The following is a 135,505-nucleotide window of genomic DNA, read 5'->3' as shown; positions in this document are numbered from 1 at the left end:
TCTCCAAGCACAGAGCAGAGCAGAGAAGGGTAGAAAATGAGTCTGGGCTGGGCCAACAGCTCAAGCATCTTACCTCTCTCATGGTAGGTCCTTCTTGTCTCCTTCAACCCTGAGAGCTTCCGCTCCATCCGATGGGCTCTCCTGGCCCCTAGAGAGGGGAGTCTCTCTTAAGTCCTTCAGGAGATGTTCACTTGGCCATTGTCAAGGCATTATGGCTCCCCCATTGCTGTTCCAACTACTCAGCTACAACTTGGACTTCCTCCCACTCCTGGGGGTGGAGGGTCTCTGGTCACAGGAGTGACTGTGAACTTCCAGAGAGAGGACAGGGAGGGTGTGACTCCCACCAGGGACCTCCCAGTAGAAAGGCAAGCAGGTTGGACAGAGGCAAAAGGGAGGAAGACCACAGAAGTTCAAAGCTCAAGCCAGGACCCTTTGGTCCATCGCTTGGGACACTCAAGGGAGACGATCCCTTCTCTCCTGCCACGGGGTGCCCAACAGGCCGCAGAATGACTCTCTGATCAGGAGGGCTGCAGACCAGGTAACAGTGTCCCTTCCAAGTTCCTACCCTTTGTTCTGTCCAGACCAGGCTCAGCTTCCCAGCCCCCACTCAGACACTGCTGTCTGCTCTGACTTAATGCCCATTTTCCTACCTGCATCCCAGCTGCATCCTAGCTGCATTCCCAGCTCCTTCTTTCTAGGTTTATTTATGTCATCCCATCACTTTGTGTTGTCACCTAGTCCCAGTTCCACGTTCTTTGCCAACTTTTAGTGACTTTTAAAAATATGGTTGCCATAACGACACTTGCAAAAATCACGGGCGAGCTGCATTATTTAGCGGTTGGCATGTCCCACCTCGAACGACATCCTAGCAAAACAGAGGGTGTGGGCTTCTATTTTATGTTAACATTGAGATTCAGGAAGGAGAACCAATGCGTTCACCACTGGCTGGCATTCACCTACACACACTAGCTCATTTAACTCTTCAACTACTCTGTTAGGTATAAGCCAGTATCAATCCCATTTTATAGATGAGAAAACTAAGGCCCAGAAAGGTCGAACAACTTGCCCCAGGTCATGCTGCTAGTGAGTGTCAGAAGGGGGACAGGAGCCCGGCTCTGTCCAGCTAAAACACATGCTCTGAACGCGTAAATTAAGTCTCCTTTATAAATCATTTCAAGGACCGAAAGTGGAGACGCAAACATGAGAGATTCTGATGCCCACCTCCAGTAGCCCCTGCTCCTACCATCAGCCCCCTGCCCTCCCAGGAGATTTTCTAAGTAAGAATTCTGCCTCTGGCCCATTGCTGGTTAAAGCTAACGCTCCCCTAGTTCTCTTCCTTCCTGAGAACCTGGAGCATTAATGAGAATATCCTCTCGGGCTTCAAACACTGGCTACCCACCCCCACCCCACATTGTGATCAGATCAGAATCTGACCCTGAGACTGGAGTTCAGGTGTGAGTGGTCAATCACAACATAAGTTCCTTAATGAGTCAGATAAGTAACGAATTAAGGAGAACCCAGGAAGAGAGCAGGGGAAGCAGGATATGGAAGGGGAGGAAGCCAAGGAGGAGAGCATTTCCGGTGGGGCCCCAGGCTCAGCCTGCTCCCGTGGGGAGGTCTGGAGCATACATTACCTCGGACTTTGTCTACCTTGGGGAGCTGAGCTCTGTACTTCCACAGTCATCCCTGGCTAAAAAAGGAGGATCTGAGGGGAAGGTCGTGGAACTCCCAGGCCCCTCTAGCTCTTGTCACTGCCCACGCTGATCTTCCCAAAGGCGCAGGTGCCAGTATTCACAGCCAAGTCCATGGCAGCTGGAGATGCACATAGAGAGCTGGGCAGAGGGACGTCAGGGGATCCAGGTGGGACAACAACAAAACAACAATATCAAGACACACATCAGCTCCTCTCCTAAAACCAAGAGCCAGTACTGTTCTCCTCCAGGGCAACAGCTGGTTCCACCCTCCTGCTGCCATCGCTCTGTTGCCCAGGCTGTTCTGAGCATGCACTGGTTGGATTTCCAGTCCTAGCAGGAGCTTTGTCCAATGCCACTCCACTAGTTCTATATGTCACCAAATGTCCATAATCCAAGGCTGAGGGATAAAAGCAGCATTTTGGAGGGAGACACTTTTCTCTCCTCTTACTGCTGCTGTTTCTCTGGCTTCCCCATAGATTCTGTGTACATCTGCCCCTCGTCTCTACCTTATATTTCAGAGCAGGACTGAATGAATGAGTGAGTAGCCAGGGCTGGCAGAGGCAGCCTCCCAGATGGGGCGATCTAAGCCCTCTGTAGTTCCAGGGGGACCTGGGCTCCTGTGGCTGCGCCTTTTCAAGCTCAACTCAACAGTCTGCTGTTGTGTCTTTGTTCCCTTTTATTCCAGAAACAGGAAAAGAATGTTTGTGCTCTCCAGGGAGTGAGGAGGGATGGAGGCAAGGTCATTCTGAGACAGAAACGGGACAGGACCTCCAACCGCTCCTCAGCTACCTGCTATCTGTCAACACAGGAGTTTTTGCCACACTATAAAATTGAAAAAGCATGGCTGTTCGCACCTAACAAGCCATTTCCTGCACTATCTAGGGCAGTTTGGGCTCTCTCATGCGTCCCTCAACATAGACACACACACACACACACAGCCCTGGCTGGGAGCAAAAGGGACAAATGACCCCAGGCTCCTGTCCTGCTTGTCCTTAGAAGCTTGTAGGTGGTGCCTGAGTGGTCCATAGAACCCTCAGCCCTCTCACTTTCTAAAGAGGGAAATCAGCGGGGGGACCTGGGCAGTTCAGTGGGCTAAGCCTCTGCCTTCAGCTCAGGTCATGATATCAGGGTCCTGGGATCAAGCCCGGCATCTGGCTCTCTGCTTGACAGGGAGCCTTCTTCCCCACCCCCTCTCTCTGCCTGCCTCTCTCCCTACTTGTGATCTCTGTCTGTCAAATAAATAAATAAAATCTTAAAAAAAAAAAAAAAGAAGAAGAAGAAGAAGAAGAACTAGAAGAGGGAAATCAGGTCCCGAAAGGCAAACTGCCCTATGCAAAGTCACAGAAACTGTTGGGGGCAGACCATAACCTAGAACCCAGGTCTGGTCTGAGACTAAGGCATTCCCATTGGGCCATCCTGCTCCCTTCCCTCCATGAGGACCAGTGGTGGAGAGCCCATAGCAGCGTCTAGCTGGGCCCAGCCTGCTGTCCTGAGGAGAAGATTTCTAGGAAAAGAGCCTCTTGAAAAGTGAGAAATGAGTCTCATGCTCTTTCTCAGGGCAGAAAGAGCCCTTCCCAAGTTGGGCTGCCAGATTCACAAATTAAAATGTAGTATGTCCAGGTGAATTTGAATTTCAGATAAGACATGAATAATGTTTTGGAATAGGGTGTTGACATATGACAATTCTATCTGGCAGCCTTATTCCCAAGGTTCAGGTGGAAGGTCAGAAACACTGTAACTGCCACAGACCCTTCCTTCTTTCCCTTAGACCCTACAACAAATCGAATCTGCCCTGTTTTCCAGCTTTGGTTCTGGTCTGAAGTCAACAGAGTGCTGGAAAGCATCTGGAAACATTGGAGTGTTAACTGGGAAAGTCAGAAAATATGGATTCCAAAACATTTAACCCACACTACCTCTTTGCTTTTCCGAATTTCTCAGAGAGAGAAATAGACATGTCATGCCACTCTAAGAAAGATGCTGGGCAGATGACCCTGAAATTAAGCAGATGCTCCCCCACATATTTCTTGAATGAATGAATGAATGAATGAACAAACGAATGAATGAACCCAGGCCTGAGCTATCTTTTAGGACTCAATGGAATCCCCTCCTTCTCTAAGAGCTTCCTCTTCTAAGGAGTCCTGGATGTCAGGGGTCTGGCTCAATCACTCATCCAGGACCCATACTGTCTATCTCAAAGCTAAGCACAGAACATGAAGCCAATTAAAAGTTGAATGAATGGGGACACCTGGGTGGCTCAGTTGGTTGAGTGGCTGCCTTCGGCTCGGGTCATGATCCCAGCGTCCTGGGATCGAGTCCCACATCGGGCTCCTTGCTTGGCGGGGAGCCTGCTTTCCCTCTGTCTCTGCCTGCCACTCTGTCTGCCTGTGCTTGCTCTCGCTTCTCTCTCTATGACAAATAAATAAATAAAATCTTTAAAAAAAAAAGAGTAAAAAAAAGTTGAATGAATGAATGAATGAATGAATGAATGGAGATCTGACCACAGGGACCTCAGGAGTCCGAGAAACTAGCAGCTCTCTGGGATTTGGAGTGCACAGTGATAAGAATCCATTATCACCAATCCTGAATCCACTCATTCAATACTAAATACGTTGAGCTTGTTGAGGTCTAAACAGGAAATAGCTTCATTTATCCACTTTCCTTCAAAATTACTCAGCCCCTACCCCTAGAAAACATTTCGGGCTAATTGACTACTCTCAACAACAAGACCAGTCTCATTTTGATACTGCTCACTGTTTAGCTATTGAAAGCCAAGTCCAGTCCATTCCCAATCAAAACTCCAGTGTCATGTGCAATTCCAAGCATCAGCTCTCCTAATAGCTCCTTCCTAAACCATGGCTCAGGCCCTGTAATGAGGAAGAGTGCTGTCAGCTGTCCTTGCTTTCCTCCACTTCCTCCCACCAATGGGACAAAGCAGGAGAAGGAGGGATTAGAGAAAATGGGGAAGGATCGATGTACTTAGCTTGTGCTGTTTGTGGGTGTGCCTTGCCTGTGAAGGTCTTCTGGATGTAGAAGACCCTCAACCTTGCTCCTGGTGGGGTACACCGGGAGTCCTTTAGAAGTATCTTTGCACAAACCTCCACACTGTTTAGTTCTCTGACATGAGAAAGGTACTCCTTGCTGATTCTTGCCCAACCACTTCATCCTAAAATTTCTTCCCACTGGAATCCCCTAATCTCTTGGGCAACCTCCCATCAAGGCTGCTTAAATTTGGTGAGTTCCCATAGTATCCATTCACCCATCCTTGCTCCTTGAAATGAAGAGTACTCTCTGCCTACAGATGCCTTTTCTCCTAGCCCTGCCATCAATCAGCACAAACTAACATTCCACCTTTCGCATAGCCTGCTAAGTCATGGACTCCAATAGGTTTCACATAAATCCCCCACTTCCGGGTTTGCCCACACACTCTCACCTCCCTCCTTCCCCATGGCTGCACCAAGGCGGATGCAGAATTCTGCATCTCAGCAGGTCACCAGTGAGGAAGTAAGAGGCCAGCTGGGAGAGTTTGAACCATGGAGAGAAGGGAGAAAAACACCACAGCAGCTCACACTAGACTGAGCTCTCCTTTCCCAGGGACTCCTCCATAATCATTTTAAATAGAGTTTTCTCATAAAGACTAGAGGTAAGAAGGGGTTGGTGGCCACTAAACTTCTAATATTTCCTAGTAAGTCTGGCATAGGTGTGTCTAGTGTCTCTCTTGGTGATGTAGGTAAATACATCTTACATCGTTCATTCTAAAACCTCTCTTTGGGAAGTTGAGGGTAACTTTTTGCCTACTATCCTCACCTTCCGGGATTCACCAAAATTCTATGGCATCAGGAAAACTCTCTCAACTTCCTGTGGAAGTCTATTTATTCATTCACTCCTCCATCTGTTTATTAATTCAACACATCATTAGAGCACAAGATTGAGTGTGGCCAGGGGAGACCCAACAGAAGGAATCTATCTTGATGGAAGTTCTCACTGGGAGAAGGCATCTGGTTCTAAGACCCCATCAAACCATCAGTAAGAATGGGCTTTAAAAGCAAAAAATGAAATAAAGCAGTGTCATCAGTGGCCACAATAATATATGTAAAGTCTGACTCTGGGGACATGAAAACTACCCTTCCCTCTGCATTCACACACTCAGTACTGGGTTCCCTTCGGAACACCACCATGTTTCCTGGAAGGATATTGACAAACCAGAGCTGGTAGCCAGATGTGACTGCATGGGATGATGAAGGAGTAGGTGAGTTTGCCCAAGAAAAGAGAAAGCCAAAGAGAGAAGGGAAAACATTTTGTAGCTGCTTTCAGTATTGGCATAGTAAACAGGCATGGGAGGAACAGCCTCAAAGAGTCGAATTACAAGTAATGACAGAAGGTTCCCGGGGATACAGAGTTAAGTTGTGTACATGAAATCACTTTCCAGTATTCAATCCCCTAATTATTTGCACTGTGTGCCAGCGAAGGTGGAAACTAAGATCTGCTGGGCCTTTAATCAGGGAGTTTCCCTACTGCAATGGGCTTCTGACTGCAATGGGCTTCTGACAGGTTGAAATACAGATTCCTGGGCCCCATTCCAAGCTGAAGATCAGAACCTCTGGAGTGAAACCCAGGGGGTTGGGGGTGGGGGGTGGGGTCTGTGTGTTTCCATAAGCTCCACAGGTGATTCTGAAGGGCCAGTCAGGACTGAGAACAAATGTTCTGTGGAGTGGGATGTCACACTATGGCCATTACCAACTCCCAGCTGGGACAGTTTTAAGAAATATTTGGTAAGAAGTGAATTGGGGTGTTCTAACTTAAAATAAGGCACTAGGGTGCCTGGCTGGCTCAGTCGATAGAGCACCTGACTCCTGAACTCAGGGTCACGAGTTCGAGCCCCATGCTGGGTATAGAGCTGATTTAAAAAAAAAAAAAAAAAAAAGTTGAAAATTAAATTTAAGAAAGGAACTGAGCACACAAATTATCTCCTAGTCCTCCTTAACTCCCCCTGAAAAACAACAAAAAATGCTTCTTAAAAGGCATAAACCACAAAAATAAAGAGAGCAGGAGAGGAAATGAAAGGCACCACGTTTTGGATGCTGGGCAACAGCAGGCTGTGGGGTAACTGAGTTAGAACTGAGAATTGAAAGTCAACAGTGGGAAAATCCAAGAAACAACCCACTTTGTTCAGCAGAACCCCCAGAAGTTCCAGGTGTTAAGGGGAGCAGGGTTAAGGGCAATGCCGAAAACAGGATGAGGTTGAGAGTCTGGTGGCAAAGAAAATAGACACCGAGATTCTCCTCCTTGGTGCCATTCAAAGACTAGAGGACCCCCCCACCACCCCCAAAGAGAACAAAGTAGAAACACCAGGCACAGCAGAAGGAAGCAAGTACCATATGGTGAACAGGAACACCAGCAAAAATATGTTTACACACCGACTTTACACCCCAACCCTCTTCCTCCATTTATCCCCCAAATTCTGGCAACTAGGGCCACATCCTGGAAGTGGGCAGAGAAGTTTTCTTCTCTGGAAATTGGCCCAGCCAGCCCAGAGAGGAAAGACCTAAAGACAGCGACATGGGATTTCCCTAATAAAAGGGCCCAGCCACATGCTCATTCTTCGCTCTTTGAGGAGACAAAAGGGGAGATGGGGAGGAGTAGGGAGTGGAGGGGAATTGGAAGGGGAGGTGAATCATGAGAGACTATGGACTCTGAAAAACAATCTGAGGGTTTTGAAGGCGGGGGAGGGGACGGGGGTGGAGGGGTTGGGGGAACCAGGTGGTGGGGAACCAGGTGGTGGGTATTGCATGGAGCACTGGGTGTGGTGCAAAAATAATGAATACTGTTACGCTGAAAAATAAAAAAAATTAAATTTAAATAAAATTTAAAATTTTAAAAAGGCCAACAAGTGGGGCCCCTGGGTGGTTCAGTGGGTAAAGCCTCTGCCTTCGGCGCCTTTGTCTCAGGTCATGGCCTCAGGGTCTCCGTCAAATAAATAAAATCAAATCTTTTAAAAAATCTTTTTAAAAAGATTTTATTTTATTTATTTGACAGAGATCACAAGTGGGCAGAGAGGCAGGCAGAGAGAAAGGGGGAAGCAGGTTCCCTGCTGAGCAGAGAGCTGGATGTGGGGCTCGATCCCAGGACCATGAGGCCATGACCAGACCTGAGACAAAGACACCGAAGGCAGAGGCTTAACCCACTGAACCACTCAGGCGCCCCTAAATAAAATCTTAAAAAAAAAGTCAATAAGTGTCACCCATGAGCACAGACTCTCATCATTCTTAGCGACATGCCCTTCCAAGGTGAGCAGACAACCCAATAACTGAGGAAAGCCATAGACAGAGACAGAAATAATAATTAGAAGAAAGTGACTAAGAGGGGATATATACATACACATATACTTGATATATATATAGATATATATATATATATAAACATTGCATATTAAAATATATTATTTATATAAATGTGCAATATAAATTAAATATGTAATATTCTCTCTATATACACATATATGAAATAAAATGTCTATGGCAATTCCATTCCTCCTATACCTGTGCCATAGGAGGCATAAATAGAATATTCAAAACAAAATGATTTCTAATTTATAAAAGTCAGGGGGGTACTCAGATACAATCTGAATGTCCATTGACAGGAGAATGGATCAATAAATTGTGGTTATATTCATAAAATGGAACACTGTAGGACAAGGATTTTACTTTTTTTTTACATATTTTTGTTATATTTATATTTTGAAATATACAGTAGGAAAAGGACTGGCTCTTAGCTACCTATGTATCACTGCGCAGATTCAAAATCAACATGGACTAAAAGAAGTAAGTCACAAAGGGACTCACGTTTCACCCCAGTGAGTTCCTCTGTGTGGAAGACATGTCACTTTCCAGGTCTGACTCTGCCCTTGTGTTTCTGTCTCGATGTGGCTTTGGGAAATCTCTCACCACCCATTTCCAGGACTTAGCCCATTCGGCCACAAAAGGGCTAGAGAGGGTAGCTCTTAAAGCCAGCTCGTTAAAGGAGTCCCTGGCAACATCACATGATGGGGTTCAGCTCTGTTCCCAATCATGAGCCAGGAGTTTAATCCAGAATTCTACTTTTAGGGTGTTTATTTCTTCCAGGTCTTTCACGATGTTTTCAGGGCCCCTCCCTGGCATGGCCTGTAGATACAGAAAGACAGTTGTTCCTTCCATAGGCGTATGGTGGGACAGTAATTCCCCCTGCCCTTTTCCTTCCATTGTACTTGTGGTCTGTGCCTGGCCCAGGCAGGTGGACATCCCACCCTCACTGCCCAGGACAGTGTCGTGACACCATGTAAACACTGCCTCATCCCCACCCCCCACCAGTCCCAGGAGCCCAGATGCACACAGTAGGAGAAACATAGGGCAGATGGTAGGGGTGAGGGAGGGACCCTGAATTGACGGAGTTGAAATCTAAAAGTTACTCCAAATGTTGAAGTAACTATATTCACCTGCAAATCACAGGATTCAGCTTTATGCATTCAGGTGGAAGGTGAGACCATCTTGGTTTGGTCTACTCTAGAAGCAGACCGCAGGGTGAAAGATGTAAGTGCAAGTGGCTTATTCAGGGGACGGTGTCAGAAGACCACACGTGGCAGAGTGGGGAAGAGAGACAGCCAAGAGAAGGGGGCCCACGAAGAACGGGTTGATGAGCAGATTACCATTGTAGACAACTAGGCTCAACCCAAGAGACGTCTGGGAGCCAGCTTAGAGCTCCCCTGGGAGTTGTTGACTATAATCAATGGGAATAAGGAAGGTGGCCCAGTCAGTGGTAGGTCTGCCCCCAGGCCAACTCCTTGGTTCTTCCAGCCCGCGTTGTCCGACAGAAGTAGCCAGAGAACATTCCCAGGGGAAAAGGTGCCGCAGGAAGCCATAGGATTAGCCAGCACTGAGACATGAGGTGGGCATGGGAAGCCATCAATATTGTCTGAGACGGAGACTCTAGATGACTGCGCTCATTGTTAGGAAACAAAGGAAGTTTCAGTTTTGCACTCCAGAGTTCTGTGACCTTAAATCAAGTTTCAGGTTTATAGCAAAATCAGCAGAAAGTACAGACTCCCCATACACCTCCTGCCCTCCCCAGATTAATAGCCTCCCCCATTATCAGTTCCTTACCAGAGGGATTTGTGACAGCTGATGAACCCGTCTTGACACATCATTGCCGCCCAAAGTGCATAGTGGATATTAGGGTTCACTCTTGATGTCTATTCTGTGGGTTTAGACAAATGTATAATGATACAGATCTACCACCACAGGATACCACCACAGGATAGTTTCACTATCAAAAAAGCCTCTGTGCTCTGTTTAATCATCTGTCATCCCACCGCCCCCCGCCGACCCCCAGCCCCAACCCCTGGCGACTGCTGATCCCTTCACAATCTCCATAGTTTCGCCTTTTCCAGGAAATCATGTAGCTGGAATCATAAAAAACGTAGTCTTTTTAGATTGGCTTCTTTCACTTAGTAATATGCATTTAGTGTTCCCCCATGTCCTTTCCTGGCCCGATTGCTCATTTCAATAAGATCCCATTGTCTGGGTGGACCACAGTTAATCCTCTCACCTACTAAAGGACATCTTGGTTGCTTTTGAGATTGGGCAATGAATAAATGAATAAAGCTGCTGTGTACATCCATGTGGGTATTTTTGTGTGGACAGCAGTTTTCAGCTCCTTCGGGTAAATGCCAAGGAGCGTGATGGCTGGACTGTATGGTAAGAGTATGTTCACTTCTGCAGGAAAATGTCATACATACTATCTTCCAAAGTGGCCGTACCATTTTACATTTCCGCCAGCAAAGAAATAAGAGTTTCTATCACTCCACATCTTTGCCAGCATTTCCTGCTACCAGTGTTCTGGATTTAGGCCATTCCGATAGTCATGCCGTTGCATTTTAGTTAATTTTATAATGATATTAAATTTAATTGTGACTGTAATTTACAAACATTTAAATGTCTCCTGACATTAAACATCACTTCCTTAAGTGAAGGACAAAGCTGGCCTCTGTCCTCCACATAAGAATTAAATCTAAGAAGGGCACCTTAAGCCTGAAGGATTCTGGCCAAGCGGGGGAGGCATCCCCTCCCCTCAGAGCAGCTGGTTCCACCTTTTGGCCTCAGTCCCCTTCCTCTCTTCTGTCCTTCCCTCCTCCCCCAACTGCCACTCAGAGGCTCACATTTATAGAACAGTTACCCTCCACCAGACTCAACAGATGTTAAGTATCACGATTATATTATTATCCCAGAACATTCCAAAACATTTGAAAACATCTTTAAATAGAACCTCAATGTATTTTAAGTGACTCCATAAGGAGACGGTGAAAAGAGACACCATCGGAAAAAGTGCCGGGTAGACAATTTAGCAACACGATTCCATTCCAGAGTCCCCTGCTGTGTGTGGGTGACATCAAGTCATTGAAAGTGCCACATCCGATCCACCAGGAAGTGGGTAGTGTTAACACAGACATTCATGGGTTGCCAAGGACATCTCCCTGCTTCGTGATCCGAAAAGCCTGGAGAGTTCACAGGCAGGTCAGTGGGGCTAAATCACCAGCTCCCACAACAGGAGCGAGAAGTGTATGTCCACAGTAGGGGAAGTGGGAGCAAGTTCAGATACCTTTGCACCTTGGTAACCCTCTCAATTTTAAAAATAGTATGTGTGGGAGAGGAAACTCAAGAACATACACAAGGATGTGCATACACACGCTGATACAGATACATACATACAAGGTTCCTTGGATATTTCTTTATTAAAATGGGATCACCTTACGCATGCTTTTTACACCTAGTTTTTCTCATTCCACAGTATCTTGGGAAGACTGCTCCAGGCCATCTGCGTAACTCTGATAGACTCCTTTTAATGACGGCGCGATATTTCCTAGCACGACTACACCATATGAAAGCATGCTTCCACATGTGCCCATTTTCTTTATTCCCAGTTTCTTTTGGCACAACAATGTTGTGATAAGCATCTTCGTTTTTTATGGACCAGTGGTTGTAGTGCAGGGGACAGACTTCTAGGAGAGTGTTCCTGGGCAGAAGTAGACATATTTCAGTAAAGTGCACAATTCTTGAGTGCATGACTCAATGAATTTTTAAAGGATCAATATTTTTAATTGTCAGAGATGTTGCCAGATTGCTGTCTAAATTCACATGGCTACAGCAATGAGGGAAAGTGCCTTTGGCCCTCATACCCCTCCTGGTGATTTCTCCAGACTGATGGGTACAAAGTGATACTTGTTACCCTACCTGGTATTTCCCTGCCTGCTGGTGAGTTTCAACATCTTGTCACTGGCAAGTTGACCATTTGAATTTGCTGTTCTATAAATCATTTCTTTCAGTCATTGCCCATTTTCTTTTCCTTTTGGGTGCTTGATCTTGTTCTTGTGAATTTGTAAAACCTCTTTGAATATTAATGATTTTAACTGTGTCATCTGCATTATTGATATTTTCCCCTGACCTGTCATTTATCCACTAACATTCTCTATGGTTCTGTTTTTCTGCAGAAGCCTGTTAACAACAGTTTAGTGGGAAGGGGTTGGGGGAGGGGAGCTGGTGGTAGATAAAGACATGAGAAGAAAGAGGGAAGGAACAAGTAAAAACAAAAACAAAAACAAAAAGACTGAAATAAACCCAATACATTTGTATAAAATTATGTCTAAGTTTAAAGAAATTAAATACAAGGGTAAAAATATATTTTTGAAAGACATAATGACACTGCTTCAAATTTTTTAGAAGACTTTTTTTTTTTTTTTTTTTGAAATAGAGAATGAGAACACATCAGCTGGGCGGAGCTGGTAGGGGGGCAAAGGGAGACGAAGCACACTCCCCATTGAGCAGGGAGCCCGATGTGGGACTCGATCTCAAGATCCCAGGATCATGACCTGAGCCGAAGGCAGACACTCAACCAACTGAGCCACGCAAGTGTCCCCTGCTTCAGCATTTTATCTGATCATTGTAGATTCACATGCAGATGCAAGAAATTATACAGAGATTCCATATACCCTTTATCCTGTTTACCATTTTGCAAAACTGTAGTAAAATATCACAACCAGAGGGGTGCCTGGGTGGCCCAGTGGGTTAAAGCCTCTGCCTTTGGCTCAGGTCATGATCCCAGGATCCTGGGATGGAGCCCCTCATCCAGGCTCCCTGCTTAGGAGGGAGCCTGCCTCTTCCTCTCTCTCGCTGCCTGCCTCTCTGCCTACTTGTGATCTCTGTCTGTCAGATAAATAAATAAAATCTTAAAAAAAAAAAAAATCACAGCCAGGATATTGACATGGATACAGTCAAGACCCAGGACATTATCAACACCACAGGATGTTAACCTTTAGAGTCACACCCACTTCCCCCCAATCCTTACCCCTTCGTTGGCCCCTGGCAACCACTAACCTCCTCTCCATTTCTACAATTCCATCCTTTCAAGAATATGGTGTAAGTGGAATTATACAGTACGTAACACTGTATGTTTGGATTTTTCACTTGGGACAGTTCTCTGGAGATTCATCCAGCTTGTTGTACGCAGTGCCCAGCGTCCCTTTTTAGTGCTGAGGAATACTCCATGGCTCGGAGACACCGTGGTTTGTTCAACCATGGAAGGAAATCTGGGTTGTTCTATTTCCAGGGTATTACAAAAAGAGCTGCCAGGAACATTTGTGTGCAGGCTCTTGGGTGAGCATGTTTTCATTTCTCTGAGATAAATGCCCAAGAGTGCAACTGCTGGGTCATATACTAATTTCGTATTTACATTTTTTTCCTTTTCTTTTTTAAGTAAACTCCAGGCCCAGTGTGGAGCCCAATATGGAACTTGACCTCCCCATGCTGAGATCAAGATCTGAGGTGAGATCAAGAGTCATTGCTGGCCTCTGGGACAGCTGTCCTCAAATGTGGTCCGGCCTTATCTTCTGGGAAAGTCTGGTCCTTCACTCCTCAAGGCCAGTGGTCTACAAATCTCAAAGTAAGTCTGTTCTGCTACAGATCAAGGCACTTGGGTCAGCTAGGAAGGACAGTGTACTCGTTTTTTTTTTAAGATTTTATTTATTTATTTGACACAGAGAGAGAGAGATCACAAGTAGGCAGAGGCAGGCAGAGAGAGAGAGGGGGGAAAGCAGGCTCCCTGCTGAGCAGAGAGCCCGATCCGGGCCCCAAACCCAGGACCCGAAGACCATGACCTGAGCTGAAGGTAGAGGCTTAACCTGCTGAGCCACCCAGGAACCCCAAAGAGAGTGTATTCTTGAGGCAAGCTAACCCTTAAGAGGGTTTGGAGTGCTGTTACAGGGGAACTGAAAGCATAGAGCACCAAGCCTTTTATGGGGTCATAGAGCCTTGTATCAATCAATGTGTCCCTTCCTCCTCTTGCAATGGCCCCCAGTGAGCATCTTCAGTTTCCAGGAACCTCTGTTTCCAGTCTGGCTCGTCTATTGGCTTCCTTACTCCAGTTGCCCCTCCTGTGACAATATCACACTGAACTTGAACTTCAGTAAGTCTTGATATGTAGTAGACCATGACCCCACACTGCCTTGTTTTGCTCTGTCAGGAGCGTCTTGACTTTCTTTTCTTTCTTTTTTTTGGGGTGGGGGTAGGGGATGACTTTGTAGTTATAGATCAGTTCTGGGGAAGTTGATACATGTGTGGCACTGCATCTTTCTAGTCATAAACATGGCATTTCTATGCAACTATTTAAATATTCCTTAACATCTTTCAATAAAATCATATCATCTTTCCCATAATAAATCTTGCTTTGACAAATGAAAAATCTGAGTTTATGTGGAAAGCCTCCTTGTCTTAATTTCCAAAATGCTCATAGACTTAACACTGATTTTCATTAGTAAATTGGCTGCTGCTGAAGAACTTCCAGAAGAGCTCTTCAGTCTAAGTTCTCATCAGTGAGAAGCAGAGGCTGGGAGGGAATGTCATTCCCAGAAGGTTTTTAGTTAGGTCGTTTTCTCATCCACTTGTTCAAGGGGGAAAGAAAGTGCTCCCTTCCTGGGCACTGTTCCAGGATTTAAATAAGTTTTTAAAAGTTATGGGGTGCCTGGGTTGGTTGAGCAGCTGCCTTCGGCCCAGGTCATGATTCAAGGGTCTTTGGGATCGAGCCCTGCATCGGGCTCTCTGCTCAGCGGGAGTCTGCTTCTCTCTCCCCTCTGCCTGCTGCTCTGCTTACTTGTGCTCTCTCTCTGTGTGTCTCTCTGTCAAATAAAGAAATAAAATCTTTTTTTAAAAAAAGTTATATCCTTTCACTTTTCCAACAGCCTACTTATACTCGGTGGGCTTGGCACCATGTTGGAAGCAACCAGGATGCAGGTGGGAAATTTATTATAGTTGGTCCCTGTCCTCCCAAAATTTACAATGTCTCTATAGAGACAAGTCCCCTTGGAGTTGTTCTAAACTCCACAGCCCAGAGCTTCAAGCATCCCAAACACTGATTTTAGTTTGTTCTTCCCCTTTGGCCAAAGACAAAGGGATGATGATGCCTGATAATACGGTTCATCTTTATCCCCACAATATACAATTTTTTAAAAAATGGAACCACTGGTTCCCCTTTTTAATCTACCTCTCCTTCATAGAGAAGGAGCCAATGGCCTCTTCAATTCACTGATTGAATTATTTTCTTAATATGTATCTTTCTTGAGTGATGTCAGGTAGTATCTCTATCATAAACTTTTATCTCTAATTGGGAAACAAAAGACTTTGCTTGCTGTTAAAGGATTTTTTTTTTTTTTAGATTTTATATATTTATTTGAGAACAAAAAAGAGAGAGAGAGATAACACAAGCCAAGAACAGGTTAGGGGGCAGAGGGACAGGGTCCTCACTAAGCAGGGAACCTGCTTAGGTCTGAATCCCAGGACCCGGAGATCATGACCTGAGCTGAATTCAGACGCTTAACCGACTGAGTCACCCAGGTGCACCTGTAAAAGGAATTTTATGTCAGCAATGGAAGGAGATATTTTGAAGAGGGGGGTTTCACAAAGACAAAGAGAGAACTTGAAATCTGGAGGCCATCTATAACCCTGAAGAGAGAAAGACTGAAATTACCCCGCTTACAGCAATGAAATTATAGACCCAGAGTATGAGATTTCAAGGGGGGAGGGTACATATCCCCCTACCTGCAACTTCACAAAGGAAAACTTATTTGAAACTAGGAAATACGATTAAACTGACAGAAAGTATATTGCATACGCCTTTCAGAGGCGGTAAGTTGTGACACCTGAGTTATGTTTCCGTTCTGCAACAGCACAGAGATGAGAAATCTTTCAGTCTTAATTTAGAAAATGTAACAGCAGCTTGGCATAACTCAGCCACCTACATCGTGCGAATCATCCCATCTCGACGTCGCGGCAGCCGCTCACTCCTTCAGGCTGACCCGTGAGCAGCTCTCCACGGCCAGGCTCACGCATTTCTTGTTTCCCTTCGATCCCTGAACACTTCAGGCGTGTTCGGCTGCGGGTTCCTTCCAGCACTGCCATGACCGACACAGTAGCCGTTGGCCACATGTGCCCATTACATCTTAAATAATTTAAATTAAACAAAACTGAAAATTCATGTCCTCGGTCACAATAACAATATTTTAAGTGCTCAGTCACCCCAGGTGACCAGTAGCTATGGGATCAGACAGCACAGATAAGAGAACATTCTCTTCCTCACAGAAAGCTCCTCAGTGGAGCTGTTCTTGATAAGTGAAAGAATTTGAAAATCAAATTAAATAGAGGTCTTTCTCTTTCCTCCCAGACTCCTCTCCTCTTTCGTCCCTCCCTTCTTTTCTACCACGGCCTCTTCTTACACTGGGTTCAGAATTTCTAGAAGAGATTGGACAGGGTTAGTGAGTATGAATAAACTTGCCAGCAATGACCCCGGAGTGGTTATAAAGTGGTCAGTAAAAATACTGGAGCTGTAACCAGAGGAAATTTTAAAAGAATAAACTAAACAGGAAATAAATACTTAATAAATATTTTCGGAAATGTATTAGTAGGTCAATAGTTCTCATGAAAATATGTTTATTAGTACATTGAATTAAACACAACTCAATTCACCTTAATTTTTTTTAATATTGACTTCACATTTTGTGTACTATAATTTGAAGGGAGGTCTGTTCCTTTCAACACTTGCTTTTGACATCTGTTCTAACCAAAAAAGTTTTCTCACAAGAAGTGAATGTAGTAAAGACATCATCAGATGTGCTCTCCGAAATTGCAATGCTCATTTTTCTCTCTTCCACCATCAATTATGCAAGACTCTTATTGACACACGGCAAGTAAATCACTCTGTTCCCTGAGGTTCTTGCAGAATAATGAGGAGGTGCCAGTGTTCTTATATATATTAACAATGTGTTTCAGTTCAAAACCTACTGAAAGGCCGCCTGGGTGGCTCAGTGGGTTAAACGTCTGCCTTCGGCTCAGATCATGATCCCAGGGTCATCGGGCTTCCTGCTCAGTGGACAGTCTGCTTCTCCCTCAGCCTGCCTCTCTCCCTGCTTGTGCGCTCTCTCTCTCTCTCTGACAAATAAATAAATAAAATCTTAAAAAAAAAAAAAAAAGCCTAAAACCTACTGAAATACTTCATTTGGAAGCTTTTAAATAACTCAACCCTTTTGTTCCCAAGTTTTCCCCCCCACTTTTTATTGTGGTAAAAAACACATAACAAAATTTACCGTTTTAACCATTTTAAAATGTAAAATTCAGTAGCGTTAAGTATATTCACAATGTTGCAAATGGATCTCCAAATTTTTTTTATACCATAAATATGAAATTTTCTAGCCTTTAACTCCTCTTTCCCATTCTCCTCTGTTCTTGGATACCACCTTTCTGCTCTTTGTCTCTGAATTTGACTCCTTGAGATGCCTCATGTAAGTGAAATCATGAATATTTGTTTTTCCGTGACTTTCTTGTTTCACCTAAAGTCCTCAAGGTTTATTCATGTTGTAGCTTGTGATAGGATTTCTTTCCTTTTTAAGTCCGAATAATCTGTCTGTGTGTTTGCATGTGTGTATCACATTTTTGTTTATTTTGGGTTTTTTTTAAAGGATTTTATTTATTCATTTGTCAGAGACAGAGAGAGCACAAGCAGGGGTAGCAGCAGGCAGAGGGAGAAGCAGATTCCTAGCTGAGGAAGGAGCCTGATTTGGGGCTCAATCCCAGAACCATGGGATCATGACCTAAGCCAAAAGCAGACGCTTAACCAACTGAGCCACCCAGATGTCCCCATGTTCTGTTTATCCATTCAGCAGTTAGTAGGTGTTTGGGTTGCTTCTGTCTCTAGGCTATTGTGAACAGTGCTGCTGGAACATGATTATACAAACACCTCTTCAAGATTCTGATTTCAATTTTTTTGTATATACACTCAGAAATGGGATTGCTGGACGCCTGGGTGGCTCAATTGGTTAAGTGACTGCCTTCAGCTCAGGTCATGATCCTGGAGTCCTGGGTTCGAGTCCCACATGAGGCTCCCTGCTCAGCAGGGAGTCTGCTTCTCCTTCTGACCCTCCCTTTTCTCATGCTCTCTCTCTCTCTCTCATCCTCTCTCAAATAAATAAATAAAATCTTTAAAAAAAAAAAAAAAGGAAATGGGATTGCTGCATATGATAGTTTTTAATTTTTTGAGGAACCTCCACACTGTTTTCCATAGCAATTGCACCTGTTTACAATCCCAAATGTGCGCTAGGGTTCTAATTCCCCCACAACCTCCCTAACACTTACTGTTTTCTATCATTGTTTTTTATAGTAGCCACTATAAGTGTGAGATGATATTTCATTATGGGTTTTTTTAAAAAAAGATTTATGTATCTATTTATTTGAGAGAGGGGGGGAGAGCCTGTGCATGCAAGTGGGGGAGGGGCAGAGGGAAAGAATCTTCAAGCAGACTCCCCACTGAGAGTGGAGTCCAACATGGGGCTCCATCCCACAACCCATGAGATCATGACCTCAGCTGAAACCAAGAGTCAGATGCTCAATGGAATGAGCCACCCAGGTGCCCCTTCATCATGGTTTTGATTCACATTTCTCTAATGATTCATGATGTTGAGCACCTTTTAAAATGCCCATTGGCCATCTCAATATCATCTTTAGAGAAATATCTATTCAAGTCCTTGAATTTTTTTGTTGAGTTAGAAGAGGTCTTTATATATTCTGGATATTATCCCTTTGTCGGATATATGATTCGTAGGTATTGCCTCCCATTCTGTATCTCACCTTTTCGCTCTGTTGATTGTGTCCTTTGATGTGCAAGTTTTTAAGTTTGATGTAGTCCCATTTGTCTGTTTGCTTTCGTTGTCTTCGCTTTTGGTTTCATATCTAAGCAATCATTGCCAAAGTCAAGAGCGTTTCCCCTAAGTTTTCTTCTAGGAGTTTTACAGTTTAAGTCTTAAGTTTAGATCTTGAGTCAATTTTGAGTTAATTTTTGAATATGGTGTAAGATAAAGGTCCAACTTCATTCTTTTGCATGTGGATATCCAGTTTTCCCATAGCCATTTGTTGAGAGGACTGTCCTTCCCCATCGAGTGGGCTTAGCATCTTTGTCAAACATCATTTGACCATATACACAAGGGTTATTTCTGGGCTTTCTATTCTGCCCCATTGTTCTATTTGTGTTAATGCCAATGCCATATTCTTGATTATTGTGGCTTTGTAATATGTTTTGACATCAAGAAATGTGAGCCCCCAGCTTTGTTCCTTTATTTCTATAATTTTTTAATTATGTTATGTTAGTCACCATACGACACATTATTAGTTTTGGATGTAGTGTTCCATGATTCATTGTTTGTGTGTAACACCCAGTGCTCCATGCATATGTGCTCTCCTTAATGCCCATCACTGGGCTTACCCATCCTCCCCCGCAAAACCCAGAGTTTGATTCCCAGAGCCCATAGTCTCTAATGGTTTGTCTCCCCCTCTGCTTTATATCCTCCTTCATTTTCCCCTTCCTTCTTCTAATATCCTTCATGTTATTCCTTATGTTCCACAAATGAGTGAAAACATATGGTAATTGACTTTCTCTGCTTGATTCATTTCACTCAGCATAATCTTCTCCAGTCCCATCCACACTGATGCAAAAGTTGGATATTCACCATTTCTGATGGCTGAATAATATTCCCTTGTATATATGGACCACATCTTCTTTATCCATTCATCTGTTGAAAGGCATCTCAGCTCTTTCCACAGTTTGGGTATTGTGGACATTGCTGCTATGAACATTGGGGTACATATGGCCCTTCTTTTCACTATATCTGTATCTTTGGGGTAAATACCCAGTAGTGCAATTTCTGGGTCATAGTGTAGCTCTATTTTTAATTCTTTGAGGAATATCCACACTGTTTTCCAATGTGGCTGCACCAATTTGCCTTCCCACCAACAGTGTAAGAGGGTTCCCCTTTCTCCACAACCTCTCCAACATTTGTTGTTTCTTGTCTTGTCAATTTTTTGCCATTCTAACTGGTATAAGGTGGTATCTCAGTGTGGTTTTGATTTGAATTTCCCTGATGGCTAATGATGTTGAACATTTTTTCATGAGTCTGTTAGCCATTTGCATGTCTTCTTTGGAGAAAAGTCTGTTCATGTCTTCTGCCCATTTTTTGACTTGATTATTTGTTTTTTGAGAGTCGAGTTTGAGAAGTTCTTTATAAATCTTGGATACCAGCCCTTTATCTGTGGTGTCATTTGCAAATATCTTCTCCCATTCCATGGGTTTTCTCTGTTTCATTAACTGATTTTGTTAACTTTGCTGTGTAGAAGCTTTTTATCTTGGTGAAGTCCCAGAAATTCATTTTCACTTTTGTTTCCCTTGCCTTTGGAGACGTGTTTTGAAAGAAGTTGCTGTGGCCAGTGTCAAAGAGGTTGCTGCCTATGGTTTCCTCTAGGATTTTGATAGATTCCTGTCTCACATTGAGGTCTTTCATCCATTTAGAGTTTATCTTTGTGTATGATGTAAGAGAATGGTTGAGTTTTGTTCTTCTGTATATGCCTGTCCAACTTTCCCAGCTCCATTTATTGAAGAGAATGTCTTTTTTCCATTGGATATTTTTGTCCTGCTTTGTCAAAGATTAGTTGACCATAGAGTTGAGGGCCCATATCTGGGCTCTCTATTCTGTTCCATTGAAATATGTGTCTGGTTTTGTGCCAGTACTATGCTATCTTGGTGATCACAGCTTTGCAATGTAGCTTGTAATCAGATGACATGATGCCTCCAGCTTTGTTTTTTTCTTTTTCAATATTACCTTGGTGCAGGGTCTTTTTTGGTTCCATACACATTTTAGGATTATTTGTTCCAGCACTTCAAAAAATGCCAGTGGTATTTTGATCAGGATGGCATTAAAGTATAGATTACTCTGGGCAGCATAGACATTTTAAAAATGTTCATTCTTCCTATCCATGAAGATGGAATGTTTTCCCATCTTTTTGTGTCTTCTTCAATTTCCTTCATAAGTTTCTGTAGTTTCTAGAGTATGGATCCTTTACCTCTTTGGTTAGGTTTATTCCAAGGTATCTTTGGGTTTTTGGTGCTATTATAAATGGAATTGATTCTCTAATTTCTCTTTCTACAGTTACATTGTTAGTGTATAAGTAAGCAACTGATTTCTGTGCATTGCTTTTGTATCCTGCTACATTACTGAATTGCTTTGTGATTTCTAGTAATTTGTGGAGTTTTCCACATAAAGTATCATGTCATCTGCGAAGAGAGAGAGTTTGACTTCTTCTTTGCCAATCTGAATACATTTTATTTCTTTTCATTGTCTGATTGCTGTTGCTAGGACTTCTAGTACTATGTTGAACAACAGTGGTGAGAGTGGGCATCCTTGTCGTGTTTCTGATCTCAATGGGAAGACTGTCAGCTTTTCCCCCTTGAGAATGCTATTCACTGTGGACTTTTCATAGATGGTTTTTATGAAATTGAGGAATATTCCCTCTATCCCTACAAAATTGTTTGGGTTAGTCAGGTTTCCTTGAGATTTTATATGAATTTAGAATGTATTTTTCTGTCTCTGTGAAAAATGTCTTTGGTATTTTGATAGGGAGTGCACTGAATTGGTAGATTGCTTTGGATAGAATAGATATATTTTTTTTAAGATTTTATTTATTTATTTGACAGACAGAGATCACAAGTAGGCAGAGAGGCAGGCAGAGAGAAAGGGGAAAGCAGGCTCCCTGCTGAGCAGAGAGCCCTATGCGGGGCTTGATCCCAGGATCCCAGGCTCATGACCTGAGCCAAAGGCAGAGGCTTTAACCCACTGAGCCACCCAGGTACCTCTAGATATCATTTTTTAAAGATGTATTTATTTATTTTTAGAGTGAGAGAGAACACGAGGGTGGGGGGCAGAGGCAGGAGGAGAGAGAATCCCAAGCAGTCTCTGAGCTGGGCACAGAGACCAACACAGGGCTTGATCTCACAACCTGAGCAGAAACCAAGGGTCGTAAGCTTAACCAACTGCGCCACTCAGGCATCCCTAGAATTGATATCTTAATAATATTAAGTCTTCCTATCTGTGATATAAGATCTCTTTCCATTTATTTATCTCCTTTAATTTCTTTCAATAATGTTTTGTAGTTTTCAGTATAGGAGTCTTTCACCTCCTTGGTTAAGTTTATTCTTATGTATTTTCTTCTCTTCTTGCTATTATAAATGTAATTATTTTCTTAATTTCCTTTTTGGGTTGTTTATTGTGTTTCCCAAAACTTTTTAAAGTAAGGCAGGAGGTCGATGACCCACTTTTTTTCTTTTATCAATAAAATATAAACTTTCAAAATATCCTCCCCATATATTTTATCCCTCAAAAATCTGCTTTCTTTCTCAATGCTGAACCCCATCATTTTCAACTTGATGGTACAGATGGTTTCTTATTAATTTTGCTTATTATAAAAATGTTTATTATGAGCATTTTCAAACATATGGAAAAATAGAAAAACTAGTGTAATGATCTTCCATATACACCTTACCTAAACTTGACCACTGTTAACCTTTTTGCCAGATTAGCTTCATAATTTTTGCCGCAGTATTTACAATAAATTACAGATTGTGACATTTTACCCCATAATACTCCTATATACATCTCTAAAAATAAGGACTTTCCTACATAAACCTATACTACAATACTCAACAAAATGAACAAATAATTATTGTATGTCACCTAGTACCCAATCCATATTCGGATTTCTCCAGTTGGCGCCATCTCGTCTTTTACTGTTGGTCCGTCTTAGCCAAGATCCACACAAGGACTACATATTGCATTTGGTTGATAGGTCTCTCAGGTCCCTCTTAATCCAAGACAGCTGGACAGCAGTAAGCTCAGGAATGTGTCTGGACAAGTCTCTTAGCCTGGGGAACCGAAGGGGACACAGAAGGCTGTGTTCATGGCTGAGGGTACTAGGACCTATAATAATACTTCATATCATAAACTCCAAGAGTGATGAGGTGCTTCTGGCTCTAGTGCAGAATTTACTGGGTAAGTCTGGAGCCAAAGACACAGACTTCCAGAAGGTCTGTTGGAATCCTTACCTTATCAGATTTTGTCATCTGACATTGTGAAGCTCAGGGAGATTTAGTGCACACGTTTGCACCTCCGTGTGGCTCAGTGAACATTCTTGATCTCTTTGCAGTGAATTCTGACTATAACCAACTCCCATGGGTGAAATGAGTGAGCCTTGCTCATTTACCCAACCATGAGTGTTTCTTGGCTTTCTGCCAGGCTGAGCCCTCATATGTCATTTGTCAATTCGATTGATAGTTACTTGTCTTCCCAGAATAGGCTCCCAAATTTGAAACGCGTGTCTTGTTTTCAAGGAAAACTGTGTAATTTATCTTCAAGTGAGAAGCTCTTTAACAAACTTGGCCACCAGATCACTCATGAATTCTCATATTATCAAATGCTTTCCATGGTCATCCTCTTAAACATGTCCTTATTCAGCAAGCGATGTCCACAGAGCCCTTCTGATTTCCCCCGCTCTGCTGCAACACGTGGTCTCCAAAACAATGGTGAATGCGGGTTTTTTTATGGGATGTCCAAAATCCTTACACCAAAATCCTTTCTGTTCCCCTCTCCAAATCAAAATAGATGATCCTGGGTGGCTATAAGTTTTGGTGGCTTTCCCTTTCATCAAACACTGGCTTTATTTGAAAAGTCATTACCACTGAGACTATTCGTCTAGTTCGTCTTTCCTTTCATGCTTCATTTAAAAAAACACCCTCTGCACTTTATTACTGATTGAATCTAACAAGTTAGCACGATACTCTGGGACACACACATAAGCAACAGCTCTCTGGACTTCCATCAAACACACTGCAAACTTCCCACCTGTGTCATTTAACATTTTCCAAATCTCCGGGAGTCCTCTACATAATTTCTGACCAAGGACAGCATTTTGATTTTGCTACCAGACTGTTTTCCTATATTCTTTCAATCATTTTTTATTCTAGTAGGATGAGACATTTTACACAATGCCGTGGAACTTTCCATCTTTAAACTCTTAAATAGGAAATATAACAAGTGGCTATTTGCCATGACATTTCATACAATTTTGTCAAGTTCTAAAACCCATTTCCCATGATTTTAAAAAACAAAACAATGAGAAAGTAGAGCATTTGGGATTAGACTCTCCCCCCACCCCCACTCTAGTGTTACTTCATCCTAATTATATCTGCAATGACCCTATTTCTAATAAGACAGACCATCTCCTGAGGTTCCAGGGTTTATGACTTCAACGTATCTTGGGGGGAAACGCCATCCAGCCCATCACAGAGCTCAAAATAGCTGTTAGAGGAATGGTGACCGACTCTCCCCACACTAATATCCTTTGTGTCTAGAAATGAAATGAACAATGGGAAGTGCTGTTGGAGCAAGAAGATACACAGGAGAGAGCACCATGACTATGCTTTGTGGCGTTGGTACAGAGGATGTCAACCAGAAGATCTCTGGCTCTGCCATCAGATTTGGCTTTATTTGCATCTAGCCAGACTGCGTTCTAGCTGCTGTTAAATCAAAATGTGTCCTCGCATGCTCTAGCCAGAAGTGTGCTCTGTGCAGGGCTATTTCCTCCCGCCTGTAGAAATACATAACTGACGATCATAGTAAGAGCCCTGTGACACTGCACGGGCAAGGAGTCTCTTCTGGGCCATCCAAGAACAACTACATTATCTTCTGAAGAATGTTCCTGTTAAATGCATTTGAGTGCTTTCTTTGAAATTCAGTCTCAAGGTTAGTCCCTTGAAAGCAGAGGCTGGTGGGGTGCCTGGATGGCTCAGTTAGTTAAGCATCTGCCTTCAGCTCAGGTCTTGATCTCAGGGTCCTAGGATCGAGCCTTGCATCAGACCCCTCATCGGGCTCCCTATTCAGCGGGGATTCTGCTATTCCCTCTCCCTTTGCCCCTTCTCCTGCTCATAATCTCCCTCTCTTTGTCTCAAATAAATAAATTAAATCTTAAAAAAAAAAAAAAAAGCAGAAGCTGAGACAGGATTCAGGTGCACGATTTATAGAGGGGACTATCTAGAGAAGTGGGTGAGAGAAGTAGGAGGGGGCAGGGGAAGGAGCTGAGCAGGGCTGTGGCTTCAGCTGGAGTGTGGTGTCAGCCTGGTCCACAGGGAGCTCGAGAGTGTGAACCGCACCACATGGTCAGTCTCACCTTAAGGCAAGGGGGCTGTACAGTACCCTACTTATTTGTACCCCCAAATTAGTCTTCATTAGCTGTGGGCATCCAGAGAGGGGACAGAGCCTTTCCCAAGGAAGTTCCTAGACAGGTACACTGGCTGGTGAAGGGGCCTGGCATTTCTGTGCATTTGGTGATATGTGGATTGGGAAGAGACAGGATATGTGCCTGGCTATAGTCACTGTTGGGGCTGAACTGTTCCCATCATCACCACCACCAAGTTTGTATATTGAGGTCCTAGGATCCAGCATGTAGGTCCTAGGATCCAGAATGTAACTGTATTTGGAGATAGGGTCTTTCAAAAAATAATTAAGGGGTGCCTGGGTGGCACAGACAGTTAGGCATCCGACTCTTGGTTTCGGCTCAGTTCAAGATCTGAGTCATGAGATCAAGCCCCATGTCGGCCTCCAAGCTCAGTGGGGTCTGCTTGAGATTCCCTCACCCTGCTCCTCCTGCTTGTGCATGCTCTCTCTCTTTCTCTCTCTCTCAAATAAATAAATAAATCTTCTTTTAAAAATAAAAATAAATGAATAAAAAGGTAAATAAGGTCAAATGAGGTGCCTGCGTGGGCCTTAACCCATTAAGACTGGCGTCCTTATAAGAGGAAATTGGGACACAGATGCACACAGAGGGAAGGCATGTGAAGACACGGAGACAGAGGCCTCAGAAGAAACTCCAACGACACTTTGATCTTGGACTTCTAGCCTCCAGAACTGTGAAAAATAAATAAGTTTCTGGTGCTAAAGGCACCAGGTCTGTGGTACTTTGTCATGGCAAACTAATAGTCTAATATAGCAAAAAGTCACTGATACTCATTAGCTCTCCAAAAGGCCAGGATGCTTGGTTCACTTGGAAATCTCATCTTCCAATCCTGTTAGAAAACGCCTGACCGTAGTGCATCGTTATCCCCAGTGCCCAGAGACCGCCAATAAAAACACATCCATCTAACGCTCTACCTCTGTGGAAACATGGACATTCAGGCATCTCCTTGGTGTATTTTCTTTCCCACCCCCGTACCGGTGGTTGATAACGCTGGGAAGCAGGCTTTGTTTTGCTGAGAATTATAAATGTGAGAGCTTCTGCATTAGGTTGGTTTGAATAACAGTGGGAGAGAAAAGCTATTAGCCCAGGCATATTTGCTGCCTTCTGTTTATAGAACATCTTCGCTCTGTAATGGTGTCAGGGGACATTAAAACGTCATCGGTGGACCAAGGCTTTGTAACAGCACCATCTTACCCAGTGGCTTGTGGACAGTTGGATTATGAGGGAGAAGTACTCAAATAGCTATTGATCTCTGCTGCGTTGTATGGGGAGAAATATTTAATGCTCTGACTTCACCATCTTCTCCTAAACAATCGCCTATCAGTTGCTTTTTGGTAAGGATTGCTGTCAGTTTGGGTGTATGTTGCTATTTAGAAATAAAGCTACTTTTTTTTTTAAAGATTTATTTATTTTAGAGAGAGAGGGAGACAGAGGGAGCATAGAGTGGCGGAGGGGCAGAGACTCTCAAGCAGACTCCACACCATGTGTGGAGCCCAATGTGGGACTTGATCCCACAATTTGAAGATCACAAGCTGAGCCGAAACCAAGAGTCGAATATTTAACTGACTGAGCCACCCAAGCGCCCCTAAAGCTACTTCTTAATGACCTTTTCTATATGGGGATGAAGACCCCGGAAACCGAAATTCCCACAAAGGCCATTTGGGTTCTTTTCCTCTCCCTTCCCCCCACCCTTACAGCAAACAACAATGTTGGTTCCCTGGAGTTTCTTCGGTCTTTATTTCCTCTGTGCACTGACCGGTGAGATACCAACGAAGAGTGAGGAGGCAGGGGAGAGAGATGCCTATCACAAAACCAGACCATTCATTTCTCACTTTGACCCTGGACCTGAGCTTCGGAGCTCCGTTACATCCCATGGCTCAGGAACTCTGACATTCAGCCCCAGAAGCTGCAGCCAGCCCTCCTGACCGCCCCGTGCTGTTCACGGCTCCATGGACGAAGCCCTCGATCTCAGGCAGCTGCTCACCATGGCTTAGATGTAACCCCAACAGCTGATCAAAATCTTCTCCCTGGACTCTGTGAGGATGGGGGGTTGGTTTTGCTCCCCAGGGGACATCTGACAATGTATGGATTGTCGCTCGCTGTCACAGTGTGGAGAACAGGGGTGTCGCTACTCATATCTAGTGGATAAAGGCCAGGGGTGCCCCTACCATACACAGGACAGTCCCTCCCCACAACACACACACACACACACACACCCCGAAGTATTATCTGGACCAAAATATCAACAGCAGTAAGTTTGAGAAACCCTGCTCTAATTACTGTTCACCAGAACCCCCTGCTCCAGCCTTGTATCCTGCCTTGACCTACATCACCATTTCTGCTGCTGTCAGTCGGTCTACAAACACTCAGCACGTGCCTTGTCTGAGCCTGGGATTGTACCATTTGCTTTCAAACACACATGGAACAAGGACAAGGTTTGAAACTGTAGCTTCGTAACTAACAAGGGCAATAATTCAGAGAGTCGTTTCCCTTATAGACAGGGAGGGATGCCTTTCGCCATAGATGGGCTGGGCCAGACGGATGGCTGCTCACCAAGGTGTTGGCGGGGTTCCCTTGTGCACTGCCGTCAGCTCTTGGCGGATGAGCTCACTCCCACGTTCGCCGAGTGTCTGACTGTCGGCAGGGGCGGTAAAGGTCTGCTCATCAGAGCATGTGTTGCTCATCTGGCAGTGGGTTCAGTCGCATAGCGGTGGAACTGGGGTTCCCAAGAGCCCCCGGAAACGGAAAGCTCCACAGGCAAGGGCTTTTGACGCTTCCATTTGCCATGCAGAGCAATTCACATGTCCCAGCCCCATTTCCAGGAGTAAGATATGAACTCCGTCTCTCTCTCTTTTTTAAAAAAATATTTTTCTTATTTATATATTAGAGAGAGAGAGAGAGAACATGAGAGGAGAGAGGTCAGCGAGAGAAGCAGACTCCCTGCCGGGCAAGGAACCCGATGTGGGATTCGATCCCAGGACTCCAGGATCATGACCTGAGCTGAAGGCAGTCGCCCAACCAGCTGAGCCACCCAGGGACCCTGAACCACTTCTCTTGATGGGAGGAGCTACAAAGTCGCAGTGCCAAGGTAGGTACAAGGAAAGGAAGAAGTAGAGCTAAAATTGCAATCAGTTCTGCAGTGAAAGTGGCTCCTTAATCTTTCTCTCTGGTTCCTCTACATGAGAGACTACTGAGTTCTTCCCATTGGTTTTGGTTAAGAACCATTTCTCATTTTCACCTTACTTAATCCTCACCCCAATCCCTTGGGGGTTATCCAGGCAAGTTTGGTTTTGTTGTTTCTGTTTTTACTTTATAAACGCAAAACTCGAGTTTCAGAAAGAGTTCTAACTTAAGGTCAAAAGCTAGAAAGTGACAAAATAGACCATAATAATGGCCGTCACATGTTGACTAGGCCACCAGCACTGGCACTGGGTGATGAACTTTCTTAATCCCCACAATAACCCTCTCATGGATCCTGTTTTACAGATGGGTAAAGGGAAGCTCAGAGAAGTTAAGTAACGTGTCCCAAGTCACACAGCACGTAGGGTTGGAATTCTGACCTACGAGTTAATGCCAGATTTTTCTGGTGTCAAGGCAAGTTATATCTCAGTGTAACAGCGTCATTATAAAAACACACTGAGCCCTTGTTGAAGCAGCAGGTAGGTCCATCTCTGTGGTGGGCAGGGCAATGCTGTCATTAGCTGGGGTCATCCCTGCACTAAAAGCAATTCCTTTGCTGTCTAAGCTGATAGGACAATGAAGAGCATATAACCACGGCCAGTGGCATGTTCTGACAAGACTTAGAGGACACACAGCTGTTTCTTCATGGGGATAGAGGCCCCATGGGTGAGGAGCCTGCCCTCAGGTCTGCTGACCTTGACTAGCACCTCAGGCTAGGTAAACTGTTTTAGTATGAATGACGGAGCCACAGCTAGGGTTGGAAAAGAAGCCACTGAAAGAAGTATTTTGGGGCGCCTGGGTGGCTCAGTGGATTAAGCCACTGCCTTCGGCTCAGGTCATGATCCCAGAGTCTTGGGATCGAGCCCTGCATCTGGCTCTCCGCTCAGCAGGGAGCCTGCTTCCTCCTCTCTCTCTGCCTGCCTCTCTGCCTGCTTGTCATCTCTCTCTGTCAAATAAATCAATAAAAAATCTTTTTTTTTTAAGATTTTATTTATTTATTTATTTGACAGAGAGAGATCACAAGTAGGCAGAGAGGCAGGCAGAGAGAGAGAGGAGGAAGCAGACTCCCCACCGAGCAGAGAGCCCGATGAGGGACTCGATCCCAGGACCCTGAGATCCTGACCTGAGCCGAAGGCAGCGGCTTAACCCACTGAGCCACCCAGGCGCCCAATAAAAAAATCTTAAAAAAAAAAAAAAGGAGTAGTTTTGCTCAAACTATCTGCATCAAGAGGAGAAAGAAAATATTCTTTTTGTTGATATGTTTTTCTATTTACAAAAAGAATACGGTCAATAAAAACCCTGTGAAAACGCACCAGTAGTATCTTCCCCAAAATTCCAAACCACTCCTCCTTCCAATGTACCCATTATGAATACGGTCATATCCACTTTCCCCAAATTTTTGTATATGTAGCTGATGTGTGTAAGTAACTTAAAGGTATAATACAAGCATGTATCATCCATATGGGAGGAATTTACCAACGTGTCTATGATTTTTATTTGCCTATATAGTTTGTCAAAATGAAGACTTTCTGTACATTCTGCCTCGCACCCTGCAATCTGTTGTGAACATTTATCCCTGTGTACCAATATTCTTCCAAACGTGACTGTAAGGGCTATGGCATCTGGTCACACCTTGATCATCTAGCTGGATCTCGGGGTTGGGTGTTTAGATGGACAGATTTGCAATTAATTGAGTTTGGGAAGTTGTTTTGTTTTGTTTTGCCCCTTACCATTGAGGCAAAGAGATCTGAGGTGGCCAAATGCAGATGAAGATGAGAAGGAAGGGAAAAAACCTCTCTGATCTGCGTTCTCTCCCCGACGTCTCCTTCTCCCGAAATCCCACACAGGGGCCCACGGTCCTTGAGTTAATTAGAAGTGCTTGGGGGAGCACAGAGTGACAGTAGTGCATTACATCTCTAAGGCTCCACGGAGCATGATGTCGCATGGGGTTGTGGAATGCATTATTTATTTTCCAATCCACCTGGCCTCCAGGCAGGCAATTCACTATTTCCAGTGTGTCCGTGCTGCTAGTCTAGTGAAGGACATGGAGGCTAACGTCTGTATGCTCGACATTCAGGAAAAATTATAGGCTCAAGTGTGTGCTTGAGGCTGATTGGCAATTTGAGGCTATATGCTAATATTTCAAATAATAATACCCAGAGTCCTCATCGTTCCTCTTTAAGAGAGATTCCGGGAAGAAGGAACATTATCTTCTTGTACAGTTTGTATCTCTGCTTGTCATTCCTGTGAGTAACAGAGAGCATGCCTTACCGTGAACACTGCGAACCAAAAGAACTTTCCAGCTGTGGCTTTAAGGCTCCTTGGTGGACCTTGAGCTAACTTGTCCTCAGGGTGCCAGATGCGATGAGGAAAATACAGTTTTTAAACTGTTTGCAGAGTGAGCAGCAGCTAACACTCAGCGAAGTAAGCAAAATGTGCAGGGTGAGACTTACTGTTTCGCTTAGCCAAGCATCTTGATAGGTAGGGTTGGTAGGGAAGTAAAGATCCCTGTGGGCATTGCCTAGGTGAGAGAGATAAGGATAAAGAACAGTTAAATCACTCTGCATAATGATTTGGGATTTGCTTGCTGAAGCCTGGAGTTAGTGTGGAGAAAGGGGAAGGGGAATTGGGACCAAAGGTGTCCTAGCAATATGGTGGAAGAAAGGGACCATAGAGGGATGATGAGGGGGCACCTAGGTGGCTCAGTGGGTTAAAGCCTCTGTCTTCACCTCAGTCATGATTGTGGAGAGCCATGCAGCAGGAGCAGGGAGTCACGTACTAAGCGAGGCCTGAAGAGTGGGAGGAGTGAGAGATTAACCCAAGGACTGTGAGTGCATTCGCGGGTGACGTTTGATAGATACCAGGAGTCAAGGGAAAGGCGCATGATCTGTAGAACAAAGAAAACCTATGGAGTCACGTACGTGCTCACGAGCACGATGCGTGCACATAGATAGTCCTTCTGATTGGTAGTTTTGTTAGTCGTGGTATACTCTGATTGGATATAGTTCGCACTTGGTGGAGATATACTTGAGGGTCTTAGACTGGGGGGGGTCCCCGGCTGAAGATTGTGAATAAAGAAGTTTGCCACTCACCTCGCCTACGGGTCGTTCTTGCGGGTCGAGAGCGACACATGATCCCAGCGTCCTGGGATCGAGCCCCACTTCGGGCTCTCTGCTCAACGGGGAGCCTGCTTCCCGCTCTGTCTCTGCCTGCCTTTCTGCCTACTTGTGATCTCTCTCTCTGTCAAATAAATAAAATCTTTGAAAAAAAAAAAGAAAGAAAGAAAGGATGATGAGGCCAGTACTGCCCCCAATCCCAGAGAAAGGAGGACTCCCGGAGGCAGGCACACTGAGAGACAGCAGAAGTTAGGGAACAGTGTCTTAGGGGGTTCCCCAGAAAGAGACCCGAGACAGGATTTGAGTGCTAGTAGATGATTAGGGAGGTGATCCCCTGAAACCCTGAAACACTGAAACACTGGTAAGGGGAGTAGGGTGAGAGATAGAGAGATGGCAGGAAGTGGCAACAAGCAGAACGCCCCCCTGGGAAACTGGGGCTCAGTCTTCAGGCAGCTCCAGGACAGAGCATAAAACACAGCTCAGAGTTAGCCCACCAGCAGGACAAAGGGACTGGATCATTTATCTGCCAACTCATACACCAGCAGCTGAAGGACGCCTACTCCCCAGAACTTTCCACCTCCTCCCTGTGGAGAGAAAAGTCTTATGCAGAAAGGTGCAGGGGCTCACAATGGACTGTAGTCAGTGTGCCCTGGACTGGTGAGAGCCAAGACCTGGGCCAGTCACTGCGGGGGAGGGGGGTCTACAGTAGGCAGCTGAGACTCCCCAGAAGGAATCAGAAATTACCCTGGTAGTTCAGTTTTGTTGAAGGTTGACCACATGAAAGTAGAAATGGGGGGGGGGGGGAGGTCTAAAGCTTAGGAGACTAAATTTAGAAGTTAGGAGCCCCAGGATCATCCAGTTCAAAACCATTATTTTATGGGAAACCATAGACCAGAGGACTTCATGTCATTTTGTCCATACAGCTAGACAGAAATAGGGAATTAGGAAGGAGAGGCCAAAACATCTAACCTTTCACGTACCTGGGAATCCAGAAGGGAAGTGATCCCAGGGGCCATTTGGGATGGTTGCTGATAAATTCATGGAATGAGCAGCGCTCAGTTCCCACCATTCATACTTAATCTGTATTGTAGGGCACTGACTATGGCCCAGCCCGGTTTCAGGAGGTTATGATGCAACAGTGAACAAAGTGGGCAAAATCTTTGCCCTCGGGAATCTCATCCTTAAGAGGGAGAGAGAATAAGTAAAATACGTAGTATGTTAGATTGTGGTGAGCACTATGGAAAAAGAAATATCAGGCAAGAGGACAGGGGAGGTCTGACAGGTGGGCTGAGAAAGCCCACTATAGAGGAGACATTGGTATAAAGATCTGAAGGAGTCATATGGATATCTGGGATAAGGGCAATCCAAACTGAGGGAACAGCAAGTGCAAAGGCCCTGAGGCGGGACGTACTATTCCAGGGGGGCAGTGTAATTGGTACAGAGTACATGAGGAGGAAATGAAGCCAGATCGTACAGACCCTGGCTTTTGCTGAGTGAGAGGAAATCTCATGTAGGGTTCTGGGAGAGGAGGGATAGGATCTGAGTGGGCTGAGTCACTCTGGCAGCTGTGTTGCTACTAGAATGAAGAAAGAGATAGAGAAAGGGAGATCAATTAGGAGAGTGGCTCATTTCAAAGTGATAGCAAGGGACAAGAAGTGATCGGAAGCAAAGTACATCATTTTCAAGAGAAAGTGTAAGTAGAATGTCATTTGTACCAGAAGTGACACCCTGGATACCCATGCCATAAAACCTACATGGCAAGAAGAGAGCCAGACGTGGACACTGCCTGTGTAAGATGTGGGCTCGGAGACGTGAGGGGCGGTGTCCAATCACTCAGCTAGTTCCCCACTCCTTCCTCCTCATTCCTTTCCTCATGGCAAAGACCCTCTCTGAACTTTTACCATCTTCCCCATGGAAGGTCCGTTCAGTACGTTGCCCAAAGTGGGAGTGCAGACTGCAACCTTCCTGTTGTATCATTCAAGGTGACTAACTCACTCTTCTCACTGGATCTTTAGTCGCAGGGGACTCTGAAGTCTACATGGACTTGTGACATCCACACTGCTCCAGAAGCTGGTTAAGGCTGTGGACTCTCCGAGGCCCCCACTGGTAGGCTCCTGTGTTTCTCTCCCTTTGTGTGAAGTAGGAATGTGTGGTTATTTGGTATTTGTTATCACAGTTGTTTTGGAGTAAAAGGTGTTTTTAAAGACAGCTGACGTGACTTTCCACTCCTTTCCACTCTTTCTCGAGTTAATGGTTAAATGTCCTCAGAAGGGTTAGTGTCATTTGGACTGAGGTGGGAAGAAACATGGCACCTCCCAGAACAATTAGGACTCCTCTTCCTGTCGGCACTGAACACCAACCAGTACAGTGCCTTCATGATGCCCAACGGCTGACCAATGACATATTGCGGCTATAAACCATTCTCTTCTAAACTCACTTTTCCTATGTAGGGCTCCTGTTAACCCATATGCTAACTTGGTACCAATTAGAAACAGATACACCCTCCAGACAGGTTGTAGATTCCTTGTGTCCAGATGTATCCAGATTGGATATAACTCCTTGCTGGACATTGGAGGCTAGTGAGCGTAGCTGTTCTGCCCTTGACCCCCATCAGCCAGCATCCTTATGCAGTATGCTGTGTGCCTTCCAGAATCCAATAGATTGAGCTCCCAGGGGTCAGGTATCAATAAATTAAAGCCAGCTAATTATCTCAATAGTGCCTGCATGCATTTCTGGAAAAGATTGGCCACACCCAGCCCATCCTTTCTCCAAAAGTTGCGTGGGCTACATCCAAGCTGGCTATTTTATTTATTTTTATTTTTTATTATTTTTTATTATTAATTAATTAATTTATTTATTTATTAAGATTTTATTTTATTTATTTGACAGGGAAGGAGAGAGATCACAAGTAGGCAGAGAGGCAGGCATGGGGGGGGGCAGGAAGCAGGCTCCCCGCCGAGCAGAGAGCCCAATGTGGGGCTCAATCCCAAGATCCTGAGATCACCACCTGAGCCGAAGGCAGACCCCAACCCACTGAGCCACCCCGGCACCCCTAAGCTGGCTATTTTAAAGAACAAAATAGTTGGATGAAATATCAAAAATGCATGGGCTATTTTGAGATGGAGCGGTCATGGTCCATTATTTAGCTATTATTCACAATCGGTCATGAGGATCTCACTGCCACAGACCCCAAAGGTCTCCTTTGTGTCATGCTTGGAAAGACTATCCGCCTGCCCTCCCAGTCCTGTCCTGCGATCCTGCAGCCCAGGTCTTCCCTGAAAGCTGTTGTGGCTGAGGACATGAGGGCCCCACCAAAACCCCCTGTGCCCTCAAGGTTCCCAATGTGCCACGGGTTCCTACGCAAGTGCTTGCCACCCGTCGCCTGCGGGGCTGCCTTGGACTGTGGAAAAGTTCTTAGCGCACTGAACAGGGGGTACAGGGTGCTAGAGGATTTGATGCCACCAGAAGTTCCCCTCAACCGGGGACAAAGCAGGTTGGAGGAACTTCGGCGCCTCCTGGTGGTGCCAACGCCAAAGAACGTGCTCTTCCCAGCCTCACAGGTTCCTGCAGGGGGATGGAGCCCAGCTGCCCCTGACAGGACCTGCTGGTTAATAACCCCTTCTCGGTCTGCTTCCCACACCACTGCAGGTTTGCCCTGAACGTACTTCTCAATAAACCTCCCGTCTTGGGGTCTGCTCCCAGAGAAGCCCAACCTAAAGCAGGTGCTTAAAGGACTGACCACGTGGATTCTCCCTTCAGCCCTTCCGGTTCTGCAAGCTCCAGTGTAGACGGGGTATCATTTTCACAGAGCAACCGAATACACGCAAAGCACAGTCACATCAATCACACTCAGCGGGCAGAAGAAGCAGCACTGTTACTTCTGCAAACCTAATTATGCTGACGCCCACGAAATGCCAGAAAGAGAGAGGCTGTCAAAACAGAGATAACAGAAACAAACGCACCAAAGCAGCCAGCCCTGGATGGTGCTCTCAGCTCCCAGAAGAGCGCGACTTTACCATAAGAAGTTCTGATTTGCAGCGTGGGGACAGGCAAAGCAGGAGATGTCCAGGTGTTCCTCCTCTGAAACATCCTTCATGCAGTTAGTGCCTGCTCCCTCGGCTCTCTCCCCCTCCCCACGACCACCTCTGTCCTAGGCTAAGCAGTGAGCCTCTTACCAGGAAACAGTGGCGCCCGGTCCGCAATTACGGGAAAGACCAACCTTTGCCGGCAGCACTAACCTTGGTCATACACCAAGTGATCATAGATGTGCAATCTGTTTCCTTGCTCTTAATTCTTCACTTTATTTACCAAATTCAAAATCGCTACCTAGGCGGCTAGTACGTTCATCTTCATGCAGCAGGTATTGGATTCTCCGGGTACAGTTTATTTAGACAAGGCAGGGTCCATGCTTGATTCTGCCCCTTTGTTTACACATTCTAGAAAGAGATCTCTTTTTCTAGCATCCTTTGGTGGTGATCCACTGAGCGTAAATATCCTCCGGAACTCATGTTTTTAAACACAATTGATAGGGTTCAATCAAATGCACTTCTTACTCTTACTGACGTTTGGAGTGTCCCATCTTCGGCAGCCTCTTCTTATTGATATGGCCCTATTGATTTTTATAGCTCCCTTGCTCTCTGGTATGTTTGCGGCAATAGCTAATGGGCGGGTAGGGAGCCCTTGGTCAGCTTAAAATCCCACATGGCTTAAAATCCCTGGTGACTCCAGGGAATTCAGTGTGAGCAGCCATTGTGGACAACAGAAATGTTCAAGCGAGGGACGGCTGCCCTCCCCACTAACTCCTTCACCCCCATGGGGCTGTCTCCAGGGCGATATGCAAAGGCCAAGGACACAGATCAGGAAGAGAAGGGAGGAGGGAAACACTGCAATGATAAGAGCTAATATTTATGGGCGCCTGGGTGGCTCAGTGGATTTAGCCTCTGCCTTCAGCTCAGGTCATGATCCCAGGGTCCTGGGATCGAGTCCCACATCGGGCTCCTTGCTCGGCAGGGAGCCTGCTTCTCCCTCTGCCTCTGCCTGCCTCTCTGTCTGCCTGTGCTCGCTCTCTCTCCCTCTCTTTCTCTGACAAATAAATAAAAAATCTTTAAAAAAAAAAAAAAGCTAATATTTATGAAAACATATCATGTGCCAGAAGCTAGTCTAAGGTCTTCCCAAGACCTAACTCATGTCACCCTCACAACAATGCCGTGGGGCGGGGGCTCCCATTACCCCTGCTTCACAGCTGAGGAAACAAGCACAGAAAGGTTAAAGAACTTGCCTGAAGCTCCCAGGTCACATCAGGTCACACCAGGAAATGATGGATTCAGGAGACAAGGTGGGTCATTCTCCCAGCCATAAAAGAAAAGGCCAGCCACGCCTCCTTTGTGGGTTTGTGAGGGCCTCCGTGGCGGGGCTGGGAGCGGGGGTGCTGGGGGTTGCAGCACCACGTGGGAATCTGTGCAATGCCCTGACATGCTCAGGCAGCATCCCAGGGAGAATTTCAGATCTAACTGACCTTGGGATGCCCAAGGTCAATAATTTAGCTGCTATTGATAACTTCAGTTCCCCCTGCCTTCCTTCCCGAGAGCCTCCTGCTTGGTGGGTGCACCAGCCTCTGTGTCTGGCTCTGCTCCTGTCTTTGCTGGAGCGTGGGTGCCAGCTCCTTCCCCTGCCTGCATCCCCCAGAAATTCTCTTCTCAGACCACGGGGGTAGTACCACAAATAAGTTTCTGATGGGTGCGTAGTAGGTACTAGGTGCTGGACAAGTGCTTTGCAGATTTGCTCTATCTCCATTCGATAGAGGAGGAAGCTGAGTGGTTGAGTATTTCCTTCAAGACAACAAAGCTGGTAGCCACTGGGCGAGGCTTCCACCCAGAGTCCTCTCACAGCAAAGCCCTGGGCCTCACTTGTGACTCACGGCTGCCCTCTGCTGGGCTCATGACAGCACTGCCTCGCTGCGCTGGGCCCAGTGTCACCTAGGCCTCTGGAGTGATTCCATCTGACCCCGAAGTGGTGGCAGCCATGGGGAGACAGGGTGGGAAGAGAGCAGGGATGGTATTTCTCATTCTCAGAGTGGCAGAGCCACTGGCAATGACGAATTTCCTCAGTCCAAACTCTATGTATTGTTTTGTTATGAAGAACGTTATTACAATCATTGGTGGAATTTGAATAAGGTTACATAACAGTTGAGGGGCCTCATGTCTATAATTTCAAACAATTTGAAAAAGTGTGTGTGTGTGTGTGTGTGTGTGTGTGTGTGTGTGTGTAGAGAGAGAGAGAGAGAGAGGGAATAACTCAATTGATAAAACGTTCACATTTGAGGAATTTGGGTGAAGTCTGGAGGGAATTCTTCACACTATTTTTTATATGTCTGAAATTATTTCAAGGGCGCCTGGGAGGCTTAGTCGGTTAAGCCACTGATCACTCAGGTCATGATCCTAGCGTCCAGGGGTCGAGCCCCACACTGGGCTCCCTGCTCACTGGGGAGCCTGCTTCTCTCCTGCCTGCCATTCCCCCTGCTTGTTTGCTCTCTCCCTCTCTCTCCCCATCTCTGTCAAATAAATTTTTTTTAAATACTTTAAAAAATTATTTCAAATAAAAATGTAAATAATTGTACCTACAGGAAGCCACCAACCACAGCTCTCCTGAGACAGTAGCTGGCAACTGATGGAGTCTGCAGGAGACCACAAAACGATGACCCTCAGGGCTCGTGGTCATGACGATAATCACAAGCACTGCAGCCGGTCCGGAGTACGCGGACCAAGCTTGAGATGAGAGGAAGCAGAAGCTACCTCTTGGACTATAGGTCTTCAGTTCCCAAGGACCCCATGTGCAGCCCCACCAATGCACACACGTATTCACAACTACAGGGAACGAAAGGGCACCCTCAAAAGGGATAAGCCTGTGTGTGTCCAGACACTGGTTGGCAGAGGGAAGGGGCAGAGGCATTTCTCATAAGGAAGAAGGAAGGGCAGAAAATGGGGAGCTTGGGAAGACAAGGCTGGTGGCAAGGACCAGAGCTGCCTGGGAGCACATAGTGAACACTGAGGGTATCTGTGAAGCAAAATAGAAGCAGACCCAGTCTGCGAGATGCGAGATGACGGAATGAGCTCTGGGTGGAGGGGCCGGAAGGCACATCATTCTACACTGTGGCTGTGGTGCACAACACCATTCCAGCGATTAATCCAGAAGGCTCACCACTGGGCACCTGCGACTCTCCATTGGAGATGCTGTCCACGAGCGCACTGACCACCTGCAGGGGGAGAAGGGGTGTCTGATAGGGGACAGACTCCCGGGAGGGCATTTCAACCTCTGGTTCTCAACCTTGGCTGCACATTGGACTCACCTGGGAATTTCTTTAAAACACCCGGATTCTGATGTCATTGGTCTGAGGTGCTGCCTGGGCTCTGACGTTCTCTTTCCAGTTGCTCAGGTGATTCCAATGTGCAGCCAAGCTTGAGAATCACTGACTTAGAAAGTACTACCTCCAAGGCTCTTCGAATCTCAGAGAAATCAAGACCACATGAACGAGATCAGAGGGGCCCATTTTTGCTGTAGGAATAACAGCTTCAGTCACCTCAAATAGAAATCTGAATTAACCCTGAAACTAGTCTCGGATGAACACGCATTTGACCCTGAAAATGTACTGAGCTTTCTTGTTAAAACTGAGAAGAGGCATAAAGGGAATGGCAACATTATTTTATTCCATTTGACAGCTACTGGGGCTTTGATGGATTTTGGAACTAGCCGTGTCTTTTATGGGGAGGAAATGGCTTGTGATGATGTCATGGTCAGGCCATCAGTCCATTCTCTGGGGCTTTCTACCGCAATGGCCTGTCCTCTGAATATCCGAATACAGAAGTCATTCTTCTATTGTTTCCGTCTGCCACCTTCCCCCCAAAGACCAAAAAGTTCATGGCTCCCCTCCTTCTCAAGGAAAAGGCACTCAAGCCTCTAAAATTCTGGCCCCCTACCCAGGAGGAAGTTAGCAGCTACTTCTGCTGTCCGGTGGGGGTGGGGCCACCCAAAGACAAACTTCATCCAAGTCTTTGCCCTGGCCCAAGAGCTGGACTGTCTGAGAATCCCTGAGAAACGAGACCATCTCACTGAAAGCAAGGGCCCTAGCCGAAAAGAAGCAGATTCCTAAGTGCAGAACAATGAACAGAGACCTTGGCCTTGGATCTGAACTCTTCCCCATCAATGGTCTCATCTAGTCTTCTGGTCCAGAATAATCTCCGTATCTTGGCCACCCCCCTGGTTTGGATATCCCCACGTGGGTATTTCACAGGCACATCAGACTTACTGTGTCCAAAACCAAACTCCTGATCTCCCCCTGCTCCACCTCCCACCCCAAACCTGTTCTCCCCCAGCCTTCTTCAGCCCCAAACAATGGGGATGCCGTTCTCCCAGTAGCCCAGACCAGTAGAGCCACAGCCATCCTTCACCCCTCTCCCATGTCAAGTAGAATCCTCCAGCAAATTCTGAATGATGTTGCTATTTCTCCTTGTACCAGCCACACCGAGCCACTGTCCCCTGCTGCCTCGGCTGCTGCTGTGTCCCCCTCTCTGGTCCTGCTCCTTACACCCCTCTGAAATCTGCTCTTAGCACAGCAGTCGAGTCACTTTGAGAACAAACATCAGATCAAATCACTCCTGGGCTCCAAACTCTCCAACAGCTCTCATCTTGCACAAAGTAAAAGCCAGTGGTCTTGCCCTGCATGATAACCCCCAATCTCTGGGACCTCGTTTCCAATCCCTGCTGCTCCCCATTCACCCCACTCCATCCACCACTGCAGCTCCTCGAGGACGTGTCGCATTTTGCTGCGCATCTGCGCAAACACCCTCCCCACACCCTTCAGTGTGCCCAGTTGCCCAAACGTCACCTTGGTAGCAAGGTCTTCCTTGATCACCCTATTTAAAATAATCACTCCCCACCGCGTTCTCCTCTCCTGGCTACATTTTCTCCAGCTAACTAGCTATTGCCTTTTTCAAGTGTCTGCCATGCTCTCCTGAAATGAACTCCATGAGCACAGAGACTTGGTTGTTGCATCCCAATGTCCAGACGGGCCAAGCACGGAGCGGGCGCTCCAGAAGCTTGTGCTGAGTGCATGGAGACCATCCAGATCCGAGCACGGGGGCTCTGAGGTGGAAGGACATTAGCAGCAGACTGCACGGTTGCCCACGGGGGACTGGGGCCTCCTCTGAGTGAGCAGATGGACCTCACAGGCCAGGACGACAAGAGCCTTTAGCACATGGACAGCACCACACGAGCCCGTGGCTCCCAGTACAACAGAGGGGCAGGCAGCCGGGGCAAACAACCAATGCTCAGTTTCTCCTTAACCTTGGAAACCCAAGGTTTGGAGTGAGATTTTGTGGGATTTAAAGAAGTAAATGCAGAATTTTTGCACCTTGACTGTTGGGAAGCAGTTCATCCCAGAAGTCCCCCCATTTAGGGTCCCTGTGGGCAAAAAAGGCAGAGGCCCCTTGCAAAAGGCAAACAGTGGAGGTCCCACTGGCCCAAAGTACTAGCCCAGGTGGGGCCGGCCCACTGGGTCCTGGTACTACAGACTCAGGGTGTCCTCCACCACCACCTCCACCAGGCCCACAGTCTTGCTGGGAAAGCAGTCTTGGGGTAGGACAGTAAAGTGAGTAGGAGTTAGGCAGGTGGGGGAAACCAGGGGGAGAGAAGAGAAATCTGGCAGGGAAAACAGCATGGAGGCAGGGAGCTGGGACAAAGCAGGGACATGCACGGAGCATGGTTGTAAGAGAATAGGGCCCAGGTGTGGGGTCAGAGGTTACAGACTGGGGAACTCACAAACAAGCCTGGACTTGGCCCTCAGGCCGCAGGAGGGCTTCAGCGGAGAAATCTTGCCCCAGACGGAGAGGAAGGGTTGGGACGGCAGAGGGAGCCAGGCTGTGGAGAGCCCGCAGGCTGGCAGGATGAAGGTAGGACGGGCGGGCTGTGCTCACGGACGAGATGGCTCCCAGGTACCAGCCGTGGAACACAACTCTGTGGGACACAACACTGGACTGGGGCACGTGTGGGTCAAGGGCCAGGGTCTGGGTTTGGTCGTGCAAAGTCCATATGAAGAGACCTCACAGCCTATGTGGGTTAGGGATGTGCACTTGGGAATCGTGGAGGTGAGTGTGGTCATTGGAGCCCTGAGAGTGGGTCAGAACACAGGACAGAGTTCGGTGTTGGGGACAAGAGAGCCTTGGGCAGAGTGCCACGGTCTGAGGGATGGACAGGTGGAAGAAGATGCTCAGAAAAGTGGCAGAGGAGGAAGAGTTAGGGAAGCAGAAGAAAAGCCAAGAGAGGAGGTTGCGAAGGCCAAGGGCAGAGTGTCTCCAGAAGCAGGCAGGGGTCGGCAGCATTCTGGGAAAGGATGCTGGCTCCACACAAACCACCCCCTTCTCAAGCCAAGCCGGTGTGTGCCTTCAAAAGGCACTCCTCCCCCAGCAGAAACCACTGAGCAACACAGAATTTAATAGATGTTTATTTGTGTAACAGGAACATTCAGGTATATAAATAAGGTAAATATTTCCCAATGTACAATATAGGATGTTCTGGAACTGCACTGAAAAAGCATCTACATGTATTGTTCAACACAGATCAGACAGCACACAAAGGTCAGCTGTGGCGAATACACGCAGACTCTGTGAACCCCCATGTCGACTAAAGGGCACAACACACACACACACACACACACACACACACACACACACACAACTGTGGAGGCCTCAGGGGCTATCTGGTGGGCTGCACACACACCCAAGAGTGGCTCCAAGGTCCCCCGCACCTGAGGGCCAGAAACCGAATGTCAGTACCTGGCTTATCCGTGTGGGTCCACTGAATCGCACCCCCCAGAGAAGGGGCAGAGAAACTGACCTCGAGGGGGCAGGGTACATCCAGGCTAAGCTCTGGGTGGCAGACACAGGTGGTGATGGGCCCTAGGTGACTGCCTCACACTCCCCAGTGTGGGTGGGGAGGCCATTTCTGTGTGGGGCGTCTTTCCCATTAAACAGATACTCGGAGCACACAGACCTGAGCGGGTTCACAGCTGCGCCCAACTCACCCAACAACACAGAGCTCCCAGGGCTCCAAGGGGGAGCCTCTTACCTCGCCCACTTTGGTTTTCCCTTCCTCTTTTGGAAAATATTAAGCATCAATAAAAATTAAAATTTGGTATCAGCATCAGCTCCAGAAGATAATCCATAATCCACGAGCTTTGAATCTTCCTGGATGGGCTTCTGAGCCCTGTTTCTGGTCCCCACACCTATAAAACACAGTGCTGGCCTCTGTCCGTCTGTCCTCAGCTGTGGGGCTCCTGGCCTCTCCTTTGCCCCCACAGCTCCTCAGCGGTCTTCTGGCTGGAAACCCCCCATCTCTGCATCCTGTCCTGACTTGTTCTCTTGGGTCCAAGTCCTTTAGTTTTATCAGCCCTGATGTCTGCTCAGCCCTTTCTCTTTCTAGCCAGGTCCCAGACACCCAGCCAGTGGGACATAAGGTAGCAACACAATGCTCTGTGTATGAAAACGAAGCAGCACACCGAGGACACTCTCAGAAAAACATGTATATACATTCTGTCCCCTAGAAAATATTCTTAACTCCCTTCCTATTCTGGCGTTTCCAGGCACCAAGGCAGCAAGCCCAGTCCAGGAACCAAATGGAGGTGAGAAGCAGACGTGTTCCAGGAGCCAAGGACAAAAACAGCAACGGGGATGAGATCAGAGACACAATTTCACTTGGAACAGAATCACAGGTGGCCGAACCACCTAAACCCCTAGAGCACTATATACAGGAAAAGGCTGCAAGGAGCCAGGCCCTGCCTAATGCCTGGGAGACCAACACAGGGCCATCGACAGCCCAACTGGGTCCTCATCCCCAGTTGAGAGGACAACTTCTCTACAGACAGAAAGCAGCCTGCGTCCATCAGACTCAACAGTAAGGGAAGAAGTGCCAGGCCTGGCAAATGCTGGTCCAGAAGGGCATGAGGGCAAGCCAAGATCAGCAGCTGCTTACTGAACTCTTCCACAACCTTCTCCTGATTCCTGTCATAGCCAGTACTTCATTATTCAACTGAAGGGGAGAAACCATTCTTTAAATACAATGGGCCTTTGAGTCTGGTCTTCTTTCCCCACCAACACCCAGGAAACAGTCCATGTTCAATCGGTAGTTCTGTTATCACTAGTCCATTGGTTTGAGAATTTCGTGGATTCTCTGTCAACAAGATTCCTCCAAAGCAAAGAAGCCTCCACCTCACACCCATGCCCTCCCCAAGTCCCCATCTCTACTCAGAAAACCAAGTGAAAAGATTTTTTGCACAATCTAGTGCCTATTCCCCTTCATTCATCACACACCCATGTGATCCTTTAAACTAAGCTCGATTCTAGCTAACCCAGACTCCAAGAGAAACACCCCACACCATCTGTCCTCAAGAGGTCACCTGCTTCTAGCCCGTTAGTACTTGTAAGGAAGCTCGAAACACAAGGCCCCTGTCTGGCAATGTGAGGGTGCGGGCAGAGCTTTTAGGCTTTCTGTCACTGCTATAATCTGCCACACAGAAGGCTTCTCTTCTCCCCCACTGAGAGGTCCCCCCACACAGGGAACAGCTGCAGGCCCCTGCGCTGTGTGCAAAAGGCATAGTCCTTGGGCAGAAGAAAACAGGGTCCATGGTGACTCACAGGCCCTCCCCTCTCATGGAGCAGAGGCACCAACAGGGAGGAAGTAAGGGCCTCCTTCTCCAAGGAAAGTCCACACCAGGGGCAACAGGAAGTGGGCAAGACCTCAAGGAAACCATTCCAACTAAGAGTGGACAATTTCTGACTATCCTTATGGCCATTTAGAAGGCCAGCCTGATAAAAGGAAAGAGAAGTGTGATGCACCCAGACACTGGAGGTGGGTGTTAAGGTTGGATAACTTCTCTCAAAATCTTTTAGACTGTGAACACCCAGGATGCGTGCTGGGCAGTAACAGTGCAGTGACTAAGAATCTAGTCTCTGGCATTACATCAACTAGGTTCAATTTACTCGCTGAGTTCAACAAAAATAACTACCATTTATTGAAGGCTTACTATGTGCCAGACACTATGCTAAATGCTTACATGCGTTATCTCCTAAAAATCCTCACAACATTCCCACGAGGGAGGTGCAACTCTCAGACTCCACCAGTTGGAGTTACACCCAGTAACCTGCCCAGACCTAGGGCTATTGGAGCTGGAAGTCTATCTCCTCAGCCACTGAGATCAGCCTGTCATGGTGCCTCAGTTTCCTTACCTATAAAATGGGGATAATACCTAATTAAAGGTTGTTTTCTGGATTAAAAGGGATAAGCCCTTAGCACTATACCTGGCACATATTAAGCACTATGACTATTATTGCAGTTATTATTAACAAACACACTGTTGGCATCTTACTGGCTCAAGAATAAAAAGGAGCTTCAGCAGAAAGGCATTTGGTGGAGAGAGGGACGGAACAGGACAGAGTCTTCAAATGGCCAACAGATTTGAAACCCACTGGCCATAAGGTCCTAGATGTCACCTATTCTGCCCCCAGTCTCATAAATCACCCACATGTTCTACAAACCCTAACATTTCAGCATCCAAAGTATACCTCCCAAACGGCCCTCACAGCTATGATCTCTTTGCCCTCGAAAACAGTTTACATACAAACCAGCGAAAATCTCACTCAGTCAGGAGAGAGCCCCAGGGAAGAATAGCCTCTACCCTTCTGAGAGCCCAGATAAGTAAGGTCACTGCTGGTCAGCCTGAAAAGGGGAGGGTGGCAGGGCAGAGCCAGGAGGAACAGAAAGACAGGGCCACCATCCAGTGGTACAAGCAGTCAGCAGCTGGGACTCCATTCGTTACTGAGAAGAGGGCCGCCTTCTACAAGGATGTGGGTGAGCAGAGTCTGGGACTAAGAGGAGGTGGGCCTAGAAGAGACCTTTCACTCATTATCACTTGGCCCAAAGGGCAGCACCCTCTGCAGGTCAAGCCATCAGATCCTCACCCAACAAGGAAAACCAAGTCAGGTAGTGGGAGTAGCAAATGTTTTCAAAAACTAGAAACTGGGCAACTGTGTGGACAGCAATCGAGGGAAGGAGAAATTCATTTTGACCATGACAAGGACAGAATGAGACTCTGCCCAAGAGTTAGCCGGTCTGCGGGAAGCCAATGGTTTTTTCCAGCTGTTCCTTCGGGGTCCCTGCTGCAGACAAGCACAGTGAGTCTGCAAATGGTTTACCGTCCTGTGATGTCTACACAGCCACCTGGACATCCTCCTCTTAGCCCTTTCCACCCACTTTGGTGGGTCCAAGTGAAACCAACCCCCTCCCCACTCTACCTGCTACTCAGCACATCACTGCAATGGGAAAGGAAGGTGAGCACAGAGTTAGTCTGAAAGATCGCGACGGTGCCAAAGACACTTCAGACACAAGAAGAGGTTCTGGCAAAGACAGACAACATCTGGTAGAGTAATGAAAAGCTACTTGCTTAGAAATGGACCTGGGCAGGCTCCTTACAGAGCAAGGCCATTGCTGAGTTTTCTGAGCAGTGACGCACTTTGCCCTGAGTCATTCACATCCCGCCCCCGCCGTCTCCCATCAACATCAGGGGTGCTCTGGGCCAGCTGCGGACTCACGGACACTTGGAAGATCTGAACTCAAGGATCCATTCGTATCAGCCTCTAGCCAACTCGGCAACTAGCTTACTCAAATCAGGGTCTGTTTAATCTCCTTTAAAATAGGGTATACAGAAAGATTCCAAAAATATGTCAAGTTACAGGAGAAGAAGCCCAGTGGGGAAAAATAAATAAATACCACAAAAATGGCTCCTAAGTCCACCTGTGTATGATGAAATACTACATTTTACCCCTTCTAAAAGTGAAAGAGATACTAACTTCAGACATACATTATCGACTTAGAAATACAGAATATAGAAAATACTAAGAGTAAATACATTTTAAATATAATTATACTATAGCTACTAATATGCTCAGAATATGAAATAGGCAAAAAATAATAAACACAAACAAGACCCAGGCTGCCTTAGGGGGTTTCACTCTCAGAAGCAAAACATACATGTGACTTTCTCAATGCTGAGGCAATGCAGTGAAAGGGGTGGCAAGTGCTCATAAGGGGAAAAGACTCGGGTATCCCCTGAGCAGTCCCCAGGGAGAACACTCTGTAGATGCTCCCTGGTTTCCATGACAACCTTGCTCATCAGCTCCCTCCCTAAGCTCCATCCTGGGGCACAGGTCCACCAGATGCTGAATTCCTGGCACACTGACCACCACTTTCACAAAAGCAAGTGGGGCTAGGGATGAACCCAGTCCCTGTGAGCAGAGTGCAAGGTAGAGTGAGGCTTGCCTCTGCCACGTGACCCTGGGGAAGGCTCCCTCTGCTCTGGGCCTCTGCGTCCTCAGCCACAAGGTGCTCGGGACTCCCACCTGAGGCGCCTTAGAGGGCCGCTGTGAGAAAGTGGAAGATTCAGAGCAGAAAACAAAAGTCTCTAAACCAGGACTGCAGGATATTTATGATGCAATAACAAGTGGGAAACATCACACCACACATGGAAGGGAGACGCGGAAGTCACAAGGGAGAGCACACAGCTTCTGTCACATTTTATTTCTCACACACAAACAAGTGGATCTGAAGCAAGTTATGCCATTCATGAAGACCTGCACAGGGGTATGTTAAAATAGCCTCTAGCAATCTTGTTTATATGGTGAAATACCTCAATAAATGGGAGAAAGAAAAACACTGTGTATAGACAGAGACACAGGTGGCTTTGCTTGCCTGGCTACTAGGCTAGGAAATTCCTCTTCCTTGACCAGAAAGCATGTGGGGAAAATAGAAGATAAAACCGAAGCTGACCTTCTGGACTTCTTGCGAAGAGCTCTTGTGAGCATCCAGCTTCAGTCTCCCAGGACGCCAGAGGCCCCCTCAGCAACCACCGCCTTCCACAAAGGATTGTGCCAGGCACGCTGATCCCAACGATGCCCCTATTCAAGGGCTGCTGGGCCCCAGGCACCAAGGGCCCACTGCAGGCCCACAATAAGGTGACAGAGACAACCCCTTCTGTCTCTGGTTTTAGGAACCAAGTCCATTCTTCAATGTGAAAACTACATTTGTTACTAATGACCTCCACTGTTTAAGATTGGTTGGTGAGATACTGATTCATCTCAAAGACAAGCATTTAGAAACGGCCTGAAAGCTCTTGCTGTTTGTGTGCCCAGGACACAACTCGATACCCACAAGTAGCCTCTGGTGACACAAACTTGCTCAGTCAGAATCAAGGAATACTGAATTAAGGGAGTGCTCAGAACACGAGGACCCAGAGAGGGATGTGTCCTGCCCAGGGTCACCCGGGCAGAATGGAAACCCCACACAAAAACACACTTTGTTTTTAAGGGGCCCTCAGCCCTGAACCAGGAAAGCCACATGTTGAAACAGAAGTACAAGCTCAGACAGGGAAAGCTGCTTCAATGTTGCACTCGTGGGGAGACCCAGGCAGTGACCGTGAGCTGCCATGTCAACAAGGGCCTGCCGCCCTGTGCCCGCACATGGCAGTGAGCTGAGCTGACCGTGAGCTTTCAAGGACGACTAACGAAAACAAAAACAGAATGAAACAGTAGCAGACCAAGGTGCTGAAGCAAGTCACCGCACCCTCAATTGGCAAGGAGAACCAGCATGGCACGGAATAACTGAACACAGATGGGCACCAGTTCTCTTTCCTATCCTCCCCTGCTTGTTGACCTAACAAAGAACTTGTCTCCCTAAAGTCAACATCACTCCTATCAGAAGGCGGGGGTGGGTTGGGGGGGAATCACAGTTTAAAAGAAAAAAAGGTCCCTCAATAAAATACGAACCACATTTAAACTGGTCACATTTCATATATATATATTTATATATATACACACACACATATATATATGTGTATATATATATAAAGTGTGCATGTAATCTTCAGAACAGTCACACCTCTATACCTCTAATCAAGTTAGGTTTCCAGAGTTGTAAGCAGGATTTTGTGGTTGCAGTGAAGAAGTCATGGTACAACTGAAATCACTGTAAGAAGTAAGTGATTTTTTTAAAACACACACACAGGTACACATTTGCCTTTAGAGTAGTATATACACAACACAGCAGCTACAAGGGTGGTCGGTCAGGCAAAGGGCACGTGAACAAGAAACCCCCTGCTCCCAGGAGAGCCCCCAGGAGGGATTCAGCAGCAACAAGTCTACAGCACAGACGTGAACGGCATCGGCCCTGAAAAGACACAGTTAGCCGAACTGCCCAAGAGGAGCCACGTGAGCCGACCACCTGGGGGAAGGGCTCGTGACGGCCCGTTCTACCCCATACACTCAAAATATTACAGTGTACTTTTTCGGACTATTATAAATAATTTCTCGTGCTTCCTGAAAAAAAATATTGAAGCCTTCTTTCAGTCTGCGATGAAGTAAGGTTAACCCATGTCTTAAAGCAGAGCTCACGCCCTACAGGACCTTGCGGGTAGAATGTTTATCTAATTAAACAGTCTTTGTCCCTCCAGACAGAAGGCAATTGTCCCGTCGCTTCAGGGCAGGGATTCTCGAGAGGCCCAGGTGAAAGCTCTCCGGAGCAAAGACATCCAAGCCGTGCACCTCTTTCCAGCTGGGGGGGCAGCTACAAGGGCAGGCCGGGGGCAGGGGAGGGGCCCTGACCTGGTCAGCCACAGATAAACATCCTCTCCCTCCCTGATGGAGCCCGGCAACAGAAACTCGAGCTTGGGAGCAAGAAGCACCAAGCAGATGCAGCCCAGGTGGGCAACACTGTCTTCCAGGTTAAAACTTCTGTTTAAAAAGCCTGAAAGGTCTGACCCCGGTGATTTCTTTCCAACTCAGAGCTGTAGTTTACCCACGACCCAAATCATAAGCACATAGACTGTATATACAGATTGTTCTGAAAACCCACAAATAAAAAATGCTCTACAAAAAAAAAAAAAAAAAAAAAGACAGTGAGTTGAAGCCTTGTCATCAACTGAGTCACACCAGGGGGGCTTTGCCTTGGAGCCTAGCCCCTCGCTCGCTTGCTCCTGCCGTCTTGGGCCTGGGGCTGCTACTCATCCTCCACGGCAGCTGTCAGCACCCCCTTGTCCGCCAGGTGAGATCTGAGGGTGTTGAAGATATGTAGCTGCTGGTCCGGACGCAGGGTCAGGAACTGCTGAATCAGCTTGCTTGGGTTGGGGCCCCTGGAAGAGAATGTGAGGAAACAGCACTGAGCGGAGGTCCAGCAGTTTCTGGGGCCTGATTATTCAAACAGCTGCTATTCCCGCTGGATTCCCTACTTGTGGAGGGCAGGGGGACCCTCAGAGAACCCAGAGAGAGTAGCAACTGAAAACCGCATTCATGTTTGGGATGCATTTCCCTCCCACTGATTTGTAGCTACACTTCTAGAATTTCACCACATTCAGAATCCCACCAACTTGGTCCAGATGGAAAGGCACTGTACCTGATAAAACTGGCAATGTACACATTAACAAAGGTGGCCATCAGGTACTGGCAGTCAAAGCGATCCATGATACCTCCGTGGCCAGGAATGGTGTTGGCGAAGTCCTGTTAAAGGAAGGGGCAAGACTGGTCAACCTGGGGAGGCCAACCCCAAACCCTGGCCTACTGTCCCACCTCAGAGCCCAGCTACTGTCCTGAGTAGCTAAGGGCAACAGAAAGTAAGAAGTATTGGTTCAAATGCTGAGGGTATAATAGGACAGAGTCTTATGATATAATGTTTCTTATGAAAAAAGATACAAGATACATGAACAAATATACTGAAAATCAAACTACAGCTGACTCTTGAACAACAGGGGTTTAAACTACACGGGTCCACCTATACATGAATTTTTTTCAGTAAATACAGTACATTGATGTGAATGCATTTTCTCTTCTTTCAAATTTTCTTAATCACATTTTTTTCCCTCTAGCTTACTTTATTGTAAGAATACAGTCTATAATACGTATGATATACAAAATAAGTGTTAATCAACTGTTATCAGTAATTCTTCCGGTCAGCAGTTGTATGTGAATTTTCTGCTGCGTGGGAGGATGGGGACAAGAGGGAGGGATCAGTGCCTCTAACCCCTGTGTTGTTCAAGGGTCAACTATGATGAATTTTCTTGGAAACAATGTTGTTATTATTATTTTTTGGAGTGAAAGAGAGAGAGAGAGAGAGCGCATGTGGGGAGGGGGCGGCCAAAGAGCAGAGAAAGAATCTTAAGCAGACTCCATGCCCAGTGCCAAGACTGATGTGGGGCTTGATCTCAGGACCTTGAGATCATGACCTGAGCTGAAATCAAGAGTTAGACACTTAACCAAATGAGTCACCCAGGTGCCCCGGAAACAATGTACTTTAAATTTACCAGCCTAAATCCCACCCATGGGTGAAGAGGAGCACGCATTAATAGTCTGGTTTATAGCTTGGTATTTACAGCTCAGTATTTTGAAGGAGAGGGTAGTGGATGGGGTGGGACAGGAGGAGACCAGGCTGGGAGACAATGAGAGAAACAAAAAAGAGGGTTTTCCTACTTTGATTTTAAAGGCTCGTTTGAATCCACTTGCAAAGAACCCTCCGAAGGGGCCAATGAGCGAGGCGAACGTGGAGAGGGCGATGCTGTGGATCTGGAAGGGGTACATCCAGACTGTTGTCTAAGAAGAATAAATGAAATCAGTCAAGATGCCTTGTTAACACAAGTGAGTCTTTATGAAATGAACTCTATTTTCCCTCCAAATACAAAATTAGTAAGAAAACTGGATTTTGTCTGTAACTCTCTACTGCTCAGCCTGATAGAGGACATTCAGTATCATGCATTCAGTCTGTTGCAGTATGATGTTTTAATTGAACTATGTGGAGAAAATCCAGCCTCACACAAATTAAGTGGCTGAAAAAAGGAAGAGTACTTTATTTTTTTTAAAGATTTTATTTATTTATTTGACAGACAGAGATCACAACTTGGCAGAAAAGCAGGCAGAGAGAGAGGAGGAAGCAGGCTCCCTGCTGAGCAGAGAGACTGATTCGAGGCTCGATCCCAGGACCCTGGGATCGTGACCTGAGCCCAAGGCAGACGCTTTAGCTCACTGAGCCACCGAGGCGCCCCAAGGAAGAGTATTTTAGATAATTATGGGTATTCTTCTCTGACACTACACCAGAACTTGACAAGTGGTAGTTTCTTAAGAATTTGGTGCAGTGTGGAATTTGAAATCCTACAAATGAACTTTCTGTGCTCTTAACATTAAAATCCATTAATCTGTCTTGCACTTTGAATGGATCTTTGACCCATACCTGACAGTTCTAACACCACGCACTGGCCATTTAGAAAACGAAAGTTCACCGAATTATGTAAGTCTTCCAAGTGTAGACAGTTTGCTACACGCAATATCAAAACATCGTATGTTAAAATCACTATAAAAATCACACACAGGGGCGCCTGGGTGGCTCAGTGGGTTAAAGCCTCTCTGCCTTCCGCTCAGGTCATGATCCCAGGGTCCTGGGATCGAGCCCCGCATCGGGCTGTCTGCTCAGCAGGGAGCCTGCTTCCTTCCTCTCTCTCTGCCTGCCTCTCTGCCTGCTTGTGATCTCTGTCTGTCAAATAAATAAAATAAAAATCTAAAAAAAAAAAAAAAAATCACACACAAAAAAATCACTGCAGCTCTCATCCACAAAGCTTTGAAGTATCAGGAAGCTGTCAAACTCCGGGGACAGGTACATGCTTTCCAAAATATTAATTTTCACTTGGAATCCAAATTCTATCATCAGTAACAATCACTGTCAGGGGTTTTCCTTGAAGTGACAGGCTCGCTTGATTCATTTTCAAGAAAAATGTTATCAAATACACAAGGCTGAAACACTAGAGTTTGTCAGTTCTTTTCAAGTAAAAAGTATGTCCCTATTTAAAAAAAAGCAGCTAGCTCAGCTCATAACTCAAACAGGTACATGCGCACTTTCCTTTAGGTAAGCACCGGACTGCCATATTTAGCAGAAATGTTCTAGGCATAGTTTCCATTTGGGTACACAAGAGTATAGACAGGTATGTATTCAAGGGTCAGAATATAATAAAATGAACCACATTACGTTTTCATCAAAGACATTCTTAAGAAGAGCTGGCTTATTCTAACTGCGAGTGTGTGGCATGAAGAATCCCATGACTTAGTCCAGTTTCCTGCCACTGCCTTCACTTGTGCTAGAGCATCAGCGAGCTTACCCACCACTGCTTTTGCACCATTCACAGCAAATGTCAACAAAGTAAAAACAGGCAAATAATGTCATATTATTATTATGAAAATAACTGTGACCTCACAGGCCCCCTGAAAGGATCTCAGGGTTCCTTAGGGATCCACAGAGCACAGTTTGAGAACCACTGGTCTACATGAACTGAGGTGAGATGAAAGGTCTCCTTCTGCTCTCACCCTTACCTGACTTGAACGAGTCTCCTCTATCCTGGGCCCTGGCATCGTGGAGGGAGGAAGCTAAGCTTTTTCTGAGGGAGTGGCAGTGGTGGAGAGAGGGCTCTCTCTCTCTGTAGTCACTACCTAACCAAGGATAGCTTGCCCGATGTGAGCGGCACATACCAAGCCAATGACCGACTGGATCACCTCAGGAATGCTGTACTCCTGCAGACGGAAGAGGTCCGAGGGCTCACAGTCCACAGTGAAGCTGTTGGTGTCATTGTTGTATTCCACGGGGCAGACAAAGCATCTGTACCCGGACATCACATAGGACAGCTGAGGATGAAAAGCAGAGTCGGGCAGAAGAGACGAGGCCCAGCCAGCCCACCCAGGCAGCACACATGGGGCTTGGCTGTCCCCCTCACAGTGCTTAGGACCCTGCTAACTGTGAGCTGGGCACTAAATGAGAGGTTCATGCTTCCCCACAGGTGTATTTTGCCTGAATTTGGAAAAGGATTTGAAAACAGGTGCATGGCCTGCTGAGGCTTTACACAGAATTGCCTGAACACCTAGGTCAAAATCCATAAAAGACCTGAAGGAATTTGGGCAAAGAACTACAAGAAGATTCTCCCCATTTAGGGGAGCTATGGTCCCTTTTCCTCAGGATCCCTTAATTTCATTTGAACTGGAGGCAGGACGTCAGGGAGTGGTACAGTGAGAAACAGCCAGCCTGGGGGAAGCAGGCGGAGGAGCAATGAAGAAAGGGAATCAGTACTGCAGGACGGCTAGACACCCCTGAAAAGGAGAGAGGCTGGCCTGATGGTCAGAAGCAGGGTTAGGGCGGGAAGATCATCCTCCTCCCACAGGACGCACATGGGAGAGAACCTCGGCCAAAGGGGCAGAGCCCACCTCCCCTCCGGCTCTCAGCTGCCAGTCACCCAACCTTGAAATATCAAAAGGGTGGACAAGAACACTACCTGCTGGGCGTCGCATGCCTCGGCCCGAGGGGCGTGCAGGCACTCATGGCCCCGCCCCTCAGCTGCCAAGACCCTGTTTGAGAACTGGCATGGGGCTAGTTACAGTGCGTGCCATACTCACGCCCCTCAGGGGCAAGGTTACCGTGCAGCAGGACAGAGTCCTGGGCCTCAGGAAACAAGCTCTCTAGCCCTGGACAAGCTCTGAGGGAGGGTGGGAGGTCTCTGTCCACTCCCCCACCCAGCAGCGAACCACCACCTACCAGAAGGCCAAACACCACAGTAGCAAAGAAGCCCCCAATGAAGCCTTCCCAGGTCTTCTTCGGGGACAGCTACAGACAGAAAGCAAACTCTTAACAAAGGTCATTTTGATAACTGGCTTTGAGAACAATGATTACTTATTTAAAACCTTCCTACTATAAGAAACAAAACAAAACAAAAACCCCACCTCATTCTGTTAACCTCCTTCCCTTCTAAAACAACCCCTGCCTGCTCTCCTTGTTCCTGGCCCGATACCCCTCAGTTTCTATCTGTCCCAGTTTATATATATATATATATTTTTTAATATATTTTTAAAATATATTTTATATTATATATAAAATATAATTAAATGACAACACGCAAATTCCGATCAAAGTCCCAAAAATGTGTCTATATAATCTATAAGATATTTTCTCTGTTAGCTCTTTTTTTCTCTATGAATAGTCATCTTCCTTTGGCTTTTCTCCTGAAACTAAGTTATTGCCAGCCTTTCTCCAGGACGACATGAAGACATTCATACAAGCTAGACTTCTTCTGCCCCAAACTGATCTACTCTACAAAAAGGACCACCCTTCCCTCACAGTGGTATTTCATGTGAGGGTGACCCATTTACCTTGATGAGTGGGGTCCGACCGAAGAAGAAGCCAAACATATAGGCCATAATGTCATTACAGATCACACAAGAGATGGGGACAATGAACCTAGGGAATAAACCAAAGTGAAAACCAACTCTCCCCAGATGACAGTACCTCAGAGGTCTACAAAACAATGCCATTCATCAACTCCAGGAAAAAAATAACCTGTTAAGTACTTGTCATCCATGAAGGAATAAGCTAGAAAGAAAGAAAATACCAGACAAGCTATACCTAGTACCTGGCACATAGCAGACATTCCAATCTTTACCAAATGGCTCCCGAGTAAATGGAGGTGGGATTCTATAAAATGTCATGTGTTCCTTTTTTGTTATGAAGTAATGTATGCATGTGGTAATACAAATTTGAACTGTAAAGAAGAGAAAGTTTTCCTTGTTTCCCCGTCCCTATCTCCATTCCCCCCAAATAACTACTTTTACTCATTCCTGACTACTTCGTGTCTATTTCATAATTTATCTAGGTGAACGGTTTATGACTAGCTCTCAGGAGCACTCCCTCTCCCTAGGGCTACGCTGAGCACAGAACCACAACTCACAGATCTAGCTATCTTTTCGAGCTCCCGCGCCCCCCTCCTCACCTGCTGATCCCCACTATGACAAAGGAGGCCATTTCCACACTTGTATCCTTCTGCTCTCCCCCCTCTCCACTCCCTGACCATCATGTTTTTCAAATGTCCTCTATTTAAAGTTCTGTATTTAACATAATATACGTAAATCTCTGACTTCCTAGCCCATCAACTAGAGGCAATATCTTCTGTTTGTTAAGGGAGCATCTGTATCCTCAAAACCCCGCCCATTATTTACTTTGTCCAGGCTTCTTGCACATATCCTCTGCTCTTCATATTTTCTATACCTACAGTTAAATCCTGTAGGTAAAGCTGAAAACCAATAACCAGAGATTTTAATATGGTTCACTGTAGAAACAAGCGGCATGTTTGGCCCTAAAGATAAGGACTTATCAGAAGCCATTCTTTAGAATTACCTAACAAAAACTGAAAGGAGAAAATCGTGAGCCTCCCCAGATCATTACTACCATTGTTTTAAACATAGTAAGACCAGCATTTATATGAGCTAGTCTCTGTTCCAAGCACTTTACATATATTTACTAATTTATTCCTCAGGAGGTGAATATTACTATACCCTCATTCTGAGATCTGGAAACAGAGCACAGTCTGGGGTCTTAAGCACAACACTTCAGTACCTCTTATATAAACGAGGATATGCCTTTGCCTTTCACCAAAATCATCCGGCTTTCTCAGCCTGCTGATTTCCATAAATGTTGATAGATTTCCTACTGAAACCATTGCATTTCTGGAATAAAATCTACTAAGTAATGAGTACATAGTGCTTTTGACACATTGCCGGATTCTATTTGCCAATATGTACAATGGTTTATCTGTAATCATTAGAGAAATCAGTTTAACATTCTTCTTTCTGCCTCCCCAAGCTTATCAGCTTTAGTATGAGGGGTAGATAAAACTCTGCTATTATCATTGGTTGTTTTCTTCCCAGGTATGGATTCTTAGGTAATTTTCAAAGATCTTTAACAGTTAGTGATCTTTTCAAGTTTTCTTCTTCATGACTGTTGGTAGTTTACATTTTACCAGATCACGACATTTTCCTTTAGTTTTTTAAATCTGTGGCTATAGGGTTGCATTTTCTTTGATTCTTTAATTATCCATGTACTTGTTAGTCTAGAATATCAGTTCTTAAAGTATAGGTCCTGACCAGCAGCATCACCTGGGAATGTACTAGTGATTCAAATTCTCATTACTGAATCTGCTGAGGCCTCAGGAGTGAGGCCCAGTGATCTGTGTTGTAACCAGCCCCTGCATGGGATTTTGACGTAGCTCAAGGTGAGAACCCCTGGCTTAGAAGGTAAGCAGGGATTCTCAGCCTACCTGGACATGAGAAAAACCCACAAAATAAAAGGGAAATCTCCCTCCCTGACATCACTCACCAGATCATTCCTTCGAATAGGTTGTGGATAACAAGATGTGACTGAGTTACAACAATCAGTAATGTTACATGGGTCCAGCCAAACTGCAAAAGAAAATCAAGAATACATTTGACCTACCTGCTACCTTGAAAGGAACTTCAAATAATAGTTAATAACAAATAGAAATTGCTAAACTACAACAACAACAGAACAGGTAGAAAATATGTCTGCTTCTCTACCTGTCTTATTGGAAGTAAAAAGGTACAGAACAGGCATTTGGGATTAACGTTGGCCCCAGCTCCAACTACCACCAAAAGTAGGGACCACAGGACCCACCAGTGAACAAGTCCTTCTATGCTCTGAAAGCCTGGGTACGTCTCATTTTCTCCATAAATGTTGAGTGCTGGGATGCCTGGGTGGCTAAGTCAGTCATGATTTCAGGGTCCTGGGATGGAGCCCCAGGTCGGGCTCCCTGCTCAGTGGGTGGGGACTCTCCTTGTCCTTCTCCCTCTGCTGCCTCTCTTTCGCTCTCTCAAGTAAATAAATAAAATCTTAAGAAAATGCTACTTAGGACCCTTGCTTAGGCCCCTCAGTGAGGGGCTGCTTCCAAGTTGGGGGAGTAATGTAGCAGGTAGAGTATCTGTGGGCATTGCCTAAAGCTTCACCTTGAGCCACAGTTGGACGCCACCTACAGGTCCTAGTGGAGAGGCTGCTGGGGGTGTAAGTTAACAGTGATTGGGTCTAGGTGAATGTAGAGCAGGGTAACTTAAATGGGAGATATCCCTTCATGCTCTAGGTTCTATGCACACAAAACAGACTGTGTTCCAGAGTTTTGATCTGTCACAGAAAGCATAGAGGCCTTGTGAGTTTCTGTAGAACTTCACTTAAGCCAAGAATTCACACACACTCATGCACACACACACACATCTCGCTTACCATGTAGAACTGCAGTCGATAATGCTTCTTGACCAGACTCAGTACAAACATGCAGAACCCTAGTTTGAGAAGGAGAAAGGGCAAAATGAATCACACTCTGCATTATCTTTATCCTAATCGTTTCCTTTAGATGTATTAAACGGTCTTCTGGCCAATTTCTTTGCAGCAGTTAAGCAATGCACAATTCCAAAGCCCAGGGGGAATAAACCTAGCTATTCCAGTGTCAGAAGCAAAAACAGACTCCTTCAAGACAATCAAAGGAAGGCAATATTTTCTTTAAATCTTGCAGACTACACTCAATTTAAAAGACTGTTCACCAGAGAGGAACATTTTGATCCTGGAGCAGGGGTCAAACAACAAAGGTTAGACCAGACACCAGTTTTCACAAATAAAATTTTACTGAAACACAGCCATACCTGTTTTACATATTATCTGGGGTTCTCCTTTCATGCTCTAGGGCAGAACAGAAGAGTTGCAACAAAGAGCCTATGGGCCCCAAAGCCTAAAATATTATCTAGACCTTTAAGAAAAAGTTTGCTGGGGGCATCTGGGTGGCTCAGTGGGGTTTGCTGGGTGGCTCTGCCTTTGACTCAGGTCATGATCTCAGGGTCCTAGGATCGAGCCCCGCATTGGGCTCTATGCTCAGCAGGGAGCCTGTTTCCCCACCCCCATCTGCGTCTCTGCCTATTTGTGATCTCTCTCTCTATCAAATAAATAATAAATAAAAATCTTTAAAAAAAAATTTTTTTTAAAGAAAAAGCTTGCTGACCCCTGTCCTAAATTATAGGTTTGGCTAAGGGGGGGCAGATCTCCCTAGCATGGAGTCAGGGCCTTGCATCTCTCACACTGACCCACATGGTGGCAAAATAAAAATAAAAATAAATATAAACCTTAAGGCCCCTACACTCCTTCAGGAAAGAGAGAAACGCTTACCCAGAAGAGTGGCTAGGCACCTTAAACACAGCCCTGCCCAGAAGACGACACATGGCTATTCCAGACCCCTGGCCTCCCACTATGGGGGGCTACTCTCGGGGCCTGAGGCACACTCTCAGACTATGCTCATCAGCAACAGACCCCCTTGGCGGTGGATTTTCTATTTTAATGGCCAGGGACCATTCATGGAGCCAAGTATTGCTATCAAGCTCATCAAAAATAGGTCAAACTGAAATTTAGGTCAGAACAAATGTCTCCTGTGCCTCAAACAGGCTTTGAGGGCAACTATGAAAAACACGAGCATTAACACTTAACTCTCAAGTAGTACTGAGTTTAGATTGACACAGCACCCTTCTGTTTGTGAACTTTTAATGCATCTGATCAAATCCTCACAGTGCGTCTGCTGTTTTAGCTCCAGAGGACAAGAGACCCAAAGACTAAGCCCCAGCTCCTCCGAAGTCACAAAGTCTTTTTAAACCCAGTTGGGTAAAATCTCCACCACACTGCAGTGTCCCTCACGCAGCTTCTCAGGTAACTCCCCTAAAGACAGCTGCTGGGTTTTATACCCAAATTCCTGGGTGGTTTTTGTTTTGATCTCTTGGTTTTTGTTTTGATCTCTCGCAGAATCTCTGCCAACAGGGGAGTCAGGACTGGACCGTGCTATGCTGCCCTCCCACAGAGGTTGGGACACAAGGACAGATGGCAATGACTGCAGTCCCCACAGCCACACAAGGCCCTCAGTCCCACTTCTTAGTCAAGAGCTGCTATGACTCAGATTTAAGGCAGGGTCCTCAGCTCTGCAGCCTTGCACCGTCAAGCTTAACATCATCAAGACTGTGCAGGTACCAAGAAGTGCCCCAACCTCTACTCAGCAAACACAAACAAGACATATCCAAGAACTGGTGAACCGCTGAATGCCTACCTATTAGGTAGAGAGTAAAGGAAATGAACCGGTGGTATTTACTGAGAATCCGCAAAGGCTCCTCTCTCTGGACCAGAGTGAAAAAGTAATCCGTCACTGTCTCACCATAGAAGAAGTAATTTACACACAGTAGAAAGTACCTGTAAAAGAAGACAGGTCACTGCTGTGGGGAGCACCTGTGGTCTCTCCTTTCCGGTGAGGCTGCCAGCAAAAACTCAGAGCAGCAGCCCACGCGACCCCCACACCCTGCACCACCCACGGCAGCTTGCTGAGAACAAGCCAACCATGGTTCCCTGTTCACTGGGGACCCTGTGGCTGGGAAGTCCATCTGGAAATCTGTGGCAGCTTTCACTCACTCTCCATTTGTCACAAACTTGGGACTCAGCTTTTGCCCCTTTTGCAAAGTTACCATGCCTAATCTAAGAACACTCCCACCACAGGAGGACCTTCCAGAGCGTGGCTCATCCTGCTTCTCCATCCTATTTCCTCTCTTCCAGGACCCCCGCACACCTATCACAGTGGTTTACTCTGGCTTTGCCACCATTCGCTTCACTCCTGTCTCCCACAGCCTCGGACATCCACTTCACTCACCCCCGTTTTGTCACTCGTTGCTCAAATACCATTCTCTTCATAAAAGCCTTATACAACCTAACATGGTCTCTGGCTCCCCCATGTTTATTTCTATAGTATGTAGTATTTGGTCATTTCACTAAGCAATTAATTATTCTCGGTCTCAGAGTATCTGCCTCCCTGAAGCCTATCTCTGACACATCAGCCTTTCACCAGCATTAATTCTTCATGTGTGTATAACCTGCTTCCTCTACTGGAGCTCTGGGCAGGGGGCAGCCATGGCTCATATACCTTTAGAGCCTCGGCAGTGCTTCAGAGTATGGGAGCAAGCAGGCCTACTCCAAATACTCAGCCAGGATCCTGAGGCAGGAAAGAGAGTGGAGGACTTCTCTCTGCCATGTTCTTTCTTTCTTTTTCTTTTTCTTTTTTTTTAATTGTGAACGTTCAAGAACTCTCATATTGGATTTGTCTTCTGTTACATGAAAAACACTCCCTTTGGTCAGTGACCACAATCGAAAGTCAGACACCCTGAGTGTGTGAACAAAATTTAAAATACCGCTTGCCAGCTCTAGAAGAGCCATGAAGAGACCTACACTTGAACCTGGGAGGCAGGCACAGGCCTGTGTGGAGACCATAAGGCAGCCTGCATGGCTGGCTGGTGGGAAAGCATCTCTAGGAAGGATGTGTCCAGCCCAAGTCTGTGCACGTCAGCTCCCTTGGTCATGACCATGTTGCTGGGGCGTGAAACACTCCTTTCAGGCTGCTAAGTCATGGAACCAACCCTTGCATCCCAGCACAGAAGGTGAGAAGGGTCCATATTTGCCCCAAGTCCTCTCGGCACCACGCAGAGCTCTGCTCATGTGTCCCACAAGGACAGTGTGGCCAATACAGCAGAGTTTCCGATCAGAAAGGGACCTCAGACATCACCTGGGCTATAGGTTTTGATTCTGTTTCTGCTTGAAGGCAGCTGAGCCCTTTCCTATGAGAGAGGGACCAGAGCTTCTCTGAGGAGCCCAGATCCTCTGTATTCAGGGTCACTCCTGCCCACCTGGCCCCTAAGGCACCTCTGTCCAAGGAATGAGGGTTCCAAAGCCAACGGACTCAGTCTCAACCATCTGTCTCAAGGACAAGGAAACCAAGTTCCAGAGACAGCAACACCAGCACAGACAACCTACAGAGGACTCTCATGGGATGCCGGGACATCAGAGCATAAAAAATATGCTGGTCTAGAGGTGGGGGCTGCTGTGCAACATCTGATAAATCCAAATACCAAGGCAAACATGCTTATAGACGCAGTCATGTAGAAGACTCCAGACCCCAGGCAACTACAAAACACTCCCCACAGGCCAGCCACATAAAATACTTGGGTCTTAAAGGGGCTATCTGAGTGGGAGGCCATCACTCCCGTCTATCCACCATGACTGTAAATACCTATAACAAAACGCTCGTCATCCAAATCCGTTCAGGGCCCCTGTGGGGCTAGAGGGCTTACCAGCTGAGGGTTCTGAACCAGGGCAGGTCATAGGAGTGGTAGACGTTATAGCCAATAGTGATAATCTCATGGAAACACTTAATCTGAACACACATCACCTACAAGATAGAAAATAATCAGAGTATTTGCTAATTCCCCAGTTCTTACCATTTTTGGAAACAGAAACCCACACAGAGGTCATGGGCCCTGAAGAAAAACGATCACATTTAAGGATGTGAGTCCGACAGTGACTCTGCTCTCCTCCTCCTTTCCCACTTACTCCGCGCCCCCTTGGCAGTGCAGTCCTTTGTGTCACACAGACTAGATCCAAGAAATAGGCCCCTCTGAAGCTTCAATTAACTTTTTATTTTTGTACTTCCCTGGACTCCATCAATCTCTCCCCGCTTTTGACTTTGAATGGAAATACCTGAAAATCCCCAACTGCTTTGCTCAGCAGTCAGCCACTAGTCATCTGACCCTGTCCGTGCCAGCAGGAAGACTAAGAGAGCAGTGCTGTGGACTGGGATTTTTTAAATCAAAGTCCTAAGCCCCACAGTGAGGCCCCAGGGAAACAAGAAACAAAACGGAGAGTCACATAGAGTCACAGCCAGGGTCACTGGCTAATCAAACGGCTGAAATAATAGTATCAACTTTTAAAATGAAGAGATATCTTTAACTACACACAACTGGCTGATGCCAACAGCCCTCCGGTTGGCTCCTGGAAGGGGAGCAGTGACAGTTCTAAGGCAGATGTGGTCTGAGGACCCAGGACTCGCACTGATTCCCAGAACCAACCCAATACCCTACACTTAAGATGACGGAGCCGTAGGAAAAACTGAAGGCAAAACCAAAAAGCATGCAAAGTGGCACTTACAATGATCATTAAAACCATTGGTCCCAGGTAAATGATGATGAAGAAAAATGCAATCATGGCCAAAGTCAGGATGCCTCTCACCCACCAGTTCTTCCATCTAAGAGGAGAAGGAGAAAACATGTTAGGAGCCGGGAAAGAAGCAAAGCACAAAGTCAAGGGGGATTGCTCTTTCCGGAAGGAGAGATCAATCCCTTCCTGCAGCGTACCTCCTTCCCGTTGACAGAGGTACTAGCCACATGCGGGCAAAAGCAGGGCCAACAGCCATCACCTCACCCACACCAAACTCAGCAGGTGCTCCAAGGTGTACAGAATAATACTCCCAGCTTACTATCTTAACAAACGAATCTGGCAAAAGTCCCAAGGGAAATGTGATGCCCACTTCTGTATTTACTTGGATGGCTTCTAGGGCTCTCTATCCAAAGAAAAACAATGCACATTTTCCCAGCAGCAAAATCCTGCATCACTCTGCTCCTGTATCTTTATAGTAAGAACAACATTCAACAACAGTAATAATAATCACAAAGATGCATCTGGCACTTTTATAAGGACTCAGCATATATTAATGCATTTAAGCCTCAACACTACAAACCCTTCCAGATAGGAAATGGATATACACAAATCATATAGCTGTGACGTGGTCCAACCGAGATTTGAATCCTAGAAGTCTGGCTCCAGAACCCAAGCCCTTGACCATTGCATGACACTACCTTTCAAAGACACACATGTGTGCAAGACACACATAGCAACACCTTCAGATAATGTTTTGAGGTCTTAAAGTTTGCGTTTTTTAATCTGCCCACATAGCCAGTGTTGGAGGACCAGAGTCTCAAGGGACTAATATTTTAGCTCTGGATTCACCCGAGTTGAGATTTCTCAATTCTTCTGGGTGAATTTAAGGAATGTCCACAATGGATGTGTGTGGGAGAGGGAAAACTAAACTTTGACCTAGAAACTTGGGCTCCTCTGTGAGAAGCAGCCTGTTGATTAGTCACAAACCCTTCACAAGTTGTCAGCAACCTTGCCTGCCACCACCCCTTTGTCCACACTTTCCTCCTCCTCAGACTACTGTCCCTCCCGGCCCCACCGAAGCACCCTTCAAAGGCCAGATCCTTCTAGGCTGTGCTCATAGCTGCCATCAAGCACAAGGTTTCATTCAGAGAAGGCCTGAGCAGAAGCAGGGAGACTGTGGCCACTGCCTCCAGGCAGGCCAAGCCTGTACACTTTGATAGCCATGGGCTCACGTCCCATGACCACAGGCTGCCTGAGGACTCTGGGTTTTCCACAGCACTCGGACCTGAGGCGAGGCCCCTGCAAGCATCTGCATCATGAAGCCAGGTTATACCTTGAAGACAAATTGGAAAGGGCCCTGTTGAGGACCTCTGGGGTATCATCTACAGACGTTGATAAAGGAGCAGTCTCCGCTCGGCTCTCACTGTCTGACGCAGTCTCTCCATCTATCTTCACTTCTGACTCCAATTCCTACACAGCAGAAAAACAGGATGAGGAGAAGGTCAAAAATGAGAAGTACATGCCCGTCATAAGAGATCTGTGGGAAAAGACCCCCCAACAAGGCTCGAGGACCTAGCACAGCCAGGTGTCAGAGCAGATGGGACTCACAGCGATCCCGACACTCTTCTGACATGTGCCGAGGGGGCCGACTCTGCTGGAAGCGAAGCACGCATCTGCCATGGGGGACTGAGGAACAGCCACTATCTGCTCAATCCCCCCTGCCCTCCCAGAGGCAGGGGAGGGAACAGTCTGGAGGAGGGGGAAAGGGACTCTTGTATCCAAAAGGGGAGGCAGGCCTGAATTTCAGCAGGACCTCATTCCTGACCCTGCCCTTGCTGCCAAGGAGGGTTTGGCCGCGGGGACCCAGAAAGACACATCCACCTCTAAACCTCTCCACCAACACCTAAATCATGCAGCAAAGTCCCTGCTCTCCCACAACATGCTGTGGAACCTTAGTGCCCCCAGAGTGGCCAGTGGCTCTGGCCAGGCTCTCAGAGAAGAGCCAGGTATGCAGGCTGTTGTCCCCCCAACTAAATGCCCCAAAGTCCGCTGTGTTACTTCCAGACTCCACAGGAGCACCCCATGAGGAGGCCAGCCCTAGGCAGTGTGGAAAACACACCATACTGCTTACTAGAGTCTTGGCTTCACCAGGACTGGGGTGCCGCTGTCCTTTCCCAGCCACACAGCCCCAGGCACCAGAGGACCCTGCCATGTCACCCACAGAGTTGCCATCTGGGCTCCGGCCATGTCAGAAATGCACCCTGCTTGTCAACCCCCCCACGAGGGGAGCAGAGTCATGCCAGCAATTGGTTCTCTATCCAAAGTACCAAGGGCAGGCTGCTCTGAATCCTAGGGACCTTACTACTCGGAGCATTTATCTCTTACAAGAATTTAGAACCACTGCTGTTGGGAAGAGATGGAAAAGAAGTCAAATCACTTCAAATTAGAGTCGAACAATATTGCTTCGATTTGCAGAGTTCTCAACAGCTGTAAGATTGTTTCCCATACCTGTTGTGAGCCACAGAGTCATTCTGGAAGGAAGGGAAAGGAGACAGGAAGATCCTTATCTGAGCAAGTTCAATGGTGGGCCCCAAATCTCCTATTAACCCAGGTCTTCTGACTTCTCCGTGTTCATCCCACTACATTTCCTTTTATTTAAGCATCTTGGAATCTACTGTTTTTTTTGACACCTGACACTTTATTAGTAAGGAAACTTGGTTTGGTGAGGGGGTGGGGCTGGGATGGACAAGAAGTGCCCATCTCAGGGGATTTTCCTGGACCAGAGGCATTCCTCTACACAGAGTTTGAGGAAATACCATCGTGAATGAATTCCCCAGAGGACAGCACTGTGACTGCCAGGCAGCAGAGAGGGGAGGGGCACCCTAGCACAGCTGGGCCCCTGGGACAGCAGGTCTTCGAAATCAGGCTGGACGTCGATGGCTGGAAAGCAGGGGCTGGACTGCACACAGACATGCCATCTGGGCCCACCAGGAAGTTCCAGGCGACATCGCTGTGGCAGACTGGAGACCGTGTGATGAAGTGGGGTCAGTCATGAAGGCAGTGGTGTAGTCACTGGGGCCAGGCAGAGCAGGAAGGTGAAGAGGAGGTGCACCTGCACACACTTCACCTCGCACTTCTCAAGAAAGGATGAGGGTGGGCTCGAACCCGCCACTGGGTCAGAGGTCCTTGAGGGAATTCAGGATGTCTTCATTCCTGATATCCTCCTGACCGCTAGACAGCTAGCACAAGAAGCTGCTACAGTGTGTTCACCCGGGTAGGGTGTGGACCACTGCCTCGGAGGAATGGCACGTTCCTGATGAGCAGACCTTAGCCCGCAGGGAGCAGCAGGGCACCCAGGCTTCCGGGCTCGCCAGGGGCCAGCGCACCCTGAGTGTGGAGGTGTGGGGCCGACAGCCGCAAAGACGGGATTGTGGAGGTCAGGCTGGGGACCCCATTTTACTTTTCGGCAAGAAGTTCACTATGAAGTAAACTAGAAATGGCAAACGGGTATTTCACCACATCTTCAAAGATTTTGTTACATATGTTTGTGAAAACAGAAAACAGTCACTTTTTCTTAAGTTGAATAATTTGAATTTCCCCAAGAAGTACATGAAATCGAGCACCATTTCATGGTTACTGGTTTTTTGGATATCTTCTGTGAAGTGTCTATCAAGTCATTGATCATTTTTCTACTGAGTTTCCTGCCCTCCTTTGGATTTGTAGGAGCGTCTCAGGCATTCCAGCCTTAAGTACCCTGTGTCACTGTGTTCTCCCAGCCTTCTCTAACCCAATCACTCCTTCTCTTAACCTTCTCATTCTGGGTGCTGGCCACAATGCAGACTGATGGGGATATTTTTGTACTTGTCTGTTGTTCCCTCAAGACAAGGACCACCTTTTCCTCTTCACCTACCCATGCCTGGTACAGAGCAAAATGCTCACAAATGGATGGGAAAATAATGGAGAGAGGAAGCCAGGAATTAATTCCAGGTATGGTAAAGAGCTACCCAGCCCCTGCCCTCAGGGAAATAGCTCTTTCTAAACTACACTAAAACCGAGGGCTTTAACTAGTATAAGACTGCTAATAAGAGGCAGCTGGCTTTGGTGAAGGACCTATCCAGATGACCTCATCAGCAGGATGTGAGGCAAGAGCCTTAGCTTCTAATAACATGGTCACTGTTCCTTAGGCTGCCACAGCACAGCGAGGGGGCTCTGGACAAGTCCACGCAAGTGCCTCCATATTGCAGTGTCCTCACCTTACCAAACAGGCCCAGAAAGATCTTCCTTCCTAAAGAGATACTGCCAAACTCCCACCGCCCCTCCCCCCACCCCCACCCCCACTGCATGGCTCTGTCCTAATCCGGCACTGAAGGTTCTGAACCACAGCAATGCCTCTGGAATCATCCCTCTCCAGTTAGAGTGAACGAAGACTAAGGCATTCAGAAAAGCTTTCCCTTCCTTATATTAACATAAACACCCACACCCCAGTGGCAACCATCAGCACAGGAATGATGCTGCAGATTATCTAGATCTGACCCCTAACCCGAGGAGCTTCAGCATGTGACCTCCTGGGCCCCACCAAGGCCTCCCACAGATGTCCACCAGGAGCATCAGGAAGCCACAGGGGCTTAGCTGGAGTCCAGCACGGGAGAGAGCCTGTATCCAGCCACAAGCGCATGTGCGCGTGCACACACACACACACACACACGCACGCACGCATGCATGTCCCAGCACAAGGTTATTTTTAACTTATCCATCCGTTGTCAAGGAGATTCACAAAGGCTGCTGGTTTCCCTAGGCGAGGAAGGGCAGGAAGAGTGCCCACAGGGGAGGGGCAGCGAGCTCCAGCTCAGTGCTGAGCCTCTCTGGTCCTTCCACATCCTTTGATGAGCATTCGCCCAGCACTGTGTCCTGCAAGATCACCCTGACTCCTGTCCTTCCTTGCGAGAAGGGGTGAGGGGTAGTGGGGTATCCGGGGCAGAAAGCAGTACAAGAGCTAGTGCTCTATCTATAGTTCTAGATGCTATAAGGGGTGCTTGGGGGGCGCAGTCAGATAAGCAGCCGACTCTTGATTTTGGCTCAGGTCATGATCTCAAAGTCCTGGGATCCAGCCCTGCCTGATGCAGGGTCTAAGAAATGAAGTTAAGAAATAAAGCTAAGAAATGAAGTTAACACCCTAAAGGAACAAGCCTGAAAGAGGGTAACTTTCTAAGTTTTACCTGCCTCATAAGCAAGTAACCCCAGGACCCATGCGTGATGCAGGTCACTGAATCAGCATCTCCAGAACCCTTACTGGAGGCACCCTCTGAGCAGGAGACCAGCACCCACCCAGACAACCACTCCCTCACAAGCTACAATAGGACCCAGCAAGGAGGAAGGGCAAATCCCTGTGCAAGGGGCAAGGGCATAGCCCAAAAAACATGGATGGGGAGCAGGCAAGACAGCCAGCTCTCTGGGCTCCTGACACCCAGTTCACCACCTCAACCCCTTGGTGTAGATGTCACAAGAGAACAGGCCAAGGGAATAAAAAGCGAAGAGAACTTGGAGGCTTATGGTGTTCGGGGCTCCTTTCCACCCCGTGGGAAAAGGCCTTTCGCTCAGACCTCAGGGACTTCCTCTTTGGCTGCTTATGCCTGAGTGAAAGCAGCCAAGTCCAAGCGGCAACTTCCATCATAGGCAGGGATGCCGAGGGGCCAGGGACGGGGCACATGCCAGACCAAGAGTCGGAGGTGCTAGAGGTACACTGGTGCACTCCTCCAGGGGATGCCAAGATCGGCAGATGCAGAGGATGACCTCCAGCAGGAGGAAGCAGCCGCCAGTCTGGGAGAGCAGGGCCCAAGCCCCAGCTCTGTCGCTCACTACACTCCCCGGAGGCCTCAGATCTCTTGGTGTTCCCAGGGAAGAAAGGATCCCTTATCTTATCTGGAATGATCAAATGCCACAGCAATGAAGTCTGTGAAAACGATAAAGAGGAGGAAGAGCAACACCGCCACCCACAGCCCTCAGTATCCTAACCAGGGCACATAGGACAGCAACATAGAGCCTTAATCCCCCCACCCCCTGCCACCAGGCAACCTGGGCACCCTTCCAAGGAGGGTGGCATGGGAAGAATGGTGGCCGGCAGGACCTGCTGGGGCCCATGTGCTCACCAGTTATGTGAGCTCAGCATCGCCCTGTCCTGCTTCCTCTTCCATGGCTTCCATTCATCCAGTACGCAGCCCCCCAACTCAAAAGTAACCCACTTCCCAAAGCTACTGACACATAAAGGCAGAGGCCCATACTAGTGCTCTCTGGAGTGGGATGTGTGCAACACAATCCACTGAAGTGTGGGAAGAAATGTTACAACTAACTTCTATTTTTCTCCTTTGTATTTTCTTTCCTGTGCATGCTTTATAATGGGCCTACCAGTACACGTACATAACTCCGTAAGTCTGTGCAAGCTGGGCACAGGGCTAAAGCATCACATACACGTCAGACTCGGCAGTATCTCAGTGGCCATGGGCTCCCTGCTTCCCAGTGTGCTGAGCAGTGCCTGGAACAAAGCAGGCACCCAAGGACTTGGTGACCTAATGAGTTAATGAGAATTCTACTTGACCTACCACAGACCAAAGCATCAGACTGCATGGAGAGAGTGACAGAACCCACTGTGATCTCTAGCTCACATGCCACCACCCACAACCCTGCCTCCCCAGTGGCCCTCACAGCGGGACCAGACTAGTCCAGTCCCACTCCATCCCCCTCCCTGTCGGGAGGGTAGCAAGGAAAAACTGCTTTGCTGCTTTAAACTGTCTCAGCCCAGCTTCCAGGCAGCCCCTCCCTTTTCAACCCAAAGGCCCAGATCAGAGGCTAGTGGAGCACAGCCTCTCTGAGATTCTATCTCCATCAACAACCATCCTCCACAGTCCCTTAGTCATTCCCCAAGGGGCCTGGAGCTGGTGTAAACAGGAAACAAAAGAAATTTCAAAATAAAGAAAAAAGCTCCCTTCTCGGCCTTCCTTGTCCACTTAGACCCTGAAGGGAAAGCAGAAAGTCTGACTGATAAGGGACAGAGGGAATATCATGGGTACTAAGGCTCACAAGAGGCCTGAGGCCTGCTGACATTTTTGGAGGAACTCTTTCTAGGAAAGGCTTCCCCTACCAGCCTTCCAGGGCCCCTGCCCAGAAGGCAACCCTAGCCCTGACCGAGGCTCAGAACAGCACAGCACAGAAACTTTCCTTCAGTGGAAGCAAGAGAAGGCAATGAGAAAGGGCCAGAGAACACAGCAGGTGGGAAGGGAAGCTCCCTGCAACTGAGGCCTGGCTTTTCCTGGCCTGGGGATGGACCTGCACTCACAGAGCTCATTTTCACTGTTATTTTCTGGGTAGAAAACCCTACCCTCTTCCCACTCCTTCCTGATTCCCAGTGCTTTCTGAAGGACTGCCTTGAGCTTATGAAAGCTTACGAGGCAGCATCCTTTTGGGGCTCCCTTCTGGTCATCACTGGTGTCAGGGTACACCCTCTGACCTTGTTTCTCAAGACTCCACAGTGACACCCCCAAGTGGTTGACGGTCAGAACTTGAGCAAAAAAAAGTGTGGCTGTGGCCAGGTTACACAGGAGCCCTTGGCATTGTATCTACCAGACTCTGGGCAGAAGGTACTCACCCTATCCCATACCCCATTTCCTTACCAGATGCCAACTCAGTTTTCTACCTTGCTAAAGAAAACATATTAATATTCTGTTCCTGTTTGCCCATAAGAGGCAAAAAACTAGGGGAAAAAAATAAGTGATAGCAACCACTAGGCTCTTCCCTCTCTTTTTCACTTTCAGGGAAATTTCATTAAGAGGTATGCTCAGGGCACTGGCTGGTTCTGCTTCCAACAACTCGGCCCTTTCCACTGGCAGTGCATTCAAATTCATAAGTTTCATTTACTCGGTGAATTATGGAATTCACACAAACTATGTTTTGCGCCGCTTTAGATGCAAATCACAAACCTTATCCTGGAAGAAAGTCATCAGACTGAGCCTAACCCTTCTGCTAAATATTGGGCTTGCCATCTTCTTAAACCCTGTGGGAGCTGCCAGGGCAATCCACTCCCCCACTTATAGACACATCCCCAGGAGAGAAATCACCAGAAACAGGCTTATCTTTAATAAGAGCATCAGAGACCTAAGTGTCCCTCCTACTAAGAAAGTCAAGTATGGGTGGGGTGTGTGTGTATGTAGTGTTAGGAATAGCAAATATTTCTAGCTTTTTCTAATGTTAATCCCATTTGCCAAGTTCACTTCTTTAGACAAAAGATCAAGGAAGAGGAGTCCTACTCTGAAAGTTCACAGTCATCTGCAATATGGCCATACCCCTGTCCTCTGAAAGCCTCCCATCAATATGACCCACAGAAAATGTGCTCAGCTACTTCAGATGGACTGCTTCACCTATGTCCACAGGTGACTGCACTCCACACCAAAGGGTTCAGAGAAAGGACATGAAAGATGCAGGTGTGCGAGACTCAGCTTTTAAAAAAACCTGACTCAGAAAGAAAAATCTGATCCTGTCACTCCCTGTCCTGAACTCCCTCTGGAGCAGCCCAGTCTAAATGGAGGCAATTTGCCTCTAGTGATCTGAAGGATAGATAGCTACAGGATAGGACCACACTTGTTTCAGTGATGTTCCAGGCACTGAGAGAAGGGTCTTGTTTACCTTCCCAGCTTCATTCCTCACAGCCATTCTGAAGTACAGTCAGTTCCTAGAACAGGCCGTACTTTGTCACCTTCAGGGCTTTTGTTCATTCTGTTCCTACCTAGAACAGTCTTTGCACATCACTTCTACAGACACCCATCTCTCTTCTTTCTGGCCAATTTTAATTTACCCTTCGAATCTTGGCTAAAAGATCCCTTTCTCTCCAAGGCTTTCCCAACTCCCTGTGTGCCCCAGTGGCCCCCTAACATTTCTTAAGAGGACACACCACACTGCACGGACTCCTGCTGTTGACTGCCTCACCACAGTACATCCAGCATCTGGCATGGGGCCCACAACAGAGAAGACAGTTAAGCAGGTCTTACCACATATGCTTAAGGGGACTCAGCCAATCACTCCAAGAGGATCCAGGGTGTACTGAATTGGCAGAGAGCTGAGTGACTTAGCAACTCATTTTCTGTGCTCTTAACAAGTACTGTTGTACTTGAGGGGGGCGGCTGGGTGGCTTAGTCGGTTGAGCGTCTGACTCTTGATTTTGGCTGGGGTCATGATCTCAGGGTCGGGGGATCCAAGCCCGTGTAGGGCTCCATGCTCATTGGAGAGTCTGCTTGAAGATTCTCTCCCTCTGTCCCTGCCCCAAGTTGTGTGCATGTGGCCAACTGAGTACCTGCTCACTCTCTCTCAGGTAAATATTTTTTTTAAGATTTTATTTACTTACTTAAGAAAGAGAGTGAGTGAGAGAAAGAGCTCCAGTGAGAGGAGGGACAGAGGGGAAAAAACCCATGCAAGGGTCGATTACAGGACCATGGCTTCTTCAAGACCTGAGCCAAAGGAGATGCTTAAGTAACTGAGCCATTCGGTACCCCTAAATAAATCTTTAAAACAAAACAAGTACTACATGAAGCATCACAGGGCTGAAGCCCATGGTCTCACTATCTATCTTCTTTCTTTGTCATAAAAGCCCTGATTTTTAGCTGGGCTTAGAACCAAGACTACGTTTTCCAACTCTGGCCAGTGAGTTATTAGCACAGATGCTGTGTACAATCCTACCCTTCTTCTTTCATGCTGACTAGAATGCAGACTGCCTCGCTGGGGCTCCAACAACAAATGAGGAGGTGAAATCCACCTCTTATGAATGACTAAGATGGAATGAGCTGACAACGAGGAAAGAAGAGCTATGGAGGATGACTGTTTAATAGGACAAACACAGTAAAAAGGCCTGCGCTGCTTATTACATGAGAGAGAAGAGCACTTCTATTCTGGGGTTTCAGTCATTTGTGGCCAAACACAACCTAAATGCTATCGGGGATGCAAAATGCCCAGGATTTGCAATAGAGGTATTTCTGAGAACAGTTCAGTAACAGAAGAAGAAGCTGTCTGAATGTAAGGCTTTCAAATTCACACACAGGACTGGGTCCCAACCTCCTCAAAAATGCCAGTCTCACACATAAAACCAAGAGTGTGGATGACAGAGAATGAACAGGAATTCTCCTTTCTCCCAACACCCTCTCCCACCTTTCCCACTCAACCTCCCTCTCGAGTAAATGCATCCATTACTAATAAAAGAATCATACAACTCTTAACTGGTATCTATCATCACAAGACATTATTTCATTCAGGTCAGAGATGACCAAAGGTGGAAAAATGGCCTCTGTCTCCCAGGAGGCTCTGCCCAAGGTTCTGTCCTGAGGAGATCACTTGTTTTTCCACTGTCTTACAGAGTCAGAGCACAAAATACTAGAAGCCCTGCTGGAATCCGATAGGTCCTCTTACTTTCTGTTCCCTAGTCATGGATCTTTATTGAACATTTAAGGAAAAACGAGTCTTCAGCCTTGCTGAGGGAGAAAGCAACTTAAAAAAAAAAAAGTTTCCTCTTTATTAGAGAAAGACTCTTTCAAAGAGAATATATCAAATACTATTCAAAAGGGGCCCCTGGGTGGCTCAGTGGGTTAAAGCCTCTGCTTCTGGCTAAGGTCATGATCCCAGGGTCCTGGGAGCGAGCCCCACATTGAGCTCTCTGCTCAGCGGGGAGCCTGCTTCCCCTTCTCTCTGCCTGCTGCTCTGCCTACTTGTGATCTCTGTCAAATAAATAAATAAAATCTTAAAAAAAAAAATACTACCCAAAAATCTAGTAAAATGAAAAAGAAAGATATATTTGCAATCCCAAAAATGGGCTCAAGTGTGCTCCTTAGACCTCTGCCAGAAAGTGAAACCAAGACCAGCTGCTGAGGTCCATATCTGACAAGCCCCTAAATCACAAATTGCCATCTGGTACCTGCCTCAGTTTCCCCCATCTCCAACAGTGCTTACTACAAAGGTGACAAGGTAAGTGGACATGAGAGCTGATGTCCCCGTGGTTTGTGCCCCAACCTCCCCTGCCCCTGTAAGTGGGCAAGCACCCTAAGCTGTTTTATAGCATTGGAATATTGTCACTTTTTTGGTACTCCTGATTCATAACCAACAGTCATGGAAATACAGGCTAATCAAATAGATTTCCTCTCCATTGGGGGAAAAAAAATTTAACAGTGTTCTCAATCTCAGAATTGTCGTATTGACTGTAGATGAAATTATGAAAGCAACAAAGTGAAATGGCTTTTTTGATAAATCATTAAGGATGCACGGGAAAACAAGAAAGCCATTTAAGAAATAAAAGACTCCTGATCCCCAAAGATGGGATAATTTGAGTGTTAAAAGACTAAATGTGATTTAAACACAAGTATATGAAAATCTGTGAGTTCATAATGATAACTGTAAGAAGCCACACTGGCTACCTTTGAAGGCTGCTGGGACACTAGATCATCTTTTGAAAATCAATAATTAAAAGGAAAAAGTCCTTAGCATGCCCTTACCACATAATGGGTATGAGGAAATTGATTAAACTATTCTCTTTTGTGTTTGAAAAGCTCCTTTAATAAAAAAGTTTAGAAGGGAAAAAAGGTGCAGGGGCGGGAGCTGCCTGGTCTGCTGAAGGGCAAGTGATTATGAGATTCCTCAACAGAGAAAAACCAACATGGCCTCAGTGTGATGTCCCAGGCTCTCAGAACTAAAACAAACATGAAATTTCTAACACGTTTAGAAATAAAACAGCCTCAGTGCTGCCAAACTGGATGGACTTTCCAGTCTTCATCTTGTACCTCTTGGCAATGTTAGATCTGGTTTACGACTTCCTCCTTGAAACATTCCTCTCTCAGCTTCCATGATACACACTTTCCAGGTTCTCATCTTATCTGACTGCTCTGTCTCAGTATCTGTGCTATTTTCCCTCTCCAAGACCTCTAAATGCTGGACTGTTCTGGTCAGATTCTAAACCCCCTACACTCTCTCCCTAATTATCATCATCCAGCCCTTCGGTTTTAATTACCAGTTCCACCAACCTCAATCCCTCCTCCAGTGGCAGACACAACTACTGTTTCCAAATACTTAACGACACCTCCACCAGAAAGGTCTCATAGGCATCTCAAACCTAACTATCTAAACAAAACTACAGATGTTGCCCACAAAACTGGTAATCCTGAGGGCTCACCATGCCCACATGTAATTGTAATTGTAATTGTAATTTAACAAAAGTGTCAAAAGTAATTGACACCACAATCTGTATCCTGTATAAGCCAGAAACTTGGGAGTGATGCTTAATTCCTCTCCCCTCATCTTCCCCCAGGTACCAGACACTATAGGTGTCTCCCTCCAAAAATCCATTCCACTCTTCCTAGATGGCACACAGTAGTCTGTGCAAACTAATTATTTTAATTCCATCTCCTTTTTCACAGCAACAGTTTCCTGAAGAGGCATTTTTATCCCCAGCCGAAGCCATGATTGTTTTAGAGTAGGCACTTAGCCTAAGATGGTACTATCAAAATATAGCTCTAGAATCTGATAAAAAGGCCATGGGGGAGACACTTGAGCTCTCCCTCACTAGCATGAGGAAAAAGGAAATCAGGTGCTACTAGCACTGGCATGCACCTCCACGACAGCCTAAGGATGACCAACACCTGAAAGGCAAGGACAGAGAATGGTTTAAGCCAATCAATTTCATGATTATTTGCAACTAGATTTGCAAATTATTTGCAAAAATCCAAGTCCTGTTGAATCCACAGCCAAAATATATCAAATCTATCCTTTGTATCTCAGCAGTGACTAGGCTCATCCCAGCCCCCATCATCTCTCATCTACAATGGATTCCTAATTGCTCCCTCCAGCCTCCCTTCTCCTCAGAGCCAGTAGTTTTTCTAAAACTCGTATCACTTTGTGAAAATTAAAGAAAGGACGCCTTGTTCACAATGAAGTCAGGAGGCCAGCAGGGGAAGCTCTCATGCCCTACCACTCCTAGTCAAGTGCAGACCCAACAGGAAGACACTATCTTTCAAGTCAGTAGGTCAAGTCACTACTACTTTACTATCTCAGCAGGAGGAAGAAAGGTTCTTTTTCTTCCCTGGTAACAGCCCAGCCAATGAGAGACAGTCCCAACCCAGCCAATGAAAAGCTACCATTCCAGTTTACTCCCTTGGACTTTTTGTTTGAAACAGCCTTGCCACCTTCCCCCATTCTCCTCCATGGTAGACCATTCTTCTTTGTTCTGTTAACTTGCCCATGGTTTTGGAAGTAGTTTTCTTTTTCAGATTACAAGTCTCTGTCATTTCCCAGCAAACTCACTTTTGCTGGTAACATGACTTTTATCTTTAATGTTAACATTAGTTGTGGTAGGATGTGGGACCCAGGAAAGATCCCTCAAAACTCCAAGGCTGGTGAGCAAACAGGTGCCAGTACCCATAGAGCCAAATGGGTTCACTGCTTTCTCGACGACCCTGGAGTGTGAAGGTTAAGTTTTTTCCTGGATTTTAAGCTCTACTTTGTGTCCAAGCTCTTTATTTGAAATCTATCTTAAGGTCTTGTTTCTTATGAGAGTACTCTTTTGCCCTTCAGTCTGACTCCGTTTCAGAGACAGACTTCCTCTTGGAACTGTCCTGGCCTTCGGCCTGATTCCTTCTCGAACCAGGCTCTTCCTGTTTAAACTGTGCTTTCAGGCATTTTCTCCTTGCTTTAGAGAAAAACCTCTAAGGTATGGGATCCCAGTTATCAGAATGCTTTGAAAGTGCCCCCCTTTCTGGGACCCTCACTGGTTTTATGTTTATAAACTATGGCCCCTCCACATGCACATTTATAACCAAATAGACAGATTTAGTGAAAAGTACTTTAGAGCACCAATAGCTATTATGGGGAACTTTCGATCTCCCCAAACTTGTTTTTCTCAAATTAAATTAGAAAGCTGTGGCTCCTTAAATGAGAGACAGAGAGAGACCTGAATGGGATGCCCATTTTAATTGATACCTTGAGGGATCCAAACGTTTTCAGGATTCAAAGATTGCCTCTGTGCAAAACACTATTTCTAAATTAACTGAGCCAAGCAAATCATGGAAAGAAGACTAAACGGCTTCTAAGTCTTCTTTTTCTAACTAAATGGACCAACTTAAACAAAAGTAATTTAAAACTTTAGTGGCCATTATAGAGAACTTTCAATCTCCCCAAACTTACTTTCTCAAAACTGAATTGGGCAGCCATGGCTCTAAAATTGTTAAAACTGAGTATGATTTTGGGATTGGGGGATTTTGAACCTTCCAAACGTTACCAAGAATCTAAAAACGCCTCTTCTAGACTAATGGAAGCAAGCAAAGGAGAAAAGGGGGCTTCTGAAGCCTCTTTTTTCCTTTCCTGTTTTCTATCTCCAATTTATCTGGTATTCAGTTCCTACCTTTGCTACATCACCCCCGCCCCTTTGTATACTGACCCTTTCACAGAACTTCCCTTTTCCTCTGAACTTCTCCCCACTCCCTCCTTCCCTGAATGTAATAAAACCTACCACTTTAAAGTTAAGTCTTGGGATGCGTGGGTGGCTCACTCTTCAGACTGAGAATAAATCTTTGTCTTACTGACTCCATAGCTACATTCTCCGTATGCAACGCCAGTCCTGGAGAGCAGGTCCTGCAGGCATCAGAGCATGAAAACAGCCCAAATAGAGTGTGTGTGGCGGGGGGTCTCTCATAAACCTCAAAGGTTCCTGTCTCTGCACCTTACCTTCTTGGTTAGACCCTTGGAGAGATTCCCACCCTTTTCTCCTTAGTTTCTCCATCCCATTCATTCATGGGACAAGATTTCTTAGGAAAGTATTGAAAGACCCCTGCCCTGGAGAGTCCCCTCCCTTAAGAGATAAATAGGATGGCTTTAGATGTCCTGACAGCAGCCCAGAGTGGCACATGTGCAATTATCAAGACAGAATGTTGTGTGTACATCCCAGACTATCACAGGACTAATAAAGGATATGAATACCCAAATTAAGGCCCTACAAGGTCTTTCTCTCTCTCAGTGGATGGTTAAGTTCCTGGTTTGAAGGAGGACTATGGCCGAATCTCCTTTTCGGGCTTCTCATTCTTATCGCCTTATTAACCTTAATATGTTGCTTTGTTCCATGTTTCTCTACTTGGTGCCGAGACTCCATTGCTACAATGACTACACCACAATAGACGATCCTTATCGCACACGAGGACGCCTCTTCACTGTCAGCGCCGGATTCAGCTGCCTCCACCTTTCGTAACTCCCTTATACATTCCTACCCTGATCAATATTGACCCCAGTAGGTAGGGACAGCTCTACGCCCCTATTCAGCACGAAGAAGTTACAGAAGATGAGACCTTCCACCTCCAACCACCTTAAAGATTAAAGGGTCAAAATTGTTCAGGGGGAATGATGAGGGAGCAGGAGGATGGCTGAGGACAAAGCAAAAGCTGGCGCCTTGCACCCCCCCTTTCATCCGCTCCCCTCCATATGTGTGGCATTCCTCAGGCATCCCTGACTGCCATAAAATAACAAATGGTTATCTTGCAGAGATCACAGTCCTGCAAGGTAGGAGTCTCCTTTGGTTTGCAAATGTCCTTGAGATTTAGAACAAAGAAGTTACCTTATCAATAGCCCTAACGTCACCCTCCCCTCCATGAGAAACGGAAGGAGGCGGAGGTAGAAGGAAAAGTAAATAAAGTTGAATTTCTTCTAAACCTAAATCTCATTAACAAGGATGCTTGATGGCAGGAGTGTGACATTCCACCAGGAGACTCCAAATTGTCTTTACTTAATAAGTAACCTGGCCTTCAATATCCTGGTAGTGTTTTTTTTTCACATGCATGGGCTAACGGGCCAGTTCTGCTTCTGTAAGATTGCTTTGTCTGCTTTCGCGCGAGTCCCCTGACCCAATCCACTGACGCCAAGTATGCCTGTTCAAAGGATCAATCAATCAGTGCCGTCCTCCCCAAAACTTGTGTGTACCTGTCTATATAAACCCCGCTTTCCCCTCGGTCGGGGTGCTCGGTTAGCTGGAGCTGCCGACCACCCGCCGGTACCTGTGCCCCAATAAACCTCTTGCTGTTTGCATCCAGTGGCAGTGTTGGATTCTTGGGTAAGGGGATCCGCGGGTCTTACAGTATTATGCCAGAATTTCTCCCGAAAGAAGGAAATAAGTTTAGAATCAAAATTGCCAACCAGGGGGACGCCTGGGTGGCTCAGTTGGTTAAGCAGCTGCCTTCAGCTCAGGTCATCATCCCAGCGTCATGGGATCCGGTCCCACATCGGGCTCCTTGTTCCGCAGGGAGCCTGCTTCTCCCTCTGACTCTGCCTGCCACTCTGTCTGCCTGTGCTCGCTCTCGCTCTCTCTCTCTGACAAATAAATAAAATCTTTAAAAAAAAAAAAAATTGCCAACCAGGTGGATTAAATGAGCCTTCAGCCTCTTCTGTTTGCTCCATCTCTGATGGCATGATAGAGGAGTCTGGGGACATGGCGCATTTGTCCCCATCGGGTCAGCTGCCACCCTCTTTATGGGCAGATTCCTCAACTGATACTGGCAGGATTCACAGCACGCCTCCCACCAAGATTCATACAGATCCCTCGCCACCTCTCCCCAGAACAAATGCCCTATAAATAAAGAAGCCCTTTAAGGAATCAAGCCCAGAGTAGGAGACCACAGACTCAGGGCCTTATCATCCCCTATACTAGGCCCTGGGAGCCCCTACTTTACCTGTGAGAAGACCCCTGGCCAGGATGGAGGCTAGTCCAGGACCTCAGAGCAATAAATAACATTATCCCTGGGCGCCCTGTTGTTCTCAACCCCCACACACTGATGTCCTTTCCCACTAAAAGCAAATCCTCCTTCCCTGTAATTGTTCTATATAGTGCACTTTTAGTATTCCGGTTCATAAGGACAGTATCTTCTTGCTTTCACCTGGGAAGAACAGTAATAAACCTGGACAGTATTGCTCCACGTTACACAGGCAGTCCTTCCTAACTCCTTATAAACCTTAAAAGCTGATTTGGAGGATATAAAGTTTTCTGCAGGCTCTAGTTGGTTATAACATGTATATGATTTGCTTCTCCGCTCCCTTTCTCAAATCTCTTCACAGGAGACAACACTCATCTGCTAAAACTTTTGGCCTTAGGGGCGCCTGGCTGGCTCAATGGATGGAGCACATGACTCTTGATTTTGGGGTTGTGAGTTCAAGCCCCATACTGGGTATAGAAATTACTTAAAAATCTTTAAAAACAAACAAACAAGGAAAAACAACAACCACTTTGGGGTTTAAAGGGACATAAAGTCTCCCTCTCTCCCTCCCTCTCTCTCTCTACATATATATGTTCCCCCCTCCCCCGCCAGTTTGCTCAAACTCAGGTTCCATATTTAGGACATCTGATCTGGAAACAAGAACTACTTTTGCATCCAGACAGAACTCTTCATGACTGCTTAATACAGACAGATTACCTTTTGGATTTCAATGACTTTTATAAGAAACTCCTATAACCAAAGCAAATTTTTCATGGTTGGCTATTTTTATTTATAGGATGAAAATGGTAAATATCATGCTGGGTATGCTAGTGTGACTCCTTTGAAGTCATTGAGGCAGCACCTTTACCTTTAGCTACTTCAGCCCAAAAGAGTTACTTGAGCTTAGCCCAGGGCAAAACAGTAAATATTTATACTGATAGGGGCTATGCCTTTGGGGTATCTCATGATTTGGAATGTTACGGAAACAACCAGGTATCCCTACCTCCAATGGGACAAAATTAAATATAGCTCCTATGTCCAAAATTTATTAGATGCCATACTTTTATTGGTTGCTCTGGCTACTATTTAGGTTCCTAGGAATCCCAGATTCAACTCCCTGGATGCCAAATTGAACACCTTGCTGAAATTTCTGCCAAAAACACTGTTCTCAAGGAAACCAACAGCCTAACTTCTGCCATGTTTCAAAAGAATGTTCTGCCAAATGATAATTTGGAAAAACTGACCAGAGATACCCAACAATTGACCCCAAAGAGGGAAAAACAATAGGAAATCTAATCATCGTTGGTTCAACACAAAGAGAACACTGGTTTGGACATTACAATCAAGCCCTACCAAAACTTCTAAAATCCCTGCTTAACAACTACACGTACCTTAAACCATGAGTCTATTGACAAAATGATAGCATTCAACAACCAGTAAGTTTTGATAATATTGATAAATATGTTTGGGTAACAGTTGGCATGTTTTCACTGGACACACAAACTAATCACAGCGATTCTCTGTACTTCTTGTGGGGGCCCCAGGAAGAAGGCATGACCTTGGCCATGGGGCTTTAACCTGCTGGAAAATCTTGCAACCATGTGAAGCCTGAAAACAAAAGCAATGTGAAAGAGAGTGACCGAGGCTTGGTGACATCTGAGTCCCTAGATTTTTTTTTCTTTTTTTTTTGAGCCCCTAGATTAAATTAGGCCTGAAGCTGGAATTCCCTTGGTCTTTAAGTTACATGAGCCAATGAATTCCTTTTTCATAAAATTTGAGCAGCTTGCTGTGTTTATAACTAAAACAGTCTTAGTTTTCTTCTTTTCCAATTAACATCTTTTTTTTTTTTTTTAAGATTTTATTTATTTATTTGACAGAGAAAGACACAGCAAGAGAGGGAACACAAGCAGGCAGAGTGGGAGAGGGAGAAGCAGGCTTCCTGCCAAGCAGGGAGCCCGATGTGGGGCTTGATCCCAGGGCCCTGGGATCACGACCCAAGCCAAAGGCAAATGCCTAATGACAAGCCACCCAGGTGCCCCCGATTACATCTTTTCTGTTCTTCTTCCCCACACTCCCTAAGTGCAGGTTGTGTTTGTTCACCGTATCCTTAGTGAGCAATCCACTGTCATCAGCGTCTCTTCTGTGGGCTCATCCTCCAGGACACTAGTTATGTCCTCTCTCCCAAGCTCTAAATTTCAACCTGCCAGTAAGACACTTTGATGTCCAACCAGCACCTTAAACTTGATAGGTCCAAACTCATCACCTCCTTTCCAACCACACAAGCTCTTCCTTCTGTTCTCCTTCAAGACACTAATGTACCTGAGACACACTCCATGGGAAACACTGATCTTCACCACTGTCTCCAAGCCCCTGTTGGAAGCCACAGGCCCCAAATGGCATCACTTACACTAACTTCCCAAACTGAAGCTTAACACTGAATCTAACTGCAATTTCAACCTCCCCCAGAAATGTAGTCTTAACTGGTTGGTCAGGAATTTTTGATCAGTGCCTGTCGGTCTGCCACGTGGGCCCTCTCTATCCCCCAAAGGAAGATAAGGTTATCTACATGAGAAGACCTCCAGCTTCTCTCCCCTTGCCTGAATGTTTTGCTAGTAACTTCTTCCACCCCCTGCCCCCATAAAAACCTTCCATTCCATACAACTCCTCAGAGCTCCCCTCTACTTGCTGCCCAATTCATGAATCATTTAATAAAAACCAATTAGATCTTGTTTAAAATTTACTTAGTTGAACTGTGGTTAACAAGCCCCCTACACACACACAGGATCCCCTCATCAATTCTCAAACTGTGTGATCCTCTTATGACAGGGTCTTTCCTTATTCTCATTCCCACTGCTAGTACCCTTGCTGACGTCTGCATGTCAACCTTTCTCTACTACAACGGCCTCCCAATTGGTTCTCCACCAATTCCTCCCTTTTCTAATTTATTCTGCACATACTCCCAGATTAATCTTCATAAAGCACAGCTCTAGCATCCCCCTCCTCCACTCATTTCTGCCTAGTGAAATGTCTTTAGACAAACTACCTCCATTCCAGGCCCTTTACACCCTGCACGCACCACATGCTCCATCCAAGCACAATTAACTACCCATTGGCCCTGATTACATCCCACCCTTCCTTCTTCTCCCCCTTTGCTCCTTGCCTTTTCACCTCCCTGCTCATGCTTCAAGCCCCATCTTAGAAGCCACCAAGACTCAAGGAAGGAAGGTCCTTCCTGATTCTCATCTGTAGCAGGCGGGAATAAAAAATGGGCCTCCCTGAAAATAAATTGATCCAAGAATCTGTGAATAATTAACTTACATGGCAAAAGGGTAAATATTCCAGTTAGCCCCTAAATGCAATCACCTGTATCCTTCTAAGAGTGAGGCACAGAAATTTTGGACACACAGAGGAGAGGCAATGTGAGGACAGCATAGACAGAGATGTGGCCATATGCCAAGGAATGCCAATAGTCACCAGAAACCGGGAAGAGGCGAGGCATGGATTCTGCCCTAGAGACTCTGAAAGGAATGCAAGCCTGCCAACACTTTCATTTCAGCCTTCCAGCCTCCAGAAGTGAGAGAATAAATTTCTATTGTTTCAAACCACCCAGTTCCTGGTAATTTGTTAGAAGAGCCCCAGGAATCTAACAGACCATTCTTCCCACCAGCTTTACCTCCTACAAATAAAGTTCCCACAGGATGTAACTTATACCTCTCTCACACCATTTGTTGCCCATCTGTATTTATATTAAGATAGAACTTCCCGTAAGCTGATTTGATTTCAAGCTCATCAAAAGTAAGGACTGCATTATTCATCTTTGTTTATCTTGAATGTTCCTTGCCTTGAATCTGGTAAAAGCTAAATAACTGTCTTTTTAAAACTCATTGTTTTTTTGTTTTTTTGAGAGAGAAAGAGAGGGCGAGCACGCACAGGAGTAGTGGGGAAGGGCAGAGGCAGGGAAAGAGAATCTTTTTTTTTTTTTTAAGATTTTTATTTATTTATTTATTTGATAGAGAAAGATCACAAGTAGGCAGAAGGCAGGCAGAGAGAGGGGGAAGCAGGCTCCCCGCTGAGCAGAGAGCCCGATGTGGGGCTCGATCCCAGGACCCTGAGATCATGGCCTGAGCTGAAGGCAGAGGCTTAAACCACTGAGCCACCCAGGCGCCCCGGGAAAGAGAATCTTAAGTAGGCTCCACACTCAGTGCAGAACCAACCAGATGGGGCTCAATTTCATGACCCTGAGGTCAAAACCAGAGCTGAAATCAAGAGTCTGACACTTAACTGACTGAGCCACCCAGGTGCCCCCAAATTCACTAAATTTTAATCAAAGTCATTAATGTTTTATCCACAAAGCCTAGAATAATGGTGTGCCAGCATTTGTGTGGGGAAGACCACCCCTAGAGCTACAGCTATACGAATCCAACTAATGACTAAAAGGACTGCATTTTCAGCCTTTCCCAAAGGTTAAAATGACTGGGGCCAGGGAGGCTGGTGAGGGAGATCCCCCGGGGCACCCATAAAACCCAGAGTGGTCAAGAGCTCTACCTGCAAACAGTAACTTATGTTGCCAGGAATAATGAATAAGTGGGCAGAGTAAAACCTTTCAGAGCCCTAAGTGGTTCAGTCCTGCCCTACAAAAAGATAGAAGACTCTGCATATTTCCCTTGAGTAATGAAAAATGCTCCAGAAAGAGTAAGAACACATCTGTCCTTTGAGCCAATCAGATTCATTAGTGGAAGGGCTTCAAACAATTCAAAATGCTACCCCCATATTAAAAAACAAAAACAAAAACAAAAACAAAACAAAAAAAACCTGCTTTGTTCTTCATAACATCACTACCACCTGAAATTATTACACATTTGACTCCCCCACTGGAACACAAAGTCCACGTGGAAGGGACTTCAGTTATTCACTGCTATATCCCCCTTTGCCTACAACACTGACTGATATATACAAGGTCCCCAATGCAGGTTTCTTCACAAAAGGAGGAAGAGAGAGAAGATGGCAGGTTAAGGAACAACTAAGGAGTTTTCCCCTTCTGAGTCTGTAGGTTAAAATGGCAAGCATAATTTCTCACATAGCCAGCCACTCTGCACAAAACAGCACCAGCTCACGGCATTCACACAGATTTGCTAATTCCGTAAGTGGAAAGAATGAGAAATTCCCAAGAACATTCTAAGGATGAGACATCAAACCTCCAGGATGAAGGTGGGTAGTAGAATAAGAAAATAATCTCCAGCAGCTGCTGGCTGCTTTTCTGTCCAGCAATCTTGCAAAAGGGAAATACCTGCTTCCTTCAGCTTGGACTTCCAGAAGCTAAGCCCCTGCCAAACTGGTTGTCACTCTATGCAAAGACAGACAGATGCATCAACCAAAAAACTTACTCACCATCTGTGTATCAAGCACAACTGTAGCGGCCCCTCTAGTCATCGCACTGTGGACAGGCTGGCTGTTGTCCCCACCCAACTCCATCTCAGCTGCGAAGTTGAGGTTTGATGAATAGAATAAGCTCTAACACCTCAGTCATCTAGTATTAAGAAAAACTCCACTAATCCACAGTGAAATTTCTAGATAACCAAAATGTACCTGCTTCATCAATTAAAAAAAAAAAAGATTTCTTATAAATGTTCAGGGTTGCAAATCTTCTATCAAAAGATTATTATGCACCTCTGCAATGAGGACACTTATTTAACGACATAATCCTAGGTTTTCTTTGTTAAAAAAAAAAAAAATTAAGCTGAGTAAAATTTAAATAAATAAATTTAAATAAATCTTAAATAAAGATTTTATTGGCCGTATCCAATGTTGCATGAATACAGCAGCATCCCATTTAGCAGACAGAAAGGAGCTCTGAGATGCTGTACAAAATGAAAGACTTTTATAGACAGAAGTGAGTAGGAATAAGGAAGTCATGCTAAGCCAAAGCAGAATGGCTACTTTGAAGTCATTTTCCTTTAGGGGATGACAAGGGTCTATCAGGCAGATTACTAACTAGTGCTGTCAGATAACTTTTGATTAGATTCCATTTCTGGGACAGCAGAAACTAATTAAGTCTCAGTTTGGTGATGTAAGGCTCAGCATGAGGGACTCCATTACAGGTCTGCTATCTTGTTTTCAGTGCCTGAAATCTCAATTGTTCTGCCTGGGCAGGACTCAGGCACTAATGAATGAAGATGCTATCTGCCCCAATAATATAGACTGTTGCTTCAGTGCTCAAATGTGAATTCCAGAAGATCCTCCCTCATTCTCAGGCCACTGCAGACCTGTCTTCAGAGTGTTTCCAAGCTGCCTCTCTCCCAGATAACTCTATCAAGGATGGAGAATGCAGATGGCCCAGGCTCTTAGAACTAGGCCTGACCTAATAATGGATACAGCGAGTGAGCAATTCACTGTCCGAGAGGGTCCTCAGACTCGGTGCCCACTCAAGGGCTTCTAGAAATGCACAGTTAAACATCAGTCCCTGATGTTCCAGAGCCATTTACTCCAAGAGGTCCTGGCTTGGAGCAATAAGCTGTCAACCAGAAAGGCTTGAGATCAGCAGGACCAACAAGACACACAGGCTCTGCAGGCAGGTATTCTGAGGCCTGAGGAGACATCAGGTGAGAAGAAATCTATCTACAGGTATCTACACACAGAGAAAGAAATGTGAGTCATCATGCTTTGCAGCTAGTGACAGTGGGGAACTGTCTATACCTAGTCCAATTCACCTTCACACCTGCATGCCAACTATGCACCTGTAGAGTTTCATTCTATTAGGGGGATGCAGAGGATGAATACCATGAAAGGCTCCAAATCACACAACTTCCAAAATAATGAGCAAATGTATACTACTCATCGTCACAAATACATTCTCAGTACTTAAGAACTGTAATCCTAGAATTCACTAACGCTACATTCATTAATAATGAACATCAATCTTGCAAACACAAGTAAGAGGGAGTGGTGAACTAGACAAAAACAAACCAAAAAAAAAAAAAAGGGCTGCAACTGACTTTCCAAAGAAGCAAGTCTATCTCAAGGAGAAGAGTACCCCCAGAAGAATGGGGGAAGGGGGAAAGCAGTACTAGCTGTGTGATCTTAGAAGAGATCATGTCACCTCTGGGCCTCAGGTTTTTCATCCGTAAGACAGAAACAATTCCTATCTCAGGGGTATTGGTGTTTTTTGAGCTGTGGATTGAAACCTACTGGGTCTTAAAAATCAGTTCAATGGATCACAACTAGCAAAAAATAAAATATGGTGCCAGGAGTCAGGCTAATTCTGAAAGAGGTAAACATCATGCTAACATAATGTGGTACTTCAGTACTAGAAATAAATACTGACATGCCAATATTTTCTTTTTGCTCTCCAACTCTAATCACTACACTCAACAAATTCCTCCTGAAACCAGAAGCCTGGTTCTCACTGCCCAACCGGTTGCTAATCTTCACAGCTGACTTAGCACTACTCCACCGTCTGACAACCATATGTGCTAGGGACAAGCCAAGTGTGACAGTAACCAAGAGCTTCTGACCAAGTCGGCAGGAGGGTTGTGCTTTCCCGCTTTCTTGTCCCAGGGACAGTCGGTTTTGCCTCCCTCCCAGAAATCATCATGACCAATCGACACACATCCTTTAATGAATCTTGTGGGAGATATAGAACTCCAAGACCAGGAGCCCAACCCCAGAGACTTTATTTGCTGATGAGAAAGCACCTAACCAGAATTTGAATAGTCAAGTCCCACAGAAGACTGGAAAAGGAAAGATGATGAAGAAATGGAGTGCAGGAGCAGAGAGGGTTCCACGAGAAGCTGGGGCTGAAGCGAACATAAGAATGTAAGGGCTCCACGCCACACAGGCCTCACGTTGGTGAGGGCTCCAGGGCCCATGCTAAGATGTCCCTGCTTCCAGCATGCAGGCCCCAAAGAACTCTGGGGCCACCTCCTCTGTGGGAGGGCCACCCACCTCCTCTCTCCAAGACAGGTGCAGAGTAAGGCAAGTGCTCCCCGCCCCCCCACTGCCCCGCTGCCCTGTTGACTAACCGTGAGATGCTCACAGGTCTTCCTCTGTTACAGGCTCTTTGACCAACCCATGGAAGGAAATGACTAAGGAGACCAGGAGGTCAGGAAAACAGAATGGCTAAAGCAAAGAGCATGGAACTCAGGTTCAGCCTACCTGGGTTCAAATTCTGACTTGAAGTTCAGGCCTTTTTGCTCATCCCTGTAAAACAAGAGCCAATACTTCTGATCATCCAGGAAGCCTGCCTCTGGATGCATATACAAGTCACCAGCTGGTCATGCATGGTATGACCAGGACCTTATGACTGGGAATTGTAATCACATCACAGCCTTGCTCAACAGCGCCCCCTGGCCCTCACACACCTGCAGGGATCACTGCAACATGTCTGTGAAAAATCAGATCTTTCAGCTTCCTTAACTATGAGAAACAAAACAAAACAAAACTCTTACAAATCAATAAGATGTACCCACGCCCACATGAAAAAAAATCAGCAAGAGACAATTTGCCAAATACAATAACCTGTACACTTATTTAACCTCACTAGTAATCCGTGTCATAAAAAATAAAACGGCCATAGAAGCCATTTTCTTACATCAGACTGAACAGATCAAAAGAACATTCATGGTGGACCAGGCTTGGAGAAAACCCATAAACTCATACAGTACTCACACAAATGTAAATTAGTACCACCTTTCTGAAAGGCAGTTTGGAAATATGTATTAAGAACCTTTAAATGGTTCACATCTCCTCTGATCTAGTCATTCCTTGGCAAGAAATATACCCAAAGTGAGTATCTATAGAAATACTTCATTTACATGAGGATGTTCATCATGTCCTTATAAGAAGAAACAACTTGGGAGCCTGTGTGGCTCAGATGGTTAAGCATCTGCTTTTGACTCGGGTCTTGATCCCAGGGTCCTGGGATGGAACCCCATGTTGGGCTCCCTGCTCAGCGGGGAGTAGGCTTCTCCCTCCCCCCTGCTTCTACCCTTGCTCATGTGTGCTCTCGCTCTATCTCTCTCTCAAATAAATACAATCTTTAACAAAAAAAAAAAGAAGAAGAAGAAGAAGAAGCAACTTATATGATCTACTTAACAAAGATAGGGAAAAACACCAAGCAGCCATAGAAAAAAAGATAAGCAGGGCACAATAAAAATGTTATCAGCCGTTATATTCTAAGTAGTAAAATTAAAGGTAATTTAAATTTTTAAATATTTTCCAATCAGCCCCACATTTTCCACCAAACAAGTATTGTTTCTATACTTTGAAAAAGTGCCAAATGGATATATCTAAGCTTCTCAACTCCTCTGTGCTGGCTTCACCCTAAAACTTTCTGGCCTGGCCCTCAGGCCTTTCCACTGGGACCCCTGACTTATTCTTGGTCCATCTTTCCAGACACATTCCTGCTCCTTCAGCTCAGATGTCACCACCCCACAGGCACTTCCTCTGTCCTTGCCCCCAAGCCATGCTAAATAGGTCAGAATGATGAGCAAGGCCCAGTCCCACATGAAGGGAGGCAACAGGAGATTCTGCAAAGCAACCAAAACAACCAGCCCCTGAGGTCAGCTTCCCCAATCACACTATCTATCTAAAACTCATCAAAGCTAAGAGACATTTGTGATGAATGAAGATTAAAATCTTCAGGAAATTTCCAGGAAAAAATTTTTCGTGGAAAATTTCCCTGGAAAAAAAAGGGGGCCCTGAAAAATCTCAGCTCATCTTGGTTTTCCAGCCCCCCTTTGATCCCCTGGACACTAAAAGTCTTTGGTTTTCCAACTTCAAATAATGGCTCATTCTTATACTTTGGATTTTCTTTTATCTTATTAATACAGGATTTATTTGCCTTCCCTCTGTCAAACTCTGAGCTAACCACTTTCCTCTGGCTGCCTGGGGAGGCGTAAGAAAAGGAACATACAGGGTAGAGGAGAAACAGGAAAAAGATGGAGGCACAGGTCCTTCACATAGTGAAGAGGATGAGAAAGGCCACCATCAGGCAAAAGAGCCCCATGCCCTCCGAGAGGGCAAAGCCCAGAATGGCACAGGGGAAGAGCTGTTGCTTCAGAGACAGGTTCCTGACATGACCAATGATGAAATTCCCAAACACAGTCCCAGTTCCAGCCCCAGAGCCAGCCACGCCTACCACTGCAGCCCCAGCCCCCATGCACTTGGCTGCTGTGCCAATGTCCCTTGAAATGGCTCTGATTCAGCTGCGACTGGGAATAAGGGAAGTCAGGGGACACAGGGCTGCCAAGCTGCTGAGGCTCTTATCCGTCAGTGTTTCCGGTGCTTTTAGCACTGCTGTAGACATTAATCGGTTCAAGGGCTGAGAAGTGCCCCTGACCAAGAAGGAGGTGGAGATGAACTTCGCACAGACCTACGTGTCCAGGGAATGAGAGGCTGTGGCAGGAGAGCTGCTCCCAGTGCACAGAAGACAGGGAGCTCGTATACTGGATAATTTAAGACCAATGAGAAATGTTAAGAATTGTGTGTTAGAACACCAAACCTCGTAATGCAGATAATTCTTCCTGAGATCTAGGAAAGAGGATCTAACCACAGCTCCTAGGATTCAAGCAGGACCCTCTAGAATGTTAAGATACCACTTGTCTGATAAGCCTCTAGGAAAGGCTGATATCTCTGGAAGAAATGGTTCTTGGTCAGAAGTGCTCAATGTAGTGTGTTTTCAACAGACCACTATGTGAAAATTAAAAATTCTCTGTACAGAGAATTCTGTGGAGCAGACAGAAGATAGAAATGGCAGCTGTTCAAGAGAAAACTGAGAGTCTGGCTGGCATCCCTGTGAGAAAACAAAGCCCATGTGGCCCTTGTTCTCCCAAATCTATAGGGGGTGATAGACGTCACCTCCAACACAGAACAGACCGGACTGCAGTAGGATATTCTACTTAAAGTAGCCAGTGAAGGAGGTCTTCGGGCTTCTACTAACGCCCCTCCTACTCAAAAAGTAGGGTGGGACACTACACACCGACAGTTGAGGGGAATACAGAGGATTTATGATTTATGCCTTCAGAGGGAAGCCCCTGGAAAAACTAGCTCAAGGGAATCAGAATGCACACTGGCTGGTCAATCCCTCTGAGCCACTTCTCAACTGATTATTTTTCCACCAATAACCTCTTATTTAGAAGACTATTATTATTTTGAAGACTGAATGTATCAGTAACTGATTCATTCCGAAGAGAAGTGCCCCATCACACTAAGAATCTAACCACGGCATCTTTGTTAGGCTCTTCAGGTAGGAGCGCGGCCAGGACCTGCACCACCCTCTTCTGACTCTTCCCTGATCTCCTACCCAGCATCCTCTCCTCCATCAGTCAACTCCAGTCGAACACAGGCACTTTCCATGATCAGTTGTCAGCTCTTGCCCTTCTTAATGTCAACAGCAGAAGCCCAGAATTCACAGGTGCTATCAATCAAGAGGAACCATGTTTATCCTTCACCCCAAACACGGAGCAACAAAAGTGTTGCAAGTGACTGCTTCTAATGTAAGATGAGCTCGGTCTCTCAAAACTGAAAACTTCCTGTTGATGAAAGCAGACAGGGCGCATGCCTTTTGACCTCAATATCCCACTGAAATGAATGTCAATAAGCATAGTAAGAATAAAACCATGTCCTTTTAGGCAGAAATAGTAAGGGACAGGGACCAACCACATATATGAGATTTCGAGAAATTTCTGGATAATAGTGTAGATTGAAGAACTAAGATGGAGGATATAAAACAAAGCGTAGCCAAGAGGATATACTTCAGAAAGGCTGAAAAAGATATACTTCAAAAAGGCTGAGAAAAGATATACTTCAAAAAGGCTGAGAAAGTAGCAGCCCTCTGCTACCCTGGAGGAGTTCCGGACTGAGATCTGACATATGGGATGATAGATGAGATTTAGGAGGTGTGGCTCCCCATCCGTTCAACCTAAAATGAAGCCTATCAAGCAACAGGCCCCATCTAAGCACACAGAGGTCTCAGACAAAGTCCCAGTCAGGAGAGAGGTGAGCCCAGACATTGCTGCTCATTCTCTCCTTATCCAAATGGAAAGAATTTGGACAAGTAAAATAAGATTTTACTTATTTGGGTTATCCTGCCCCGTTCATCCAGACCCTCTTCCACAACTGTCCTTGAAGGGGAGAGGGATGGAAGATAACCTTTAGTGCATGGTAACCAGACCCAATGAGACTACTGGACATCAAACTGCGATACAGACTCTAGGCTGCATACAAGGACTAGCAACTGGATGGGCTCGGTGCCGCCTGCCTTGGGAGGAAGCAGTTGTGTCCTGCAGACCAGAAGAAAAGACTGACTCAAGCAAGTACACCCTGCAACACCCCCCCCCCCCCAGTTAGTATTTTCCTGAGAAGACACATAGAGATTGTTAAGATGCAAACTTCATACAGTGCACATGACCCTCAACGTGATGTTTTCAGTCAACATTTATTAAGAAACAAATATTTGTGTCTCAAAAACCCATCTGAAGGGTGCCTGGGTGGCTCAGTCATTAAGCATCTGCCTTCAGCTCAGGTCATGATCCCAGGGTCTTGGGATGGAGCCCTGCATACAGCTCCCTGCTCAGTGGGAAGTCGGCTTCTCCCTCTCCCACTCCCCCTGCTTGTGTTCCCTCTCTTGCTGTCTCTCTGTCAAATAAATAAGTAAAATCTTTACCATTTGACATTTTTTTTTACAGACTTTATTTTTAGGGAGAAAGAGAGTGAAAAAGAGCACAGGGTGGGGGGAAGGCAGGGGAGAGGGAGAGGCAGAATCTCAAGCAGACTACAGACTCAGATTACAATCTGAGCCAAAATCAAGAGTGAGACACTTAACTGACTGACCCACACAGGCACCCGCATTTTAGACTTTTAACAAAACAGTACATTGGGAAATTTTAGTTACATTCCAAATAACAGTAGCAGGAGGTCAGAATTAATAAATTTTAAAACATTAATCAAAATTCAAAAGGAATGTATGGTCTTCAGATTACTGGTATTTTGAGAGTGGTCACACTGACAACATATGCTTTGTGAATAAACAATAAGAGGCTTTCTTTTAGAAAAAAAAAAAAAAAAAAGAAAATGACCTGATGTCTTATAGTACCATATAAAGAAATTTTTAGTGTAGCAACCAGGGTGAAATAAAGCTATACTCTGTAGTTTCTTCATCCTAAAGCATGGTCTACAAGAAGATGAAAGCTTGCCAGTTTAGGAAGCTCTACTACAACCCCAAACAACACCCAGTCTGACGATCCACCCGATAATGGATCCCATTATTAGTGCGACCATATAAGGTGTCCTCCAAACTGAGACACTGCAAAGGAGAGTATCACCCACCTCATCCACATCCATGAGCAAAGACTGCTTCAACCCTTCTCTTCCTTGGTGAGTAATACAGTTCATTAAAGCTGCAGTTCTTGCCTTTTTTTTCAAGATTTTATTTATTTATTTGACAGAGAGAGTGCATGCACAAGCAGGTGGAGCAGCAAGTAGAGGAAGAAGAAGCAGACTCCTCTTCCAGCAGGGAGCTGGCTGCAGGACCCTGGGATCATGACCTGAGTGGAAGGCAGATACCTAACTGACTGAGCCACTCAGGCACCTCCCTCTCTACACTCATAATTATTGAGGACCTCAGTAGTTGCCTATGTAATTTATATCAATCAATAACTGCCATTATTAGATATTAAAACAGAAATTCCCAAAATACAGGAAAACAGTGTGGCATTTCCTCAAGAAATTAAACAAAGAATTACCACATGACCCAGCAATTCCATTTTGGGGTCTATGTCCAAAAGAACTGAAAGCAGAGATCCCAACAGATATTTGTACACCCATGTTCACAGCAGCATTATTCACAATTTGGGTTGTTCGCACGTTGGGGCTACTGCAGAGAACACTGCTTTCAATATTCTAGAACTTGTCTTTTAGTGAACATTATAAACATTATGTACAAATTTCTATCAAGTAATCACCTGTGAATGTTCATAGGATTTGTGTATACACGGGTTTTATTTTTTTTAAGATTTTACTTATTTGAGAGAGAAAGCATACACATGAGTCAGGTGGGGGAGAGCAGATGGAGAGGGAAAGAATCTCAAGCAGACTCCAAGCTTAGCACGGAACCCAGGCCAACATGGGGCTCGATCTCACAACCCTGAAATCATGACCTGAACCGAAACCAAGAGTTGGACACCCAACCGACTGAGACACCCAGATGCCCCTATACATAGGTGTCAGTAAATATTTGCCAAACAGTTTTCCAGAGTGGTTTTACCAATTTATACTCCCACAAACAGTACATGAACTCCACATACTTGTCATCCCTTAGTATCTTCAGTCCTCTTAATCTTAGCCATGCTGATGGGTGTGCAGTAGAATCTCATTGCTGTTTTAATTTGCACTTCCCAGGACACCTGGGTGGCTCAGTTGGTTGGACGACTGCCTTCGGCTCAGATCATGATCCCGGAGTCCTGGAATCGAGTCCCACATCGGGCTTCCAGCTCCATGGGGAGTCTGCTTCTCCCTCTGACCTTCTCCTCACTCATGCTCTCTCTTACTGTCTCTCTCTCAAATAAATAAATAAATAAAAATCTTCTAAAAATTTTTTTTAAAATGTTGTTAATTTGCACTTCCCTAACAACTAATGATGTTGGTCACACTTTCGTATATATTTTTTTAAGATTTTATTTATTTATTTGTCAGAGAGAGAGCGAGCGAGAGCAAGCACAGGCAGAGTGGAAGGCAGAGTCAGAGGGATAAGCAGGCTCCCCGTGGAGCAAGGAGCCCGATGTGGGACTCAATCCCAGGACGCTGGGATCATGACCTGAGCCGAAGGCAGCTACTTAACCAACTGAGCCACCCAGGTGTCCCACACTTTCGTATATTTATTGACCACCTGAAGAGCCCCGTTGTTTTTTTTTTTTAAGATTTTATTTACTTATTCAACAGAGAGAGAGAGAATACAAGCAGAAGCAGGAGAGGGAGAAGCGGGCTTCCTGCCAAGCATGGAGCCCAATGTGGGGCTCAATCCCAGGATGCTGGGATCATGACCTGAGCTGAAGGCATATGCTTAACGACAGAGCTACCCAGGCACCCCATGAAGAGCCCCATTTAATTGAATTGTCTTTTTTATATATTCATTTTGTAGGACTTCTTTACATAGATTCTGGATATGAGTCTAATGTCAAATGTATTTTTTATCTTCTCATTTGTAGACTTCCTTTTCATCTCTAGACCTCCTTTCCATCTCTAGACTTCCTTTTCATTTAGTTCTTAATTTTAATGTAGCTCTATTTACCATTTCTTTTATAATTGGTGTTTATTTTTTCTAATTAGGGGCTTTTAAATATCACTATACCATTATCACACCTATAAAAATTAACAATTCATTTATATTAAACCTCCAATATTCAAATTTACCCAAAATTTTCACATATTTTTCTTCTTCATAGCAATTTGGTTGAATCAGGACCCAAATAAGGTCCAGAAGTCATTAATATGCCTTATTATTTTAATGCATAGGCTTATCATATCTATTGCTCCCCCCTTCTCTTAAAATGGGGCACAATATCTCCTTGCCATGTATTTTCTAAAGTAACCAGGTCATTTGTCCAATGGTGTTTTTCAATGTGTTCTCCTGTCCCTTGAATTTCCTGTAAACTAGCCCTTAGAACTAAAGTATTGATTAGGCTCTGGTATGATTTTTGGACAAGATTCCTCCTCTGATTTGTACTTCCATCAGGAGATACCCAATATCTGGTTCTCTGATGGTAGCAGCATTGATGGTTATGGTCTTGTTTATCAATTCAGTGGGGAGTTGAATATATTAATATTCTATCACTCTTTTTCCATTTGTTATAGTAAAATAATAAACTATTTTGTTACTCTAAGGTATAGTTCCTATGGGAAAAGCATGATAGTGCCTCAGAACAACCTCATTCTAAGCCCCATTATTCAGAGGAGAAAACGGAAGCAAATTATTGGGGGGAACTCAGGTTATAAACCAAGCAATCCAAGAAGAACTCTGGGCTTGTAACTATTAGGCTCTAATGCCTCTTCTAAGAACAGGAAACATGCGAATACTCAGTATGTCTTTGTGGGGAAGGAGAGACCACAAAGATAGACACTCTCATACAGTTAGGGTGGCTACAAATTTACTGCAGGAAGGAAATATATTAATTGTATCAAAAGCTTAGACAATGTACATCCCTTTTTAAATCAGCAGTTCTAAACATAGTACTTATCTAAGGATATGCATGTGCATAAAGGGCTTTTTGTGTTTTGTTTTATTTCAACAAGGGTACTTCCTGCAGCTTGCTTATAATAGCAAAAAAATTAAACAACTTAAAAGCCTGATTGGTTCAATAAGTTCAAGTACAGACACACAATGAAATGACATATAGACATTAAAAACGATGCTGGTTAAATGTTTATAGACTTGAACAATGTTCGGGGCATATTCTTACGTTAAAAAATGAGTTATAAAACAGTAGTATTCAATACAAAGAAAGGCTATGCACCAAAATGTCAACAACAATGGTTCTCTCTCAATGGCAGGTTTGAGGTGACTTATTTTCTTTTTTGGTGCTTCTACAATGAATATCATTTATTTTCATCGTTTCTTTCACGGTAAGAAAAAGTTTGAAATAATGCTTATAAAGAACTTAACGAACCTTAACGGTGTGGGAAAATGCTTCTGGCAGCATAAAGAGGCAAGCTATCAGATCAGACATGGTAACTGCTATTATGACCGTGTGCAACCACATGCATTTGAACAATGGTTGTCTCCCTGCATTATGGGACTGCAGATGGGTTTCATACTCATATGTACACATCTCTGTGATTTCTACAATATATGCTGATGAAGTAATGAGACAGAGAAGAGCTAAAACAGATTTTGAGAAAATAAGATTTAAATAGGTAGAGGTAGGGAGAGGGGTGACAGAGAAAAAGCACAATTCAGGAAGTGGAAACAGCAAGAGCCTAGACTGATATCACAGGGGACCAAGCAAGTGGAGGGACTGGGTAAGAGAGAAGACTTTATAGTCTTCGACAGCCAGGACTCCTTTTTTCCCCTCTAATTATAGGGTGGTTTCAGAGCTGTCAGAGGATAGAAAGGATAGATGGACTAGAATTAGAAGTAATATACTAGAGCAACAGGTAAGGAATCCAGGTTAACCCCTGGTTAGAACCTGGATGGGGTGAGAGAGCAGAAGACACAGGAACCAATGGACTTAACCTACAGCAACTTAGAAATCTGATTCTACCTGCAGAGGAGACAGAAAGAGGGTCAATGTCTAGAAAAAAGGAAGTCAGATTTGAGATAGTCGCTGATTGAGGGATATGCACCAAGGAATGTTCTGGATGTCACTGAAACCACCAGGACCAGCAGGAAACAGATTGTGGGGTGAAGACTCTGAGAATCACCTGCTGAGGAATCTGGGGTCAATGACAGAAATCCTCTCAACATTAGGGACCCAGGAGCAGAGAGTATTGTCAGTAAATCCCAAGTCTCACCAGCTCTTTCAGCAGAGTCTTCATGGAGAAGCCCCAGGCTGGCCCTGCGGTGACCCTAATACAAAGGATTTGCTGACAAAAAGTAACAAAAGGACATCTGACTTTGGAAGGAGATATTGCATCCTGCACCAACAGTGGGCACTCACGAGCAATGAAACTTGGCTCAAAACGCTGCCTCTGCGGCACTCTGGGGAAGAGAGAAGGTGCAATTCACAGTGTACCCTTTGCACCTCTCTAATTTGGAACCATGCACTGCCCAGTCAAAAGGACACAATGAAGTTTAACTTCCTTAAAAAGGTCACTCAACTTAGTGGGCCTTATTGCCACCCCCACTGTTGGGGCAAACGGCGTGAGAACAAAGACCGGGGACTGGCGGGGAGCTGCCTAACGGATCCAGACTACCATCACTGGCACTGCACCACCATGCACAAGGCTTGGAAGGCAAGAGCTCTGCCCAAAGCCCGGGAGCAAATTTGTATTTTTCCAAGATGACCCTGGAAAAATACTAATCAAGAGTCAGGGTCTCTACGTCTTCTTCACAAACCAGAGGCAGTACAGCACATGAAAGGTTGTGCTTTCTCATGCCGAGCAGCCTCCAGCACGGGTCAGGAGAGTCAGGGAGGTTGTCACAGCATGGGGAACACGAAGCCGTGTGCAGGACAGGTACTCTGCAAGCCTAGTGAAAACACAAATGAGTTCAATACAGTCCACCTGCATGGTTCCTAGAGCAGAGGGAAGAGCATGCAAACCAGAAACACAGTAGCCCCCCATGTCTGCAGTTTTGCTCTCCCAGGGCTATTACCAGGAGTCGGCCAGGGCCTGGAAGCAGGTGATCCTCCTGAGGTACTGTCAGGAGGTCAACAGTAGCCAACCTCTAAGTTACTATGCCTAAGTCACTGACCACACTTCATCTCATCACATGGGCATTTTATCATTTCACATCATTACAGGAAGAGCGAGTACAGAACAACATTTTGAGAGAGAGAACACATTCACATAACTTTTATTAGAGTATATGGTTGTAATTATTCTATTTCAATATTGTTGTTCATCTCTCACTGTGCTAATGTGCAAATTAAGCTTTATCGTAGGTATATAAGTCTAGGAAAAAACACAGTAGATATAGGATTCGGTACTATCTGCAGTTGCAGGCATCCTCTGGGGTCTGGGAACATATCACCTGCAGATGGGGGGGGTACCGTATGGACGCTCCCATTCTTTCAGTTTAAAGGATGATTATTTGCATCCTTTTGCAACTGGGAAATTAGTTACAAGATTCATTTTTTGTGCAGTTGTATTTCTTGAGATCAATGGAGAAAGAATGAAATATTTGGAGATTTGGAGCCAAAAGTGGTATAAAAAAAAAAAAAATCCTGAACATTTTCTTCATGAACAGACACCAGCCCACCCTCAGAGCTAACAGAGACTGAATACAGCAGACACAGGATTCAGTGAATGTTCTGAGGAGAAGGTGTGTGGAATACTGAGTGACTGATTATTGCTGGAACAAACAGTTCTGATACTAAAAGTCATCATCCAGAAAGCAGCCTCATGTGCAGCTCAGTGTGAGGAGCCCACCCCACACCAGGAGTTTCTTCCAAAGATACCCGAGCAGCTGCTCCCAGGGATGGACTTCAAAATATATAAACCACCCGTAACTGGGAAAACTGGGCCTAATCAACTTTTTCTGCCCATTTTTTCCCCTCAGGATCTCCACATTACTGATATATATATGAAAGACTCATTTTGCTACTGATAATAGCTATTTTGCTATTTTTCTGATTTTTATAGCCACATAAGAAAAATAGAAGCTCTTTGGGCATGCTTTTAAATTCTGTAAATTAGGGGCACCTGGGTGGCTCAGTGGGTTAAGCCTCTGCCTTCGGCTCAGGTCATGATCCCAGGCTCCTGGGATGGAGCCCCACATCAGGCTCTCTGCTCAGTAGGGAGCCTGCTTTCCCCCCCTCTCTGCCTGCCTCTCTGCCTACTTGGGATCTCTGTCTGTCAAATAAATAAATAAAATCTTTAAAAGAAAATAAAGTCTGTAAATTAATTCTATACCCTTGCAGGCAGCATTATGCAACATAATGAAAGAAAGAGAAATAAGAAAAGCTTCATAAGAATGAAGAAAACCGGGGCACCTGGGTGGCTCAGTGGGTTAAGCCGCTGCCTTCGGCTCAGGTCATGATCTCAGGGTCCTGGGATCGAGTCCCACATCGGGCTCTCTGCTGAGCAGGGAGCCTGCTTCCTTCTCTCTCTCTATCTGCCTGCCTCTCTGCCTACTTGTGATCTCTGTCTGTCAAATAAATAAAATCTTTAAAAAAAAATATTTTAAAAAAAAGAATGAAGAAAACCTTCATATGACCCCTTCTGCCACTAACAAGCTATGTGACCTTGAGCAAGTAAACTCTCTGGGATATGGTATCCTCTTCTATCAAATAATGACCTCTAAGATCTTTCTAGTTCTAATAACCAATGAGAACAATTTAACATTTCAATAAGATATAAATTCTTCTGGGGCTCCTGGGTGGCTCAGTGGGTTAAAGCCTCTGCCTTCGGCTCAGGTCATGATCCCAGGCTCCTGGGATCGAGCCCCACTTCGGGCTCTCTGCTCAGCGGGGAGCCTGCTTCCTCCTCTCTCTCTCTGCCTGCCTCTCTGCCAACTTGTGATCTGTCAAATAAATAAATAAAATCTTAAAAAAAAAAAAGATATAAATTCTTCTAATGAAATATCACAAATGTGTCCAAACACAAAACAAACAAAATCAGCTTTTTTAAAAAAGATTTTATTTTTAAGTAATCTCTACACCCAACGTGGGGCTCAAACTTGGAATCCTGAGATCAAGAGTTGCATGCTCTACCAACTGAGCCAGCCAGACACCCCCAAAATTAGCTTTAAAAAAAAAAAACTAATTAAAAAAAAAGAATTTTAAGTAGTCACAAAATGGGAGCTAATTGAGTTTTTAAACTTACACACTTGGATCAACATAAATAAGAAATTTAAGGAGCGCCTGGGTGACCCAGTGGATTAAGCCGCTGCCTTCAGCTCAGGTCATGATCTCAGGGTCCTGGGATCGAGCCCTGTGTCAGGTTCTCTGCTCGGCGGGGAGCCTGCTCCCCCCCCTCTCTCTGCCTGACTCTGCCTACTTGTGATCTCTCTCTCTCTGTCAAATAAATAAATAAAATCTTTTAAAAAAAAAATTTAAATGGTGGGTTATGTGACAAATCTTGTACCTTCTCTTCCTGTTTAAGAACCACAGTCATTGGGGCACCTGGGTGGCTCAGTGGGTTAAGCCTCTGCCTTCGGCTCAGGTCATGATCTGGGATTGAGCTCCACATCAGGCTCTCTGCTCAGCAGGCTCCCTCTCTCTCTGCCTGCCTCTCTGCCTACTTGTGATCTCTCTCTCTGTGTCAAATAAATAAATAAAATCTTTAAAGAAAACAAAAGAACCATAGTCAAGGGCATCTGGGTGGCTCAGTCGGTTAAGCATCTGCCTTTGGCTCAGGTCATGATCCCAATGTCCTGGGATCTAGTCCTGCATCAGGCACCCTGCTCAGTGGGAGCTTGTGCACGTGTTCTCTTAAAAGTAAATAAACTAGGGCACCTGGGTGGCTCAGTGGGTTAAAGCCTCTGCCTTAGGCTCAGGTCATGATCCCAGGGTCCTGGGATCCAGTCCCATAACGGGCTCTCTACTCAGCAGGGAGCCTGCTTCACTTCCTCTCTCTCTGCCTCCCTCTCTGCCTGCTTGTGATTTGTCTGTCAAATAAATAAATAAAATCTTTTTAAAAATAAATAAATAAATAAAATTTTTAGAGTTTTAAAAAGAACCATGGTCAAGGTTTACTGATTTTTCAATACCTGAAGTATTTCTCAATAAAAAAAAGTTGAAATAGAGCACTTCTCCTACATCTGTAGTTTCACAGCTTTTAAAATAAGATTTCATTATTTCAGTAATTCATTCTTAAAATCACAAAAACACTTTTAATTAGTCACAATTGTCCTCAAACACATTATAGCTAGTGAAGGGAAGGGAAGATAACTGCATACAGCAATGCTGCTTCTATAACTAAACTAATTCTGAGCATTGAAAAATTCAGCAAGAAAATGAATTGAAAACACAGGTCATAGAAGGCCAAGCCCTGTCTATAACACCTTCCTTAAAAAGTGATGAATAGCGAGAAACTACTCCAAACACTCATAACTTGATGTTTTAATCATCTAACAAGAGTGGAAGGTGAATATTATCTTTTTCTATAACACTATATTTCAGCCAGAAACAACCTTAGCTAATAGACTATCACAATGTGACAATTCCTGCCCTACCTCTGAAACACACATATTCATTTAATCCACTGGAATATCCTCTGAAACACATGCTACTTTATCACCTCCATTTTAGGGATGGACAAACAGGCTTTTATAAGTGCCTTGCTCAAAGTTACACAGTTGGTAAGTGGCACCGTCCCTGCCCCTAACGAGTGTCTTCATTTAAACTTTAAACTCCCCTTTCTAAATGATGTCACTATTTCCTCCCCATGCTGCCTTCATCCATCTACAAAGGAAGCCTTGAAACAAGTAAACCTCTAATTTAAGTAGCACCCCAGCACCTAAATACAGCAGAGCCTTCACTATAACCTCTAAAACAAAGTCTCCTGTAATGCGAACCCAAACATAAATTTTAAGATGCCAATCTTTTGGCCCATGTTTCATCCTTTTCTTTCCTAACCTCCATTGGAAAAACACGGTTGGGCGGAAAGAGGATCATTCTCAAAGCTTAAATTCCAAGTTTCTTAAATTTGGCAACAATACTGTGCTTTGGGACTTTAAAATTATAAGCACGGTTCTCAGAGGAAAACATTTCCTTTATTAGCAGTTGGCTTTGAAAATTCCATTCTAGGATGCTAAATATAACAAAATACCTCTGACTTCTAATAAACACATTCTCCACATTATTTTGAAACTAATGGTTGCCTGCTTATTTACAAAACAATTTTGCCACGACCATTAAGCAAATGGAACATTTTAAAGACTCTTTCAAATTTGTTCCAGTTCTTTTAATGAACTGACCTGGTATTATTTTCTGAATTCTTCTACTATGAAATAAGAAAATTCTCATTTCACAATTCATTTCTTTAAAGAAACAGTCTTGTTTTATTCTAATTTTCTTAAGTTTTAACATAAGAATATCAGCAAAGCCAGAATCGTGGAAATTGGTTTTTCAAACTATGAAATAGAGTATTTTTAAAGATTCTATACATTCATCAAAGGTACATAAAGCATTTCACAGTTCTTAAAATGTATCTTTATTATTAAAAATACCATACTTGGTAGTTCAGAAATACTGAATAACAGGGCAGGGGAGGAGCTGAGTACCTTGTTCTGGGCTAATGGACTACATCAATCAGGTTTTTAACTGAATGCATAGCTGCTGTGTTTTAGGGAACAAGCACTTAGTGGAGCTCACAACCCCAGGCATTCTGTCATTGTACAAGCAGTTCAAGGGCAGTTGTAAAAATTTAAGGTACCTTTAGCTGGACAGCTCCTCAAGTTCTCCCTACCTAAAACATGGAATGAGAAAATAATTAAGACTCAACTGTAACTTTTTATCTGGGAGATGGATCCAAGGAGTGGGAAAGGTAAAAACTTTCACCTCACAATCCCATGGAGGGGAGTGTTTTCACCAGTAAGTATGTCTATTACAAATGGCTTTTTTATAGCCCCCTGGCTATTTTACCTTCTTTTGTCTCCCTGTCTTCATAGCTTTTAGGCCACAAAGTCCCATTAACATTAAATCTTAAATAGAGTTACCCAACCTCTAAACATCTAAAGATTCATCAACCAATATATGCAGGATAGGGCAGAGTTCTTTCAGGCCCAACCAGAATATTTAATGGGAAGATAAGAGATTTCAAAGTACCGTTTCTCTGAAACTGACCCCTAAACTTGGGCTGAAACCCTAAATTTTCTCCAAAATGTATTCTAAAAATTAATATGAAGAGTGCTCCTTGAATGATCTACTGTCAACAGCAGTAACAAAAAGTTTGTTCAACACCCTATTATCTTTCACCCCAAACATGCATCCTAGTATAACTGCTCTGTTGACACCCTATCCCCAAAGTTTGTGCTTTCTTCCTTCCTGGTGTTTTTCCCAACGTCCCTTTCCTCCAGTTATCAAAATCTGCAAGCTACATACATAAGTGGGTGCTGTAGGTCTGGGGTAGTCCTGGTGTAGGACAACAGGGATTGGTGGCAACAGCTGTTCCTCAGATCCAGCCCCATGTTAACCAGGTCAGACTATGATGGCAGATCTCCCAATTATTCACATAGGCCTGAAATTCACACTGTTAGGAGAAACCTTCTGGTCTTTAAAATAGCATGTGAACCAAAGAGAACATGTGCAGGACACCCACTGGCAACCCCCACGTTAATTAGGGTCTTCCATTCTGACCCAGGCTCCGTCGGTCCATTCCCCACATCACTGCCACCAAATACAATGCTCCTGAAGCGCGAACTATTACCAAGTCTCAACCCTTACGCTGTCATTCAACGTCCCCAGAACCAACCACTCTCACCTTCCTCAACTCCCCCACACAAATCTTTGACTTCTGTGAAAGGTCTCTGTCTACTCCCCTCATCCCTCACCCCCCAACCAGCTGCGTCCCCGCCAAGATGGCCTCTTTTTTACCCTCCTGCTCTACCCCATCAATGCCCACACTTGAAGCAGGAAACCTACGCAGGGAGTATACCTTCCAAGACCTGCTGACGACGTGAGTCAAGAGACCTCTCGGCTTAATTTAAAGCCCATAGATCTCACTTTCAAGAAAGAAATGAAATCTCCTAAGAGGCAAATCCCATGGCCTTGTCCTGATAGCCGCCTCCTCGCCCAAATAACATTGTAAAGGGAAGCAGAAAGCCTTAGACCGGCTCAGATGAGTCTCCTACCAAAGAAGGCTTTGCGGTGGTCCCGATGTCTCCACACCAGGAAGGCCTCGCGGAGGTGGGGGACTAGAACGGGACCCCAACCAACGCTGCGAGGCAGGTGGCCCCGCGCAACCTCCCGCGCGCTCCTTCCTGCGCCCCGGAGATGCCATCCCCAACCAGTCCCCGTGGCCGGGGTTCCGACCTACCTCCCCCTTCACGCGCTCCGCCAAGCCCCCCACCCAAAGACCCCTGTGCTGCCCGGGGCCGCCGTCGGCCGCGACAAAAGGGTCAGAGAGCGAGACGACCCCTCTGCGCGCGGCCCCGCGGACCTCCGGGGGGCGCCGCTGCCCGGCCGCCCCAACACCGACTCCGCCGCTACCTTGTCCTCGGGCGCCGCGTCCGGCTCGCGGGCCGCCCTCTGCCTCAGCTCGGTCATGGTTGGAGACCCCGGCGCGACGTCGCGGCAGGCGAGCAGCGCAGCCGCCGGAGCGGGCAGCTCAGTGCGGGCGCGCGCGGACTCCGCTCGGCCGGCCCCGCCCCGCCTGAGAAGCTCTCAGGACCCACCACAGCCCGGCCGCTGGCCGTGGAACTCTGCCCCGCCCAGCGCCGCCGCCGCCCTTTCACCCGGGCGGAACACAGCCTGCTCCAGCACCGGCCCGCTCACTCCGCTAGGGAGGAGGGCCCCCGGAGCGAGCGCGCACGCGCACCGCCGCCATCACGGCCGCAGAGATCCACGAATGGCGCGAATGCATCAGGGAGGCGGAGTTCTGGGGGCGGGGAGGAGTGGAACGGAGAAGCGTGCATTGGGCTAGCTGCGAGAGGAGGCGGGAAAAGGCATGTGTTTCCTAAGGAGACTAGCCAATGGGAGCTCCGGCCTGACAGCGGAAGGCTGGCGCTGGCGCCCTGATTCCCAGAGGCAAAAGGAGTAGCCGGGTCGAGAAGCGGCATCCTCCAAGCTGTAGCCTGGAGGATGGTGTTTGCACTGGGCTTCGCGTTCTCCGAGGCCAGGGCTCGTCCCTCACGCATACAGGTAGACACTTGTAAGGCCCTGAAGTGGAAAAGCCCTAGGAGCCCCCACTGTAAGAGAAGACGCCCACGTGATAAGGAAGTGAAACCCAAACTTCAGTGGGCTTTGCTTTGCCAAGCTGTCTCTAGTACTTATGGTTAATTATGCTAGCCACTGAACTAAGTAATCGCTTTATCTCATTGAAGCTGCCGGGAAGCAGATATGATTTTTATTTTACAGATAAGATCTTCCACGGTTTTTCAAATTTCCGTCTTCTGGACTGTTGAAAGACCTTTTCTTGGACAGGAATGCTGCCTACTTCGTTTGCAGTCCATCCCCTGTGTACCTGAAATATACTTAGTACTTGAATGGATTTAAAAATTCTCCTAAAGGTGGGACGCCTGGGTGGCTCAGTTGGTTAAGCAGCTGCCTTCGGCTCAGGTCATGATCCCAGCGTCCTGGAATCGAGTCCCACATCGGGCTCCTTGCTCAGCAGGGAGCCTGCTTCTCCCTCTGCCTCTGCCTGCCATTCTGTCTGCCTGTGCTCGCTCTCTCCCCCTCTCTCTCTCTGATAAATAAATAAAATCTTAAAAAAAGAAAATTCTCCTAAAGGAAGGGCATTTGGGTGGCCTAGTCGCTTAAGCGTCTGCCGTCAGCTCAAGTAAGGATCCCAGGGCCATAGAATTGAGCCCCCCCCCCCCCCCCGTGGACTCCCTGCTCATTGGGAAGTCTGCTTCTCCCTCTCCCTCTGCCCCTCCCTCCACTAGTGTTCTCACGTTCTCTTGCTCATTCTCCCTCAAATAAAATCATTAAAAATATATATATATCCTAAGGAAAAGGAAAATTAGTTAACCAAGGTCTCATACCTACAAAGTACCCACTAGGAATTAGAACACAGATACGTTTGTTGTTACCAAAGCCCGTGATAACCATTGCACATACTTCTGGCTTCCTAAATTCGTTGTTAATACCTGTGTTGTCAAACATTGCCTTCAGCGGTCCCTATTCTCTGCTTTGTGAGTAATGTAAGACAAGTATGAAATGGGGTCCCTTCCCATAAGCATACTGTAATTTAACAAGGAGAGAAACCTGCGCAGGTAGGAGTTGCAATTTTGCAATTTTATGTTATCAGTTTTGACCTTAGCTGTGGGTTCTGGGTACAGTAGCGAGAATTCTGAGAAAAGCATTCTATTTTCTTGATTTCTGTAAATATATTCCAAAGTTCCTGTAACCGCTTCACAGTGATGGTAAACTAGGTGTGGAGGAATTCTGAACTCCTGGTGTGCTTTGTTCCCTACGAACAACATTGCACAAATACTTAGTGGGTTTTGGCCGGGCGGGGGTGGACGGGTGGGACTCCACATACATGACAGACCATTCCTTTCAGTCCATAATATTTTTATAGAAAGCTTTGCTTTTGTATTTTATTTTGTCTTTTGTTTTGACCTTACAAAAGTAAACAGCACAGTGATGGTAATCTTAAAGCTCTTTTAATCTCTAAAGGACTCTGACCACCATTTTGACCAACGTCAGTGGTTACTTCTTCATCTAAAAACCAGACACCTCTTGAGTAAATTACCCCAGGTTTATTATCTAAAAGATGTAGGAAGGATGTAAACACAGAGAACGCCACAAGGTCATCATCTGAGATAGAGATAGAGATGAATCCAAATCCTCACCCCTTAGAGTATGTAATTGTGGAAGCTCACAACTAAAAATGCATCAATCCTTCGAAATCAACTGTTGCCTTTCAAACCTAGCCTAATATAAAAGAGGCTGGTAGAGCACTGCATATAAATCAGTTTCAGAATAAACAGTATGATTACTAGGTTGAATAAGCCCTACAGTTTGGCCAGAACAAACTTCTCGGCCATTGCTCTCAGCCCTCCCAGGCTGAGCTTAAACCAAGAACATTTCTGAAGTCAGTGCTATAGATAATAGGAAGCAGTATTCAGACCCGGGAAAGTCATACTAATAGGCCTTTAGGCAAGCTTTAGGGTTTCTCTATGTATAAACTGTAGAAAGAAATGAAAAGTAAAAATCTCCCCCTACCTCCGGCCCAAAGAAAAATTTTGATCCTTTACTTTTTTTTTTTTTTTAAGATTTTACTTATTTAGGGACAACTGGGTGGCTCAGTCAGTTAAGCTGCTGCGTTAGGCTCAGGTCGTGATCCCAGGGTCCTGGGTCCGAGTCCCACATCGGGCTCCTTGCTTGGCAGGGAGCCTGCTTCTCCCTCTGCCTCGGCCTGCTTGTGCACTCGCGCTCTCTCTCTCTCTCTCTCTCAATGACAAATAAATAAATAAATAAAATCTTTTTAAAAAATAAAGATTTTTCTTATTTATTTGAGAAAGAAAAAAAAAAAAAACAGACAAGCTGCGGGAGCAGCAGAGGGAGAAGCAGGCTCCCCACTGAGCAGGGAGCCTGAATTGAGGGCTCCATCCCAGGATCATGGCCTGAGCTGAAGGAAGACGCTTGGCTAACTGAACCACCCTGCTGCCCCAGATCCTTACGTTACCTTATACTTCCTCCTCTATCTCTGATTTTTCTCTTCTTTTCCTCATATTATCTCTTTCTTCTAGGCTCATTTCTTTCAGTCTTATGGCATATCTTATTTACAGAGACTTCTTTTCATTACATTCCTTTATTAGTTCCCATTATTTTTATAAAGATTTTATTTATTTGAGAGAGAGCATGAGCAGTGGGTAGGGGCAGAGGGAGAAAGAGAAGCAGGCTCTCTGCTGAGCAGGGAGCCTGACGCCGGGCTCCAACCAAGGGACCGTAGGATCATGACCTGAGCCAAACCCAGACTCTTAGCTGACTGAGCCCCCCGGGTGCTCCTCCCCAAGTGTTTCTAAGGGGCAGCTAGACTTGAGACTCACTCTAATACATGATATCACCTTATAAAGAAAGTTGCCAGGAATTATATAAAATAGTTTACAGCATTTTCTCTCCCAGCATTCATTAACATTTTCCAATCAATAATACATGTCTGATAAAGTGTGGAAAATGCATAAATGTATAATGGAAAACATTAAAATCATTAGTGGTACTATCGGCCATGGGGAACTACTGTTGTTATTTATATTACTGCATTTTCATTCTATTTTCCAGATGTAACAATTTTAGAAAATTGGAATGCTACTATTTATACCATTTCTTTTTTTTTTTTAAGATTTCATTTATTTATTTGTCAGAGAGAGTGAGCACAGGCAGACAAGAGTGGCAGGCAGAGGCAGAGGGAGAAGCAGACTTCCTGCTAAGCAAAGAGCCTGAAGCGGGACTCGATCGCAGGATGCTGGGATCATGACCTGAGCTGAAAGCAGCTGCTTAACCAACTGAGCCACCCAGGTGTCCCTATTTATACCATTTCTTTTTTTTTTTTTTTAAGATTTTATTTATTTATTTGACAGACAGAAATCACAAGTAGGCAGAGAGGCAGGCAGAGAGAGAGGAGGAAGCAGGCTCCCTGCTGAGCAGAGAGCCCGATGTGGGGCTAGATCCCAGGACCCTGGGATCATGACCCAAGCGGAAAGCAGAGGCTTTAATCCACTGAGCCACCCAGGCGCCCCTATTTATACCATTTCTTAACCTGACTTTTCTTTTTATCATTAAATGTTCTTTAAGAATGGTATTTGAGGGACGCCTGGGTGGCTCAGTTGGTTAAGCAGCTGCCTTCGGCTCAGGTCATGATCCCAGCGTCCTGGGATGGAGTCCCACATCGGTCTCCTTGCTCAGCAGGGAGCCTGCTTCTCCCTCTGCCTCTGCCTGCCATTCTGTCTGCCTGTGCTTGCTCTCTCGCCCTCTCTCTCTGATAAATAAATAAAATCGTAAAAAAAAAAAAAAAAAGAATGGTATTTGAGGGGTGCCTGGGTGGCTCAATGGGTTAAGCTTCTGCCTTCTGCTCAGGTCATGATCTCAGGGTACTGGGATCAAGCCCTGCATTGGGCTCTCTGCTCAGCCGGGAACCCACTTCCCCCCACCCCCCCGCCTGCCTTTCTGCCTAGTTGTGATCTCTGTCAAATAAATAAATAATATATTTTTAAAATATGGTATTTGAAATGCTGTTTGGTATTCCATTTTGTGATTTACCATAATTTACCGAATGACATTTGTTAGACCTCAAGGTTATGCCCAATTTTAGAGGAATTTTAAATAATTCTGGAAGTTTGTTTTTGTTTTTGTTTTTTTAATGTGATAGACTCCAGGCTTGGTATGGAGTCCAACACGGGGCTTGAACTCACAACCCAGAGATCAAGACCTGAGCTGAGATTAAAAGTTGGGTGCTTAACCAACTGAGTCACCCAGATGCCCCTCTATAAGATGTATTCTTAAATGAGCTTCATCTTGGTAAGTACCTCTGATTATTTCTTTAGGAAACAAAACCCTAGAGATTGAATTTGGGTGTCAATGAATAAATAAAATTTGAAGACTTTCGTACACATTACCAAATTATTACCAGAGAAATTATGCAATTTATACTCTAATCTTCAATGCATAAAAGTGCCCAATTCCTTGATTTCTTCCTAACAATTAATATTGACATAATTTTCATTAATTTGGTAGATTAAAATTCTGTCACCCTTTAATTAACTCTTCTTTGTTTTGTAATGTGGCTAACCATTTTGTTCATACACTTACTAAGATAGAGCCTTGGACACTGCAAGCTAGCTACTTCTGGCTTTTGTTTGGATGCATAACGTCCCCTTTTCTCTTGATCACTTTGAACTGATTCTCTGTCACAGAAACATAAAATGTACTAACCAATACAATGATCTTAGCCATACTGAAGTTTTAAAACTTAGTCATTAAGTAGTCATTCCTTAGTTTCATGGGGATTATCCTTTTATGTTTAGAAGCCTGTAGCAAGGGGCGCCTGGGTGGCTCAGTGAGTTTAAGCTTCTGCCTTTGGCTTGGGTCATGATCTCAGGGTCCTGGGATGGAGCCCCACATCAGGCTCTCTGCTCAGCAGGGAGCCTGCTTCCTCCCCTCTCTCTCTGCCTGCCTCTCTGCCTACTTGTGATCTCTGTCAAATAAATAAATAAAATCTTAAAAAAAAAAAAAGAAGCCTGTAGCAAGATCTCATACATATTTACCAAAAGACTTTTACACATCTTATTGGGTTTATATTAATTTGAAAAAATTTTTTAAAGATTTTAGTTTTATTTTTTTTATTTATTTTTTTTTTAAAGATTTTATTTATTTATTTGACAGAGAGAACTCACAAGTAGATGGAGAGGCAGGCAGAGAGAGAGAGAGAGGGAAGCAGGCTCCCTGCGGAGCAGAGAGCCCGATGCGGGACTCGATCCCAGGACCCTGAGATCATGACCTGAGCCGAAGGCAGCGGCTTAACCCACTGAGCCACCCAGGTGCCCCAAAGATTTTAGTTTTAAAAAGGGGATCAACCCCAAGGTCAAGAGTCCCATGCTCTATTGACTGAGCCAATATTGACTTGAATTTTGAATTTATTTATTTGAATTTTAACTCTTTAATCTATCTGGAATTTATTTTGGTGAACAGTTGTTAGGAAGAGTCTATAGCTTTATTATTTCCTAGACATTTAGTCAAGTTTGATAGTTTACTTAATATATTGTTTCTCTCACTGATTGGAACAGTACCTTTACCAAATGTTAAAGTGATCCTCTTAAAACACAAATTAGAGGGCCACCTGGATAGTTCAATGGGTTAAGCCTCTGCCTTCTCCTCAGATCATGATCTCAGGGTCCTGGGATTGAGCCCAGCATCTGCATCAGGCTCTCTGCTCAGCAGGGAGCCTGTTTCCCCCTCCCCTGCCCATCCCCCCAGCCTACTTGTGATCTCTCTCTGTCAAATAAGTAAGTAAAAGCTTAAAACACACACACACACACACATTAGATCATGTCAGAGATCTTCTGATAATTTCCCCTTGCACCTGCAAAGTCCTATGAGCTGTCACTCCTGCTTTCCTTTGCAACATCACCTTGCACCAGTCTCCGTTTTTATCAATGAGTCCCAAACATATCATCTCTGAGTTCTATTATTATAAGTCAATTATATCTCAATAAAACTGGGGGAGAGTACCCATTAAAAAATCTTCAAGGGGTGCCTGGGTGGCTCAGTGGGTTAAAGCCTCTGCCTTCGGCTCAGGTCATGATCCCAGGGTCCTGGGATCGAGCCCCACATCGGACTCTCGGCTCCGCAGAGAGCCTGCTTCCTCCTCTCTCTCCCTGCCTGCCTCTCTTGCCTACTTGTAATCTCTGTCTGTCAAATAAATAAATAAATTCTTAAAAAAAAAAATCTTCGAATTGTAAAACAAACCACTACCGGAACATCTGCTAAAAAAACAGTCTTTGAATTGTAAAACAAACTATTACTGGAACATCTGGCATCATTTTTCAACATACTATTCTTTTCAGGCTTTCTTCCACTCTCCAAACAGCTAGCTTTTCTGATAAAATTCTACTACCTTGGAAGGCCTTCTCTGAGAGGTCATTGCCATTCATATGCCCTTATTTCAACTGATTGGGTGCCACACTGGTGGAGTTTAATTGCCATTTAAAATGGCCTTCAAAGTAATTACACTTAGGGCGCCTGGGTGGCTCAGTGGGTTAAGCCTCTGCCTTAGGCTCAGGTCATGATCTTTGGGTCCTGGGATAGAGTCCCGCATCGGCCTCTCTGCTCAGCAGGGGGCCTGCTTCTCTCTCTCTCTCTCCCTCTCTCTGCCTGCCTCTCTGTCTACTTATGATCTCTCTCTGTCAAATAAATAAATAAAATCTTAAAAAAAAAAAGTAATTACACTTAGATCTGGCATTAGACCAAAATGTAATTATGTAAGCAAAAAGCAAAGAAACAGAGTAGCCCAGTGTACATTTGTTGTTAGTGAAGCAAATGTTCCTCTCTGGAGTGAACAAATTCCACATTTTTGCAAACGAATGAACACTCTAAGAGAACTAAGAAAGGAAAATACTCACTAATGGATAAACCTATTATGTTTTGATATTAAAATGTATGCAAAGGATAGTTGATCATACATAAGGCAAGAAAGTACCCGCATCAAAATTTACCAATGGGAAACCATCAACAAAATTAAAAGGCAACCTACTGAGTGGGAGGAAATAAATGCAAAGCATGTAAAGGATAAGGGGTTAATCTTACACAATAACAAAATCAAACAATTCAATTTTAAAACTGGGCAAAAAGTTTGAATAGACATTTTTCCAAAGAAGACATGCAGATGGCCAACAGGCATATAAAAATATGCTCAACATCATTAACCATCAGGGAGATGCAAATCAAATCACAATGAAATATCATCTCACACCTATTATCAAAAAAAGAAAAAAAACAAGTGTTGGCAAGGAGATGAAAGGGAACACTTGTGCGCTATTGGTGGGAATGTAAATGGGTATAACAACAATGTAAAACTATGGAAGTTCCTCAAAATATTAAAAATAGAACTACCAAGTAATCCAGCAGTTCTACTTCTGGATATTAATCCAAAGAAAATGAAAACACTAACTTGAAAAGATATATATCTATATCTATATATAGATAGATATATATATATATATATATATATATATATATATATCTATCTATATATAGATATAGATATATATCCGCACATTCACTGCAGCTTTATTTACACTAGTCAAGGTATAGACAACCTAAGTATCCACTGATGAATTAATGGATACAGAAATGTAATACACACACATATACACCAGAATATTATTTATCCACAAAAAAGGATGGAATTTTGCCATTTGCAACAATATGGCTGCATCTTGAGGGCATTACCCTAAATGAGTAAATCACACAGAGAAAGACAAATAGCACAAGATCTTTGTGTGGGGCCTCTAAATGAAACAAAAACAAAAAAACTTGAGAACAGATAGGTGGTTACCAGGGGTGAGGGGTGGGAGTGGGAGAAATAGGTGTACTGCTTTCTTGTTTTGTTTAAATTGACTTTAAAAACTTAAAAAATATATATTTTTTTAATTTACAAATGGGTGGCACAGACTTGGAAAAGATTCCAGGGACAAGAGTGTAGCACTTTTGAGAATGCTGCATCAACACCTGTGATAAGGGTATGCTAGCATATGGAAACAGCAGTTATCAGCAACTGTGAAAGACTGAATGTGGAGAAATATTAAGAATACCTTAATTCATCTTGATTATATGCTTTTGTATGCAGAAGAATAATATATGATACAAATATTTTAAATGATCTAAAAGTTTTTTTTTTTTTTAAGATTTTGTTTATTTGACAGAGATCACAAGTAGGCAGAGAGGCAGGCAGAGAGAGAGGAAGAAGCAGGCTCGAGCACAGAGCCTGATGCAGGACTCGATCCCAGACCCAGGGATCATGACCTGAGCCGAAGGCAGAGGCTTTAACCCACTGAGTCACCCAGGGGCCCTAATCTAAAAGTTCTTTCAATAATTACAAAGTGGAAATTCTAGGGGCATCTGGGTCGTTCAGTTGGTTAAGCCTCTGCCTTCAGCTCAGGTCATGATCCTGGAGTTCCAGTATCAAGCCCCATATCCGGCTCCCTGCTCCACAGGGAGTCTGTTTCTCCCTCTGCCCTTTATCCACTTGTGCACGTGCTCTCTCTCTCTCTCACCTCTCTCAAATAAATAAATAAAATCTTAAAAAAAAAGTAGAAATTCTAAATGATATAGCATTGTGTGATGGTTCAACCTTTCTTTTCTTGTGCTACATAAAACAATGGTGTATCTTACAGTAAAGTTATCTTACTTTCAGTTAAATACATTCATCCATTTGAATTGCCAGAGGGAGAGACTAGAGTAGGGAAAGGCAATATTTGAAACTAATAATTGAGAATATTCTAGACTTGATACAATACATAAATCTTCTGATTTGGGAAACTAAACTCTCTGGATAGCATAAATAAAACTAAATCTATATGGAGATACACCGTAGAAAAACTAATTCCACAGACCAAGATAATATAGCAAACACAATTAAAGGGAAATGTTATAACCAAAGTAAAAGAAAAATAGCAAAATGGGGTGGGGGAATAAATGTAATAGAGAAATGTTTAATATATAAAGTGCTCCTTGCAATCAATAGGAAAAAGAGTTTAAGGGAAAAGATAAAAATATACAATGGTCAAGAATCTAAAAATATATATATATATGAAAGGGGGCACCTGGGTGGCTCAGTGGGTTAAAGCCTCTGCCTTCAGCTCAGGTCATGATCCCAGGGTCCTGGGATCAAGCCCCACATTGGGCTCTCTGTTCAGCAGGGAACCTGCTTCCTCCTCTCTCTCTGCCTGCTTCTCTGCCTACTTGTGATCTCTGTCTGTCGAATAAATAAATAAAAAATCTTTAAAAATATATATATATTTATATATATATATATATAAAAGATATCCAACCTGTAACAATTTTTATTTATGTGACAGAGAGAGCACAAGTGAGACGCAGAGGGAGCTGGGAGCGGATGCTAGACTCCATCCTAGGACCCTGAGATCATGACCTGAGCTGAAGGCAGCCACTCATACCCCTGTAATCCTTTTTTTTAAAGATTTTATTTATTTATTTTAGAGAGAGATCATGAGCAGGGGGAGGCGAAGAGGGAGGATAGAAGCAGACTCCCTGCTGAGCTAAATAAAGCCTGCCTGTGGAGCTCCATTCCAGGACCCCAGGGGAAGGCAGATGTTTAACCAACAACCCAGGTGCCCCCTGTAACAATATTTTAATGTGCAAATTGGAATTTTCACACAAATAAGCATAGATTTTAAAACAAGATTGCATAGGGGAAAGAACGGAAAAATGAAACAAGACAAAACCAGACAAGAAAAAAACCTTAAGGGACTCTTGGTCTCAGCAAATAACAAACTGAGGGTTGTTGGAGGGGAGAGGCATAGGAGGGATTGGGTGCCAGGGTGATGGACACTGGGGAGGATATATGCTATGACGAGAACTGTGAATTGTGTAAGATTGAAGAATCACAGACCTGTACTCCTGAAACTAATAATACATTCTATGTTAATAAAAAAATTTTTTTAATTGCTAGTATCTATAGCTAGGAAAACATGGAGAAATGAGCATGTCCACAGGCTTAGGCAAACTGCAATCTTTCAGCGGTCAATTTAGTAATATTTATCAAAACTTTAATGGGTATGCCACTGCAAGGAGTCGATCTCACAAAAATCAACTAAGTCCCCGAAGGTATTTGTAATTACAAGAAATTGACAAGTTTGGCTACATGCATAGGATACTATTCCATCGTTTTAAGAAGTGATGATATAGAGGTGGTATGTGACATAAAATTAAACATAAGCTTATTAAGCATACATTGTAGAAGTGTTTCTGGTATGAACTCAATTTGTTTTTCTTTTAAGTGTATTTGTAGAGAAAAAAAATGCTTAGAAAGTTGTCTACAGTAAGTAACAAGAGCTTGGGGTGCGTGCGGACGAGGAAGGGGCATGGTAATTCTCTAATCGTAACTGCACACCTCTGTACCGTTTGACTTTTAGGAGCCCATCACTTCCGTTAACAGCAAAAGTAAAACGCACATTTAAAACAGCTGTACTCAAGCTGCAAGGCGTCTTCCTCCTGCTAGGTTGGATTTGCGTTTCATTTTTACTTTTTTGGTATTCCTAAAGAGGGAGGTTGAGCAGGCAGCACAAAACTCTAAGACCCAGAACCCCTGTCAGGCCTTCACATGCCTAGACTTGTTTAGCTTCGGGGTTCGCAAAACTAGGTAAAAAAGAAGGCGGAGGCGCCACGCTCCTGCCCCGCCCCTGCGTCCAACCCTCCAATGGCTGTTCAGAGAGGGCGGGCTACATGCAGATCAGGGCCACTATTGGCCCTGGAGTCTCGCCGACAGGCAATGGGCGGGGCAGCGTGGTGACGTATCCACACGCGGCGCAGAGGCGGAGAGCGCGCGCTCGCAGACGCGGCGCTATTAAACCGTCGCAGGCTTCTCGAGCTGGTTGTGATCGTCCGGGCTCTCCGACGTGAGCTCCTGTTTTCGCCGGCTCGCTCTTACCCAGTGACGCCCAAGCCGGGAACAACTTCCTCTTTATCTCCGCCTGTAGCTGCGTCGTTGTGACTCTGCCACCATGTTCGAGGCGCGCCTGGTCCAGGGCTCCATCCTGAAGAAGGTGCTGGAGGCGCTGAAGGATCTCATCAATGAGGCCTGCTGGGACATAAGCTCGAGCGGCGTCAACCTGCAGAGCATGGATTCCTCCCACGTCTCCCTGGTGCAGCTCACCCTGCGCTCCGAAGGCTTCGACACGTACCGCTGCGACCGCAACTTGGCCATGGGTGTGAACCTCACCAGGTGAGCCCCAGGGTGGCGGAGAGCCGGGCTCTCCGTGCACCCCCACCTCCGGCTCTTGGCGGGAGCGCCGGCGAGCTAGGCCCTCATTGGCCGGCACAGGCGACCTGCCCCATCTCATTGGCCTGCGACGCCGAGGGGCGGGACCTAGCGGAGCGCGCGGTTCGGAAAGCCCGCGCTGGCAGCCGCGCGCACCGGCACTTTCCGCGCGAAAGTCACAAAGCGGGTGGTGGCGGGAAAATGACGGGCTTCTTCGAAATGCCAGGAAGAGAGTTGCACAGCTCTTGGGGCATTAAGTGCCGGCGGCCTTGGGCGAGAGACCTTTGGCCTGATTGACCAGTTCTGTCACCCTACCTGGGGACGGAGAGTCGGTCGATTCTGGTCTTTTATTATTATAAAGTTGCAGTAAGCACCCTGAGGTCATGACTTAAAATTTATCCAGGGCAGGGGCTTCCAAAGTTTTGATCGCTACTTGTCTAGTACATAAACATGTTTAAATCTTAAGGTTTGTGAGAAATACTTTACCCGACTACATGGAGTGTTAGTTTAAATGGGGATCCTCCATCATTTTTCGTGATCGTCACAACCGAATAATTGGCTTCACCCACCAAAGGGACGTGCAGGTCGTAAAATACTGCTCTTTTGTTGATATTCCAGAAGTGAAACTGCTCGTGATAGGGTGTGTGCTTGCTAAAATATAAATACTGCTAAATTGCATTACAAAATGGCCATATCAGTTTACCTAACATACCCAGTTCCTCTGACAACCCTGGTAAAAATAGCAACTCCTTTTGAGTCAGAAATCGATCTTGAGAACATTGTGTGGATTTTAAATCCTGTGTCTTCTGTATTCTAGCATGTCCAAAATACTGAAATGCGCTGGCAATGAGGACATCATTACACTAAGGGCTGAAGATAATGCAGACACCCTGGCCCTAGTATTTGAAGCTCCAAGTAAGTCATACCCTTCAACTAAGTTATACTAGGGGAAATTTAAATGCAATGTGTCTCTCAGAGTTGTGAGAAATTTAAGAAAATGTTTGTGATGATTGTAGAACTTAACATCATAGTTATAAACTTAAATGCTTTTCTTCAATCTGCTTTCTTTTGGTAGATCAAGAAAAGGTTTCAGACTATGAAATGAAATTAATGGATTTAGATGTTGAACAACTTGGAATTCCAGTGAGTATCAAAGTTTCTGAGTGTACTGTACACAGGGCATGATAGTTACATAAGAGTGTTAATACAGTTTAAAGCCCAATTCCTGATGGAACTTCTGTATATTTGCTGTACATGTTCCAAGGTAGGGATTTAGTATTTAGACATTTGTAATTTTTTCATTAAACTACAGTACTCTAAATTGAATCTGGTTGAATTGATTGCTTCCAAATGTATATTAGCATTAACCTCCATGCTTTTTTTTCTTCCCAAGAGTAGACTTTAAGGCTGTGTTAGCAGAAATTCATTAAGGTTGGGTTTATCAACATAAAAGGAGAATTAAGATTTTTAAAATCCTTAGTGTCTTGTTTTCTTATTTTGTTTTAGTAAGCAGTTGGGCCTGTTTGCATACACATCATCATTTGTATGCCATGCCCTAATGTCCTCTTGATTTAGTCCTGGAGGGTGATTGGGGAAGGCTTTTTTCCTTGAATAGTGCATTTATCATTAAAGGTTTAAACTCTTATTTTAGTTTTCTAAGTATAATTATTATGACATACTTGTTTTATATCTACATTTGCTTTTCGAGGTTTAGAGTATGTTATGAAATTACACAATGAGAGATATTTCAAAGTAATCAGGAAGTCTTAAATTCTGAATTTTTGTCTAGATGCAGAGTTTTCAGAAAAGGAGAATTTTTAATTTCCAGCAGATGAACTTTTATTTTCTTTTATTAGGAACAAGAGTATAGCTGTGTAGTAAAGATGCCTTCTGGTGAATTTGCACGTATATGCCGAGATCTCAGTCATATTGGAGATGCTGTTGTAATTTCCTGTGCAAAAGATGGAGTGAAATTTTCTGCAAGTGGAGAACTAGGAAATGGAAATATTAAGTTGTCACAAACAAGTAATGTCGATAAGGAGGAGGAAGCTGTAAGTAGTTTCTTAACAAAATACTGTGAAGAGTATGGTAACCCTTCTTCTTCTTCTTCTTCTTCTTCTTCTTCGAATGGTAATCCTTCTTAACAGTAGATAGTGCCTTAGTCTCTTCAGGCTACTATAGCAAAATACTGTAGACAATGACTTATAAACAACTGAAATTTATTTCTGACAGTTGTAGAGGCTGGAAAGCTGGCAGATTCAGTGTCTGGTGAGGACCTGCTTCTTGGTTCAGAGAGTGGGCTTCTCGCTCGATAGAAGGGTCAGAGGAGTTCTCAGGTCTCTTTTAGAAGGGTACTAGCACTAAGCACCTCCCAAAGGCCCTACCTCCAGGTACCATCACTTAGGGATTTGGTTTTAATATGAACTTTTTGGGAACACAGACATTCAGTCCATAGCAAGGTAATTGCAACTCAACAGAGGATCTAGTTAGAGGTAAAAATTAACCTGTTAGGAGCTCTTATGTAATCTTTATATTTAAGTTTCAACAAAGTAGGCCCAGTAGGGGGCCTAGAGAACCTCCATTTAGGGACAAAGAACACTCTAATTACTAAACATCCTTAAATTAAGGTTTTCCTAGAAAATCGAGTGCTTTTTTTTTTTTTTTTTAAAGATTTTATTTATTTATTTGACAGACAGATCACAAGTAGGCAGAGAGGCAGGCAGAGAGAGGAAGCAGGCTCCCCGCTGAGCAGAGAGCCTGATGCCGGGCTCTATCCCAGAACCCTGAGATCATGACCTGAGCCGAAGGCAGAGGCTTAGTCCACTGAGCCACCCAGGCACCCCTCACGTGCTTTTTTTTTTTTTTTTTTTTTAAGAAGAGTATTTATAAACAAATATTTTGTAATTATATATATATTTTTTAAAGCCTTGCTAGCCTTTGAAAAAACACCAGTTAATTCTGTAAATGAAGGACAATTTAAGGTTCTAACTTCTTAGGATTATTAGGCTTAAATGGGTTAACATTCAAAGTGCTTACCATAGTGTGTGACATTTTATGTTTATAGTAATTATTCAATATTCTAGTTCCTTGCATGAGTAGACAGCCCTCAGTTTATTTTATTTATTTATTTTTTAAATACTTTATTTATTTATTTGACAAAGATCACAAGTAGGCAGAGAGGCAGGCAGAGAGAGAGGGGGAAGCCCAATGTGGGGCTCCATCCCAGGACCCCGGGATCATGACCTGAGCTGAAGGCAGAGGCTTAACCCACTGAGCCACCCAGGCGCCCTCAACCCTCAGTTTAAATGAAGACTTAAAAAAAAAAAAATAGGGACGCCTGGGTGGCTCAGTTGGTTAAGCAGCTGCCTTCGGCTCAGGTCATGATCCCAGCGTTCTGGGATCGAGTCCCACATCGGGCTCCTTGCTCGGCAGGGAGCCTGCTTCTCCCTCTGCCTCTAGCCTGCCACTCTGTCTGCCTGTGCTTGCGCTCTGTATCTCTCTCTCTAACAAATAAATAAAATCTTTAAAAAAAAAAAAAAATATATATATATATATATATATATATATATATATATTTTTTTTTTTTTTTTTTTTTTAAAGATTTTATTTATTTGACAGACAGAGATTACAAGTAGGCAGAGAGGCAGGCAGAGAGCGAGGAGGAAGCAGGCCTCCCGCTGAGCAGAGAGCCCGATGTGGGGCCCGATCCCAGGACCCTGAGATCATGACCTGAGCTGAAGGCAGAGGCTTAACCCACTGAGCCACCCAGGCACCCCAAGACTTAAAAATATTACTAGCAAAAGTTCAGGGGCTAATTCTGTATTATCTCTGCTAAATTACATGGTAACTTCCCTGCCATTCTGGATTTTTTTTTTTTTCTAAATCTCAGATTAGTTTTTCTATAAGTATTTTTTGTATCTGAAATGTGAACGTATATGACATTATTTGGTATTTTTTTTTTTTTAAATATTTTATTTATTTATTTGACAGATCACAAGTAGGCAGAGAGGCAGGCAGAGAGAGAGGAGGAAGCAGGCTCCCCATGGAGCAGAGAGCCCGATGTGGGGCTCTATCCCAGGACCCTGGGATCATGACCTGAGCTGAAGGCAGAGGATTTAACCCACTGTGCCACCTAGGCGCCCCTGACATTATTTGGTATTAAGGAATTTTTCAGTGTTTTCCTATTTCCTTGGTTATTTCAGAAGTTGTTTGAATCAAAATTTTAATAAGCTCTGTACACTGTAGTTCATTGATAGGCCCTCAAGTTCTTTTAATCCATTGGTTTTCTATTCAATTTCTTTATCCCCCCTCTCCATTACAATTTGTTGAGGCAAGTCCTTTGTCATTGAGTTTTCCTGAAATCTGGATTTTGCCTATTGTATCCCTTATGTCAATTAATATTCTTCTCTAACCTGTATTTCCTGTAAACTGGTAGCTACAGCGCTAGAGGCTTGATATTCAGTGTTTTCTTTGTTTGGGGAGTGAGAGAATAAGAATACTTTACAGATGCTTGTATGTATACCCCTTGTAGGTATGAGGTGTCTGCATTTTCTTAGCAGCCATAATAATTGTTTAGAATCATTAGGTCCTTAGAGTTGTATTAATACATTTCATTCCTCCTTTTATTAGCTGATTTATTTATTAGAAACATTCCCATAAGGAGAAGTTTTCTCTTCACATAATTTTGTTTACCTGAGCTACAGTTCATATGGGAAAGACAGACTAAATACTTGATTCTTTTGCTTTATTTACCAGTCCTTAAAATTAGTTTCATATCGCTCTCCAAAGTAAACCAATAAGGGTTTTTTTGTTTTGTTTTTAAAGATATATTCTAGGGGTGCCTGGGTGGTGGCTCAGTCAGTTAAGCATCCGACTCTTGGTTTCAGCTCAGATCATGATCTCATGGAACAAGCCCTGCTTGGGCTCAGCACTCAGCCTGGAATCTCTGCCTCTGCCCGCACTCAAGGTCTTGCTTGCACCCACGCGGTCTCTAATAAATAAATAAATAAACAAACAAATTATTTATTTTTATTTATAGACAGAGATCACAAGTGGGCAGAGAGGCAGGCTGAGAGGGAGGGGGAAACAGGCTCCCCGCTGAGCAGAGAGCTGGATGGGGGACTTGATCCCAGGAGCCTGAGATCATGACCCGAGCTGAAGGCAGAGGCTTAATCCACTGAGTCACCCAGGTGCCCCAATAATAAATAAATCTTTAGAAATATATTCTAAACTAAGGGACTGCAATTTCTTGCTGTTTTTCAATATGGTTACTCTTTCTGTTTTCTCTCAGGTTACTATAGAGATGAATGAGCCAGTTCAGCTAACTTTTGCACTGAGATACCTGAACTTCTTTACAAAAGCCACTCCACTCTCTCCTACAGTAACACTCAGTATGTCTGCAGATGTACCCCTTGGTAAGATAATCGGTTTGTTGAATCTTGTTTTGTAGATGGTATATGTGGTACTTCTCAATAATTGTGTTCCTGTCTTCTTTCAGTTGTAGAGTATAAAATTGCCGACATGGGACATTTAAAGTACTATTTGGCTCCCAAGATCGAGGATGAAGAAGGATCTTAGGTGTTCTTAAAATCCAAGAAAATAAAGTTAAGCTCTTTAAGAACTGCTTCTGAGATGCCGGCATGTACTAAGTTCGTCACCAAATTTGTACCTCTTGAGTACATATGTAGATATTTTCTGTAAATAACCTATTTTTTCCTTCATTCTTTACAATTTGTTTAAAGAATAAAATCCAAAGTCAAATTTGGTCTTATTAACCTAGAAATATTTCTGCCTTACCTAAAAATACTTGTGTATTCATAACAAAAGGGTTTTGATTCTAAATGCAGTTTTGAGAATTTTTTTCAATTTAAATAAAAGTTTTTTGAATTTCAAACATAACAAGACAGTGCCTTCATTTGGACCATGACTGTTGCAAGTATCCTGGGGAATTCAGTTCAAGCTACCATTTCATGTAAATGTGCTTATTTTTCCAGTCTAGAGCAGCCTGATAAAAATACATTTGATACAGCAATAAAAAGTATTCCAACTACAGTAGGTGACAAGATATTTTTGGGGATTCATTTTCAAACTTATTTTGGTATTCTTCTAACTTGAGTTCAAGAAATAAACAGGAGAGTAGACCTATATATTTTGTTGTTTTGTTAATTTTGTTAGCAAAAACTAACACTTTTTTTCCAGCTTTATGTACCCAAAGCTGTGTGGGCTTGAGAAGACTAGCACTGTTATAGGGCAGTGTTTCTTTAGCCTAGGGAGCCTTTTAAAAGAATCTTGAAAGATTTAGTAGATCTGTGATAGGGGCCAAGCAATATGTTGGTGCAAAAATAATTTTTCTAGTATAAGTAGCCTTTTTTGTGACTTAATCCTAGCAGTTGTGAAACAGACTGTTTAAATGTTCCTACTAATTGTGCCAAACTGCCGTAGCACATACTGAGAATCGCTTTATTAAAGTCCTTTATTCCTGGTATGTTCTGTGCTTGGTGGTTTAAACGACTGGTTCCTTTGTTGTAGTACCTGGACTGAGTTCTGGTTACTGGAGGTATAACCCACTACCCAGTAGGTAACTAGTAATTACCTTCTGTGTGCCTGGGGGCAGGGAAGGATATTGGCGGCAAAGGGGCCTGATGGAAGTTTTGGGAATGATGTAACTTTACTATAGACCGGTGATGGTTCCAAGACTGTATGCACTTGTCAAACTCATCCAATTGTACTTTATTGTATGTAAATTATACTTTAATAAATCTGACATTTACAAAGCTTCATGTGCTGCAAAATGTCCCTTGTGGGCGGGCTTCTTACTTGGTTCAGGCCTGATGTCGAGGAGTAGGAAACTGAAACACAAGAATGTGGGGCCACACGAAAGTAGTGGTGGGGTATTGATGCAGAGACCGCGGCGCGCCCAGGAGAAGGGCTACAGTCGTGGCCACTGAATAGGAGACCTGCCAGCTCCAGTCATCCGCAGCTTCACTGTCCGCTTCTGTCTCCCGTGGGTGCCACTCAGCTTCCAACACTGCCCGAGGGATCAGGGAAAGAAACAAGTAGCCGGTTCACCCAGAGTCTGAGGGACTCCGGGAGCCGTCACCCTTGACACCTTCACAACCCAGTGGAGGTGCCTGGCAACAAACCCAGGCCACAGCGACTCCCGCCGCTGATACCTCCCGCGGTACACTACCACTAACTACTACTAGCGCAAGGCGAAAACAAGTTCCGGAAAGGGGACTGAGAGAGGTCGCTCCCGGTGACGCCACTTCCGGTACGCCGCCGTTCAGCGGGCCACTTCCGGCGTCAAGGGGGCGGCTGAGGGGTGGCAGTTAGGTGAGGCGGGCCATGAGGCCTCAGGCGCTTCTGCTGCCAACCGTGAGCGAGCTGTCGGCACGCGGGCGGCCTGGCGCGGCGCTCCGGTAAGGCGTGTGTTCGGCGGGGCGGGAACAGAAGCGCCCCCCTCAGGCGCCCGGCGGGGCCGAGACTGCGGTCCCTGCCGAAATCTAGCTTCGCGTCCTGGGTGTGGAGCGTTCACCAGCCTGGGCCACCGCTGGCCTCTTCCCAGAAACTGGTTTTGTTTGTTTCCGTCTAAATTCGCGTCGGTTTTTATTTGTCTTCCTGGCTAGGTCTGGAGACGGGCAGGAAGATAGTGTGTGTGGAGGCGCATAATGCTAGACACTGCGCTGAGTGTTTTACTGATGCTTTTAAAGCCTCGCAGCCCCGGCGAGCTCGGAGAGTTTGAGAGTTGCGGTGGAACCGGTTTTAAAAAAAAAAAAAAAAAAAAAAAAATTCTTTGGGGAACTTAAATGGTACTCTGAAAACCTCGGTTTACGTTTTTCCTTCCTCTTGCAGAATTCTTACTCTTTGCTACCAGTAAGCCTTCGTCGCCCCTCTCCCTCACACCCTTCGCTTTTTTATTTTGATGCGGGTGTGTGAATAGGTAAAGCAGAGTCCGTAAACTTTATTTTATAAAGACGATAGAAATCACAAGTGATTAAATGCCCTCAAACCCCCACATACCGGTAGTTTGTCCTTTAAATTTTGTAGAATTAATTTAGATTATCATGTAATCGGGATCGCAACACTTAAAAACCTGGTATTCGATGCAGTTTGAGCTAACTTCAGAAGAGCATATAAATTAACATACTGGATCCAGTACTTGATTTCTGCACTGTTATATAATTGCTATAAAGGGACATTCACATTTAGCACCAATTCCATCATATTGCTAATTATTTTAGCATTTTTATTATACATAGTATATTAGGTTGACTCTTGGCCACTTAAAACAGCTCATTAATAATTGGGGTAAAGTATATAGAAAGCACTTTGACTAGGACCTGGTATCTAAGTGTGGGTAATTATTAACCAACATTATTATAATGAAGATTGTTTACAAAGTGTCATACCAGAGGAAGACAAAGTCTTTATGGTTTCTGGATTGTTTTTTTTAATGGTGCCCTTATTATGAGATACTTAATTTTCTCTTTACAAATCCATGTCACCTTTAGAAATAGCTTCACAGTCAAAATAGATTTGTCTATTGTATCAAATTACGAATGTTTTCCGACTTAAATGTCATTGTTTTTTTAATCTTATCTACTACCTCTTAAACTAGTGACAAAATAGCCATAATTTCATTACTGAAGTTGGTTTTGAATATTTTGCACAAAAAACAAGTTTTATTTTTATTTTTAATTTTTTTAGGAGTCTATAGAAGTAATCTGGAAAATGAAATCACTACTTTCAGTGCTTGGGGTGGGGCAGAAAGGCAGACAAATTGGCACTGGTACAGTGCTGATTACCAGTAGTGATAGTGCTGATAGCCAAATTTACTGGAGACTCTGCAGATTTTTTTGCATTAAAAGAATGATACCGGATGCCTGGGTGCCTCAGTCCGTTAAGTGTTGGCCTTCTGCTGGGCTTTGGTGGTGATCTCAGGATCTTAGGATCAAATCCCACATGGGGCTCCTTGCTCCGTGGGGAGCCTGCTTCTTCCTCTGCCTGCTGCTTCCCCTGCTTGTGCCCTCTCCTTCTAACAAATAAGTAAATAAAATCTTTTCAAAATTAAATAAAATTAAATTTAAAAATAAAAATAAATAAAAGAATGATACCCATTGTGGGGGATCAACAAAATGCTTAATGTGAGTGTATTCCATATCCCACCCATTCTCCGTCCCTGGCAGGTAAGAATCATTTGAGCTTATGCTCCTCTTGCTATTTCCTGAAGCAGGGACAGGGGCCAGGAAGTACTATAGCAGAATGACTGAAAATGTGGACTTCGGTGTCAGACTTGTATTTAAGTCACCACTCTTCCACCTGCTCTGTGTGGAGGGTTTGGAAAAATTAGGAGGCACAGGAATATTGGTGAGATCTTGGTCAGTGTCTTGACTTTCATTCTACCAGGACAAGGCAGAGAAGGTACATAAGGAGAATGTTTTCACTGTCAAAGGAAATATCAGATTTTAAGTGCAGTGGGGCGTGAATTGCCAGTTGCTTAGTATGACATCTTAGCCCAAATTCTAATATATGTAACACACTGTGGTCAGTGGCATATAATGACAGTTTTCTTTGTCTTCAGACTGTAGCTGTGTCAGTGTGTTATGATGCCGTCTCGTACCAACCTGGCTACTGGAATCCCCAGTAGTAAAGTGAAATACTCAAGGCTCTCCAGCACAGACGATGGCTACATTGACCTTCAGGTAAATGCGGAAGGGAATTAATGAGACTGGCTGGCTCCGTTTCTGTTGAGTTAGCAGGAAGACCTTCTAGGTGGAGGTTTTGCTGTCTCTGGGGATTAGAAGCAGCAGCAAGAAGGACAGTTATCTCTGAGACCCTTTCAGCCATAGTTTGCAGAAGGAGAGGCCTTGGTAGAGCAGTTTCAAACCAATATAAACACTGTTCATTTCTAAGAATTTTTAGTTGTAACGCCAAAACCCAGTAGTTACAAATTTTATTTAGTTTTTCTGGAAAATACTCAGATTGTGTTTTGTTAAGTAGAATTTTTTTTAAGGACTGTGTCATTGGTTCATTTACACTTTAGTCAAAGCCAGTTCATCTTTTAAGGGAGAAACTAACTGCTAAAGCCAACAGATTGTGGGAATCTTCCTTCTTTCCTGATGTCATGAGATCCAATTTATTAAAGGTATTCTTTTGGCAAACAGTAAGTAAAACAGAATATTTAATATTTGTTAAGTTTGTATCCTACCCTGATTCATTATTTATAAAATACTTAATGATGTAGCATATCTCCTTCTGCCCACTTTCCCTTGGAATGGTTTAGGTGGAACCAGGGCCAAGGAGGAAGAGGCAGGAACCCATCCCTTTAAATATAAACAAATCAATGACTCTTTGTACTCTTTGGACCCATACTTGAAGGAGAGAAGTTTTGTTTTTTAAAAGCACATCTGAGAATCTTCTAGTCCATTAGGTCAGATACAGAAATGAGGCAAACCTTAGAAAGCTTGTGTCTGAATCTTAACTTTGAATAGAACTTATTAACAAGTCAGGCTACTTGATCCCTGGGGTGGGCAACTAATGCTTGAGAAAAAGCTGTTTCTAAAACCTTTGTATGCTCACTTAACTTTGAATGCCAGAAGTCACTTGTTTTCTTTACTTCTCCAGATCACGATGTTCCTCTTGAATCCCTAGAGATTAGTACAGCCTTCCATGTGCCAGGCACTTAATAAGTATCTAATATCTAATCAGTGAATGACCATAAAGTATCTTCTGTTTTTGTGAGAAAATATTTTCTTATGGTGAGTGGTATATGGAATAAAATTAGAAGTAGAAAGAGTAACATTCTGCTGGGACTCCTCCGAGTGGCTGTTAGAGCAGTAATTAGAGCTTCACCTCCTGTTTGTCCCTTGCCTTTCTTTCCCAGAGCTCTAGTGGGTAGTAGGACTTCCTTCAAGACACACAAACTAACCACATTGGTTCTTATTATCCTCCTTGCTTTAAAGTGTTTCAGTCCTGGTATTTTCATAATGCTATGTCTTTTGTTTGTTTTTCTTCCAGTTTAAGAAGAGTCCTCCCAAGATCCCGTATAAGGCCATTGCGCTTGCGACAGTTCTGTTTTTGATTGGAGCCTTTCTCATAATCATAGGTTCCCTCCTGCTGGCTGGCTATATCAGCAAAGGGGTAAGCTGAAGAGTTTGTGGGGGTGTGCATGAAATCCTTAAAGTGTGAGTCTGGGCTCTGTTTTATATTCATATCTAGTACAGGAGTTTCCAGCAGAAAGAAGAAGAGAGTTTTCTTTTAGATTTTGTTCTCTGGTAACAAAACATACGTTTCTTTTTTTGAGCAACAACATGCTTGTCCCAGTTTCTATGAGGGGTGTGTGTGTGTGTGTGTGTGTGTGTGTGTGTGTGTGACATTTTCCTTCTGAGATGTCAAGCAGTCTTCCTACTGTCACAGTTTGGAACAGCAAAGGTGAGCCTAGAGGATTTCTGATTGATAAAGGCTGTAGCCAGAGTAGAATGTGTTGTTATAATTTTGTAGTGCCATAGACGTTCCATGTGTGGGGAGAAGCAGTGAGGCTTGTATAGGTCTGGGGCCACTGACCATGCCAGGACTTGTGACTCTTGAGTCTGATCCTTACTACATTGGGTTTGGTTGGAGTTCTTGTTGAGCTTCAGAATGTTATCTTTATTACCTAAAGGAGTGTTTGGTGGTTCTTTTTCTTGGGCTATATACATGTGCTAATAGTGCCCAAGTTGATCTGAACTAATAATGATCACAAGTCATGGTCATATTGTCCTGCAGAGGGAACATAGCCAATATCTGAAAAACTGTGGACATTATAGAAATTGAGAATAGTAGCACTGTAGCAATAAAATCGCTGCATATGGTTTTTAAGAAGTGAATCTGATTTGCCATTGGTCTTAACTACTTAAAATCACTATGTGGTCACCAGATGCTTACTTGGTGCAGTCTTTGTTTGAACATCTAACTTCAGGACTGTGCCTTCAGTTAACTTTCTTTCTTTTTTTTTTTTTTTAAGATTTTATTTATTTATTTGACAGAGATCACAAGTAGGCAGAGAGGCAGGCAGATAGAGAGAGAGGTGGAAGCAGGCTCCCTGACGAGCAGAGAGCCCGATGCGGGACCCGATCCTAGGACACTGGGATCACAACCTGAGCTGAAAGCAGAGGCTTTAACCCACTGAGCCACTGAGATGCCCCATTCAGTTAACTTTCATTGCAGTATGAGGTATCAGTCCCAAAGGACTCTGTTAATTATAAATATTGAGAGTGGAGGTGAGATCCACATGCAGCAAATATCGTTTTACCTTGTATGGTTTATAAAAGACTGCTTTATAAATAAGGATAAAGATGTTAATTAAGAGAATCACTAATAAGTTTGGTTTGGAGTTTTTTTTTCGCTTTTTATTACAGATACTTCAAAAACAGAAGTAAATGAAATAATGTATTAAACCCCTGCATGTCTCCCATTCATCAACAGTTATAAACATTTTGCTTCATGTATTCCCCCCAACTTTTTTTTTCCTGTGTAGGAAACCAAATACCAGATTTATATTTTGCTGGTATTCTTTTTTATTTTGAGAGAGAGAGAGGGTGCATAGGAACGGTGGTGGGGTGGACAGAGGGAGAGGGAGAGAGAGAGAATGAGAATCCTAAGCGGGCTCCACAGCCAGCGTGGAGCCCAATATCACAGCCCTGAGCTGATGAAATCAAGAGACTGATGCTTTACTGACTGAGTCACCCAGGCACCTCTATCTTGCTGGTATTCTCAAGTGTGCATCTTCAGTATGCATCTGTAATAGTTTTTATATAAGTTTACAGGTGCTGTATTAATATCTTTGATCTTCATATTTTTGTTAGTTTTAGAGACTTGCTTAGATTCAGGTTAGTTTTTTTTAAGAAAGTATATTTCATGGGGGGTGCTGTGTATTTGCTATGGCAGGTTGGTTCTGAAACTTCGATGTTTCATCAGAATCATCTGGCAGACTTGTTAACACACAGATTCCTTAGTTCCATTCTCAGAATCTGTGTGTTAACAAGTCTGTAGGTGGGTTGTGAGAATCTGCATTTCTAACAAGTTCCCAAGTAATGCTGGTGGTCCATAAACCACAATTTGAGAACCAAATTGTGGTATTACATTAGGAGGCATGTAATGGTTATCCTGCTTTTAGTTGATATTAAGGTAGATTGCTGGGTTTAAGTGCCTTCAGCCTAATTAATTTATTATAAATTTCCCCATTACCATTTATACTAGTGAATGCAGTTCTGTCATTTTCTGCGTTCATTAGCTGAAATTCTGCTGTAAAGGTCTTTCTCAAATCTACCATCTGTTTACCCCAAAATATAATGTGTATAGTGAAGGTAGGAAAAATGTTTTTCTGCTTCACAACTTTTATAAAAATACACCTAGTAACCTCAAAACCGCAAAAAATAGTCAGAGAATGGTATCAGTATAAACTCCTATTTTTTCTTTTACATATTTGTGTTTCAATCAATCATAGTCCATATTCTTTTTTTTTTTTTTTTGAGTAGACTCCACACTCAGTGTGGAACCCAGTGCGGGGCTTGAGCTCAAAACCCTAAAACCCTGAGATCAAGAGTCTGATGATTAGCCAACTGAGCCCCACAAGTGTCCCCCATATTCTTTTTAGTATCTAAACTGTTCCATGTTTGGTCAGTAGGACTCCTTCATGTTACTTCTTTGTCTTTTAAACATGGCCTATGTAGCCTTTGATAGCTTTCTTGCTTTCTGGCACAGAAAGTTATCCCAGGCCCAGCTATATATTTCCTGTCTCCTAACTTGTAAACAACCATTTCTCCAGAGAGCCTTGGTGTTCCGTTTTGTTTTGTTTTGTTTTAAGATTTTATTTATTTATTTGAGAGAGAGAGACAGTGAGAAAGCATGAAAGGGGAGAAGGTCAGAGGGAGCAGACTCCTCATGGAGCAGGGAGCCCGACGTGGGACTCGATCCCAGGACCCCGGGATCATGACCCAAGCTGAAGGCAGTCGCCCAGCCAGCTGAGCCACTCAGGCGCCTGAGCCTTGGTTTCTGTATAGGAAGTAGATTTAGAGAGATCACAAACTGGGCATTAGTGGTGCTCATGCTTCGGTTTTGATTGTTTCTAGACCTTTTCAGCAATGGAATCAAGAAATAGGTATCTTTGGGGCACCTGGGTGGCTCAGTGGGTTAAGCCGCTGCCTTCGGCTCAGGTCATGATCTCAGGGTCCTGGGATCGAGCCCCGCATCGGGCTCTCTGCTCAGCGGGGAGCCTGCTTCCCTTCCCCTCTCTCTGCCTGCCTCTCTGCCTGCTTGTGATCTCTCTGTCAAATAAATAAATAAAATATTAAAAAAAAAAAAAAAAATACACTCTTTTTTTTTTATAATATTTTATTTATTTATTTGACAGAGAGAGATCACAAGCAGGCAGAGAGGCAGGCAGAGAGAGGGGAAGGGAAGCAGGCTCCCCGCTGAGCAGAGAGCCTGATATGGGGCTCAATCCCAGGACTCTGAGATCATGCCCTGAGCCGAAAGCAGAGACTTTAACCCACTGAGCCACCGAGGCACCCCAAGAAATAGGTATTTTTTAGAAAACAGTTTTCAGTGCAAATTTAAGATTAGAGTTAATTTAATTAGAGCTTAATTTCTTTGATATTGTATGGGTATATCTACCCTATGATAGTGATGTCATTACTTATTTGCCTTATTCTATGTTATACGTATAGTAGCTTTAAAATAATATTGCGGGTAGCACGTGGGTGGCTCAGTCCATTGAGCCTCTGACTCTTGGTTTCAGCTAAGATCATGATCTCAAAGTTGTGAGATTGAGCCCCATGTTGGGCTCCATGCTCAGTGTGGAGTCTACTTATCCCTCTGTGCTCTACCCCACCCCCAGCTTGCTCATGTGTGTGCACATGCATGCTCTCTTTTTCTCTCTCTCTCTCAAATAAATAAATCTTGAAAAAAATAAGATAACAGGGATGCCTGCATGGCTCAGTCAGTTAAGCAGCTGCCTTTGACTCAGGTTATGATCCCAGGGTCCTGGGATTGAGTCCCACATCGGGCTCCTGGCTCAGCTCCCTTTGCCTGCTGCTCCTGGTGCTCACTCTCTGTCTCTCTCTGTCTTTCTGACAAATCAAAATAAATAACGTCTTTAAAAAAAAAATACCAGCGTGAGTGTTAATGCTAAGTAAAGGAAGGCTAAATGCACTATAAATTTCCTTTGCAGTTCTTCAATCCCACAAAGGATGTACAGTCAATATCTTGCAAAAGAAAAAAAGAAGAAGGAAAGCAGAAAATGTAAAATAAGATAACAGAAATAGCACCAACTATGTCAGTTGTGAGAGTTGTAGACTGTTATTGTTTCTGATGTTCACGTAGTCCCATCTTTAGGCTGAGAGAGCCCCTTCAAGTTCTCTTTCCTTGTTTTGTTTTGTTTTGTTTTTTTCCTTGGTTTTAAGCTGGGATTTATTGAGTCATTGTGTCAGCTGAGGCTGCTTGCTTTACACATACTACCTCACTGAGTTTTTATTGTCTTATATGAGGTAAATACTTCTATTTCTATTTGAACGACACAGTCAAAATTATATTGAGTAGATAATCTACCAGTATACATTGTGTAACTAGCCATGTTAAAAGGAGATTTTTAGAGACACTTGGGTGGCTCGGTTAAGTATCTGTCTTCGGCTCAGGTCATGATCCCAGGGTCCTGTAACTGAGTCCCACATTGGGCTCCTTGCTCACCTGGGAGCCTGCTTCTCCCTCTGCCTGTCACTCCCCCGTTTGTGTGCGAGTGCCTGCTCTCTCTGACAAATAAATAATTTTTTTTTTTTTAAAGATTTTTAGACTGGATTTAAATCCTTAGCTGAGGGAAGACTTAAAATTAATGGGAAAAAATGACCTATCAGATAAAGGGCTAGTATCCAAAATCTATAAAGAACTATCAAACTCAACACCCAAAGAACAGATACTCCAGTCAAGAAATGGGCAGAAGCATGAACAGACATTTCTGCAAAGAAGACATCCAAATGGCCAACAGAGACATGAAAAAGTGCTCAACATCACTTGGCATCAAGGAAATACAAATCAGAACCACAGTGAGATACCACCTCACACCAGTCAGAATGGCTAAAATTCACAAATCAGGAAATGACATATGTTGGCGAGGATGTGGAAAAAGGGGAACCCTCCTACACTTTTGGTAGCTGGTGCAGCCACTCTGGGAAACAGTATAGAGCTTCCTCAAAAAGTTGAAAATAGAGCTACCCTATGACTCAGCAATCACACTACTGGGTATTTGCCCTAAAGATACAAATGTAGTGATCTGAAGGGCACATGCACCCAAATGTTTATAGCAGCAACATCCACAATAGCCAAACTGTGGAAAGAACCTAGATGTCCATCAACAGATAAATGGGTAAAGAAGATATGGTATAGATATACAATGGAATACTATGCAGCCATCAAAAACTGCAAAATCCCCCTGGGGCTAATAATACATTATATGTTAATTTAAAAAATAAATTATTTTTAAAAAATCATGAAATCCTGCCATTTGCAACAACGTGGATGGAACTAGAGGTTATTATGTTAAGTGAAATAAGTCAGTCAGAGAAAAACAATTACCATATGATCTTTCTGATACAAGGAATTTGAAAGGGAGAGTGGGAGAGTTCTTGGGGGTTAGGGAGGGGGAAAAAATGAAACAAAAAGGGACCAGGGAGGGAGACAAACCATAAGAGACTCTTAAACTCAGGAAGCAAACTGAGGGTTGCTGGGTGGTTAGGGGAAGGGATAGTGTGACTGGATTATGGACATTGGGGAGGGACGGTATGTGCTATGGTGAATGCTGTGAAATGTGTAAGCCTGATGATTCACAGACCTGTACCTCTGAAGCAAGTAACACATTATATGTTAATAAAAAGAAAAAAAATTAATGGGAAAAAGATCACAGAGGAAAAGGAGGATAAGCTTAACTGTATAAACATTTAAAACTATACCTAAAAATAAGGCGGAGCAATTTTATAAGAGTGGATTCATTCATTTAATATATTTATTTATATGTTGGGGGCAGGTGGTGATCTAGAGATGAACAAAAGTCCTTGCCCTCCTGGAACTCCCCAAATAGTTGAAGCCCTACACTAAACACCATTTCTTCCTCTTTGACCTGTGAATTGTGATTATGGGAATATACACTAAAGAAAGAATCTGAAAGGCTAAGAAAAAGAAGTTTATTGTGTTATCCTGTACAGTTACAAAAAGTGAGAGACAACCAAAGTATCCAACAGTCGGTGGAGCATGGTTAAGTAAAATTGTGGTGCATCCATTACAGTGGAATGGTAGACACCATTAGTTGACATAATGTGTTAGTTTCAGGTGTACAACATGATTCAATATAGTATATATTGGGAAATGATCACAATAAGTCTAGTTAGCATCCATCACCACACATAGTTTTTTTCCTTGTGACAAGAACTTTTAAGATCTACTCTCAGCAACTTGCTAATAATACACAATACAGTGTTTTTAGCTATAATCACCATGTTGTACACTGCATCTCCAGAACTTACTTTGTGAATGGAAATTTGCACCTTCTGACTATCTTCACCCATTTTGCCTGTCTCCCACCCCCAGTGCAGAACTTTTCATAAGACTTTGGCAATTGCTTGTTATATTAAGAGACTAAAACAAGGCACAGAGTATGGTGTGTTCACAACTAGAAACTAGAATGGAGAACAGAAGGAAATAAGGGAACTATCTGTGGATGCAGATGGACAATTTATTTATAATACTTAGTGCTTTGTAGTTTTTCTGAATTTTATAATAAGGAGGAAAAGAGATGTATACCTGTTTCATTGGTAGCATACTACCCGAAGGAAAATACTCTGAAGAGTGTAAAATACTGATGTATGGGTTGAACCTATGGCTTTGTTTTATTTTAAGTGATCCTTTGTATGGTACTAATGTGTTTGCCTCCTTCTGCCACTAGGGGGCAGACCGGGCCGTTCCTGTCCTGATCATTGGCATCCTGGTGTTCCTGCCAGGATTTTACCACCTGCGCATCGCCTACTATGCATCCAAAGGCTACCGGGGTTACTCCTACGATGACATTCCAGATTTTGATGACTAGCTAACCCACCCTCAACCCTGAGGAGAAGAGTCACAGATGGGACTAAGACCAGCTTTAAGATGCTGAGCAGATACTGGCAAAGGGCTAAGGCATTCTGCAGTTTGCAGATGTTAAACAAAAGAATGGGTCCATCCTCAAGATGTCAACGGAGCTTACAATTACAAAATAACTAATTAGGACATGCTCTATTTTTCATCTCCTGGCTCTGGCAAAAGCTGATAAGTTTTTCCACACGAATGTGTATCTTGGAAGAGTAGCAATGTTAATGATGTGGGAAAGCAGGAGGTTCTTGTGTAGTGCAGAATGTTACTGCTGCCACCCTTGTTAGAGTTCAGCATTTCTTTTAAATAGTTCTCATTGTCAGTTCTGGTAGCAAATGGAAGAATTTAATATGTCAAATTTCATGTTACTAGTAATTTATTTTGAAAACAGATAAGTAGCTTACCCCTACACTCATCTCTCACTTTGTGTTCTAGTGGAAGACTTTGGCAAATCAGATGTCAGTGTAGGTGCATCTGTAATATTTTTTACTTGCTTTCTTATTAACAGCAGCCAGGACTTTTTTAAGTCTCAGAGCAGGTTCCTAGAAGGTAAACACCCCTCTGTTCACCAGTCCTTGGTCAGCCACCAGTAAGCTGGCCATCATAAAATATGGGTTATTCTGTTCTTTGTAGATCAAGATGTTCTGTATATCATGCCTTTAAGGACTGGATTTTGGCTGTTTCCTAAGGAAAAAAATGTAGATAAGTGGTTGTTATTTAGAAATTATAAACTTATTGTTAGCATCTTGCATTATGATGTCATTCTGCTGAAGATTGCAAGACTCAGCCTGGATCCCTAAATGGACTAGACTGCCTTAGTTTGATTCTGGTTCCTAGCTTGCACAAAGTGACATATTCAAAAGAAATTAAAATGTCAAAATCTAAACCTAGACTTCCAGTGAGTTAATTTCAAGTATATTTCAGAAAACATTTTAATGATTATATGATACCTTTGATCCCAGTACCCAGGACCACCTTCCTTTTTAGATAATGGGCCTTGTGGGTCAGACTACTTTTCAGTCATCCTCTTATTTTGAGCTTATGGACATGGGCAACTAGAAGCCTGGAAGGGCCATCAACTGAGATTTGGAGGGCTGTGGGTAGAGCAAGTTTATTGGGGGAGGTGAGTTTACTTTTGGATGTGTTAAATTGTAGATGCATACTCTACATCCATATGAAACTGTTTAGTAGGCAATTGCAAACTGTGGATCTGGAGTTCAGGAGATAATTTA

The 135,505-nt window shown here is 44.7% G+C and overlaps 3 protein-coding genes and 1 pseudogene across 6 annotated transcripts; 2 read left to right on the top strand and 2 right to left on the bottom strand.

The window, feature by feature from the left end:
- Window positions 1-42,142: 42,142 nt before the first annotated feature.
- On the bottom strand, window positions 42,143-104,522 carry CDS2 (CDP-diacylglycerol synthase 2). The gene is made up of 13 exons (XM_032351349.1): window positions 104,171-104,522; window positions 63,953-64,089; window positions 62,611-62,707; window positions 61,758-61,855; window positions 59,696-59,835; window positions 57,841-57,899; window positions 56,926-57,008; window positions 54,927-55,014; window positions 54,316-54,384; window positions 53,262-53,414; window positions 51,222-51,341; window positions 50,152-50,255; window positions 42,143-49,891 (listed from the first exon to the last, which is right to left on the bottom strand). The coding sequence occupies exons 1-13, from the start codon at window positions 104,225-104,227 to the stop codon at window positions 49,759-49,761; spliced, it is 1,338 nt and encodes a 445-aa protein (XP_032207240.1). The 5' UTR covers window positions 104,228-104,522; the 3' UTR covers window positions 42,143-49,758.
- Window positions 88,413-91,154, bottom strand: LOC116595225 (annotated as a pseudogene).
- An 11,136-nt stretch (window positions 104,523-115,658) lies between the features above and the next one.
- Window positions 115,659-122,900, top strand: PCNA (proliferating cell nuclear antigen). Of its 2 annotated transcripts, XM_032351350.1 has the most exons (6): window positions 115,661-116,087; window positions 116,941-117,038; window positions 117,199-117,266; window positions 117,980-118,174; window positions 121,414-121,537; window positions 121,621-122,900. In XM_032351350.1, the coding sequence occupies exons 1-6, from the start codon at window positions 115,867-115,869 to the stop codon at window positions 121,698-121,700; spliced, it is 786 nt and encodes a 261-aa protein (XP_032207241.1). In that variant the 5' UTR covers window positions 115,661-115,866; the 3' UTR covers window positions 121,701-122,900. The 2 variants fall into 2 exon arrangements, with proteins under 2 accessions (XP_032207242.1, XP_032207241.1); XM_032351351.1 differs by lacking the exon at window positions 117,980-118,174 and having other exon boundaries at window positions 115,659-116,087.
- Window positions 122,901-123,391: 491 nt separating this feature from the next.
- On the top strand, window positions 123,392-135,160 carry TMEM230 (transmembrane protein 230). Of its 3 annotated transcripts, none has more exons than XM_032351353.1 (4): window positions 123,392-123,541; window positions 125,704-125,824; window positions 127,140-127,262; window positions 134,092-135,160. In XM_032351353.1, exons 2-4 carry the CDS (start codon window positions 125,726-125,728, stop codon window positions 134,230-134,232), a joined length of 363 nt encoding a protein of 120 aa, XP_032207244.1. In that variant the 5' UTR covers window positions 123,392-123,541; window positions 125,704-125,725; the 3' UTR covers window positions 134,233-135,160. The 3 variants fall into 3 exon arrangements, with proteins under 3 accessions (XP_032207244.1, XP_032207245.1, XP_032207243.1); XM_032351354.1 differs by lacking the exon at window positions 123,392-123,541 and adding an exon at window positions 126,189-126,267 and having other exon boundaries at window positions 125,724-125,824; XM_032351352.1 differs by lacking the exon at window positions 123,392-123,541 and adding an exon at window positions 126,189-126,285 and having other exon boundaries at window positions 125,724-125,824.
- Window positions 135,161-135,505: the final 345 nt, after the last annotated feature.

Source organism: Mustela erminea, chromosome 7, assembly GCF_009829155.1.
Source record: "Mustela erminea isolate mMusErm1 chromosome 7, mMusErm1.Pri, whole genome shotgun sequence".
In the NCBI taxonomy this organism is placed as follows: domain Eukaryota; kingdom Metazoa; phylum Chordata; class Mammalia; order Carnivora; family Mustelidae; genus Mustela; species Mustela erminea.
The sequence above is the reverse complement of the archived record's forward strand: the minus strand, read 5'-3'. Positions and strand labels throughout refer to the sequence as shown.

Excerpts from the sequence above, each read along its gene's own strand:
- CDS2 (XM_032351349.1), bottom strand. The coding sequence starts at position 104,227 with ATGACCGAGCTGAGGCAGAGGGCGGCCCGCGAGCCGGACGCGGCGCCC. Across the intron at positions 64,090-104,170 it reads ACGCGGCGCCCGAGGACAAG|GAATTGGAGTCAGAAGTGAA; the intron begins GTAGCGGCGGAG and ends TCTGCTGTGTAG. Across the intron at positions 61,856-62,610 it reads CAATGGTTTTAATGATCATT|GTGATGTGTGTTCAGATTAA; the intron begins GTAAGTGCCACT and ends TCTATCTTGTAG.
- PCNA (XM_032351350.1), top strand. The coding sequence starts at position 115,867 with ATGTTCGAGGCGCGCCTGGTCCAGGGCTCCATCCTGAAGAAGGTGCTG. Across the intron at positions 118,175-121,413 it reads TCGATAAGGAGGAGGAAGCT|GTTACTATAGAGATGAATGA; the intron begins GTAAGTAGTTTC and ends GTTTTCTCTCAG. Across the intron at positions 121,538-121,620 it reads GTCTGCAGATGTACCCCTTG|TTGTAGAGTATAAAATTGCC; the intron begins GTAAGATAATCG and ends GTCTTCTTTCAG.
- TMEM230 (XM_032351352.1), top strand. The coding sequence starts at position 125,805 with ATGGCTACATTGACCTTCAG. Across the intron at positions 125,825-126,188 it reads ATGGCTACATTGACCTTCAG|GGAGAAACTAACTGCTAAAG; the intron begins GTAAATGCGGAA and ends TCATCTTTTAAG. Across the intron at positions 127,263-134,091 it reads CTGGCTATATCAGCAAAGGG|GGGGCAGACCGGGCCGTTCC; the intron begins GTAAGCTGAAGA and ends TTCTGCCACTAG.